This window comes from Coptis chinensis, unplaced genomic scaffold, assembly GCF_015680905.1.
Source record: "Coptis chinensis isolate HL-2020 unplaced genomic scaffold, ASM1568090v1 utg3977_pilon_pilon, whole genome shotgun sequence".
Classification (NCBI taxonomy): Eukaryota; Viridiplantae; Streptophyta; class Magnoliopsida; order Ranunculales; family Ranunculaceae; genus Coptis; species Coptis chinensis.
In genome coordinates this window covers 44,289-188,074 of record NW_028238150.1, presented here as the reverse complement: position 1 = coordinate 188,074, position 143,786 = coordinate 44,289, and the positions used below count along the sequence as shown (strand labels likewise).

Sequence of the window (143,786 nt, the reverse complement as noted above, 5' to 3'; positions counted from 1 at the left end):
GGAGGTTATAATAGTTCGGCGGCATACATGATAATGCCGAAATTGCCGATACCCTGGCAAGGGGGAATGTTGAAATGGTTGCATACGTCTACGTCCAGCCGGGACAGTGGCAGACGCAGCCCCGATACAATTTGGCCGACTGTGACCACAAGGCATCCCGGTTTGGGGGGAACCAGATGAGGGAAATGAGTCACGTCGGGCACGTGCTCGAGGAGGATGTCATTTGGGATGCCATAGCCAACCCTAATCGCTTCCAAATTAGGTCGACGGGAGCGTGGGGGAGGCGGTGGAAGCTTGAAAGGCCGCCCAGTGGTGGAGGGGCCGCCGGGCGGATCGCGGAGGAGAAGACTCTCCGCCAATCGGCCGCTGAGGAAGTCGGACCGTCGGAGTGAGAATCCGACATGGGAGGGAGCTAAGGAATATGAACAGTTTACAAGTCAAATGTGAAAAGTAAGGAGAGAAGATTACCAACCCAAAAGGCCAATCCAAAGACAAAGGCTTAACGTTGGAGAGGCGAGGTGTGTAGTAGAATGGAGGAACGTGGAGGAAAACCGGAAAGGGATGAGGGTGAATGTAAGCGGGGCGATTCGGTGAAGAAAAGAGGAAGTTGTAAAAAAATGGCTAATCGATAACGGGCTAGGCGTGAAGAGTGAGAAAAGAATGAAAAGGAAAGAAGGAGCGAATAGAAGTGGAGGAAGTGTGGGGTAAAAAGGGGAAAGAACTAGGAGCTTAAAATCAAGAGGCCTTGTTGAACGCAGGAAAGGTGACGCGTGGAGGGCAAGAACCGAGGCGACGCAGACCCGAACACGGGGGACACGTCGCGCCAACAATAGAAAAGCGTGCGACCAAATTCTGGAAAAGCGGCAGATTATTTGGGTTCGAGTCCACGAACATTCCGGGTGGTCCTTGAAACTTCGAGAGGGGGCATTGTAGGCTAATAGATTTAGGATGGCCGCTGGTCCGGGCGGATGAGGAGCCGGAAGAGGGCGGTGTGTGGACGACAGGCAAAAGCACCCGAGGCAAATGGGAGAAGCCAAGTATGGAGGCCGAAAACCGAGGACGATAGGAGAACATGGGCCTTGTTTCTCCTTCTCTCTCATGTTCCTCTTCTTCTTCACTCTGTTTAACTTCTCACCATTTTTCCCATTCAAATCCCTCTTCTTCTTCTAAAATCTTTATTTAATGTAACTAGTGTTGTCGATTTGTGTGTGCCCTAGAATATCTGGTTAGGTTTGTGCCTACAAGTGTTTGATGTGTGAGTAATTATCAGGCACACATTGTTGGAGCCCTTATCTACAACGTTTTTGAATGTATGACTTAAGCTTCGACGACACATATAAAATTGTCCAACAGAGCTGCTGACTTCCCTCGAGCTCACTATACAAAAATTGACTCGGACGTTTCTGTTCTATTTCCAGTTTTTGTTAGAAAAGTGGTATACCACTGGACACCTTGTGTACCTTCGTCAGTCCTTAGTACTGAAGTCAACTCCATAAAGTCCGAAATGAGAAGTGTAACTGGCCTCAAAAACATCACCATTGACATTCTTTTATCTTTTTAATAATTGGTTACTGATAGATTCACTTACATGTTGACTTAGCATACATGTCTCTAAAGTAATCTCTAAAATCCACAATAATGATTTAAAGTTTTAAACCAATGAAATCAAAGGATCCCTTTATCTGCTCCTGTTCATTCTCTTTAAAATTTGGCAATCGAGATCCAATCATCTTCCTCATAGTAGCAGGGTATCTGCCATATACAAAAGGTTCGAGAGACCTGGTAAAATGATTAAGAAGAAATCAGTTGTCACTGTTTAATGATTGAAAGGAGATTGGTTTAATACTAAGAGAGAAATGAAAATACTAGTAACTTAGTAAAGACTAATCTCAACTACTTATGTTCATGCAGATCTCCCTTACCAACCAACAAGAAAATCGAATGTTCTTTTTGCTGTAGGGCGATGTCCTGGGTGCCTTCAACAAGCTTAGTGTTGGATAGAATACTATCATATATTGAAACATAACAGGTTTTCAACACCAGAACAAAAATGAACACTAACCCCCAACCTTCTTATATACAAAGCAACTTACTTAACTTCTGTACTCCCTCCTCCCTCTTCCCACTTCAAAAATAGCAGATAGTTCCAGATACTTATTTAAGAAGCACCTGTCAGTGAGAGCATGTCCAAAGTGACAACGATGACCAACCTCAGTGTCATAGCGTGGTCACGAATTAAATCACAGGCCGCAGTTCATTGATGTCGTGAGAACAATCATCTCAAGTCTATATTCACATAAATAACTCATAAAATACTTGAATCCGATTCAATTTTTTCTAGACTTTATCAATAATTCCAGGTTAAGGAAACAATCGCTTCAGATTCGTTATAACTTCAATTGCCAATAGTGTTTATTCCATGTCAATTAAGTTTTTTTTTTTCATTAGTTAATATGGAGAGAAAGAGAAGAGATACCCGAGATAAAAGACAAGAAAAGAAAACTAGTATAGGAAAGAGAGATAAAAGCCTGAGACAGAGGAGAGAGAATTTGGAGGGAGAGAATTTTAGGGAGAGAGAGAGAGAGAGTCACGAAGAGGGAAAATAAGAGATTATTTGCCTTTTTTTGTGGTGTTCCTTTTGTTTCTCATGTGGGATTTTCTTTTTTTGTCAAGTCCGTAAGTTAGAAATATAAGTACATCCGTTTAAGAGTCGGGTTGTATATATATATATATATACCAAAATAAAAGAGAGATAAAAAAAACACGCGATTAATCTTGAAGAAGAAGATCGGTCAGCAGTTAACACTTGATTAAACCGAACTTTTATTTATATTGATGGAAGTTTATATTACGGGGGAGAAAGAGCACTCTTATCACACTTAAACAAAGAGAGAAAAATAAAAGGTAAAATGAAAGATATCCCTCAACAAGGGTGAGGTGTCCCTTTTATACTAGTCGGATCTCAAAATATAATTTGGAGTCCGCACAGGAAGTGGCTATGTGTGTTAAAAGAGTCGCAGTCGACTGGGCCACCTTGACAAGGCATACTTGTCTTTAATTTCTGTCTTAAAAGGATAAGAATCCTTATAATGCTTACTTTTTACTTTAAGAAAAGCAAAAGGTAAAATGTCCCATCTAGACAAAAGCATTGCAAATCCAGCTGTAAGGATAAGAACCCAAGCAAAATAATGTTGATTCTGTTTCTGGTCCTTATCATGGGCCATAATGTCGGTCATTATGTTCAGGAGTGCCAAGTTGAGTGCGTAGATTCTCAACAACTTGGATAAGGATATCATTATCCACATCTTCTGGTTCTGTGTCAGAGGAAAGGTATCCTAGATGATTAAGAAACTCATAAGGTCCTTCTTCATTAATAAGCTTGAAAATTTCCATAGCTTTTGGGCTAAGAGCCAAAGAACTAGTTCTGCTGAATTGTTCATAAAATCTGGTTCTATTAGAATTGTCTAGAGATTCTGTAAGGATCAAGAATCTATCAGATTCAGACAAAAGAGTGAACTTTGGATACTTTTGTATTGAATTATATCTGATAAACCACTTAATCTGATGAAGACCAATAGCAAGAATTTCTGCCATTTCTCTAACTCTGTCTTCTGCTGTAATGGTATGAAATTTCTCCTTAGATTCCGAAAGAGAAAGAGTTTTTGATATATCAAAAGGTCTTTGTTTGTGGATTCGGACCATAAAAATTGAAGGATAAGTTTCATATTATGTGTATTCAGGACAAGCTGTGGTAAATTCACAGTAAATAGTTCCATGCCATTTTATCATAGTATTTTCTATGGCTTGGACCAATGGATAGGCCAAGAATGTTATGTTATTCTTTCCTGCTTCTAAAGAAACCTATGTACTGATGGTGATGGATTTAATAAATCCCATCTCTAATAATTCATTGATTAAATACATATCTCCAGGAAGAAAATATTGCCAAAATGTGGCTGGGAGGAGTAAATGAATATTTTGGTGCATACTGTGGGTTCCTTCAGTGATGTGAGCAATACCTTTAATGATTAAAGGACAAGTTCCCAAAACAATTGAATTCCAATTAAGAATCCACTTCTGAAAATGTGAAGGAGGGAGGTTTTGAATTACTTCCGGCAAGGGTGCTGGAAGAGATATTTTGGCTTTATTCCAAAAGGATTCTGAAAAGTCTTTGGAGAGAGTACTCCAAGACACACAATCAAGGAATCTCTTTGACTCACTAGTTTTATTTTTGAAGTCAGACCAAGGCTTGATTGAATTCTGGTTTATCTTGCTAAAATATTTAGCAGTAGTTTTAAGGATCTGGAGAAGATTCCTCTTATTATTTTGATCAAAGGAATTGATAATATTGTCCAAGATGGACTTCTGAAAGCTAATAAGCTTCTGATGTGTAAAGAACTTATGCCTGTTATCATGGACATAAGGTAACTCTAGATAATCAAATCGTACTTTTCTTTTACCAGTACTGTTAGATTTTCTAGAAGGATTATCTGAAAGAACTCCTTGAATGGTCTTTGAAATAATCGGACTCAAGGTTTTACCCTTGTTGATCTTTGTCGGATATACCAAAGAGACTCCTGAGAATAATACCATTTAGGGAGGCCTAAATTGTCCTCAAGGATGTTGATGAACTCAAAGATCGCCAAAGATATCTGTAAGGATTCGAGAGACCATTGTGGGCTGCCTCGTGTCTTTGTCCATATAATGGATTCTCCATCGAACCAAATTGGAGCATTCGGATTACGTAAAAGACATTAAATTATGTCTTAGATGCACAGGATATAATCTCGGAGAAATATTCTCTAAATAATGAGGAGTATGTTGCTTCCAAAATATTTGGATACTCATAGAACATCTGTCTGTGACTTGATTTTACAGTCTTGGATCTTCATGTCCTGCAAAGAGGAAAAGATAAATTCGAAGACCAAAAGGTGATCCTCAAAGTTAGTGTAAATACCATAATTATCAATTTTATTAATAGGCATAATGGTATTTAAGAAAGGGGTTCCCAGTATAACCTGCTGGGTAAGATCCTTTATTAATAAAAAGGATAGAGGTATATTAACCTTATTTTTACTAATAACGACCTTAGTAAGTTTATGCTGAATTGCTATTTTACTGCCACTAGCACTAGTCATAGTTTGAGTGGTAGCTTCAAAATATTTTTGAGGAATTAATCCTTCTTGGATGCAATTCATATCTGCACCACTATCAACTAAAGCAATATAATCAGTAAGAATATATTCTTTGTTAATAATCAAAGTTATAAAAATATTCCATTTCCTAGAGAATATAGAGGAAATAAAATTGCAGTGTTGAAAGTTATTGTCAGACTTTTCTATAATAACTTCCTTAGATTGGTGTTTCTCAATTTGAAACACTCTTTGTTTTAATTAAAGAATCTCCCCATTGAGATTCTGGACCTCTCTATTCAGGTCATGATAAGAAGATTTTGCAAGTCTAGGTTTATTGCTTCCTAGGCGATCAAAGACTTCTTTCAGATTGTATCCTTCAGAAGGATCAACAAGATTATCCTTTACTACTTTAAATCAAGTTTTAATTAACTTGAGCTTTTTTTTGCAAGTAAGGAAATTTATTAAAGAAGGAATTGTCAAAGACAATACAAGTTACATATTGTATCAACCAAAACGATAATATGTCCTAAAGGGACATTCTATCTTAGAGACAAAGTATGGTCTACTAGAGTACCATATAGAAGTATCCTTCAATAAAGTGGATCCTTTCCTTGCTGCTGCATCCGCGCTAAAGTTGCATTCTCTCTAGACATGTGATAGCTTCCAGTGTTGTAAACGGGAAATTGCTCGCTTCCATCTCGCTCGAAACCTCCATGGGATTGCTTCGCCATTGAATGCTTTTACAGCAACTTCTGAGTCGGCTTCAATCCATATGCAACCCCAATCCATCTCCACCGCTTTCTCGGCTGCCATGACTATGGCTGTGCATTCGGCATGATAGCTGTCTACCCGACCCAGAACCACAGCCAGAACCCCAACCACAGCTAACTCCTTATTCCGGCATACCATACCAGCCCCGCCCTTACTAGGAACTCCCTGGGCAGATCCATCGGTGTTGCATTTGATGACATTGCCCCACCTGGGCGACCCAGTGCACTTCTTGGATCAACTGTCTTTGGTGCTTTTCACATGTACGCCCGACCTATCAAGAATGCGAAATTCTTGCATGTCATTGCGTTTTCTGCCTTGTGACAGCCAGCCTGAAACCTTGATCCCCTTCAGCACTTCTCTCGTAATGAAACTCAAGCGGATATGTATGTCCGCTTAGTGTCTGGGTTAGTAATGGAATCTATAAGATTCAGAACAGACTGCTGATCATTGGTTAAAACATTAATAGTCAAACCATTCATCTGTAAGATAGCTTCCATGCTATCACATTTTGATTGCAACATGTTACACTGACATGGTGCTTCATCATCAGAAGAACTAGAATATGGGTTATCATATTCAATATCTGATTCGGAAGAATTAGTGTTAAGTAAAATATTACTTAACTGTAATTTAAGATCTTCATCAATCTCTAAATTATTAAGTTTCTGTTTGGTTTGATGCCTGTTGGCATAATGGCCAATCTTTCCACATTTTAAACAAGTAACATTGATTTTGTTGTGTGGATTTTTATAAAACTCTTTATTAGGTTTCCAATCCTTTTTATTCTTTCGAGAGTATTTTCTCTTGTAGTTTCTGGGTTTTGTGAGAAGAAATCTTCTTCTTCCTCTCAGGAGGAATATCATAAGCAAATTGCTCACAAAATTCTCCTAATTCTTTTTTACCAGAAAGATTCTGTTTTTTAAGCTGATGTTGTAGCTTTAGATCATTACAAAGGCTAAGACCTTCCTGAATGACCTGATTAATGAGACTCCCATATGTGTGAGACTCATAAGAAATATTAGATCCTCCATTTAAATCTCTAAGCTTTTTCCTAACCTTTTCTGCAAAGAAGTTAGGGAGACCATCAATAAACTTAGATTTCCAATGCTCACTATTAGCATCATGTAATTGAAGCACTTTGGCTAAGAAGACATCCTTATACCATCTAAAATGAGATAAGGTAGGACATCTAAGATTCTAGAGCATCTCTCTATTCTTTTCAGCTGATAGGCCATCAGGTCTAATAAAATGATGGACAATAGAAAGACATAAAGTATAAACCGCATCAGATATAGATATATCCTGGTTTGCTTCTGAATTAAACTCCAATTTGGTAGAGTTAAAGATTTCAAATATTTGCTCATTAGTGAGAACATTATCCCACCAACCTTTGAGAATACCAACAAAACCATGGGTAATAAATCTACAAGCATCCGCATCTGTATTACCATGGGATTTGCAAACACTCGCATACATGAGCATTTCCTGTAAAGTGTGATAAATCTGATAGTCAGATTTAGCATCAATATTCCATGTATAAATAGTTTTAGCCTGATAAGACGTTTGGTCATTAAAATAGGCTTCTTTATACAGAATGTCTTGGGGAGTAGGTCGAGGATAATAATTCCTACTATGGCCTACATGACCCATCTTATGAGTATTTTTCTCATAAGTGACCTTGTTAATATTAGGTGAAACAAAATTTGTTTCGATATCCAAAATCTCATTTGGATTAATATCATCCTCAGAATTAGATTCCTGAGATAGAATGTTAAGATTCAATTTACTTAATTGAGTATATAATTTCTCAATAAAATCATTTTTGGATGACGATTGATCCAACTTGAAGTTTGGAATATCCAAATGAGGCTGAATAGATGGTCTAATATGACCCGCCAGAATATATCTTTTTTAAAGAAATATTCTTTAAAGGTTCTTTATCCTTATTTTTACTAGGATCTATCCTAGGGATATGTTTAAGGATGTTTTCAGCATTATTCTCAATTCTAATTAATTGAGCTCTAATAGTCTGTAAACACAAATTCGTATAATTATTTTGTTTACAGATTTTATTAATATCTTCAATACGAACAGATTTGTGCGTATCTTCTTGGGGCTTGATATAAGCTACAGTTTCCAGACTGTCTTTCAGTTTTAAAGGTGTCGTAGGAGGATGAACGGCTGTCATCTCTTTTTCATCAACAGTTGTCCATTTCTTTTGATGAAATTCTAGAACACCAATATAATTTTCAACAGGAGCAAAATTACATTTCTTAATAGTAATATTCTCCTTATTATTAGCAACAGGTTGAGAAATACTCTCTTCCTGTACTTGAGTAAGGCTTACCTCTTTATTAGGTAAATTAATATCCTTATTAATTAAGGTATTATTATTATTATTATTATTATTATTATTATTATTAGATAGCTCACTATTTAGTTTGGCCTTAAGCCTAGCCTCTTGTTTGGCTATTAAATAGTCAGTCATCTCTTTTCTCAGAGCTACACGTTCAACTCTGCCATTCAGGATTTTATGATCCTGATACTCAAGACAAAACCATTTTGCAAGAGTAGTTCGATTCCTTTGATGATAATCATAATAATCATTATAAGGTCGAATCATAGGTTTCAATTCTGTAGGAGTAAAATATTTACTCAACTCTTCATATTTTAATTTATAAAATTGATAAGTTTCATAAGGTGTAAAATCCATTATAAAACAAAATCCATTTCTGACGCTGTGGGAGATTCCCTAGCTTTCTGTGTATAAATACCATGTGGTATTTGTTGATTAGAGATACGAATTTCTTCTACAGATTGATTATACTGAGATATGGATTCAATATCTGAAATTGAATGCCTAGAAGATTGTGGTATGGAGATCTTATAAGAAGATCTAGAAGACAAACTTCTACTAACAAAAGGTTTCTTAAAGTTCAATATAACTTCACCTTCTGTTGATTGAATTATTTGATCTAAATCATTATTAATGATTGGCTGTGGTTGAACAGCGTTCTGCAGATCCATGAATCTGGAAATTAAATTTCACTCCAAGGAATCATCCTGGGTGTTGCTACACTAGAAGTTAAAAGATTTGTGTCAATTAACACAATCTTACAGTGTAGTTTTATATGCGATGCATTTGGTGTTAGAGTTTGTAACACCTTATAGTGAATTCTGTAAGTGATTCCAATCACCTCAGATCTAGGTAAAAAGTTATAACCTTTAGCCTGAATTTGTAATGATAAAGAATCATAAAGATTTCTATTTGATAAAGATAAACTTAAATTAGGATAGACATCAAAATAGACTGGTCCATGACAAAGACTAGTCTCTACAGCTCCTATGAGAGACGGTAAATAGTCGAGACATCTAGCATCTCTGAGAGTTGCTTGAATACAAGCATTCATACCCAAAAGGGTCAAAGGTCTGAAAGCAACCTGTATTAATCCTATATGAATAAATTTATAATTTTTCACATAAGAATATAAATCCCGGTGACATAAAAGATGCAAATTATTACTCATTGAATGTAAACTAATAGTTTGTTCCATAGTTTTTACTGCAATTTTGCTGGTCAATTTTTCCATCCAGCTACCATATTTATATATGGTCTTGGGATCCATATTATGAATCGTCCATTTATTCATTTTATCCTGTGTGTCGAGATCATACTCGATTAATTCTATGTTCTTAATTGAACTCAGATCATCATTATTTGATGACTGTGCCATGGGTGTTGAGGTGTTAGTGCAAAACAGGTAGAGTATAATGAATTATAACTATACCAAACAGTATTAAAACTATTCATGATGCAATTGTTGATACATCGTCTTCTTCTCCAAATATTATAAACAGTACAATCAAAATCAAGTCTTTAATGTTTATATTAAGTAAAACCACGTCTGTCAACGCCTTACGGGTGCTATGCATGATTAGATTCAATGCCCATATGTAAGAGAAAAAGCATAATCCACATATTAACACCTTATAAACAACATGTACAAAAAATAGTATCTATTGAATTTACTTGAAAGAGTAACAGTCCTCACACATTTTATTTACATGTGAAAATTTTCTATTGTATTAAAAACATGCATATATCTATATATCTAATTAAATATTACAAGAGCTCTATTAAGAAGGGGAGGATGAGTGTGACGACTCCGGGAATCAGTCTTAGTACGGAGGATTTGAAGAATCCACTTTCTTCATATATAAAAATAATTCTATACTGCATAGAGTTTGGGTGGAAGAAAAACCCACATGCAGAATAGTGTGATAGTGGAAGAAAATTTTACATGTAAATTCTTGTCAAGTAACAGGATTCCAAATACATACACTTGCAAACCATGTAATATACAAATTAATCTAAAAAATCACTGTGTAAAATCAATACAAATTAATCATGCCTGTTGATGGTGGAGAGAACTTGGAGAGGTGGAGAGAACCGATAGATTGGTGGGCAAAAAAGAAGCACCCTTGAGGGTTTTTTTTGGTTGAAAATCGTGAACTTTTCGGGCGAGAGAGTTTTACGGTGGTGGATGTAGAGTTTCAGAGTTTTTGATATTGGAAAATCTTATTTAGTTTGATTTTTACCGATATTTTATTTTTCAAGGGTTTCTATTTCAATATTGAAAACCCTTGATATACAACCGTTAGATCATCTCAAAACTGGTTTCTTCCTGACCGCTCGATATAACAGCATAAAAAACCAAACTCCTTTATTATATAGATATGAAAAATAGGAAAGAAATTACCACACAAATTCCGCACGTATAAAAGAATAATCAAGTTATGTTAACTAGACATTAACTAGACAGGATGCAAATGTTTTGAAGTGTTGTCAGAATTAGGATCTATGGGGGAAAAAAACAAAACTACAACCACATCCGAAGCCCACCCAACAGGCCCATTGGGTCTTCTCAAGCCAAACCAAATCTCACTATGTTGCCCTTCTACTACCAGCAGCGGTACCGGCAACAGCACCGACACCCAGCCGGTTTAGGCATTTCCACCACCGGTTCGGGCATTTTTCCAACACGTTCGTGCATTTTTCCATCGGTTTAGGCATTTTCCAGCTGGTCCAAGTGTTTGTCATGCTGGGTCAGGCGTTTTTCATGCCGGTTCGAGTGTTTTCCTGCCAGCCCAAGTGTTTTTCATGCCGAGTCAGGCGTTTTTCATGCCGGTTCAGGCATTTCCCAGCCGGTTTAGGCATTTTTATATCAGGTCAGGCGGTATACAGGCCGGTTCGGGCCTACTTATATCTGGATCCAATGAATTTCTACCATTTTCAGGCTGGGTAAGTATTTTTCCTTGTCGGGTCAGCAATTTGCTAGTCCGGTTAGGCCTTTTTATGCATATTTTGGCCATTTTAGGACTGAGTTAGCCTCTTCCATGGCCATATAACTCTACATGGGATTGTTTTTTCGTAATTAGCTATAGTATTTAGAAAAAATTAGAAACTCTGTGAAACTCTAGATATGGTTATATTTTCGTAATTAGCTATAGTTTATATAATACTTTTTTATAATTAGTAATAGAGTTTAGAAAAAGATGGAGTCTCTGCAAGTATTCCAAAAAATAGATTGGTAAGGATATATCTATAATATATATCTAAGGGACAAAGATAAATATTTGTTTCCTATTTTATCTCCTACTTTTGCTTAATTAGCCATGACACGTGGACACTCTAGAAACGCTTTCTCAATTAAAGAGGGTAGAGCTATAATATATCCTTAGATATATATTATAGCTATACCCTTTTGGCTCTATTTTTCAAGGCTTCACATAGTCTCCAATTTGTTGTAAATTCTAATACTAATTACGATAAAAAAAATTCCAAATCTTTAGATATATATTATAGTTATACTCTCACCAATCTATTTTTTGGAGCACTCACATAGACTCAAATTTTTTTTCTAAACTCTATTACTAATTACGAACAAGTAGGATATAAATAAAAAACCAATCCTATCTAAAGTTTCACAGAGTCTCTAATTTTTTCTAAACAATATAGCTAATTATGGGGAAAAAAAAAGAGACAAAAAACTAAATTGCTAAAAACAATAGTTTTAGCCAAAAACGATTTTCTTAAAACTCTTAAGCCATAAAGAATAGTTTTCACACTAATCTCATGTGAAGTTTAACATAATAAAATTCCTTTTTAGAAAATGACAATAAAAATATGAAAGAACAAAGGAAAAAATAAATTGAGTTGCTTGAACATTTACTTTATGCATTTGTTAACCACGCATGTGAATGAGAAAAAAGGAAAAAAAAATTAAACTAATCATAAAATAAGTAACAATACGGGTGTACACCCAAAACAAATAAAATTGTATTATATGCACTATATATATAGGCCTAACAAATAAAGTTGGATCAATTTGATGTATCATCCACGGTGGGATTTAGACATTTAGTCATAGTTAAGAATTTCAAAAACTACAATTCCAGCAACAATAATTACGACATATTCCAATTAAATTTCTGAATTTTATAATTTCCAATTTTAGCATAATAACGAGATTCAATTAAAGCGGACGTTGACTTAAATAAATTATATAACTATTGATTTAGTTAAAGTGGACGTTGGGCTTAAATAAATTATATATCAAACCAAACTAAAACAAATTACATGTGGAAAACTAAATTATACAAAAAATAACATCACAAAATATATAATAGAAAATGAAAAAAAAAATGGCAAACCAATAATGACAAGTATTTTAAAATATATATAATACTGCATGAAACTAACGTCAAAGAACAATTAACGGGAAATATAAAACTAGATATAAATATATCGAACTAACCTCAAATAATATTTAACGGAAAATCAGAAATTGGATGCACATGCAAGTATTAAACTAATCTTAAAAAGTAATTAATGGACAATCGGAATATGGATACAACTGCATTAAACTAATCTCAAAGAATAATTAACGGGAAATTAAAACTTGGATATAAATACATCGAACTAGCATCAAAAAATAATTTTCAGGAAATCGGAAACTGGATGCAAATGCATTGAACTAACTCTCAGAGATTAAATTAATGGGAAATCGGAAAATGGATGCAACTGTATTGAACTAACGTAAAAAAAAAATAACTATAAATTGGAAACAGAATGCAAATGACTAAAACTAATCTTAAAAAATAATTAATGGGAAATCGGAAACCGGATGCAACTACACTGAACTAATTTCAAAAAATAAATTGAATGCAAATGCATTAAACTAACCTCAAGAAATAATTAACGACAAATCAGAAACTGGATATGATGCAAATTCATTGAACTAACCTCAAACAATAATTAACGGGAAATCAGAAAGTAGATACAAATGCAACCTCATCAAATAATAAACGAGAAATCGGAAATTGGATGCAAATGTATTAAACTAATCTCAAAGAATGATTAACGGGAAATCGAAAACTGGATGCAAATGCATTGAACTAACCTCAAAGAACAATTAACAGAAAATTGGAAATTGAAAATTGGATGTAAATGCATTGAACTAACTGCAAAGAATAATTAACAAGAAATTGGAAACTTGATGCAACTGCATTGAACTAGCTAACCTCAAAAAATAAATAACATAAAATCAGAAACTGGATGCAAATACATTGAACTAACCTCAAAATATAGTTGTGTTATCTGTTGTGGGAATGTCTCGATAAGTATATATAGTTTTGCATTTAAAACGGTGTTTATCATATCTTTTTTCTTATGATTGGGAACACCTTGCTATTCGAGTAACTTCAATATGAACTTCGTCTTATTAGACAATCTCACAAACCTTCAATCAAACTTCTATTATTAAATAACAAAATGAAGTTGAAAGATTTTATCAATGGCGAGTTATTTTTTTTTACTAGATATTACGTGGGAGTTTCATGTTATAAGAAATTTGGATGAGTGATCAATACAATATTTGTATATAATAGTTCTGCATATATAGTTGCATACATTTTTCAGAATAATTAATGTGACAGGTGTAATTTAAAAAATAATTAAAAGAAAATCGAGAACTGGATAATCTTTGATGATCCCATATAGTAAATCAAGTATAATTTATTTTTATGTCATATTTGCAAAGACACTACAAATGGATCAGTAGAAAGTTGATATTATACACCACATTGGATAGTTAAAAGGAAATTGAAAACTGGATTCAAATACATTGAACTGAGCTCAAAGAGTAATTAACGGAAAATCATAAACTTTATGCAAATACAATAAACTAAACTTAAAAATTAATTAATTAGAAACCGAAAACTGACTGCAACTGCATTAAACTAACGTCAAAGAATAACTAACGGGAAATTAGAAATTGGATGCAAATTCTTGAAAAATATTTAACGGGAAATCAGAAACAGTATGCAAAAATGCATCAAACAAACCTCAAATATAACAGGGAATCGGAAACTAGATGCAAATTCATTGAATTAAACTAAAAAAATAATTAACAGGAAAATCAAAAACCGAATACAACTGCATTGAACTAACCTCATAGAATAATTTGCGGAAAATCAAAAACTAGATACAAATGCATTGAAATAACCTCAAAGAATAGTTAACGGGAAATCAGAAACCGGGATGAAATTACATCGAACTAACCTCAAAGGATAAATAATAAGAAATTATAAACTAGATGCAGATGTATTGAACTAACCTCAAAGAGTTATTAATGAGAAATTGGAAACTAGATGCAAATGTAATAAACTAATCTAAAGACTAATTAACGAAACATCGAAAAATGGATGCAACTACACTGAACTAACCTCAATGAATAATTAACGGGAAATCATAAATTTGATACAACTGCATTGAACAAATAAACCTCAAAAAACTAATTAACGGGAGATCCAAAACTTGCTGCAAATGTATTGAACTAACCTCAAAGAACAATTAACGGGAAATCGAAAATTAGATGCAATTGCATTGAACTAATCTCAAAGAATAATTAACAGAAAATCGAAAACTGGATGCAACTGCATTAAACTAAAATCATAGATTAACTAATAAGCCGAGAAATCAGAAATTGGATACAATATCCTCGATGAATATTTAACGAAAAATCGGGAACTGGATGCAAATGTATTGAAATAACCTCAAAGAATAGTTAATTGGAAATCGGAAACCGGATGTAACTACATCGAACTACCCTCAAAGCATAAATAACCATAAATTGGAAGCTAAATGTGAACTAACCTTGAGAAATAATTAATGGGAAATCAGAAACTGGTTGCAGATGTATTGAACTAACCTCAAAGAGTAATTAACGGGAAATTGAAACATGGATGCAAATGCAATGAACTAATCTCAAAGAGTAATTAATGAAACATTGAAAACTAGATGCAAGCTGCCTTTGAATTAACCTTAATGAATAATTAACGGGAAATCAGAAACTTGATACAACTACATTGAATTAACCTCAAAGAGTGATTAATGAAACAATGAAAACTAGATGCAACTGCACTGAATTAACCTTAATTAATAATTAACGGGAAATAAAAAATTGATACAATTACATTGAATTAACCTCAAAGAATAATTAATGGGAAATCAAAAACTAGATGCAACTACATTGAACTAGCATCAAAGAATAATTAACGTAAAATCGAAAACTTGATGCAAATGTATTGAACTAACCCCGAAACATAGTTGTATTATATGTAGGGAGAATATAATGTCTCGATAAGTATAGTTTTGCATTTTAAGTAGTGTTTATTACAATTCTTTTATTATTATTGGAAATGTCTTGCTATTCAAGTAGCTTCAATATCATCTTCGCCACATTGGGCATTCTCACAAAATTTCAATAAAACTTCTATTATTAAATAACCTAATAACAAAAATATATCGATGAGTTTTATCAAGGTTTGGTATTTTCTTTTTATAAAGAGTGGCGCAAGAAAATTGAATGAGTGATTAATATAATTTCCATATCTCATAGTTGTGCATAGTTGCTAATATTATTTAGAATAATTTAATATAACGATTGACCGTTAAGTAGGGGCCGGGTTCAAAGTTAGTATATATATATATATTTTATATATATATATATATATATATATATATATATATATATATATATATATATATAAATATAATATATATAATATAAAACTAAAAGTAGAATTAATAAGAGTCCTATATTGGGCGCCACACAAATTGGATTGGGTGACCTCATCCAAGCCCAAACAAAATGAACCCCAAAAAAGCCCAGTACATCCCCCACCTAAATCGCGAAACCGGGAAAACCTTTTCAACTGGTATCATCTCTTTCACGGCACTCACTCACAGAAAAAAAAACCAAACCAAACCAAATCACAAAAAAATCAAAAACTACTGCTTCAATCCGTCATTACAGTTTTTCTTCCTACAAAAAAATCACAACAACAACCCGTCATTACAACATCAAACCCAACAGAAGCATTTTCTCACAACAACAACAATCATCCTTCAATCATGTCTCTTTTGGTAAACTTCACTAGACTACTACTCTTTTATGTTTTTCAGTCTTTTTAGAACTATATATGAAATGGGCTTTTGTTATTTTAGTGAAATATTTAGTAAATATTTTTTTTTTTTTTATTCATTTGATGGTTTTATGGTATGTTTGTTATTTCAGCATCTACTATTTTGTAAAGATTTATGTGTTTGGTAGTGTTTTTTTTTCGATAATTTCATATAAATTACCACTCCCGATATATGGGCTCTTTAGTGACATTGATGAGATAATTGATTTTGGCAGATTTAGTTTTAATTGGCATGTTTAGTGCTGGCTCTTTCATCTTTCCGAAACGTTATTACTACCTTTCTTTCATCTATACACCTCCAGTCATCATTCTAAGTCGATTTCGGTTCCATTTGACCCTTTACATGATTATAAGCAGGAGCACTGTTATGCAAGTGTTGAATCTATTTGTTGAGTCTTATTATAAGCACATTGATGCATATCATTTTATCTGCGGATTTTGATTTATGAACTATTGACATATAGTTGCAGGAGAGAAATACATCATATAGATGTTCTTTTAGGACATATAGTTCAAGGAGAGAAGACATCAGATAAAGGTTCTCTTATGATAGAAGAGTCACATTTGGCACCATTAATTATGTCATATCTAATTTTTATGTTCAGCATAAGGCTGTAGTTACATTCTTAATATCTCATGTAGATTTTTTTTTGAAAAAACTTGAGGTTACAGTCCCCCCTGTTTTATTAAGATCTGATATATATATATAGTTCCTTCTTTGTCCTCCTCCACAATCTTGAGCAACTGAGCATCAAGGGGCCTAAAGTAGTTATAGCCATCAACAGATTCTAGAGTTGCAAGGTAATCAGCAGCTCTATTAGTCTCCCTATAGACATGTACATAGTCTATTTTACTCATCATAGATGCAATATCCCATATCGATGCTCTAAGGTTCCAACACATCCATGGCGCATCTTCTTCTTTCCTTAGAATCTGAATTTCCCTTTTGGAGTCGGAGGCTACTTCAATGTTTCTCTTGTGTAGCAGTTCACAACCAATTAGTCCTTCATGTATAGCTTTCATCTCTTGATAGAGGACAGAGCTTTGACCTCCACTTCCAGTGTATGCTAACATAACATCACCATTTCCATCTCTAATAGTCCCTCCCGAGCCAACACTGCTGTCAGTTAAGGACCCATCAACATTGAGTTTGACAGTGTTTGTGTCAACTAGTTTAGTCCACGTACATTGTATATGAACATGTTCCTTGAATACAACAGTGATGCCTATTCTGTTGATGAGGTTTCTTGCATCAAGGTGAACTTTTGTGGTAGCCAAATAACCTTGCAAGTATGTCTTCATATCTCTTATAAGCTGAGTATAAACTACTTGCCAAGATTGTGATGTGTTCTGAAATCTCCTCGAGTTTCTTTCAAACCATATGGAATAGACTGCAGTGCATATAAACACTTTGTATATCTCGGCGACTATAGAGTTAGATCGATGAACATGATTTCAAAATGTTGTGTCATTCCCTATTTGAAGTGAGAGTAGCGGCATACAACCCCAGAAAAGATTTGATACTGCTCCAGATGTTATTCAAGTATGGGCAATCGAAGAAAAGATGGTTTGAGTTTTCTCTAAAGTTGTTACAGAGACAACATGATGAGTGGGTGAGTACTTTTTTCTTGATCAGTCTGTCTTGCGTAGGCAGACTATTGGCAAAGAGTTGCCAAGTTGTGAAAGAATGTTTTGGCAAAACAAACTTTTCCCAAACCATGTTATACCATACCACTTTTTCTCTTGGGACTCTCAAAGCATCATATGCGGTTTTTGAAGAGAAAAGACCATTAACTGAGGGTGTCCAAATTACCTTATCATGCTCCAGATAATTGTTAATCTTAGTTTCTAAGATATTCTTTTTGAGAGCCCCTTCGGGTAAACTATGAACAATAGCATTCCAAGATCTATTAGTGATAAGAGTGCTCACTTTTGCATTGAGAGGGACCAATAGAAGATCAATTGCTCCTGGCATATCAATGAGCAGGGTAGATGTACACCATGCGTCATACCATACCCAAGTTCCTTCTCCATTGGCAATGATATACTTTATAAGAGACTTTGCTGTTTCTCTTGTTTTTAAGATGTTGCGCCAGGACCAAGAGCAATCTTGAGGTGTCTTTATCTTCCAGAAGTACTGATCTTTGATATTATTCTTCCAAATCCAGCTGCTCCATACAAAATCTTCTTTGGACACTATCTTGAAAACTAAGCCACAGTAAGATGCTTTGTTCCATAGTCTAAGGTCTATTAATCCCAGACCTCCTTTAGTCTTTCTCAGAGCAATTCTTCCTTTACTTGCATGGTGCATTCCCTTCTCCATATCTGGTCCACACCATAGAAAACTGTTGCAGATTCTAGTGACTTCATTAAGCACTGTCATAGGTAGAACAAATGTCTTTGCCCAGTACACATGAAAAGAGGATAGTACAGAAGAAACTAACTCAAGTATTCTTACATGAGACAAACATCTAGACTTCCAGTTTTGAACTTTCTTTGTTATTTTCTCAATAAGGGGTTGACATTCCCTTATACCAAATCTTGATGAGACTAAGGGGCGGGAGTCCCAAATACAGCACAGGTGGTGTAACCAATTGTACTCCCATAATGCTTGCTAAGCAAAGACTCTTTTCATTACTCAACCCTCCAGTGAGGAGAGTAGTTTTGTTTGTGTTGATTTTGAGACCTATAATTTGTGCGAAGGAGAAGAGAATAGCTTTAATTGTAACCATTGATTGAAGATCACCTCTAAAGAAGAGCATCAGATCGTCAGCAAAACAAACATGAATGGTTTTTGTTTTTTTGCATTTAGGATGGGCCCTTATGAAATTAGAGTTCAAGCCTTCCTTCAAGAGAATACGTAGGATCTTCATAGTAAGGACAAAGAGAAAAGGGGACATGGGATCACCCTGCTTGAGACCTCGCTTGCCTTTAAAATAACCTTCAGGGGTTCCATTCACAAGCACTGAGTAATATGGAGATAAGTAGCACATATTAATCCATTGGAGCATAGAAGATGGAAAGTTAAAACATATAAGCATTGCTTCAATGGCAGACCAGCTCACAGAATCAAAAGCCTTGCTAATATCCACTTTAATAGAACATCTCAGGAGATATACCTTTTCTTGTGTATTTTCTCAAAAGCTCATGTGACAGTAAAAGATTATCTTGAATAGATCGCCCTGGAATGAATGCAGCCTGGTTCTTGTTAACTAGAAAGTTCATGACTTCTCTCATTCTCTTAACCAATATCTTAGTCATGCATTTGTATGTGGTGTTACAACATGCAATAGGCCTAAAATCCGTGGCTTTTGAAGGGTTTGGTATTTTTGGTACCAAACATATGTAGGTATAGTTGATTCCCTTAGGAACTTTCTTTGAATCCATCATATATTGGATAGCTCTGGTGAAATCCTGACCAACCAGAGACTAGCAAGACTTGTAAAAGTAGTCATTGTATCCATTTAGACCAGGTGCTTTATAGCTATCCTTTTCAAAGAGTGCTTCCTTAATTTTCTCTACAGTGATGTTTGCTTCCAACATAATAGCTTCTTGTATACTTACTTTAGAGTGAACTTTGAGGTTTTGGAAGAATTCACAATTGTCCTTCTCCAAGTATAGATTTGAAGTGATCAACAAGAACTTTCACCACTTCAGTTTGATCAGACATTGTGATCCCTCCCTCATTCTGAATGGACCAAATCTTGTTAGTGCATTTCCTTTCCTTCACCAAGTTGTGAAAATAGGCATTGCACCTATCTCCAAAGACCATGTATTTGTTACCTGCTCTTTGTCTTATATCTTCGTGTTCCATGTCTAGAAGGTCACAATAATCTTTTCTCGCCTTTTTTTCAAGCTGAATCATTACTGCATCATGTGGAGAAGGTTGAAGCTGTAGTTGAATAGAGTGTAGAGAGATTCTGGCATCTTCCACTTTACTTGAAAGGTCAGTGAAGTGTTGCTTTGACCATGTCTTTAATAAATATTTCAGGGCCTTAAGTTTTTGTGAAAGAATAGATATTGGGTTGCCAAGAACATGACAATCCCAAGCTTATTCCACCACTGAAGAAAAAGATGAGTGTAGAGTCCAAGCATTTGAGAACCTAAAAGGATAAGACTTCTTAGTGTTTGCATACCATGTGAGGACCATTGGGGTATGGTCAGAAATCCCTTGTGTTTTAAATTCAACAGCAGAAGCAGGGAAAGAAGAACTCCAAATAAGGTTAACAAGACATCTATCAATTTTAGAGCTCGATTTAAAGCTTCCTTGCTCGTGAGTTGTTTGTCGGTGAAGAAAGCGCCCGTCGCGTAGATTAGCGATTACTAGTTGCATTTACACAGTTCTGGAAATCAACCATTTCTCTAGGGTGGGGTGGGTCTCCTCTTATCCTTTCATTTGAGTGTAGAACACTGTTGAAATCACCTCCTATACACCACGCCTGGGATATAGAGAGTGAGATGGTTTAATGATCTTGCCATAATTGAGCTCTTTCCCTTCTTGAGTTGCTAGCATAAACTACTGAAAGGTTGTATGTTCTTGAAGTAGGTAATAAACACACTTCACAGTGCACCAACTGATCAGTCTTCTTCAGAACTTGAATCTGCACATAACTCGGATCCTAGCACAACCAAATTCTTCCACTTGGATCTGCAACATAGTTGTTAGCATGGGACCAGAAAGGACAACATAGTTCTCTGATAACATCATAATGACTTTCTCTTACTTTAGTTTCTAAGAGAGCAAAAATACATAATTTATTTTCTAATCTAACCTTATTGATTTCTCTTGCCTTTGCAGGCTTATTTATACCCCTAACATTCCATATACTAAGAATCGACATTTAAAAAGGTAAGGATCACCTCTTAGAGGAGCCATCATGCCTACTCCTTGTTTTGATATTACTCTATGGAATAGGTTGCTGAGATTTGTTTTTGCCTCTTGCTGCCTTGCCATTAGTAGTTGAGTTATTTGAAGTGCTCTTTGTTGATTTGCTGCTGTTACTATGGCTTTGGGATTTACCTCCAGTTGTTGTGGTACTCGAGGAGTCTACTGATGCCTTTTCCCTTTGAGTTTTTGATGGAATATGATCATCAAAAATTTCTTGTTGTAGCTGAGTGGTGGTCATTACTGTTGCAGTAACTTGTTCCTCCACTTCTAAGAACTCATTCATGGTGCATGTGTACTGTGTATTTTCAGTTCCTTCTACTTCTGCAGTGGAAACTATAGTATCAACCTCTTGAACTCTGTCACAAGTGTACTCTCCTAGTGACACATATTCAAGAAGTAAAGGATTGACTACTGGCAAACGATTTTCTGCTAGAGCGGTCACATTTGTAATAATGTGGTCTTAAACTGGTGGAACAATCAGTGCCAATTGTATGGTCTCAGAAGCCACTAGAGTTGGTGCTATATGATGTGTTTCTTTTTTAGGACATCGTGTATCCTCTGTAGCTGGAGCTGTTGTTAGTGCTACATACACTTGTCTTTGTCTTCTGTTTCTCACTTGTTGCCAAGGCCTCAGGTTTGTATCAATTTCATCATTTTGGGCAATGACTGGAGTAACTTGTGGATTAACATTATGGGTAGCGTCCCTTTGAGTGGTAACAGTATTCACTGAAGAAGTGACATTTCTTTGAGTGGTCGCTTTCCTATTTGTTCTAGCTGGGATGTTAGGACATTTAGCTAGGTTATGTCCAAATTTCTCACAATGTGAACAAGATGGGGGTTTCCATGTATATTCGATACCCACAGTAACGATTTTTCCATTACCCAAATCGAACTTGAGCTGTTTGGGGTATTTGGTATTAACTCGAACTTCAACACAGATACAAGCATAATCTAGTCATGTTCGTCGTTATGTAGCAACATCCCAAACAATGCGGTTTTCCCAACTTACTACCTATCATGCTAAAACCTTTTTTAGTCCATAGCACCTTAGGGACATCACATAGTTTCACCCAGATAGGTACTGATTTGAGGTGTTCTCTCTGATACTCCAGGTCCTCAGACCAAGGTCGTATGATGAAGATCCTACCATCTATGAAGATAGGCCCCCATCCAACACTTTTTGCCTGTCATTATAGTCCATGAATTTGAAGTAGAATAAATCTCGATCAGTTGAGATTTCATATACGGCCTTTGTTTTCCAAGCTCTGTCAAGGGTGCTCTTAACCAATGGAAAAGGCATACGGTTTTCAACAAAGAAACCCACCAAGTACTCCCTCCAGAGTTCAAGCCCATCTTCAATAACCTCATCAGGTACAATGGTAACATCTTCTTCTTCAATAGTCTCAAGGAACTCAAGATTTTCATTAACAAAGGTGGTATTTTGATTGTTAAACAAGGAAGACCACGTGAAAGGTGAGCTTTCACTTGAGGATGCTTGGGCTCCAAGAGCCTCAGCAAGATCTAACATGTTAGAAACAGAGAAGGAAAAGCAATAAAGGAGAAAATGAGGGAGCAACCTTGCATTTAACAATGGAAGATTACTAAAAAAGGCAAGTTTAGAAGGATAAGGTAGACAGAAAATCTATTTACCTCACAAATATTACATGAAAACAGGGGGGTGAGAAGCACCAGATCACGTACTCTACTTATGGGCTAAGTAGGTTCCAATCGCCAAACAAACGTCTCCATTTCTTGCTATTTTAAACAAAAGCATTTATTTTATTTTTTCTCCTGTAGAATTACTTAGTATTAGGATCAGTGTTTAAGAAAATGCATCAAAGCATAAAGGCTCTCTGCCTATGTGAGGCTTGAGGCGAGCTTCAGAATCGCTTGATGCTGAAGTCTCAATTCAATGTAAAATAAAAATTAAAATGAGAGAATGAAGAAAAATTGGGTTTGATGACGAAAGTTTGTGAGGTGTTTTGATGCTCAAACATAACCTAATATGGATATTTTAATCTCTTAAATAGTTATTAAGTTCATTATAAAAATGACAAAAACTGGAAAAAAAAAATTAACAAAATATAAAAACATGTAAGGCTTAAGCGTCATGGCACTAGACCCATAAGAGGCTTGAGGCTTAATCATCATTGTGTGTTTAACCTTGATTATGATAGAAAATTGACTAATCTAATTAGTGCTAGTTCAGTAGTTCCTTCCTTTTCTTGTTTGTAAGGAGGGTTTGCCTACAGTTGATAAACTTGGTAACATGTCTCCTTGTATTTAGTAAAGTTTGTTTTTTAATGGTTTTATGGTATGTTTGAGCTGATGTATGATACTTTGGTTTGGAATTCAGAGAAGGGTAATGTTGATAAGTTGTTTTAAAATCTGCAAAAAGTTTTTATTTATTAAAGGAATTTATATTTGATTTATAGCAATTGTAAGAGAAAGCATTGTGTTGATCTGGAAACATTCATCCGTTTGATTTTATGTGACCAAGTTTCTAACATAGATGTAGATTTGATTAAACTTATTATAGTTACTAATACTTGTTTTATTTTTCTTTGTAGCAATGGGTCCTCGATCAAAAAATGTGAAGAATGTAGCGAAAACTACATTCAAGGGTGTAAAGAAGTTATTTGGTGGCGGCAGTTCCTCTTCGGGTCGCGGTGACGCGCCTGAGCCTGAGAAGAAGAGAGATAGGTGGTCAAAAACAACGGCTTCAATTCGTAGAGGCGATAGAAAAGCAGATGATGATCCAACGAATGTAAATGATGTAGAAGGAGAGAAGAAGAGAAAAAGGAGTGCGGGCACCTTGGCCCCAGTGCGTAGAGGGGACCACAATGAGGTTGTTTTGAGTAATGTAGATACTGAGAGTGAGAGTGAGGGTGAGGGTGATATTAATGTAGATAAAGATTTAGATGATGTAGATAAAGATTTTGATGTAGATGTAAATGTAGCAATAGATCATGGGAAGAGTATGATGGGGATGATGATGGTGAGGATGGAGATAATGGGGAAGAGTCTGGTGATGAATAGGGTGATGAAGAGGAGGATGATGATTTGGAAGAATTGATGGAAGTTGAAGCACCGGTCGAAGTCGAAGCACCTCCAATGGTAAACTATGTGAGAAAATCCAAGGATGATTTGGAGTACACACGAGGTGTATATGGTGGTGGCCCTACTGAGTCAGAGCTTCTGTATGACATTCGATGCATGTTGCTCGTGATGTTTAGGAAAATAATGTATTATCATAGACTTAGTATCTTGATTTTCTTTTGTCTTTACAAAACCTTTTGCTTCTCCTCATTGAGTCTTTGTTGTTTCAGGCGGAGCACGGAGTGTTGAAGTGTGTTCTGCATCTATCCAAGTTAAGCCAATGGGATCTCAAGAATGAGTTCAAAAGATCTCCCAGATTTGAAAATGCGCTTAAGAGGACTGGGTTTTATGATCTGGTATTTGGGTGTTACAAACATCAAGATTCGGCATTGGTCTCTGCGTTTGTGGAGAGATGGCATCCAGAGACCAACACCTTCCATATGCCATTTGGGGAGATGACTGTGACTTTGGATGATGTCTCCCAAATCCTAGGCATATCAATTAAAGGCAGAGTAGTGAGAGGGAACATTGAGTTTACCCGTGAAAAATTGGAAAGTCTCTTACATCGTCATCTAGGTGTCTTGCGGTCTGTGATTAAAGCATAGATAGACACGAGCCGGTTCATTTCAAAGGTAAGGCTAGAATTCCTGCGGAGCCAGTTTGCTGGGAAGGTCCACGATAAGGATGGAGATGGGAATGTAAAGGGGAAGGTGTCAACTTTGGTTGAGGTACAGAAGGCAGTACGAGCTTATCTACTATTTTTCTTTGGATGTACCATCTTTACCGACAAGTCTGGGACTGGAGTGCCTGTTTATAATTTGAGGCTGTTGCTGAAATTCAATGAGATCGGCGAGTATGCGTGGGGTGCAGCAATTTTGGCCTTTCTGTATAGAGGACTTGGGGCTGCCACGTGTGCAAAAGTGAAAGGTGTTTTAGGCTTCCTGACTCTTCTACAGGTAAAACTTAAATATTTTGCAGATTCTTTTTAATGTTAATTATATTATTCTATTATTATATTAACTGTGTGTGTATATATCTAGGCATAGATCTGTGAGTACTTCCCGTTATTCAGGCCAATCCCAAACTTGAAGTATAAGTTGCCTGGGTCGCATGTTCTTAGACACGCAGTTAACGTTGTGCACTATGAGAACCCATGTCATGCATTGCAGTATTACCAAGCAATAATTGATGATATAACAATGTTCAATGTAAGTATTTCAGTTTGTTTCAATTTTTTTTTAGTAATTGATTATTTGAGTATGTGATTAATGACACATTTTATTTTGTTTAAGGTTGATTAGCGTCCATACGATAATGTCAGAGCTATACTCCCAGTCGATGACATTGCCTTTTTTGAGGGAGTGATCTGCTTTTTTTACGTTGTGGAGATTTACTGCGTTGCAAGGGTCATGCGTTAGTTGGGTCATGTGCAATTTATACCTGCAGGTCCTCCAACAACAAATTACACGACCAGGACTGTAGCCGGATGTGGGTATGAAGTGAAATGGACATTGACAACTGTTGGGCTTGTATATTGGGAGTCGTGGCAGAATCACGTGATCCAACCCAACAATCGAGGACCCATCTGTACTTATCCATGGGAGTGTCATTCAAACTACATGGAGTGGTATGTGAAGTATTCTCACATTCGATTGGTAAATCCCAAGCGGCTTCCTATCCATTTCTCCCTGGAGACACTTCCATCTTATGCACCGATTGTGAGTATTGTGATTTTCTAATTATGTTTTGGTTACGGTCTTTTAAAATGGTAATTAATAATTGTTTTGCATTCTTATTTCGACAAAACAACGTCATCGATGAAACGAGTCAATTGCTAGAGAGAGGTCTGCAATTGGGTGGGAATAATATTTCCAAAAAAGCAAGGTCCTCGTTCGAGGAGGTGTACAACTTGACTAGGTGCAAGTATAGTGGTGGGCGGTACAGTTATCAGAATTGATTATTTAGTGCGGCTTCCGATTTTGATGTAATTTATGTATTTTTGAATTTGATATATTTTGAAATGGAAATTGATGTATTCGATTTGAATTTGATGTGGAAATGAATTTGATGTGTTGGAATCCAATTTGATGGTTTGAAGTGGAATTTGATATATTCGAATTGAATTTGATGTATATGAATTTGATGGTTTGAAGTGGAATTTGATGTTTTGAAATGAATTTGAAAGTGTATATGAATTTGATATTTTGAAAGTGGAATTTGTTTGTTTTTTGGATATGAAAGTGTTATAAAAACAAAATAAAATTCTAAATTTTTTTTGTCCAAACGACCCAGCCATGTTGTTTGGTATAAAGGTAAAATGACCCAGCCATATCGTTTGGTATAAAGGCCAAACGACCAGCTTAGACCGTTTCATGAAAAAACAGAGAGCTTTGTCTCAAACGACTAGCTCAGACCGTTTGGCTCAAAAGTCAAACGACCAGTTCAGATCATTTGGTATAAAGCCCAAACGACCAGCTCATACCGTTTCATGAAAAAACAGAGAGCTCTGTCTCAAACAACTAGCTCAGACCGTTTGGTTTAAAGGTTAAACAACCAGCCCACATCGTTTGGTTCAAAGGTGAAACGACTTGACCATGTCGTTTGGGGTAAAATCAAGTAAAATCAAATCAAATCAAATTACATTTATTCCAAATTACATCAAAATATCATATTGACAACATTATTTCCAAATCACTCAATTGTCGTCCGAATCAACTTAGTCGATCACTTAATTTCCAAATCAAATCAAATAAAAGCCCTAACATTATTTCCAAATAACATAAAAATCAAATCAAATTACACTTGTTTCCAAATTACACCAAAATAACATGTCAAAATGAATTTACAAATTACATCAAAATATCATATCGACAACATACGAACAACTTAGTCGATAACATGTATTGTTGGGTCTTCAACGGGCTCGTTTTCCCATATTAGATTGGGAATGTTCAATGCCATAAATTGCAATTGCCTTGCTGTGAATGCCAAATTTCAACTTTCAGCAATATCATATCGAGCTCTAAGCCATTGGCGCATTACTGGAGGAACCAGACAATCTTCAACAAGTTCAACATTGACAAAATGATTTCTACCAACATGTGCGCTATCCAACACTTTTTTCACTCTCTCAGGATTTGCTTGGGTTCTCAGCAGCATGATAAGGAAGCATTAACGAACTCCTAAATGCAGGAGGACAACATTAAATCTTGAAGCAAATAGGTATCTAGCAAAGGGCATGCTCATCCATTTAATTAAGGGTGTGTAACCTTCTTCATGTAGAATTTCCTTCATCGCATAAACAACCTCATTTTAAGAGTACAAAGTACAATAAAGGGGAGGTTGTCAATAAGCTCTTGGTACAAGTCCTTTCTCATCTGTGGCCAATCTTCTTGACTTCTTCCTAATGCAATGCAGAAAGCTCTATAACCGCAGTTGTCATCGCCAACAGAGTCATCGACTCTAACAATGTATTTGTGCATTTCTTCAGGAATATCCAACCCGTAATCCTTAAGACCCATCGTCTTTCCAAATTCTAACCCATCTTTCACATTTCATGGTGTGGCTGTTTTTGGAGAACTCTTATTTCTTGGTGTAGTTGTTTTTTGTGTTTTTAGATAAGGCTTCTTTCTTGGTGTGGTTGTTTTTGGTGTTTTTGGAGAAGCCTTATTTCTTGGTGTGGCGTGGATGTTTTAGATTGGTATTTTTGGAGAAGGCTTCTTTCTTGGTGTGGTGTGGGTGTTTTGGGTGGGCGTGGTGTTTGGTTGTGATGAGACCCACTCCTCATGGTCATATTGAGAATGTTCAAAATGAGATGGATCTCGCTTTAAAGAGTTCTCATCTCCAATTGGAAGTTTTCTCCGTCAACTACCTTTCGGCCGACCTTTGGTTTTTGCTTCCTCACGAGGCGGTACTAGCTATGTACTTTCTGGTACGGTAATCTCCATAAGCTTCCTAATCATAACCTTCTGCTCTTCTTCAGAAACCATTGCAAACATTTTCATGAACAAGTCGATTGAAAGTGTAACATCAGGACTAACACCCACTGACACATTGGGAGAAGTAGACAATGTTTTCCAAAATGGGTCGTGCTCTTGCAGTTGAAGGGATGGACTGCTCTTGCTCTTCAAACTCAATTAACTCATGATCACATGGCAGTCTATGGCTCGTGCACAAATAACACTAACACTTGATCTCTCCATCTTTAACACACTTTATGCGGGTATCTATTTCTTCAAATAGCAAGTCCAAACACTTACATAAGACAATGCCTCTGAGTTGACGAAACAAAGGAATCTGGTGGTGGTGTTGAGTTACAATCATACTCCTCTCGAAAGTAGCTCTAATCTCGGACATCTAGATCTCTAGAATCGGGTGGATTAAGCTAAACAACTCAAAAAATCATGACATTTTGCATTTCCTAGTACAAGCTTCACCTGAGCATGAGACCCTTCAACTCTATTGGTCGTTGTACTCCCAAAGTGAATGTGTTGGTTAGTCCAACAACATATGAATCGATCCCTGTGAGAAAACCAAGTCTCTCGCAAATAACTAACAAAATTGGAGTACTCAACCCTGTAATATTTTTCCAAAGCATCTCATCTACACTGGAAAATAATCTCTGTCTTCGATTTGACTACAGTGTTCTACGAGAACTGGACCTTCTCTACAATTTCTGTAGTTGGAAAAATATTGTAACATTTTGAAAGAATGCACGTAGCGATATGTCATTTACATAAATGCTTGTGTGTGTTAGGGAAAACTTTGTCAGTGGCACTCATCAGGGCCAAGTCCTTGTCAGACACGATCACGGATGGGCTTATGTCACTAAGCAAGCCACTAAACTAACGCAGGGCTCACTCATAGTCGACTGTTATTTCAAACTGAAACAACACCTAACACATGGTGAAAGACTTCCACGTTGAACTCACCCGAACAAAATGTACAAAATGCCACCGATACCTTTTAATTTTGTAGGTAGCGTCTAACATAAAAACTGTTGGAAAAGTCCGAGCCAACTTAACACCTTTTGGATGGGCCCATAACAACCCCGTTATCTCCTCGGTATTCTCATCCTCTCTCAACTCCTCAAAATAATGTTCTTTTGCTAACAACTCACCCAATCTCTACGTTTATGTGAGACCGTTCATATCCAATCTCCTCACCTTCTGCCTTGCAGTGTAGACTTGGGATATACTAGATATGTTTTCATTATACCTATTCTTGATGGAATCCAAAATTTGTTTAGGCTTTATTCCATACTTACTCATCTCTAACAAGTACTCGAACTCTGGAACGGTCTGACGAGTAGCAAATACATGTACTTCAAGGGTCTTCGCCAATACATGGTTGTGAATATCATTTCTAACTTCTATTTTCCAACTATCGACAGTGCCGCGTTGGAAAACATGTTTTAACTTAAATGGACATCCCGATTTCTTAGTTCCCGGCCTTTTCTTATTAATTAGCCCTCCCTTCGCCTTCCTTCTTGTGTGACCGATACATACCCGAGCATTCACAAGCCAAATTCAATCTTGCTACTCGGTTTCCCTTGGCATACTCCGACTTTTCAATGACCACAACAACATTAAATTGTTTTCCTCTAGCGGTTGCCCAACCGATTGCCTCGCTACGTGTATGAAAGACCTAAACACATAAAAAAACAACTATTATTAATACACTAATAAAATTACATTTAGAAAATTTAAAAAAAAAAATAAAATTAATGCCTAATCCATTATACCTCTTCCGTAGTAAAAATTTCTGTTGTATCACTTAAAATCGGTTGACAATCCACATCATTCGAGTTTGCAGAGGATCGGTTCTCAGATAGCGGCAAAGAATCCTACATATAAAATAAAACAAGAGTCTCAAATAATTTGCATTTAGATAATGAGGGATTTCAAAGTCACCAAAAAAAAATTAACTTCTCACTAAATTTAGTCCAAACGACCCAGTCATGTAGTTCCATAGAGGGTCCAAACGACCCAGCTATGTAGTTCCATAGAGGGTCCAAACAACCCAGCCATGTAGTTCCATAGTGTCCCCAAACGACCCAGCCATATAGTTCCATAGTGTCCCCAAACGACCCAGCCATATAGTTTTGGTTCGGGGTTTGCATTTATTTAAGTGTTTTGCATTCATTCATTCATTCATTCATTCAATCAATCAAGTGATTTGCATTCATTCTAATCAATGCTCTCTTATAGATTCATTCATTCATTAATTCAATCAATTAAGTGTTTTGTATTCATTCTAATCAAGTGTTGCCTCATTATTTAGGTTTGTTTGTCTTTGTCGTCGACGATTTCTCGGCATTTCATTTGCTCGACTAGTCGTAGCTTCTATTTCTTCAACTTCTTCACCTTCACCTTCAACATTTTGTGTCACTTCTTCACTTTCAACATTTCTTCTATTTTCTCCTTCTTTAATTTGTTGTTGCACCTCAAACATTACCTCAAATACTTTTTCTTTATTTTCATGTTTCATTTAGGATTTTGATTAGGTATTCTATGTAGAGAAACTTGAGTATTATATGTAAGAAGTAAGAATTTTGATGAAAAAAGGAGTAAGGAGGAGTAATTAAGAAACTTGAGTATTCTATGTAGAGATATTTGAAATTTTGATATATTTCGAATAATTGAGTGAAATATGTTTGTAAACCCTAAATCCTAAACCCCAAACTAGTTTATTATTCACAATTGAAAAAAAAAATAAAAAATAACAAGTTTAGATATAAAACAAATTATTATTTTAGATTTGGATAATTGAGTGAAATATGTTTGAAATTAAAAAAAAAATTATGTCGGTACGAAATTTATAAACCCTAAACCCTAAACGCAAACCCCAAACCCCCAAACTAGTTTATGATTCACAATTTGAAAAAGAAAATAAAAAATAACAAGTTTAGATATAAAACAAATTATTATTTCAAATAATTAATGAAATATGTTGGTACAAAATTTGTAAACCCTAAACCCAAAACCCCAAACCCCCTTAAACCCCCAACTAGTTTATGATTCACAATTTGAAAAATAAAATAAAAATTAACAAGTTTAGATATAAAATAAATTATTATTTAATTAAGTGAAATATGTTGGTACGAAATTTATAAACCCTAAACCCCAAACCCCAAACCCCCAAACTAGTTTATGTTTCACAATTTGAAAAATAAAATAAAAATTAACAAGTTTAGATATAGAACAAATTATTATTTTGAATAATTAAGTGAAATATGTTGGTACAAAATTTGTAAACCCCAAACCCCAAACTAGTTTATGATTCACAATTGAAAAAAAAAATAACAAATTTAGATATAAAACAAATTATTATTTTAGATTTTGGCATGTTTGATTACATGTTTTAACTTGGTTATATAGATACTATGTCATAACAGATAATGAGTGCAGAATGCATGTAATTGTGTTGGTGTAACTAATTGTGTTGTTCCTAACCCAATTTTTTAAATCGAATTTCAATTTTTCTAATTCAATTGGGATGTGTTGATAATTGATCATTACTAATTCAATTTTGCAGATAATTGTTTAAATAAATTATTGTACAATTATGATCGATTAATGATTTGTATTATAAGAAAAGTGTTCGGTGTTTATGTATAAGAAAAGTGTAATTGGTGTTTATGTAATCAATTTTTATTAGTTAATCGGGCTAATTAATCATTGGTTAATCAGGAATTTCCTTGGTTTAGAACTTCTCAATTATTTTAGTCCAAACGACTTCACCATATTTACCCATAGAGCCCCAAACGACCCAGCCATACCGCTTGCATGTGATACCAAACGTCATTGCCTAGCCATTTAAATGCACACTCAAACGATGTGGTCAAACCGCTTGAGTGTACACTCAAATGGTACGGTTGTACTGTTTGAGTACGTGTACACTCAAACGCCATGCTCAGATCGTTCCATGGAGATTCCAGAGGACCAATTCTCAAACGACAGGCTTAGACCGAGTGTGTGTACTAGGGGTGTCTCTTTTTTCCAAAAACCCAATTTTTCCGAATTCCAATCCGATATTTTTCTGAATTTGGCAATGATATTTGTGTTCTGATATCCGAAATTCCGATATCCAATTTTTCCAAAAAATAATTGGATTGGAATTGGATGTGTTTTCAAAATCCGATCCGATCCGATTTCCGATTAATTTCCGAATTTTTAACATATCTGGTCTACTTCATATAGTTACTAAATTAAAACTACATATAGTTTACAAACCAAATAAAAATCCTAGAGAAATAGAACATTGTCTCTCTCACAATTTAAGAAATCAATATTTTCATTCTAGTACATGTCTCAATTTATCCTATATTCCTATTTTTGAATTAATGCATTAACATGCATGAAGAAAAAATTTGTTAAATGAATGAGTTAAAAGGTCTAAGTTGTTTTTTAGAATTAATACATTTCAAAATGATCGCTAAACGAATGTTTTAAATGGATAAAAAATAGTTATTCTAAGAGAATCCGATTATATAATTCAAATTTCCGGTTTACTTCCATATTTTGCGGATTCCAAAAAAATTCCGATTTTCCGAACTTTTCGAATTCAGAAAAAATATTGCCATCTGAAAAATAATTGGATCGGATTTGGAAAGGATATTGCCATCCGAAAAAAAAAATTGGAAATTTTTCCGAAAGCCCTTTATCCGATCCGATCCGATCCGAAGTCACCCCTAGCGTGTACACTCAAACGACATTGCGGTATTGTTTGAGTGTATACTCAAACGATATGGCGGGACCGTTTGAGTGTGCACTCAAACGGCCCAAGGGGTTTGTTATGGCGAGACTGGTTGAATTGGTTGTTGGGCCTAGGCTTTGATGGCAAACTTGTAATTTTTTTTTTTTTTTTTTTTTTGAGAATTGCTCAATCCAATTTGATGAGTGCCCAATTAAACTACCATTAATAAATTCCTGACCACCAATATCCACCCGAACAGACTGCCAAAGCGAAGCTTCATTGTCAAGAAGCAATTACGCCCGGATCACCCTCTAAGGTCCCTAATAATTGACATTGTCTCCATGAACAACAATACAATCCATGATCTTTGAAACAATGTCTTTTGATTGCTTGAGAACCTTAATACTACTTGTTCAACTTTTCACGCCTTGATGCCAGAGAAGGTGATTCTTCAAGCAACCTTTCAATGCTTCCACTGTGATTAGACTGGACATCACCATCCTCAACGACATCCCGTATAAAGTGATAACAGACATCAATATGCTTGGTCCGAGCATGATGAACCTGGTTCTTCGCCAAATGAATAGCACTCTGACTATCACAATACAAAGCAACACTGTTCTACTCAATACTCATATCATCCAGAAAACCTCGAAGCCATAGTGCCTCTTTAACTACCTCTGCCACTGCCATACACTCTACCTCAGTAGTAGATAGAGCAACTATAACCTGTAGCATAGATCTCCAACTAACCGGTACACCATGCATCATAAACACATAACCAGTAGTCGATCATCGTCTATCTAGATCACCTGCATAATCTGAGTCCACATACCCGCTGACATAACAAGTGCCTCCACCATAAACTAATCCCACATCCAAGGTACCCTTCAAGTACCTTAGTACCGATTTCACTGCCCCCCAATGCTGCTTCCCAGGATTTGTCATATACCTGCTTACAACACTAACTGCCTATGAAATGTCTGGGCGTGTGCACACCATAGCATACATCAAACTGCCCACGACACTTGCATAGGGAACATTTTCCATATGCTTTTGTTCCTTCACCGAACTAGGAGAGAACTTAGCTGAAAGCCTAAAATGCCCAGCTAAAGGTGTAGAAACCGACTTTGCATTCTCCATACCAAAACGAGAAATTACTTTCTGAAGGTATTTCTTCTGAGATACAACTATCCGTCGCTTCTTCCTATCTCTGTCAATCTCCATGCCCAATATCTTCTTGGCTCCACCTAACTCTTTCATCTCAAACTCAAAGCTAAGTTGAGATTTCAACTTGTCTATCTCCACCATGTTTTTAGAAGCAATAAGCATGTCATCCACATAAAGCAGGAGATAGATGAAGTCATTACCACGAAGCCTACGAAAGTAGACACAACAGTCATACTTACTTTGGGTGTACTCATGTTGTATCATGAATGTGTCAAAGCGCTTGTACCATTGCCTGGGCGATTGCTTTAACCCATACAGTGACCGATTCAATTTGCATACATGATTTTCTTTCTCAGCAACAACAAACCCTTCAGGTTGTCTCATATAGATCTCTTCTTCCAAATCCCCATGCAAGAAAGTAGTTTTAACATCAAGTTGCTCTAACTCCAAGTCGAAGTGAGCAACTAAACTCAATAACACACGAATGGAAGTATGTTTGACCACCGGGGAAAATACCTCATTGTAGTCGACTCCTTCCTTCTGTGAAAAACCCTTTGCTACTACTCTTGCCTTATACCCAGTACTGTCGGACTCAGGAAGGACCTTTTTCTTTCTGAACACCCATTTACTGCCGATAGTCATTTTGCCCTTTGGCAATAAAACTAGGTCCCATGTGTATTTTTTATCAAGAGACTCCATCTCTTCTTGCATAGCAACCAACCAATCTCTATAATGAACATCTCTAATAGCTTCCTTGAAGCTATCTGGCTCATCATCTTCGATATTCAGTGCATATGCCACTAAATCCACCTGACCATAGTGTTTCACCGACTTCTCATGCCCATACTTGTGCACTTCTTTAACTTGCCTCTTTAGCCTAGGGTCAGCCACTACAAGTTGTGGATGTTCATGCTCTTCTTCCTGTTGCTGTGTGGTTTCATAATTTGGTACCTCATCATGAACCAACCAGTCATCTGCTGCATCAGACAACTCAAGCTCAGTGGCTTGAACTTCTATAGACTCACCATTTTGCCCAGCTCCTTCCGGCTTACTGAAAGATAATACGGAAGTCTCATCAAAGGTAACATCTCTGCTGACCAGGAACTTTGGTCTTCTAGACACCACAATATGTATCTATTTACCCCATTTGCGAAGCCTAAGAATATGGTTTTCTTAGCTCTAGGATCTAGCTTGCTCTCCCTCACATGGTAGTAAGTAGTCAATCCAAACACTCACAAAATACTATAATTAGCTAGGTTACCTGACTACACCTCATAAGGTGTCTTGCAATCTATAGCTGGAACTGATGACCTATTATACAGGTAACACGCCATGGACACTACATCTGCCCAATACTCTTTGCCTAGACTGGCATTAGACAACAAACATCTCGCTCTTTCAAGCTAGGTTATATTCATCCTCTCTGCCATTCCATTCTACTGAGGCGTGCCCCTAACTGTCCAGTGTTTGGCAATTCCCTGTTGCGCACAAAACTCTTAGAAAGGTCTATAGGTATACTCAGTACTATTGTCAAATCGTAGTGTCTTGACCTTCCTATCTGTGTGATTCTCAACCCTTGCCTTCCACTTCTTAAATGTCTCAAACACTTCATCTTTCATTTTCATCATATACACCCACACATAGCGGGTATGATCATCAATGAATGAGACATAATAACGGTTACCTCCTTTTGAAGCCACTCTGGAGGGTCCCCAAACATCCATATGCACATAGTCAAGGATGCCTGTTGTCGTGTGCTTACTTAACTTGAACCTGGCTCTGCACTGCTTCCCATAGACGCAATGCTCAGAGAACCCCATACTTAGCTTCTTCAAGTCCTTCAAGAACCCTCGCTTGCACAACTCAGACAAACCCTTTTCACTCATATGCCCTAGTCGCATATGCCACATCTTAGTGCACTCAGAATCATCACTACATGCACTCACTGCTACATCACCTATCACCGTACTACCCATCAAAGTATACAAGGTTCCATGTTTTTAACCCTTCATAACTGTTAAAGAGCCACTGACAATCTTTAGGACTCCACCTTCGCCCACAAACTTGTGGCCTTTGGAATCCAAGGTACCAAGAGAAATAAGGTTTTTCTTTAGCTCAGGAACATGTCTCACATCAGTTAAAGTCCTCACTATACCATCATGCATCTTGACCCGTATAGTTCCAATTCCTACCGTCTTACAAGCAACGTCATTACCCATCAAAACGGAACCACCATTAATGCTCTCATAAGAAATGAACCACTTTCTATTCGGGCACATATGGTAGGAACATCCGGAATCAAGAATCCACCTTTCGGCGATATAGTCTTGTGTGGACACACAGAGACTCAACTCGTCCCCTTCAGAGCCTGAAGCATAACTTGCCTCAATTTTTGCCTTACCTTTCTTCTTACCATCTCTCTTGTTCTCTTTCTTCAGGTGAGGACAATTACTTGCGTAGTGTCCCTTTTCATCGCAATTGTATCACTTCACATGTGTCAAAGGCTTCTTTGACTTGGACCTAGACTTCTCATTGCTTGTAGAAGCCTTTTCATACGACCTTCCTCTTGCCACTATCCCCTGACCTGCATCAATGCTATTCTCTACACGTGTCTTCTTCACCAACTCATAAGAAAGAAGAGCACTCTGAACTTCGTCAAGATCAATGTCTTCTCTATTCATAAATGTAGTCATTAGATGCTCATAGCTTTCTGGCAAGAAGAATATTAAACATGCCGCTTGATCATCATCATCCATCTTCATGCCCACATTCAAATAATCCGCTAAGCGTCGACGGAACTCACTAACGTGCTCTTGCATCGTTGAACTATCCACCATCATGTACCGATAAAGACGCTTCTTAAGGTACATCTTGTTCGTCATGCTCTTAGTCATATACATAGACTCTAGTTTGAGCCAAATACCAACAACGGTATTTTCTCCCATCACATTATACATGACCTCATTAGCAAGAAATAACCGGATTGATGAACAAGCCTGAAGATCGAACTCTTCCCAATCATCATTACTCATACTCGCAGCCTTAGATTTAATCCCTTTTAAAGTCTTGTGCAAACCTTGTTGGATGAGGATGCCCTTTATTTGGACTTGCCAAATCCCAAAGTTATTCTTCCCATTAAACTTCTCTGTTTCAAACCTTGTGTTTAACATCTTGGGAGCCATCTTTCAAGTTACACACAATAACCCAAAAAACAATTTCACTTCGGAATTTAATCGAACACCTTGTCTATACAAATTTCGAGCACTAAACTCAAAATCCTAGGTCGTATACCTACGCTCTGATACCAATTGTTGTGAATAGGACAATGCGGAAACAACGTTACCCACAACAAATATATCAATCATACACAAAGATCAATCCTTCTCACTAGACAAGACTTCAACACCCTCCAAAGTAATCCCAACACTTCTCAATATCAAATAAACAAGTATCTAAAGTAAAACAATTAATGTAAAGGAAGAACAACCCACAAGACGAGATATATCGTGGTTCGGCAATTTGTCAACGTCCACACTGCGAGTTTCAAGCTTTACTATATGTCTGGAGTAACATATTACAAGTCTCTTAATTCACTCATAAAGAATGAACACTCAACTCACTAAGAATTACTCTCTTATAATCTCTCTCTTTCTTGGTTTTGGTTAAGTTAGGTTTCTACAGAAAAAACCTATATTTATACTATTTCAGAAAACTTCCGAAATAAGTCAAATTCGTGTTGAAATCTGATTGGAGCCGCGACCCCTCTTGTCCAAGCAAAGGGATTTTAGGGGTGCTGAAGCTTCTGGAGTTCGACCAAGGCATGAGCGCGCACCACGCCCTTTGCCAAGCAAATCCAAGCGCAGGGTGCGCCTTACACGAGAAAGAGAAAAAACACCCTTTTTCTCTACAATACCTTTACCAGTACCAGCTATGTCATCTGTAGCAATGGAAATGTCTTCTGAAATGTGATCTTCATCAGTATATACATACTCTTTTTCCATGATAGATATTCCAAGTAAAGCTCAGGTTCTGGAATGATATGGTGTTGAAGGCGCATAACAAGCGGGACACGAGTACAGATACCATGACCACGAGGAAGACTGATACCTGCAAGTGATTCAAGAACACTTGATTTGCCAGAAGATTGATCACCAACTACTACAATAGTAGGGAGTTGAATTCCTTTTTTCATGATTTCTAGGCGTCGCAGCTGGTCTACAACGTCGAGAAAAGGTCGAATTCGATCATTGTAGGTGGACACTAAGGGTCGAATTACTGATAATGCAAGTTCATTGCTATCACACCTATAGCTCCTGAAATCAGCTGGTACTGCCGGTAGCATTTTCTCTTCACAATATTTTGATGCTGTTAGCATTTTCTCTTGCAGTAAAAGAAAAGTGAATGGTATGCTTTGAAAAATGAAAACTAGTTCTCACATTTTCCCTTTGCACTCTTGCCCCTCTTTAAATAATAGATGGCCTATATCTGTCTAGTGGTCTTCTTCTATGATGCTTGGTTGATCTACAGTGGATCTGCAGTCAACATGACATTTGCCTCCTTTTTTTTTTGACCTTTAATTTAAAGGTTCATGCAAGTTACATAGAATTGATACGGTGATACTTCTTAATTGGTTGTAATAGAATTGATACCTCTGCAACTTTTGCGAGTCCTCTCGACATGGCAAGCACTTAAAGTTTAAATCAAAGTTCACAAAGTAGAACATAGTACTACAAAAAGAACAAGTAGGCTTTATTTTCTGCCCTTTTCCTTTATTCATTCCTTTTAGATATATTCCAGCTTCTCCTGTTTGTTTTTATCTTTTCCTACGATTTTATTTTGAAAAAAAGTATTATCATTTTTCTCTATACAGTTCCTAAGTTCCTTTTGCGAAAAACTGTACGTTTAAACATAATCTTTAGACATCCAATTTCTCATACTATGCTGTTGTAATTTAAATAAATGCACGCTAATTTCTTATTGTACATTTGCACTAGTCGACATATTTTCCCACTGTCACGGTTATTCCCCTATGTTAAACAACCAAGGTCCAAGGCACACCGCACACCGCAAACGCATCGCTGTGTATATAAAATGATCTCAAACAAATAGATGTACTTGGACAACTGCTATAGTTGTAGTTGAACTCCTTGCATCGTAAGTGACAGAGAAGTACAAGTTCATTCTGGTGTGGTCTGTTTTTACAGAGAATCAAAAAAGATGATGAATATATTCTTGCATTCACTTTGTTGAAATAGAGGAATCTCACAAAAAGGAAAAAGTTTGATCAGTACGATGAGCACATATTCTATTTTGTTTTTTTAGGGGGCTTTAAAAAAGCCCAAGCCCAAATAAATATAATCAAGGTAAAAACTATATATTTATAATAATTCTCAAATCTGTAAAACCTCTCGCTCTTCGTCTTCTGCGTCGCGATGGTAAATTTTCTTACTTTGTTTAAATAATAATTTTCTTACGGATAATATATTCTAATAATTACTCGTTTTTGTTTCTAGGCAACTATCGGTGATTCTTTCTTGGCAGATTTAGATGAATTATCAGATAATGAAAACAATGTTAATGTAAGTATTTTATTGTATTATTATTCTTGTTAATTGTTCACTTGTTCGTAATATAAATTGTTTTGTTAATTATGTGTTAGGCAGAGGAAGGAGGTAATGATGATGACATGGAAGAAGATATTGATGGAGATATGGCTGATATAGAAACTTTGAATTACGATGACTTGGATAGTGTTTCAAAGTTGCAGAAGACGCAACGCTATGTTGAAATTATGCAGGTTTGCGATCTTTACACACTTTTGTTTAAATTTTTTTTGAGATACTTGTCTATAATTGATGTAATCATATGCCTTGAGACCTAGCTTACATTCGAAACAGTGTCTATATAGTTTTATCATGATATCTGTATGTATTAGATAAAATTGCCTTGGAGATATAGAGTGATTCACAACATTGTAGTCGTAACGTTTAGGCTTGCTTTGATACAAAAACATAAACTTATTTAGCCAACATGGTGATTGTTTTGTATTGTTTTTGGATTCTAATCTTCAACCTTTTTACTCTATTGTTTTTTATTGTAAATTTTATCAAGTAATCAAAATCTGGTGTCTCTAACACATACACAAGTTGGATGTCTACAAAACTTAACTTTTTCTTTGGTTAGTTTTTCTTTTATTGTTAAAATCCTACAATTTTAGCTAGATAGTACTTTCACTACTTTGTGTATATATTTATTTGTATTTAGATGGTCACATGGATTACTTTTTGTTGGACTGCAGAAAGTTGATGATGCACTTCAGAAGGGGAATATGTCAAACCAAGGTTTAGTTTTGGAGGATGATCCAGAATACCAGCTCATAGTTGATTGTAATGCACTATCAGTTGACATTGAGAATGAGATTGTTATTGTCCACAATTTTGTCCGGGACAACTACCGGTTGAAATTTCCGGAGCTCGAATCTCTGGTACATCACCCAATTGATTATGCTCGAGTGGTCAAGAAGATTGGAAATGAAACAGATTTAACTTTGGTCGATCTGGAAGGGCTTCTGCCATCAGCTATTATTATGGTTGTTTCTGTCACAGCATCAACTACTAGTGGCAAGCCACTTCCTGAAGAGAACCTTAAGAAGACACTTGATGCCTGTGATCGGGCTCTTGCTCTTGATTTAGCAAAGAAGAAGGTCCTTGACTTTGTTGAGAGTAGAATGGGTTATATTTCTCCTAATCTTTCTGCCATTGTTGGGAGTGCTGTTGCTGCAAAGCTTATGGGAACTGCTGGTGGTCTGTCAGCTTTAGCAAAGATGCCTGCTTGTAATGTCCAGCTTCTTGGTGCAAAGAAAAAGACGCTGGCAGGTTTTTCAACTGCAAGTTCCCATATGCATGTGGGATTTCTTGAGCAAACAGAAATCTTTCAAAGCACACCTCCTTCTTTGAGGATGCGTGCCTGCCGACTTTTGGCTGCGAAATCAACACTTGCTGCACGAGTAGATTCTATAAGAGGGGATCCAACGGGGAAGAATGGAAGAAACTTGAGGGATGAGATCCTTAAGAAGATTGAGAAATGGCAAGAGCCGCCTCCTGCAAAACAACCAAAGCCTCTACCTGTTCCAGATTCTGAACCTAAAAAGAAGAGAGGAGGTCGTCGTCTAAGGAAGATGAAGGAGAGGTAGTGCGACTATATTTTTTATGTTCAACTATTAACTAAATCAGATATATCTACTGGTAATTTTTTTATTGGGACTAATTTTGTATTTGTTGAATTCACATTTTAGGTATGCAGTAACGGATATGAGAAAGCTTGCTAACAGGATGCAGTTCGGAATACCAGAGGAGAGCTCTTTAGGTATTTTTTTTTCTATTTTGACTTCACATGTTTTGTTGTTGAAGATAATTGTCATGTTTTCCCGTACATATTGACCTTGACCACCAAACCTCATAAGAAGCCAATGTCTAAACTGATAGCAGATCGTGAAGTTTCTGTAGCATGCAGCATTTGCAGGCCTTTTATTCTTTGTTAGTTACTTTAAGATACATAATGCCCTTCTTAACTAGGTTTTTTTTGGGTTGGGACTTGTCTGTGCTAACTACAAAGAAATTGGTCATCTTTCTCGATGCTTTCCTGCATTAGTAATTTAGTATTGCTTAAATGTAGTTGGATATGTATTTCACATATTCATATTTGCTTTCAAATCCTTCTCTCTGGATGTTGTAGGACTATATGTAATGAGTTCATCGAGGCACAGTAGGAGTTCTCTATATTCTAACTGTTTTTGCTTTGATATAGGTGATGGACTTGGTGAAGGTTATGGTATGCTTGGTCAAGCTGGAAGTGGGAAGTTGCGAGTATCAATTGGCCAGAGTAGACTAGCGGCAAAAGTTGCTAAGAAGTATGTTTTATTTTTGGTATAATCAATATATTTATGAATTTTAGCCCCGTCTGTCTGTGCTCATGACTTACCTCTCACATTTCAGGTTCAAGGAAAAGAGTTTTGGAAGCAGTGGTGCTACCTCGGGATTGACTTCAAGTTTGGCGTTCACACCTGTACAGGTAATTATCATGTTTTTGATTGTACTGTTTCTGCTTTTTGGTTACTTTGCATCCTTTTGTAGTGTCTTTGGAAGGAATCATATTTAGCAGTAGCAGAAAGAACATGGAATAAGAATTTGGGTTTATGGAGACTATTGTGTTTCCTCTGACGTCATGTGACTACATTTTATCATTCCCCTTGTATTACTTCTACCTTGTTTTGGTAAATTATTGGGATGTCTCTTTGCAGGGAATTGAACTCAGTAATCCCCAGGCTCTTGCTAACCAGCTTGGCAGCGGAACACAGAGCACCTACTTCTCTGAAATTGGGACGTTCTCGAAGATCAAGAAAACTTGAATGTCCGGAGAGGCTGTTATTTGTATTCTTGTGAACCTTAGTACAAGTTACAAACAATTTTGTGGCACTTTGATATAATGTAAGTGAAAGCTGAGGGGAGTACATTATTTACCAAGCTGTTCAACTAATTTGAATCTATTCTGATGATATATTTTGTTACAATAGCTTCCCGTGGGGGAAGTTCTGCAGGATTGAAAATAGGAAGGCAGGCTATTGGTCAAATAGAACTTCATGGTTTTTGTTTTTCAAGGTATATCTTATAGTAGTATACATCATGCAAACATTATTAAACTTTCACTGTTATCTAGCATATAGATGGAAAACTACAAAGCTGAGTGGAGAAACATCAGTTCTGCCTTCTGCGCTGTGTCTCCTGAAGTTGTATTTTTATCGATTTCATTTGAATTGTAGGTTTGCATGGAAGTGGTTTGCTAATGATTTAAATAGTTGATCATAATTTGACATAAAAATGTGTTTGGATAGTTTGTGGTGCGTGAAATTGGCGTGGAGATCATTGTTTAGTTCTATCGTACTTATTTGGCAACTATACCTCTTTCTTGGTAGATTATATTGGTAGACTGGGCATAGTCTCAAACTGATTTGTAATTGTAAGTGACTAAACTGCCATGATTAGCTTGTCTTATTTAAAAAAACTAAACTTGTCTAACTTGGAAAATTTTCTGCAAGGTTTCTAAAATCCTTTTCTCAGTTAAAGTTTGGAGTTAATGTTCTGTTTCTGCTAGGTGGTGAATTTTCTGTCCTGGTCCTTTACTGGACTACAATATTTTCTGTTCTGGTGTTACGGCTGATGGGATGATTTGTGCCTCAGTCCCAAGTTTTATGATTGCTTGGATGACTAACTGACATAGCACTACCTTCTTTATTTGCTAGTCATAGTCATCATGGTTAGAAATACAGTGATTATTGGTGATGTTTTCCCAAATGTATGTATATTTTTTGTGGTCGTTTGGTATACTTATTGAGATGTATCACAAATTTTCTGTCCCTAAGGTTTCTTGTCAGCTGGGAAGCTTGCAGTTTCGCACTTAATTTCAGACACGTAAAATCCTAAAAACTGGATCTTCCAAACATTATATATGTATCTGATTCCAGAGTGTTGCAGTCAGCTTAAGTCATGATCTTCCTGCGCAAGATCAAGTCTGTATTTTTCTGTGGTTGGCATTTTTTTATCGCCGGCGGCAGTCGACTTCAATAATTTTGTTAACTCAGCTGTTGGGGGCAAGTCATTTTGGGTCATACAGTTTTGCTGTGTTTGTTCGTGAACTGACGTCTAATCATTCTGACCGTTAGGGCTGTTATGACTCTTTTGCTATCTTGTACCACATGCTTTAAGGTCTCTTTGAATGTTGTGGTCCATTCTCTTGAATATGTAGGTGTCGATTGGCTTTTGGTTTTAGTGGAGATTTAGAAGATGATTTTCTGCTAGTGTACTTTGTATGCAAGTTTCTTGATTTCCACGTCTTCTGATAAAGAGGTATTTTCTCAGTCGAATCATGATGAAGACTCATTATTGTATTGGAGATTCAACTTCATTTATATGCTTGTTATATCTTCTCTGCTCCAGTTCTTCATATGAAGTTGTTCGGACGATCAATGTATTTATTGATGATTACATAATTCATTATAGAACTTGCATTGGACTTCCTCGTCTACAAGTTGTCTGTTAATTAATGTATGGGTTGGGCTTTGCAAAGCCCCAAAAAACACATCCATTTAGTCAAAAATTTCACTTACCCTTGTAGAAATGTCGTCACCTCAACTGAGTGACGTACTGGTTCAATAATGTTTCTTGGTCTTTTCTTGTCAACATAGAACATATGACTGGCAGAGTCTACGTCGTAGTGTCGTACTACTATAACTTTTTCCACACATAGCTTGACTTTTTGTGAGATTATTGTGTTTTAACTTTTAAAAGTGAAAGAAAGAATATAATCATCATCTTTTCGATTCTCTGTAATGACAGACCAGCTTTGGTTCACGAGAACTTGTACTTCTCTAGTTCTCTCTGTTCTTTTAGTTACTTAAGAGTTAAGATACAAGGAGTTCAACAACTATAGCAGCAGATCTAGTTTGTCCATATCTATTTGTTTGAGATCAATGCACACTTGCACAGATAGCAATCAATGGAAAAATATGTCGAAGTCTAATAGATAACATCGACAATGGAAAAATATGTCAAGTAGTGCAAATGTACAATAGGAATTTAACTTATAATTGGAATATAAAACCGACAACATAGGACAACATAAAAATTGAATGTCTAAAGATTATGTTTAAAGAGTTACATCTTATTTTTCGCTAAAGGAACTTCGGAATCGTATAGAAAAATGATAATAGTTTTTCAAAAATAAAACAACAGAAAAGGAGAAAAAACAAGCAAAAAAAGTTGGAATCCCATTTTTGCTGCAATTTTTGTATGCCCAGTTTGCTTCTGGCCAAATAAAACACTGCCATCTGGATGAGAAAACCAAACCAAGAGTTATACTCCGTTTTTTACTTTGTCAGCTTTTGTCCCCAGGCCCACCATAAATCAAATGTTTTGACTTTTGAAAATTTTTATGGAAGAAAACAAAACGTGTACTTGTTCAGCTCTCACTGTTACGACTAAACATTTGCGAATTGCTCCGCATTATGACTAAATATTTTTTCAATCATTTTTTTTTAATAAAGCCACAAGTTCATTAATTAAGAGAATTGGGGAATAGAAATTTCCAAAACCAAAACGTAAAAAATTTAGTAATACATTTTTTTGAAGACCATTGAATTTTGATTTGTATTCTCGACATAAATTCACTAATTAAAATTTAAACATACGGTTAAGATACATACGGTTAAGATTGTGTGTGATAGATAGCAATATTTCACCACGAAGAGTTGTTTTTTTAAAAAATAAAATAAAATAAAAATCCACGCACTAATGACAATATACTCAATTTTCACCGTTTTGTTTCATTTTATCTCTCGCAATAATATTACCAAAATCCATCAATTATAAATGGTACTGGGGGCTGCCAATGGATCGGTTTGGGTCGGATTCTGAAAAATCCGAACCCGAACCAATAAGAAAATTGGAAACCCAAAACCAAACCGAGTCGATAAAATATATTACAAACCAAAACCGAACCGACCCGAATCGAAAACTATAAAATCAATTAAATCCAAAATTAAATCAATTAATTTTAGCCACACAATTGATAAATTTACACAAAATTAATCATAAATATTACTAAAAGCGTCATCTTATCGGTTCGATTGGATGGCAAAAAACCAAACCAATATCTTATCGGTCGGTTCAAGTAGAGGGCAAACCAAATTACCAAAATCCAAACTATTTTTATGGGTGTTTTGGTTGGCGATTACCGAATGATCGAAACCCATTTGATAGCCCTAAATGATACTAAAAACATTAATAATAATTAAGTATCGGAATTGAAAATGGAGGCATGGAACTAGTCTCAAACTTTGACTCTCAAGTCTCAACCATAGTTGTGATTAGAGCGAAACTCGAAATTCGGGTTTTCCAAAAAGCGAATTCGAACATAAGTCGAAATATAAAAATTCGAATATGATAGGATAGGGAAATTTAATGGATTTCGGTTTTTGAATTTATCGGAATTCCGAGAATTCCGAAATCCCGAACTATGCTCTCAACTAGGGTTGGTCAGTTGGATTAGAACCTTTGGGCTTGGTTTGACCCATTTAACTTTTTTTTTGTTACCTATTTTTTTGCTTTAATTAATATTATATTAATATATAATCAAATTACAACGAGAAAATCGACAAGAGCACTACAAAGTGCACTGTGAGTTCCTTTATTTGAATTGCACATCCTACTCTTAAAAACAAACTCGTTTGTGAGAGCCCATTTATTTTAGTTTTTTAAAAAAATAAAAAGTAATATCCGACAAGTATCAATATTATACCGTGTCCCGACACAAATATGGTGGCCAATGAAAGTTAGGTGTTGTAGTTTTAAAAAAAGTTACCAAATTTGATATACAATTGTTCATATCAAACTCAAATGAAAAAATATGGTAAAAAATTTGAAACAAAAAGATTAAGCTAGAGACGATATGATCATAGTTCTTGATTTCGAACGAACCAAATTTGAATAAAAACCGAACCAAATTTGAATAAAAACTGAGGTGATGTTCAGTTCGGTTCGGTTTAGGTTTCGGTTTGGGCCTTATATCTAGCTTCAAATCGAAGCCTATACGGGCATACTGATCACCAGCCAAGTAAATTTTAATAAATATATTGAATAGTATTGATGCTAATTAATTAATTACTTGGCATCAATACTATTCAATATATTTATTAAAATTTACTTGGCTGGTGATCAGTATGCCCATATAGGCTTCGATTTGAAGCTAGATATAAGGCCCAAAACTAAACCGGAACCGAACCCAGTGAACATCACCTCGATTTTTTTATTCAAATTTGGTTTCGCTCAAATCAAGAACTATGATCATATCGTCTCTAGCTTAATCTTTTTGTTTCAATTTTTTTTACCATATTTTTCATTTGAGTTTGATATGAACAATTGTATATCAAATTTGGTAACTTTTTTAAAACTACAACACCTAACTTTCATTGGCCACCATATTTGTGTGCCGGACACGGTATAATATTGATACTTGTCGGATATTACTTTTATTTAAAAAAAAAAAAAAAACTAAAATAAATGGGCTCTAAAAGAAGTTTGTTTTAAGAGTAGGATTTGCAATTCAAATAAAGGAACTCAAAGTGCACTTTGTAGTGCTCTTGTCAATTTTCTCGTTGTAATTTGATTATATATTAATATAATATTAATTAAAGAAAAAAAATAGGTAACAAAAAAAAAAGTTAAATGGGTCAAACCAAGCCCAAAGGTTCTAATCCAACTGACCAACCCTAGTTGAGAGCATAGTTCGGGATTTCGGAATTCCGATAAATTCAAAAACCGAAATCCATTAAATTTCGACCCTATCATATTCGGAATTTCAAATTCTTTCGGAATTTCGGATATTTCGACTCTATGTTCGGAATTCCGTTTTTTTGGAAAAACTTGGAATTTTCGAGTTTTTCGAATCACGAACTATGGTTGAGACTTGAGAGTCAAAGTTTGAGACTAGTTCCATGCCTCCATTTTTTAATTTCGATACTTAATTATTATTAATGTTTTTTTAGTATCATTTAGGGCTATCAAATGGGTTTCGATCATTGGTAACCGACCAACCAAACCCATAAAAATGGTTTGGATTTTGGTAATTTGGTTTTGCCCTCTCTTGACCCGACCCGATAAGATATTGGTTTGGTTTGAGGGTTGCCATCCACCGAACCGATAAGATGACGTTTTTTAGTAATATTTATGATTAATTTTGTGTAAATTTATCAATTGTGTGGCTAAAATTAATTGATTTAATTTTGGATTTAATTGATTTTATAGTTTTCGATTCGGTCGGTTCGGTTTTGGTTTGTAATATATTTTATCGGCTCGATTTGGTTTTGGGTTTCCAATTTTTCTTATTGGTTCGATTCGATTTTTGAGAATCCGACCCCAAACCGATCCATTTGCCCCCAGTACCATTTATAATTGATGGATTTTGGTAATACTATTGCGAGAGATAAAATGAAACAAAACGGTGAAAATTGAGAGTATATTGTCATTAGTGCGTAGATTTTTATTTTATTTTTTAAAAAAAGAGACAACTCTTCGTGGTGAAATATTGCTATCTATCACACACAATCTTAACCGTATGTTTAAATTTTAATTAGTGAATTTATGTCGAGAATACAAATCAAAATTCAATGGTCTTCAAAAAAATGTATTACTAAATTTTTTATGTTTTGGTTTTGGAAATTTCTATTCCCCAATCGTCTTAATTAATGAAATTGTGGTTTTATTAAAAAAAAATTATTGAAAAAATATTTAGTCATAATGCGGAACAATTCGCAAATATTTAGTCGTAACAGTGAGAGGTGCACAAGTGCACGTTTTGTTTTCTTCCATAAAAATTTTCAAAAGTCAAAACATTTGATTTATGGTGGGCCTGGGGACAAAAAACTGACAAAGTAAAAAACGGAGTATAACTCTTGGTTTGGTTTCATCCAGATGGCAGTGTTCTATTTGGCCAGAAGCAAACTGGGCATAGAAAAAATTGCAGCAAAAATGATCCCAATCTAACAACATAAAGAAAGGGATTATCGGGAAAAAATAATAATAAAGAAGGTAAAGCGAAAAAGCTAAACCCTATTTGTGCTTTTGTACTACGTCCCACTCTATAAATTTTGATTTAAACCTAAGTGCTTTGCCAGGCTGAACCGCTGAAAGAGCTCACAAAAAGTTGTCAGTTGTATGAACTTATTACTCGTTTTACAATGTAATAAAAGATGTTGAATTGTTGGTCCCACAATAAAGATACTGGTCCCACTGAATTACTTCAATGTGTAAGCCGTCTTCCAAGTCAACTCTAGCCAGGCCAAGTGACTGATTATCTAGCTACTAAGCCGTTTCTTAGAAAAAAATAATGTTATAATAACTCAAAGTCTCAAATACCCCTCGTAATATGTGACTTGCACGAAGTTATAAAGGGTAAAAATGAAAAAGAAAAAGGAGCCAAAAGTCTAGTTGACGGATGACCTACTGTAGATCAAGTGATCAGCCAAGCATCGTAGAAGACCATGGGATAGATGTAAACCATCTCCATTTAAAGAGCGCAAAGGAAAATGTGAGAACTAGTTTTCAAAGCACACCACCATTAACTTTTCTTTCACTGGAAGAGAAAATGGCAACTTCTGATCTCAGGAGCTTCAGGTGTGATAACAATAATGAACTTGCATTATCAGTAGTTCCACCCTTAGTGTCCACCTACAATGATCGAATTCGACCTCTTCTCGACGTTGTAGACCAACTTCGACACCTTCAGATCATGAAAGAAGGAATTCAGCTCCCTACCATAGTAGTGGTTGGTGATCAATCTTCTGGCAAGTCAAGCGTACTTGAATCACTTGCAGGTATTAGTCTTCCTCGTGGTCATGGTATCTGTACTCGTGTTCCCCTTGTTATGCGCCTTCAACACCATATCATTCCAGAACCTGAGCTTTACTTGGAATTTCAAGAAAAAAGAGTATATACTGATGAAGACCACATTTCAGAAGACATTTCCATTGCTACAGATGAGATAGCTGGTACTGGTAAAGGTATATCTAACATCCCTTTAACTCTAGTAGTTAGAAAGGAAGGAGTACCTGATATTACTATGGTTGATTTGCCTGGAATTACTAGAGTACCTGTTCTTGGACAGCCTGAAGATATATATGAACAGATATCTGGTATCATCATGGAATACATCAGTCCTAAAGAGAGTATAATCCTTAATGTTTTATCAGCTACTGTAGATTTTCCTACTTGTGAATCCATTAGAATGTCACAAAGAGTCGATAAAACTGGTGAAAGAACATTGGCTGTTGTTACTAAATCAGATATAGCTCCTCAAGGACTTCTTGAGAAAGTCGCTGCTGATGATGTTAATATTGGACTTGGTTATGTATGTGTAAGGAATCGAATTGGAGATGAAAGCTATGAAGAAGCTAGGAGGGAAGAGGCGAGATTGTTTGGATCTCACTCCCTTTTGTCTAAAATTGATAAATCCATTGTAGGTATTCCTGTTTTAGCTCAGAAGTTGGTTCAAATCCAAGCTACAGGTATAGGAAGAAGCTTGCCTGGTATCATAGGGGACATAAATGAGAAACTAAATCAAAATGTTGCTCAATTGAGCAAATTGCCCAAGAATCTGTCATCTATTGCTGAGGCCATGACAGTATTTATGCAGATTCTTGGCTCAACTAAAGAGTCTCTGCGAAAAATCCTTGTGAGGGGAGAGTTTGACGAGTATCTAGATGATTCAGAGATGCACTGTACTGTTAGGATGGCTGAGATGCTTGATAAATACACGAAACTACTCCAATCAAGCTCAGATGAGAGCGCTAAGGATAAGTTTTTAATGGAGGAAATTGCAGTTTTAGAGGAAACTAAGCTGATTGGACTCCCAAACTTTCTCCCTCGAACAGCTTTCCTCACCATCTTACAAAGGAAACTGAAAAAAATATCAGGAACTCCAATTGAATTAGTTGAAGAGGTGTGGAACTACGTTGAAAACGTGGTTGTGCGCGTGGTGATTTTCCATTCTGAAGGATACCCGCAACTTCAAAATTCTTTTAGAAGAGCTTCACATAACCTGATATTGAAGATGAGAGATAGGTCGGTTGATCGAGTAAAGGAGATGGTTGAAATGGAGAAGCTTGCAGACTATACTTGTGATCCAGAGTACATGTCAAGTTGGAATTCACTGATGGCACAACAAGATAGTTTCATTATTGCTGTCAAGAGAGTATCATTAGGATATGCCAAAGAATTTGATATAAATGGATATGGAGAGGTTGAGATTGGTCATCTGAAAGACTATCTATTGATTGTAGAGCAAGCTTTTGACTTGAAAATGAGAATAACTGCCTACTGGAAGATTGTTTTGAAAAGGATGCTTGATAATTTGGCACTTCATCTTCTCTTCAATGTTCAGAATTTGGTTAACAAAGAAATGGAAGTGGAAATTATAAATGAGATGATGGGATGTAATCACAGTGGCAGCATTGAAAGGTTGCTTGAAGAATCACCTTCTCTGGCGTCAAGGCGTGAAAAGTTGAACAAGAGTATTAGGGTTCTCAAGCAATCAAAAGACGTTGTTTCAAAGATCATGGATCGTATTGTTGTTCATGGCGACAGTGTCGATTATTAGGGGCCTTAGATGGTGATCCAGGCATCATAATATCCTCTTGACAATGAAGCTTCGCTTTAGTAATTCTACTTTGCTTTTCTAATAACTTATAGTTTAGTTGAATTGTATTTCCTTTTCCTAAGTACTACATGTTGTGAGTTTTTTGGTTATGTCTGAATCTCTTCAACTTGTAACTGTTACATTTGATGGATTAATGGATATGTTTTGGATGTACTGATGTATCACAGGATTCACTCACTCACAGGATTCTTACTTTCTACACATTTAGCTCTTTTGATTGTATATTCTTTCTTGTTTGGTGTATACTTCATTTGCTCCCTTTTCCTTTGTTGTAAGGAACTAAGGATCAGTCTTTTCCTATTGTTTTAGAGATGGGTATCAACATTTAGGTTTTGTTGTCTGTTAAGTGAATTTGAACACTTGTCCAACAAAAAAATTAATTAGAACAGGGGAGGTATGATTGCTTCCAGCCTTCCACCACTGAATTCTTAACAAAAAGGATGCAAATGGTGATTAGGGTTTGCAGTATTCTAATAACAGTTCTGACTTCTGAGTTGACTTTCATCCTTCTCTGGAGGATTTTGGTGGTATACATATTACATGCAAATTCCTTTACTCACCTCTGTTCAAAATCTCATCTCCTACTTATTTACTTATTTACTTATTTAACATTTCATAACAATAATAATATTACAAAGGCCAAGGCAGTAAAAGATTTGCATCTGAGCCAAGCACGGTTAGGCAGTTTTCATTGTCGTCTACTTTAGTAAAGCTTAAAAAGATGAAGGCATGATTTAAAATTAAAGAAACACAAGTTGAAGCAATTTCTAGGAATTCATTCAAAATTAGTTCTCAAGCAAGCTATCAAATAGAACTATAGAACATTCTTGCTACATCACTGGGGAAACGCACGATAAACTTCTCGTATCAGATTAAGATACTTTATTTAAAATATTCAGAATAGTCTTTTATAATTAAAAGGAAAGAGACTGACATCTAAACTTAACCACATATATTATTGGTGTCTAAGCATGCCCCTTTATTTGCATAATATACATATTGTAGTCTATATCCGTTTTTGAGTAGAGAATCAACGATATTGGCTCGCCAACTGTCCTTCCTTCACAATATAGTTCTGTTCAGGGAATTCTTCTCCTTTGAAGTACCTATCCAACATATCCTTGGTTCCAGCCGCATACCGTAACTGCACAACATTACATTTACTTTTTGTTACATAAACTAATCAAGAAGCCTTCAAAGTTCCAACGACAATTCAAGGAAAACTAGAATGATTAATTTCCTCTACGGTTAAAAAAGATAAGAAGAAAATCTATACCTGAGCATCAATAGTAGTGCCAGAAATATGAGGTGTCATCGCATGATTTGGCATGTAGCGCCATGGATGATCCTTTGGAGCTGGTTGTGGGAACCAAACATCCCCACTGTATCCTGTACATTGAAAATCAAACAAAGTATGCGTATTAGATTAAAGAGGTTTCGCTCCTTTTTACTTAGTAATCTGACTATTCATCCTGCAAAAAGGTACCCATAGCTAATATGTGCCTCCCCTTGCTCATAAGAAACCTAAATATTTGGTATTGGATGCATACAACCAGTAAAAGTTGTATCATACCAGTTCATGTTTTATTTCTCAAGCACGTCATTGACATTGTTAAAAGGAAAGCAGCAATCATATCAAGAAATTAACAAAAGTTAAAGAAAGAACCAAACTAGTGGTCATTTGCTGTCAGTCAGTAAGCAAAGCAATTATAATGCTTATGGGACAAATTCCACAATAAAAGGTCCATAATTCATATTTAATGAAAATTGTTTCAAATTACCTCCAATATGTCCACTTGAACTAGCATCAGCAACTGCTTGAGCATCCATAATCGCACCTCGAGCATTATTCACGATCAATACTCCTCTCTTACATTTTGAAATCTTTTCTTTGTTGAACATCCCCCTAGAGCATTTACCAAAATGCTTAATAAGATCCCATTGATTATACACGAATTTATTCTTCTTTGTAATATTAGTTCGCCAACAAAACATCAAATTAGTCTCAAAAGTAACGCAAAATTGAGTGAGGTTCATACTTGGTTTTTTCAGTTAGAGGAGTGTTAATGACTATTATATCACACTTTGGAAGCATCGCATTGAGATCCTCCTCAAACTTCGCCCCTATTTGACTCTCTAACTCAGGATCCATCTTAACCCGATCATGATATAAGAGGTTACAATTGAAGGGCTTCAAACGTTGGAGCAAAAGTTTTCCAATACGTCCAGCACCAACTGTCCCTACTGTCTTCCCTTCAAGATCATATGCTCTATAAGAAATTGCTGCGACATTCCAATCCCCACTAATAACCTGATGGTAACCAGGTAAGAAATTTCGGACAAGAATGAGTATTCTCATCAGCTCATCCTCTGCCACTGAAACCACATTGCTTCCAGTGACCTCTGCAACCGTTAGTCCCGCAGCCGCAGCAGCTTGTAAATCAATATGGTCAGAACCAATTCCGGCAGTCAGAAGAAGTTGCAAGTTCTTCGCCTTCTTGATCCTTTCTGCTGTAACATAAGCCGGATGGAAGGGAGTAGTTATCAGAACATGGAGATCTGGGATATGTTTCTCGAGTTCTGCAGTAGAAGAAATATATCAAAACGTATAGTTACTTGGACAACATCTCAAGAGAGGGTGTATTATAAAAACAGAAGGCAATTTACAAATAACTATTGTATGCACGACAAAACACACAACCAATTAAAATTTGTACGGAACCTTTTTAGAATTATAACAGGATATTGAGCCATTTCTACTTCGAGCTCACCACTGCAAACGACCAGAGGGGCAGGTAACATAGTGGGCTCAGAATTACTACTAAACTAACCAAAAGGAGGATTCAACTAGAAATCACCATGAATGGATGTTCTCAGTTTTTCCAATCAGAACAATACAGTGAAGACAGTTCATAATTAAGTACGTTAACAAACATACTTTTATTACTTCTGACCAAGAGACTAGGAAACAGCATAGCCCTGTCAACATTTTTAGAGAATTAATGATGTTTCAACATGAAAATTTCACAAACATCAGTTCATAAGTAGTCTGACTAAAGTTGAATTTGTATGTTGTAGGGGAATCTCAGCATGTAAAATTGTAATTAATATGATGAGTCATCAAGACCAACTTACAATTTCAATCATTTTTACATCCCTTCTTTAGGATGATCGAGCTAATGCAAGTAATTGACATTTTCCCGTGTGACTAGCTCAAGTTAGACTTAAACAACCACAAGCTTGAATAACATGTATTCTTAGTTAGCAATTAATAAACTAATATGACCTACATGTAGCAGTCAAGTATTTGACTGAACCATTAAGATACTCAATGATGGTTAACCACAATTTAGATAAAACTAAGCACCCTAGTCCCCTATGAGGAGGCGATTCGAAGTGCTTGAAACCACTTAGTCCCTACTAAGTATGGGAAAGAAGAAACTATATGCACATCGCTGGTTCAATTTGGTAAGAAAGATGCATATACTAAATAGTAGATTTACACAGATCTAAATAATGACAGTGCGTTAGAGAAGAAAACTGACCACAATTAGGACCATCCTTGTCGTCTGTGACAATGTATTCATGACCTTTTGATTCTAACCAATCTCGTATGCCCAAAGCCCCTTCTACGCAGCCTACAAAATTGGGATTCATAGATGCATACTCATTGGCTTTGTAGAATACCCCCACAATTTTCTTACCTCCAGGAGAAGCCTGTGCCATGTATGAAGAGAAAAATTGCATTAAAGACCCAGAATGCAAAACATTACCTACCAATGTTTTGTCATCAATAGTTCATAAGCAATAATAAATTTACAGAAAGCAGCACAGATAGAACAAGAATAATGTTCCGACCAATCTCTTGGATAGGATTAATACTGCACAGAATTAGTGAGTTACGAAGACTACAAGGGGCTATAGCTCATAAACAGTAAATTCAAAAATGGATTTGTTTCGTAATAATCATGGTCAAAAGTACAAGGGTATCTAGATCAAAAATAAAAAATGAAGGGGTATCCAATTGGTCCATCACCCGTGGATGGTGAAAATTGATCTTCAAACAAAAATAAATTGAAATACTTAAAAACAGAATAACCTTACCTGATCATTTACTTCTCTCCACGGGTATAAACACTAAAACACATGATTATAGATAAATTAAACAGCAAGGTTACTGCCAGCGTGAGCAAATCAAATTGTATTTAAATCAGATCATATCAACACAGACAACAAGAAGCAAGTGAACAAATGAGAATCTACTGAAATTAAATAATTAAAGATGTAAAAGAAATCTTAATTTCCATGTTTCTAAATATAATAAAATAAAAAGGAACAAGAAGATTTAGATACATGGAGATTCCTGACAAAAGATGAAGATAAACAAGACTTAAGAAAGCTTTGAGCACCCACTTTTGCAACTCTTCTCATAGCCATTTTTTCAGCAGCCAGCTCTAAAATTAAAAAAGCCAAAAACTAATAATACGGTTTGGTACACATGTCAATGGGTCCTGATAAGGTATTTGCTCAGTGCTTATAAATTTGCCAGGGCGGACTTTATAATAGAAAAAATGGTGACTTCAATCACTTGTACACTCCCACCACTTTCTCCACCCAAAACCTCAAAAATCCAACACCTCAATTTCAATCGACGTTGTTTCCTCACTTCATTCACCTTCTCAACTATCCCATTCTTCACTCCAAATACCCTCTCTACCCCCACTGCCGACGCCCGAGGTCTCTTCCAAATGCCGCCTGTTCGCCTTAACAATCGGTAATTTCAGTTTTTAACTTGCCCATATAATGCTGTATTTTTATTTTTATTTTTATTTTTGCATTTCAAGGTATTTTTTGGTGAGAGCTGGAGAGTCAGAGTTTGAGAGTATAGGGATAATTAATACGAACCCTGTAACTAAGACATCGATGGATAATGGCTTATCGGTTCAAGGGAAGAAACAGACGGCGAGGGCGGCTGTGAGATTAAAGGCAATGGGTGCTTGTGAAGATAGTTGTTGGATTTGGCCTTCTATTACTCAGAGAGCTTATCAGGCTGCTGAGATTATTGCATCTGTCAATTCGGTTAATCGCAGGTATACTAAATTTTTTTCGTGCATTCAATGTCCTAGGAATTTAAGAGATATTCAAATATTTATAAGAAGCCAACAAAATATAGCAGAAGAGTTTAAAATATTATGTTTGAATTACAAAGGAAGGGAAAAGTAGGAACACTGTCTAAGGAAGTGTTTTGTGCATTTTCTGAACAATGCATACATACTTGCTCCTGTACATGGATGAACTCCATGATCAAAATGCTCTATCTGATCTTCTGATAAAGTTGAGAAGATTCTAGCTCCTAAGACAGCTGAAGTAAATTTTAATCTATTGGTACAGAAAAATCTCTGTCTAATGAAGAGCTGGAACATATATTAGGGGTTAACTAGTATTACCCCCCACTAGATGAGCCAATTAGGATTTCCCCCTAGATGGGAAATTAGGGTCAAACAATTGAAAATTACATAAATGCCTTCATTGTTTTCAAAAAAGAAAATGTTCAATTTTAATTAGGTGGGGGCATTTATGTCATTTTCAGTTGTTTGACTTGAAAGTTAACGGTCAAACCAAGTTGACCGTGTGTTTAGGGGGGAGACCCTAATTTCCCATCTAGTGGGGGGGGGGGGGAATCCTAATTGGCTCATCTAGTGGGGGGTAACACTAGTTCACCCTAGAAATTAACTTCAGATGTGTTCAGATAGACACTTTGCCCTTATAGAGGTGTATGTGAGTGTCAAGTGTTTATACATTCACCATAACCCAGAGAAGCTGACCCTTGGGGAGAGAGAGATTCATTACAAAGGAACAATGGGTCTAACTTAGTACATACGGTATCATCGAATTCAAAGTTTGTGTCTGAACACTTCATTGTTTGCCCAATAGCACCCGTTCTGCTCTTGCACTTTTCTCATTCTGGAGTTTCATTTCAAGTTTGGTCTCCTAAACTTACAACCAGTTCTGTTGCTTCGATCTTAGTTCTAATTGGTATATATTCGCAAACTTGAATCTGAGTCTGGGTAGTAAAACTGTTAGTAATTCGTGGCACAAGCTTCTAAATGCAACAGAAACCATTCTGTGAATTCCTTGTGTTAGTATTCAATAGAGGAATTTTTCATTAATACTTGAATCAGCAAACAATTTGAACAATGAAGTCTTTGTGTTAGTACTCAATAGAGGAAGTTTTCATTAATACTTGAATCAGCAAACAATTTGAACAATATTTTGATATGCTTTAGTGCAACCTATCTATGCTGATTTGATCATTTTCCACTTTCTTCATCTTTTCTCCGCTTTTAACATTTCTTGCTTTTTACTTGCCTACTTTACAGTCGTATAGTCCCAGAGTACAGCTTTTTGGATGCTCGTGGTTTGGGAGCTTACGAAGGCAAAAAGTTAGATTATGTTGCAGAGGTGAGATATCTTCTAAAAACTTACTTCTACGGATTTGGATGTGTAATATAGAAAAAATCTGGTATTTTTTTTTTTTTTTTTTTTTTTTTTGTTAGTTACATAAGCCCCAAAACTCAGCTTTCTTGAAATGTTTGTTGAATATCAAACATTATGAACTTGCATGCTGATTTAGGTATAAATGGTTTAGAACTTAGTCCCATACCCCAGTAGAGGGAGCTTCAAGCAACTCAGCTAGAACTTCTCAGTAATGATATTCCGTTTTGGAATAGCTGATGTGGGTTGACTCTTTCATATTTTCTTTGGTAATATTTGATATTCATTTTTTTTCCTTCAGGGTAAACACTTTTGCCCTTGCCTACGATGCCCAATATAGATACAGGCAGACACTAATCCTAGTAATTGCATTCAAGGGAATGCAATATGCATTATTTGAAATTTTTCAGTATTCACCTTTGCTGCAAGATAGTAGTCAAGTATCTCTAGACACAAAAGAAGAGAAATTGAGAGTTATGAAAATAAATGTGAGGACAGTAGGATATGAGGTAGAACTGTCCAAGAGGTAGCCATGAACCATCTACTGTTGGTATCTTTGTGGTATCATTTGATGCCTTCACTGGGCATATGAAACTAGTATACTAGGCCAATCTCAATTTTCTTCCGAATCTATCTATCTGTTAAAGCCACAGAGGGGGGAATGGGAGATGACATGCCACAATATTTCTGGACAGATACGTAAGTTTCCCTCTATATTTCATAAGATGCCATTAATTACTTCCTAGAATTGTAAGGGACTATCACAAATAAAGGTTAGCTAGAGGTAAAATAACGTAGATTTGCTAAAGGCTACATAGTTGTGCAATTTAAGTTGGTCTGCTTGATTACAGCGAGTAGAGTGGATCAATTATCTAACCTTGTACTTTACCATTTCTACCTTCTTCAATATCAAAGAACGAAGCAGCCAGCATAAGGCTTGTGTCACTCTTTCAAGATTCCATACTCGTCGAGTGTGATTTATGCAGGGAATATGTAATGGCTTCACAAATAACATAGATTAGCTAAAGGTAAAAAAATAGGGTTTACTAGTATTACCTCCCCACTAGATGAGCCAATTAAGATTTCCCCCTCACTAGATGGGGAAATTAGGGTCTCCCCCCTAAGTACACACAAAAAAAAAGTCAACTTGGGTTGACCGTGTTTTTTTGTGTGTATTGGGGGGGAGACCCCAATTTCCTATCTAGTGGGGGATCCTAATTGGCTCATCTAGTAGGGGGGTAATACTCGTTAACCCAAAAAATATAGATTTGCAAAAGGCTACATGGTTGCACAACTTATGTTGGCCAGGGCAACCTGTCCCCTGGTTCCTTATATTCAGAATGTGGTTCACAGCTTCAGAATTGCACTTCAGTACCATGTCTTATGTCTACCTTGTCCAGTATGAAACAGCGAAGCATCCAACTTAATGCTTGTGCTAAATCTCTTCCCTGAGTTCAGTCTCATCAAGCCTGATTCATTCAGGGATTTCTAGATATAACTTCAGTGACATGCGAAAACTGAAACATGATTAATACTTTAAAATCGCGAATATTTGGGCTGATAATACGTTTGAATAGTGTGATGATTTGGAACTTTTTTGTTTATTATTTTATTGGTAAATAAATTTAATAAACTATCATCCGCAATACAGGACTATACTGTTCATAGCTTCTTTGGCCAAGTCATGTGCATTACTATCACAGCAATTAGAAGTACATCGAAATAAAAAAGGGTTGAAGCATCGAGCTTGTACTAGGATATTGTCAATAATTGGTCTGTCCCTCCAATCCCCAACACTAAGAAAGATAGAACGATACCTTTTGCACTGTATCCTTTCCTTTCACGAACACGCATTCTATATATGTGCGAGCATCATTGCATATTTTGTTCTCATATTGACAGGTTTCATGCTCACAATACTTGCTACACTTCTTGTTAGTGTGAAGCTCAGTTTCTAACCTACGTCAACTTTTACTAGGTGTATGCGTCAGATAGTGTTTCACCAAGAATCAAGCCACCACCTATTAATGATGGAACTCCAAACGAGAGTGTTTCTGATGTATTTGTTCGAGTAACACAGCTCATGTCGGTTATAGAAACCCAGTACTCTGGGGAGACAGTGATTATCATCTCACCAGATTCTGACAACTTGACAATTTTGCAAGCTGGTTTGGTAGGACTGGACCTGCGCAAGTAAGCTTGATTAACAACTATCAGATACTACCACTTCAGAGTAGTTATGATTATATTTATACTGAATTTAGTTGTAAATATAGATATGATCTTAAATACTTGCATTTGCCATTGGCAGACACAGTGATCTATCTTTTGGTCCTGGAGAAGTCAGATATGTGGATGCCAATGACATTCCTACATACAAGCAACCTGTCTCGGGTAATTACCAGTGTTTGAACCCACCAAGCTGCACCTGAAAATTTAGACTGCATTCTATTGGTCATGTGCGTCCTTTCAGACCTGCGGCAGTACGTGGCAATGCCATTACATTTATATATGTATAAATTGTTACCAACAAAGAGTAATGTAATATAGCTTTGTACAGGACTTTCATGGCATACTAGTTTATATGTTTTCTTTATTAAAAACAAAAAACAACTTGAAGGATATTTCTCTTGATCCTTGTTGCTCTAGAATTTCCATGTATCTTTTGTTAATCGAGGTTTCTAATTCACGCCCTAGTATATGATCGGGAGGTGTTTGGCAAAGATCCAAGAGTAATTTTGATAACGACAGACAGACAAGCTAGCAAAAAGGCAAGCTCTTCATGTCAAAATGTTTGATCCAAATTAGAACTCATGCACATGGACATATTTCTTGAACTTGAAGTGAAGAGACATGAAAAGGTTGCAAAATGGTGCCATTAAAATCAGAAATTGTTTCTTGGATTTTATAGTTACTCTTTATTAGATAGCCTGAATTGTTTGGATTGATGGACTCTAACACCGAACTAAGTGAAATTTCATTCCCAGGCTCTCAATGTGGTTCACAATGATCAAACTTCAACTACTTAGAAGTGCAGAAACTTATCCTATGACTCTACATCAAGGTTACAAAAACTTGTGTTCAAAGTTCAAACGGTTTAGAGCACATTCAGGTACTTCTGCATACACTTAATTCAACCGTTTAGATATAAATTTAGTAACAATTAGAAATGCCATTTCCGTATAAGCACCCAGAACTGAGATAGAGATGGACATTAGTCAAAAGGAAGAAAGAAATAAGAACACTGTTGCGAATAGGACAATGCGGAAACAACGTTACTCACAACAAATAGATCAATCCTACACAAGAATCGATCTTTCTCTTTAAACAAGACTTCAACACCCTCCGAGTAATATCCCAACACTTCTCAATATCAAATAAACAAGTATCTAAAGTAAAACAATTAATGTTAAGGAATAACAAACCACAAGACGAGATATATCATGGTTCAGCAATTTGCATACGTCCACACTGCAAACTCCAAGCTTTACTAGATGTCCGGAGTAACAGTTTACAAGTCTCTCAATTCACTTACAAAGAATGAACACTCAACTCACACAGAATTGCTCTCTTATAATCTCTCTCTTTCTTGGTTTCGTTAAGTTAGGTTTTTACAGAAAAAACCTATATTTATACTGTTTCAAAAAACTTCCAAACGATCGTATCTTTGTCAAATACGATTGGAGCTGGTCGCGTGCCTTGTCTAGGCATAAATAGAGCGCAGGTCGCGCTTAAATCACTGGAGGTCGCCAAAGGCACATGCGCCCCACTTTGTCCGAACATACTAAGAGAGCGGGTGTTTTCTTAACACCAAAAAAGAGAAAAACATCTTTTTTCTCTACATTCTCCACCTCGGTGAGGTTTTAACACATAAAACCGAGCCGAACACTTCCAAAGAAAACACATCCATCCAGAACTCGCAGTCAACCGCCCCGAAGGGCCATGCCCACAAAAGGCGTATTCAAACCCACAAAAGGCGTATTCAAACATGTAAGATTTGGAGCAAGTTCAAACAGTGTTGGAAGTTAACTCCTGTGACAACCTTTCTCGACATATCAAGTGCTACATCACCATCCTCAACGACATCCCGTATAAAGTGATAACATACATCAATATGCTTGGTTCGAGCATGATGAACCTGGTTCTTCGCCAAATGAATAATACTCTGACTATCACAATACAAAGCAATATTATTCTACTCAATACCCATATCATCTAGAAGACCTCGAAACCATAGTGCCTCTTTTCTTCGCCTGCCCGCCCATCGCCATATACTCGCCTCTCTGCCAGCGCCATATACTCGCCCGAGTAGAGATAGAACAACTATAGCCTGTAGCATAGACCTCCAACTAATCGGTGCACCATGCATCATAACACATAACCAATAGTCGATCGTCATCTATCTAGATCACCTGCATAATCTGAATCCACATATCCACTGACATAACAAGTGCCTTAGTACCCATCATGAACTCTGCCACTGCCATATACTCTGCCTCCACCATAAATTAATCCCACATCCAAGGTACCCTTCAAGTACCTTAGTACCAATTTCACTGCCTCCCAATGCTGTTTTCCAGGATTTGCCATATACCTGCTTACAACACTAACTGCCTGTGAAATATCTGGGCGTGTACACATCATAGCATACATCAAACTGCCCACGGCACTTGCATAAGGAACATTAGTCATATGTTTTTGTTCCTCCACCGAACTAGGAGAGAACTTAGCTGAAAGCCTAAAATGCACAGCTAAAGGTGTAGAAACCGACTTTGCATTCTCCATACCAAATCGAGAAATTACTTTCTGAAGGTATTTTTTCTGAGATACAATTATCTGTCGCTTCTTCCTATCTCTGTCAATCTCCATGCCCAATATCTTCTTGGCTCCACCTAAGTCTTTCATCTCAAACTCAGAGCTAAGTTGAGATTTCAACTTGTCTATCTCCACCATACTTTTGGAAGCAATAAGCATATCATCCACATAAAGTAGGAGATAGATGAAGGCATTACCACGAAACCTATGAAAGTAAACACAACAGTCATACTTACTTTGGGTGTACTCATGTTGCATCATGAATGTGTCAAAGTGCTTGTACCATTGCCTGGGTGATTGCTTTAACCCGTACAGTGACCGATTCAATTTGCATACATGATCTTCTTTCTCAACAACAACAAACCCTTCAGGTTGTCTCATATAGATCTTTTCCTCCAAGTCCCCGTGCAAGAAAGCAATTTTCACATTAAGTTGCTCTAACTCCAAGTCGAAGTGAGCAACTAAACTCAATAACACACGAATGGAAGTATGTTTGACCACCGGAGAAAATACCTCATTGTAGTCGACTCCTTCTTTCTGTGAGAAACTTTTTGCTACCACTCTTGCCTTGTACCCAGTACTGTCGGACTCAAAAGGACCTCTTTCTTTCTGAACACCCATTTACTGCCGATAGTCCTTTTGCCCTTTGGCAATAAAACTAGGTCACATGTGTGATTTTTATTAAGATACTCAATCTCTTTTCTTGTATAGCAACCAACCAATCTCTGTAATAAGCATCTCTAACAGCTTCCTTGAAGCTATCTAGCTCGTCATCTTCGATATTCAGTGCATATGCCACTAAATCCACCTGACCATAGTGTTTCACCGGCTTCTCGTGCCCATACTTGTGCACTTCTTTAACTTGTCTCTTTGCCTAGGGTCAACCAATAAAAGTTGTGGATGCTCTTGCTATTCTTCCTGTTGCTGTGTGGTTCCATGATTTGGTACCTCATTATGAACCAACCAGTCATCTGCTACATCAGATAACTCAAGCTTAGTGGCTTGAACTTCTATAAACTCCCATTTTGCCCAGCTCTTTCCGGCTTACTGAAAGATAACACGGAAGTCTCATCAAAAGTAACATCTCTGCTAACCAGGAACTTGTGGTCTTCTTGACACCACAATCTGTATCCCTTTATCCCATTTGCGAAACATAAGAATATGATTTTCTTAGCTCTAGGATCTAGCTTGCTCTCCCTCACATGGTAGTAAGCAGTCGATCCAAACACTCGCAAAATACTATAATCAGCTGGGTTATCTGACCACACCTCATAAGGTGTCTTGTAATCTATAGCTGGAACTGGTGACCTATTATATAGGTAACACGCCATAGACACTACATCTGCCCAATACTCTTTGCCTAAACTAGCATTAGACAACAAACATCTCGCTCTTTCAAGCAAGGTTCTATTCATCCTCTTTGCCATTCCATTCTGCTGAGGCGTGCCCCTGACTGTCCAGTGTTTGGCAATTCCATGTTGCACACAAAACTCTTGAAAAGGCCCATAGGTGTACTCAGTACCACTATCAGACCGTAGTGTCTTTACCTTCCTATATGTGTGATTCTCAACCTTTGCCTTCCACTTCTTAAATGTCTCAAACACTCCATCTTTCGTTTTCATCATATACACCCACACATAGCGGGTATGATCATCAATAAATGAGACATAATAGCGGTTACTTCCCTTTGAAGCCACTCTGGAGGGTCCCCAAATATCCGTATGCACATAGTCAAGGATGTCTGTTGTCGTGTGCTTGCTTGACTTGAACTTGACTCTACACTGCTTCACATAGACGCAATGCTCACAGACCCCCATACTTTGCTTCTTCAAGTCCTTCAAAAACCCTTGCTTGCACAACTCAGACAAACCCTTTTCACTCATATGCCCTAGTCTCATATGCCACATCTTAGTGCACTCAGAATCATCACTACATGCAACCACTGCTACATCGCCTATCACCGTACTACCCATCAAAGTATACAAGGTTCCATGTCTTTGACCCTTCATAACAGTTAAAGAGTCACTAATAATCTTTAGGACTTCACCTTCGCTCACAAACTTGTAGTCTTTGGAATCCAAGGTACCAAGAGAAATAAGATTTTTTTTTAGCTCAAGAACATGCCTCACATCAGTTAAAGTCCTCACTACACCATCATGTATCTTGATCCGTATAGTTCAAATTCCTACCATCTTACAAGCAACGTCATTATCCATCAAAACGGAACCACCATCAATGCTCTCATAAGAAGTAAACCACTTTCTATTCGGAGCACATATGGTAGGAACATCCGGAATCAAGAATCCACCTTTCGGCCATATAGTCTTGTGTGGACACACAGAGACTCAACTCGTCCCCTTCAGAGCCTAAAGCATAACTTGCCTCAATCTTTGCCTTACCTTTCTTCTTACCATCTCTCTTGTTCTTTTTCTTCGGTTGAGGACAGTTACTTGCTTAATGTCCCTTTTCATCGCAATTGTAGCACTTCACATGTGTCAAAGACTTCTTTGACTTGGACCTAAACTTCTCATTGTTTGTAGAAGCCTTGTCATGCGACTTTCCTCTTGCCACTAGCCCCTTGATCTACATCAATGATATTCTCTACACGTGTCTTCTTCTTCAACTTATAAGAAAGAAGTGCACTTTGAACTTCGACAAGATCAACGTCTTCTCTGTTCATAAATATAGTCATTAGATGCTCATATATAGCTTTCTGGCAAAGAGAATATTAAATATGCCGCTTGATCCTCATCATCCATCTTCATGCCAACATTCAAATAATCCGGTAGACGTTGACGGAACTCACTAACGTGCTCTTGCATCGTTGAACCATCGACCATCATGTACCGATAAAGACGCTTCTTAAGGTACATCTTGTTCGTCATGCTCTTGGTCATATATGTAGACTCTAGTTCGAGCCAAATACCGGTAACGGTATTTTCTCCCATCATACTATACATGACCTCATTAGTAAGACACAACCGGATTGATGAACAAACCTGAAGATCGAACTCTTCCCAATCATCATTACTCATACTCGCAGCCTTTTGAGTTAATCTCCTTTAAAGCCTTATGCAAACCTTGTTGGATGAGGATGTCCCTAACTTGGATCCTCCAAATCCCAAAATTATTCTTCTTGTTAAACTTCTCTACTTCAAACTTAACATTTGACATCTTGGGAGCCATCTTTCAAGTTATACATAATAACCCAAAAAACAATTTCACTTCGGAATTTAATCGAACACCTTGTCTACACAAATTTCGAGCACTATGGTTCTTCACCAAAACTCAAAATCCTAAGTTGTTAACCTCGCTCTGATACCAATTGTTGTGAATAGGACAATACGGAAACAACGTTACCCACAACAAATAAATCAATCCTACACAAGGATCGATCCTTCTCTTTAGACAATACTTCAACACCCTCCGAGTAATATCCCAACACTTCTCAATATCAAATAAATAAGTATCTAAAGTAAAACAATTAATGTAAAGAAAGAACATACCACAAGACGAGATATATTGTGGTTCGGTAATTTTCCTACGTCCATACTGCGAGTTTCCAAGCTTTACTAGATATCCGGAGTAACAGATTACAAGTCTCTCAATTTACTCACAAAAAATGAACACTCAACTAACACATAATTGCTCTCTTATAATCTCTCTCTTTCTTGGTTTTGGTTAAGTTAGGTTTTTACAGAAAAAACCTATATTTATACTGTTTCAGAAAAAATTTCCGAAACAGTCGTATCTTGCTGAAATACGGTGGAGCGGGTCGCGCCTTGTCCAGGCATAAATAGAGCGCAGGTCGCGCTTAAATCACTGGAGGTCGCCAGAGGCATGAGAGCGCCACGCGTCTTTTCCAGGCATACTTAGAGTGCGGGTCGCGCCTTTAACACCAGAAAGAGAAAAACGTATTTTTTCTCTACAAACACTAATAGCAAAAGGTAAAAAATGTTGAATGAGGAGGTGGACCACTTAAAAAGTGTTGAATGTTAAACTAACTTTCCTCCTGCAACAATCATTCAACATTCCTCTTATTTTTCCCTTTAGCACTTTTGAGCTTGGGTAGTACGTTAAACTCTCAACACCTTCATTCTTGTTTGTTTTTCCATTTTGTTTTTCAGTAGTCTTGAATGATGAATTTGTTGAAGTGTAAAGTGGTGCCTCAACATTAAGCACTCAGACACTGCATTTAGCCTACTACTTAAAACTTTTCAACCAAACACTACATTTAGCATACTACTTAAGACACATAGGTTTTATTCTTGTAAATATTAATTGAAGCGGTTCCTACTGTCCTTACATGGGGAACATGCTGACATAAGAAGGGACACGGTCGGGTGTGAAATGACAAGCTAGAGTAACCTTGTTTTTGCTCATTAGTATCGAGTATTCAAGTGTAACTGCATATGTAAGTAGGAGCATGTTTTAGGAATAACAATAACAAATTTGCCAGCTCAGCCAAGAAAACTCTTTGTTCTTGTTAGCTATGTGAGTTAACTAGTTGTCCACATTAATTGCTATATTGTAATCAAATATATGAAAGACAGCTGGAAGTGATACACCATGAAATACATTGATGAATTGTGTAATTTTATTTGGATGTTGTACAATTTGAATTTAATCATAAATTTTTCTACCGTGACGTGTCCACAAAAAAAATGTACGGATGGATTCACGTAGCGATATATAGCCAATCTCCCTCGTTTACCACCTGATCAAACACATAATTCATCATTACAGCTTCCACCCATTTTTTCACAACGAGAAATCATTCTCTTCTCTTATAAATAGTGTAACCTTGTTTTTGCTCATTAGTATCGAGTATTCAAGTGTAACTGCATGTGTAAGTAGGAGTCTGTTTTAGGAATAACAATAACAAATTTGCTAGCTCAGCCAAGAAAACTCTTTGTTCTTGCTAGCTACGTGAGTTAACTAGTTGTCCACATTAATTGCTAGATTGTAATCAAATATATGAAAGACAACTGGAAGTGACGCACCATGAAATACATTAACAAATTGCGTAATTTTATTTGGATGTTGTACAATTTGAATCTAATCATGAATTGTTCTACCATGACGTGTCTACAAAAAAAAGGCACGGATGGATTCAGGTAGCGATATATAGCCAGTCTTCCTCGTGTACCACCTGATCAAACACACAATTCATCATTACAGTTTCCACCCGTTTTTCACAATGAGAAATCATTCTCTTCTCTTATAAAGACACATGCATGCCAAGCTAGTTTTTTCTTATTTTTTTTTAACATTTTAGGGTTGAGAAAAATAATAGAAAGAGAAAAAGTGAGCAAGAACTAGAAGAAGTAATTAGGTTCAATTCATCTCAAGCAAAAAAAGAATAAGAAGGTTCGTTGAAATTGAGAATTCTATCATGGAGTTAGAAAGAGATCAAATAAAAAGAGAAAAAAGAAATAGAGCAAAAAGAGCAAAAAAGATAAGGGGGTTCTTCAACCATTGTGTCGTCACCTTTTGATGAAAGTCATGATGAACTATGTAATAACACCTCAGTTGTAAGTGATGTTCAAGAAGTTAGAGGAGAAGATTCAATAATCACATGGTCTTGTAGTGCTCAAGATTATAATACTTTACTCCAACAAACTGGTAGGGTATGAAGATTATAAGTTGTTTAACAACACATCACCAGTTAGCGGAACTGATTTGCTCAAGGTTCTTGAGAGTTTAAATTTCAAAGAATCAAAATCAGGATTCTCTTTCGACTCTTATTATAAACAAATACAACAATGGTTTGGAAAAGAAGGAGAAATCAGAGACACGGAGCCAGGATTCTAAACTAAGGGGGCGAGATTATGTAGACATCTTATCTCACCCAACAAAAAAAAAAGTAACAATAAGACAAAAAGGCAGTTTTCATCCTCGAACTTGTCGCATTTTACCACTTACCCCCTGAACTTCACTTTATGCAATTTTAACTCTAGACTTGTAAAACGTATCCAGCTCCATTTTTCCAGTTCATTTCCGGCACTTGAAGAGTGACGTGGAATTAAATTTTTTGACGTGGCAAAATTAGAATTTGACACATGGAAAAATTAGAAATTAACAACAACAAGGAGAAGAGACAAAAGAGGAAAAAATGGATAGATTACACACAGCTTAATCATTGGAACTAATAAGACCACTTCTTTATTTAAACGTGTGGTTTTATAGGATAAGTCTCCCCCCATCACTTGAACCACTTCCTCTTTTAATTTTCTTCCCTCTCCCCTGATCAAAACCAGCTGCCCAGCTCAACTTGCTTATTTGGGCAACGCCCCCGCTTCTTTATCTTTTAGGTACCTTCCTGATTTGTTACTATTAGCAATGATTTTTTATGCATTTACTGGTTGAAATTACTGAAAAGTTTCGATTTTTTTGAATGTTTTTGGGTTGGTTATAAAGCAATGGGTTTAATATAGATTGTTGAGCAAAACAATGAATTGGTTCTAAAGCTGTTCCGATTTCAATTATTTTATTTGTCGAGTTAATATAATGATACCATTGAATTGGAAGATTTTATGGATTTAAACAATAAAATGGAAGTATAACTTCGTTAGTGTTATCCTTCCAAATGGATTCAGGTAATGGACCAGGAGTTCCCCCAGAAACATTAAATGACATCATATCATTTTTCAGTTCAGCTCCGCCATTGAGGGATGATCTTAATATTAGCAGGAAACTGCATGAGTTCATTGAAAGGAATTTTTCATCATCAGCCATGTCTCCCCTTCTCTCGTCTTTTTCCTTTTGCATACTTATCAAGTCCATTTGTTTCTAGCAGCATTGTAGATGCATGTGTGCAGTCTTTGATTTGGTGATCCTTTTGACTTTATGTACAGGTAATGGATATCCGAGAAGGATTGTTTGTGTGACTTCTGGAGGTACCACTGTTCCTTTGGAACAACGTTGTGTTCGTTACATTGATAACTTTAGTTCAGGACATCGAGGTGCAATATCTACCGAGTAATGTCATTTTCCTCTGATTCAATAAATGTTAAATCTGGGACAGTTCTTGTTTTGCGATATCAATTATTACAAGGACTCACAGATGATGTTGCAGGTATTTTGTGAAGGCTGGTTATGCAGTTATCTTTCTACATCAACGGTGGATATTCTTTCTTAGAAGCTTTTGAGTGGGTTAAAAAAATTCTGTGTTATTGTTTTCTTGAATCTAATCATACTTCATGATTTCTTTACACAGTGGAACCTGCCAGCCATACTGTAGATTGCTCCCAGATGATTCATTCCTCGAGTGTCTTGAGCTTACAAGGGATTCTAATGTTCAAGGTTTGCTGTTATCACTATAAACTTCTACTTCTCTGAAAGACGCATGTTTTCTGTAAAGGACTTGGTTGCCATTTACCATATTTACTATTACAGGCAATGCAAGCCTATAACTTTTTATAAAGCTTGATATATGTTGCTTAGATGCATATACCAGTCTTTAAATTGGTTTTTCTGCAATTCCCTAATAATTTTCTTATCATATTTATACCTCAAAATCTCTTAATGATGCAATTTGTCCAACCTCGCTTGTCAATTTCTTTTCTTTCATTTCATTTATTTTCACGATCTTTGTCATTAAATATAAAACGGCATCCATCTCTAGCCTGAGGTTGTTAAGCTTGTCGGAGTTGCTGATCGGTATATGCTCGCCAAGTTTCCTTAACTTCATTTCCAATGGGTACATATAGCAAGTGAATTTTGCTCTTTGACATAGAATGTTTGGATAGGAGAGGTATTACTGTACATCGATCTTTTAGGGGCTAGAGTGGCCTTCTCTTAAAAGTTGTTATGATGGCATGATTTTCATAGATGTTTGTGGGGAGACATCCAAAATAGATGTCGCACTTAAAAAAAGGATGTCTACTTTACGTTGGACTCAGGTCTTCTATGATTCTTATTGGGAGAACTGTTGGGTTAAGGAGCATTATTTGATAGATCCGATCCAACCCTACACCATTGCACACGAGAAAAATGCATTTAGTAAGAATAGAGAGAGTGGTATTTTACTGTCACATGGCTGATGCTGTCCCGTGAGTAGATGGGACCTCCACTTGGCCTAAGGCATAAGTGCTCGGGTCTTGTGCTGTGTTGCAGAGATTCATGTGGAATTAGCATACAACTTGGTAAAGTAGAGTTGTTTAGCTACAGGCATTTAGGAGCTTGCTGAGTTGTAGATTGTGAGGTCGGTGCATCAGCTAACATTAAATTTCGTAATGGAGCAAATTATTGTTCACTATTTTATGCTACCTGATACGATTTAACTTGCTAATTTGCTATTTCCTCAGTGCTCTTATCCGTCAGCAAATCCCCCCCACATATATTGTATCAGCCTGCAATATAGTTGATTATGTGTTTCTATATAAAAGCATCCCCCTAAATTATTTTGTGAATCTTTTGGCCTTCAATGGGTTTCTACTCGACTGGACTGAGTTTGTTGAAAATGGCTTTCTATGAATCGTGAGAAGAAGAATTTGCGTTTAAATTTCTTTTGAATTGTTCATCTTTTCAAGGTGACGCATGAAAGATAGTCATCTAATCACTTGTGCAATGCTTTAAGTTTTTCCTAATCTTCCTGCTGTTAGTAGTTATCTTCAAATAAGTCATTATTAAAAAGAAAAGCACAAAAAGGGGATGACTTGCCTTAGATGACTTGTACTGGTCCTCATTACCTGGTATCATGTTTCAGTGTGCCAAACTCATTGTGAAGCAGTGAAGAATGCTATCAGAGGTTACCGCGATGTATGGATTATTTAAGTTCATAATAATGTTTGTAATGCAATATTTCTGTTCTTACAATTTTCCAGATCCTGTTATATTGTTGTGTCGTACGTTGAGAAAAATTTTCTTTCTTTATATGTAGGCAGTAGAAGGGGGATTCTTGCTGAAACTCCCATTCACCACAATCTTTGAATACCTTCAGGTTAGCTTTGCTTTCCAGATGTCCACTTGATATGTGTAGCTAACAGGGTAGCAAAATGTACGACTGTCAATTTATAGTGTGTCTATGGTGAATACAGCTTATTTTGTTAGAATAGATATGTTAAAATCCTTGCTGTGATCCGCTCCATAGACAAACCTCATCTTGGGTCGTTCTGAGCAAATAACTAAACTTTTTAAAGAGATTTCACAGCCCAATGAAGAAAACTTACCGTCTTATAATATATTAACTAGCAGTTTAAGGGTTGCCTGATTTCCGCGTTACTTGGAATTTCTCTTCCTTGAGAGTAAGTTTCTCTTCCAACAATAATATATTTCATTAGCAGTCCAATGGTTTGACCTGTTTGACATTTTAGTTTAACTTTGTGCCCTCTTATTGTATGCCTTCGTTTTTCAATAACAATTTTTACCCATTTTATTCACAAAAGTTGTAACCCGTTGGACTGATTCATTTGGGATAAATGTGTATGCTTCACTGCAGATACACGTTAAAAACCTTGTTGTGCTTTGAATAATGTTTAGGGAAATCTAGTTATTTTCTAAGAAATACTTGATTCATGTTCCCTTTCGTCTTCTCATGATTGTTTAAATGTTCTTATACCTATGTAACTGTTGGCTGTTTCTTTGGTCCTCCCATTGGCTCAACTTTTTATTGTCAATTTCAGTTTCGTTGCGTTTGTTTTTCGGCAGGTATATTTGAGATATGATATTTATTAATTAAGATGAAAGTTGTATGATACATTACCTATGATGTTTGTACGTAATTAAAGGTGTAATCTTCATGAAGTTTTAAAACGTATGATCCTTTGACAATGAACAGATTTTACAGTTAGTTGCAAAATCAATGAAAAGTCTTGGTTCACTCGGGATGTTTTATCTTGCCGCAGCAGTATCTGACTTCTATGTTCCTTGGGAAAGCATGGTAAGAATGTCTCTATTCTGTCCATGATTGTCTATATGCTGTTGGATTACTCTTTCAATATGTCAACCTTTCTCTTGCGCATTTGCATGCACAGCAAACAACATATAAGTATAACATCATTTGCATATTGAAAAGATGTTATACTTAACCTATGTAGTAAATTTATATCTATGCGATTTAAAATTTCTTATGAAACTTTCTGGATGACCAACATGGACTCGCTAACCACATGCTCACCCCTTGGTACACTAGAAGCATGCGTTCTCTAATACAAAACCTATCATAATCCGATTTCTTACTGAAGAGCATGCTCTCTCATGAGTGTTGTTTTATTTTCAATGCATTCACATCTATAGCTTTGTAGTTCCTATATAGAAACTAGGTTGGTTTACTAATTTCGTTGTTATGCAGGATGAACACAAGATTCAATCTGCATCTGGCCCTATGGATATGAGACTCAGTCAGGTGCCAAAAATGCTCTCAGTTCTGAGGAACGAATGGTCTCCAATGGCTTTCTGCATATCTTTCAAGGTGAGACACTTTTATACATGTTTCAGTTTTTTAGGGAAAATTGCCGTATTTATTATGAACACCGGTCCACATGTTTGCTGTTGTCAATAAATATCATTGCATATCCATTTGAGTCTATTTATGCTGTCTAACTTTCACAGTTGGAGACGGATTCAAACATTTTACTGAAGAAAGCTGATATGGCTTTAAGAAAGTACAAGATGAATGTGGTGGTTGCTAATGAGCTGTTGACACGCAAGGAGGAAGTTACTGTCATAACGAGTAATGAAAGGATTACTGTCCGCAAAGATAAGAATCCGGCTGATGATGATGTAGAGAAACCATTGATTGATCTCCTTATAGAACGACACTCTGCCTATATCAAGGAGTCTGACACGGGGGTTACAAGTGAATCAACCTAAAAGATAATTATAATAACAAAAGTTGAGTTTTAGATCTTTAAAATTCCATTGCAGTTAAAAAGAATAATGTATACCTTTGCCCCAATTGTAAGAAATGAAGGTGATGTCCAAAAAGAAAAAAGATAAACAAACAAACAAAGAAACAAAGGAGGAAAGATTCAAAATGAATAATGTACACTTCTTAAGTTTGTAACTTTATATATAGGAATGGGAAGAATCAGTTTCCCTTATTTTCTTCTTCAGAACGAATGTGTTGGTTTCTTATGCTTGTATTTTATTAGTAGATTGTCTGATATATTTGCTCTCTAAATGATAGAAATATCAGAATTGTTTCCATATTTTTGCCAATAAGCTTGAGTAATTCTTTAAGGAGGCAGATGAAGTTACACTTTGCTCGGCCTCCAAAAGCTATTTGAAGAAATGAACTCTTATAAGTGCGTGAGATCTGACGTTGGATAATCAAATGAGCGGTTGGTTTCTGATTATCTGTCTGTCCTCATTCCTCATCTCTTCTCTTCTCTTCGTCCTCTCCCTCTCCCTCTCCACGCCCTCTCAATCTCTCCCTCTCCGCTCACGCCCCCACTGCATAGCAGTATACTAGTTATGTAAAATGTAGTCAGGCTAGTTAGAACCCTAAAACAAAAAAAACTCATGGCAGCTCCGAAAGCTAGTTTAGAAAAGCAGTTGGATCTCATTTTTCCAAGGAAGAAAGGCAATTATGGCAGAACCAGAGGTTGAGGTAGGTGGAGCAGCACCAAAGAGGAGAACGTTTAGGAAGTTTGCATTCCGAGGAGTGGATCTGGACCAGCTTTTGGATATGGGTACTGATGAGTTGGTTAAGCTTTTCACTGCATGTGCTCATCGTAGGTTTCAGCGTGGTTTGAAAAGGAAACCCATGGCTCTTATCAAGAAGCTTCGCAAGGCTGTAAGTATTCTTCTTATTATTTTATTTTCAAATGATTATTGGTTCTGAAATTTCAATGATTTGAGGAACTTGGTATGTAGCTGTTGGTCTAGTTTATTTTGTTTATAAATGACTGCCATTTAGGAATATAATAATAGGTATATATGCAATTGGGTTGGTTGGGTTGGTTTAAACAACCCAATTTGAGAGATTGAACAGTGGGTTAATATTGTTTGATAGTCAGATTGGTGGGTTTTATTCAAATTGCCCATATGAATATATTAAAGAATGGTATTGTCATATGTTTTGTAATATGTAGGTTGTATTTGGAGTTTATTGGTTTAGTATTGTTTTGTTTCAAAATGGTTATTTAGGAACTGGGACAACTTTTAAAGATTAGATTGGTTAATTCTAATAACTGAATAACCTTATTTGAGAAATTGAACAATGGAATCTATGTGTTGTTATTTGATAGTTTGTATTGGATGAATTGATCATTTGGTTTATTTATCATGTTATGTTGTCATATGATCTATGTTTTTGGTTATGTTCGAAGTACTTTTCTAATGTACTGTTCATGTGTTGTTTTTTACTGTGAGCAGAAGCGTGATGCTCCTGCTGGTGAGAAGCCAGAACCTGTTAGGACTCATCTGCGTAACATGATCATTGTTCCAGAGATGATTGGAAGCATTATTGGAGTTTACAATGGAAAGACCTTCAACCAGGTTGAAATAAAGGTATTTTCACTACCATTTAGAAATGTTTCCAATGCAGTTGACCAGTATTATTTGTTACTGTCTGAGTGTCTGTTTTTATGTTGATTGAATTTGTGATGAGACCAGTTATGGCCATTGCTAATTGTTGTTTTGAGCTCACTTGTGATAATTAGCATATGGAAATCGAATGATTTAATGTTGTTGTGATTCGTAATTATGGAGCTGTTTTTTATATTATGCAACCCACTGAATTGTTGGAGTAGAGCAAGATTATTTTTGAACCTAGCTAGTGGTTGCATTACTCTGGTCTTGTTTCCTCAACTTGTGGTTAGCCAATGCGTTTGGGTAGTACATAGATGAAATCTAGAAGACTGTCGCAAAATATTATGCTCTGTAGGATTTGGCTTTGTACAGTTTAAGGAGTGGAAGATGAAGTGTGTTTCTAATATAAAACCACTATGTCAAGTCTTCATTTCATAAAGTTGAACAAAGTGTAACCTGGATGTCAGGTCTTCATTTGGGTAAAATTGAACATATTCAGTATGTTCATATCGTTTATGTACACGAATAGTACTGTTGCTGTGACTATTATATGAAGCTTTATACGAATCCAAAAAGGTATAGGTGTTTCTGTCGGAAATGTTGATGTTTAGGCAGGTCTTAGCAAGTCTAGATTTATTTTAAGGTGCCAATCATTGAAGAGGGTGCACTAGTTAGTAGGCTACATTGGTCTTGAGTTCTCGACTCAAACAAGCAAAGTTAGTTATAAATGATCTTTTTATTTTGAAATATTTATTATAAGATGTGCTTATGTATGTTATTTGGTTTACAGCCTGAGATGATTGGCCATTACTTGGCGGAGTTTTCGTTTTCGTACAAGCCTGTGAAGCACGGAAGACCTGGTATTGGTGCCACTCACTCATCTAGGTTCATTCCGCTCAAGTGATGAATGTTCTGGTCGCTCTTTTTAAGTGGTACTGCCCAATGTCTTAAGCAGGATTTGCTTTTGTTTGAGGAATAGTTGTTTGCCTGTCTAGAACTTGTTTTGTTCGAGTCTGATTACAAATGGACGTCTTGAATTAGACTTTATTTTAATAGTATGAACTTCTCTTTATTTCTCCTAGCATGTATCTTTTGGTGCCTGGTCATTTCTCTTATGCTTAATTTTTCCCTCTACTGTTATATATTGATTATAATGCATTTATCGTTTGTTGTGCTACATGAGAAGAACAGATTGTCCCCACAGTGAGTGTTGGGAACCTCTAACCGTGGAACGTAGAAAAATCATGGTTCTTGGTTCCTAAACACTAATTTTTTAAACAAAAAAACCGTGTAATTAGGATGGCATACAGACATACCCCCACTCGGTCAGTGATTCCTTCCCCAGTTTGGAGAGGAATTAGGATGTTTGCTGCTTCAAAACAGGTGCACGTTAGTATGATTTGTCGAACAAGAATTTTAGTGTCTGACTCTACTTGTGATTGAGAAATTAACCTTGGCTCATAATGGCGTTTCTAATTTTCTATGACCATGAAGAAGAATTCAAGTGGAGAAATCATGATTCGTGACCGAGAATAGTTCCACTAGGTTGTTAAGTTGTTTCACCTCCAGAGCAAACACGAACTTTAGACAAAGGTATTGAATGAGGTAAGCAATACTAATTTTAATTTTCTCATTCCGACTCAACTCTTAACTTCTGTAGCCAATGTGGGTATATAACTAAGATCTCAAGAACCCTTATTCTCGTGATCAGTCTACCAAATTAAGGAGTTACATTTCAAAAATCACTAAAGAAATTTCCAGCAGTGGACTTGCATTAACAAAACATTAGCATAGGTTTATCCAGAGAATCGAGGACATTTAAATGCTTGGAACGACCATTTCTTTCTTCCTGATTTCGACACTTTCATATTTTCTTTGGTAATATTTGATATTCATTTTTTTTCCTTCAGGGTAAACACTTCTGCCCTTGCCTACGATGCCCAGTATAGATACAGGCAGACGCTAATCTTAGTAATTGCATTCAAGGGAATGCGATATGTATTATTTGAAAATTTTCGGTATTCACCTTTGCTGCAAGATAGTAGCCAAGTATCTCTAGACACAAAAGAAGAGAAATTGAGAGTTATGAAAATAAATGTGAGGACAGTAGGATATGAGGTAGAAGTGTCCAAGAGGTAGCCATGAACCATCTACTGTTGGTATCTTTGTGGTATCATTTGATGCCTTCACTGGGCATATGAAACTAGTATACTAGACCAATCCCAATTTTCTTCCGAATCTATCTATCTGTTAAAGCCACAGAGCGGGGAATGGGAGATGACATGCCACAATATTTCTGGACAGATAAGTAAGTTTCCCTCTATATTTCATAAGATGCCATTAATTACTTCCTAGAATTGTAAAGGACTATCACAAATAAAGGTTAGCTAGAGGTAAAATAACGTAGATTTGCTAAAGGCTACATAGTTGTGCAATTTAAGTTGGTCTGCTTGATTACAGTGTGTAGAGTGGATCAATTATCTAACCTTGTAGTTCTTTACCATTTCTACCTTTTTCAATATCAAAGAGCGAAGCAGCCAGCATAAGGCTTGTGTCACTCTTTCAAGAGTCCACACTCGTCGAGCGTGATTTATGCAGGGAATATGTAATGGCTTCACAAATAACATAGAATAGCTAAAGGTAAACAAAAATATAGATTTGCAAAAGGCTACATGGTTGCACAACTTATGTTGGCCAGGGCAACCTGTCCCCTGGTTCCTTATATTCAGAATGTGGTTCACGGCTTCAGAATTGCACTTCAGTGCCATGTCTTATGTCTACTTTGTCCAGTATGAAACAGCGAAGCATCCAACTTAATGCTTGTGCTAAATCTCTTCCCTGAGTTCAGTCTCATCAAGCCTGATTCATTCAGAGATTTCTAGATATAACTTCAGTGACATGCCAAAACTGAAACATGATTAATACTTTAAAATCGCGAATATTTGGGCTGATAATACGTTTGAATAGTGTGATGATTTGGAACTTTTTTGTTTATTATTTTATTGGTAAATAAATTTAATAAACTATCATCCGCAATACAGGACTATACTGTTCATAGCTTCTCTGGCCAAGTTATGTGCATTACTATCACAGCAATTAGAAGTACATCGAAACAAAAAAGGGTTGAAGCATCGAGCTTGTACTAGGATATTGTCAATAATTGGTCTAACCCTACAATCCCCAACACTAAGAGAAAGAAAGAATGATACCTTTTGCACTGCATCCCTTCCTTTCACGAACACGCATTCTATATATGTGCGAGCATCATTGCATAATTTGTTCTCATATTGTCAGGTTTCATGCTCACAATACTTGCTACACTTCTTGTTAATGTGAAGCTCAGTTTCTAACCTACATCAACTTTTACTAGGTGTATGCGTCAGATGGTGTTTCACCAAGAATCAAGCCACCACCTATTAATGATGGAACTCCAAACGAGAGCGTATCTGATGTATTTGTTCGAGTAACACAGCTCATGTCGGTTATAGAAACCCAGTACTCTGGGGAGACAGCGATTATCATCTCACCAGATTCTGACAACTTGACAATTTTGCAAGCTGGTTTAGTAGGACTGAACCTGCGCAAGTAAGCTTGATTAACAACTATCAGATACTATTCAGAGTAGTTATGATTATATTTATACTGAATTTAGTTGTCAATGCAGATATGATCTTAAATACTTGCATTTGCCATTGGCAGACACAGTGATCTATGTTTTGGTCCTGGAGAAGTCAGATATGTGGATGCCAATGACATTCCTACATACAAGCAACCTGTCTCGGGTAATTACCAGTGTTTGAACCCACCAAGCTGCACCTGAAAATTTAGACTGCATTCTATTGGTCATGTGCGTCCTTTCAGACCTGCGGCAGTAGGTGGCAATGCCATTACACTTATATATGTATACAGCGTTTATATATTGTTACCAACAAATAGTAATGTAATATACCTTTGTACAGGACTTTCATGGCATACTAGTTTATATGTTTTCTTTATTAAAAACAAAAAGCAACTTGAAGGATATTTCTCTTGATCCTTGTTGCTCTAGAATTTCCATGTATCTTTTGTTAATCAAGGTTTCTAATTCACGCCCTAGTATATGATCGGGAGGTGTTTGGCAAAGATCCAAGAGTAATTTTGATAACGACAGACAGACAAGCTAGCAAAAAGGCAAGCTCTTCATGTCAAAATGTTTGATCCAAATTCGAACTCATGCACATGGACATATTTCTTGAACTTAAGTGAAGAGACATGAAAAGGATGCAAAATGGTGCCATTAAAATCAGAAATTGTTTCTTGGATTTTATAGTTACTCTTTATTAGATAGCCTGAATTGTTTGGATTGATGGACTCTAACACCGAACTAAGTGAAATTTCATTCCCAGGCTCTCAATGTGCGTTCTCAATTATCAAACTTCAACTACTTAGAAGTGCAGAAACTTATCCTATAACTCTACATCAAAGTTACAAAAACTTGTGTTCAAAGTTCAAACAGTTTAGAACACATTCAGGTACTTCTGCATACACTTAATTCAACCATTTAGATATAAATTTAGTAACAATTAGAAATGCCATTTCCGTATAAGCACCCAGAACTGAGATAGAGATGGACATTAGCCAAAAGGAAGAAAGAAATAAGATCGAACACTAATAGCAAAAGGTTAAAAATGCTGAATGGGGAGGTGGACCGCTTAAAAAGTGTTGAATGATAAACTAACTTTCCTCCTGCAACAATCATTTATCATTCATCTTATTTTTCCCTTCAGCACTTTTGAGCTTGGGTAGTTCAACTCTCAACACTGCACCTTCATACTTGTTTGTTTTTCCAATTTGTTTCAGCACTCAATCCGTGTTTTTACTTTTTAGGTACGTACTTACACCACACATTTCGGGAGACCCAGCACCAAATCCACAGCTGAATGCTTAATGCTGAAAATTTGGCACCACTTTACACTTCAACAATTCATCATTCAAGACTACTGAAAAAAACAAGCACTCAGACACTGCATTCAGCATACTAAAACTTTTCAACCAAACACCTTTCAATCAGGAACCAATCACACCAACACTTGAAAGTTGAAACGAACATACATCACTTTTATAGGACCCAATCATGCAATCACTAATGTACTGGATACGCTCAACTTGGGCCATTGTCCTCGTTTCTAACTTTCTAAGACACCACATACCAGTATTTTTAGGAGATAAACCAAAAAACACCAAATATTTGAACCAAACCAAAAAAAAACCAACCAATTTCAATAGCAATAGGGGTAAAATTTGGTGTTTGATATCGATTCAAGTGTCTTTCTAAAATGCTATAATTCTAGTCTTTAATATCGATTCAATTAATTAACATAAGCTAACCACTATGTGATAGGGGGAAATCCTCAAAATGTCAATGAGTCATGCAATCAGCCAATCTAATTTCAACACCAGTCGGGACCATAATCTTTTCTTAGTGGTCCTTCCACACCATGACACAATATTCCCTTATTTTAAAAGGACCAGTCCTTTCCTTCACATCACCTAATCACGGGACCATTTTTCCCCACAGGACCACAAACACTTCGTCCAAATAACAACAATCACCGAAGGACCACAATCCCAAAAAATGATCCCCAAGACCAACTGATCCCTCACACGTGTCTTCTCCTGATTTGCTAGGCTCCTGCAATGGCTAAGGGAGACTTTTTCTGCTCCCTACAAAAAATAGAACCCTACTCCCTTCTTCTCTCCCCAACTAGAAACTAGCTGCTCTTCATTTCCATACTTTTTCATTCACTGGTAAGTAATTCTATTGCCCATCTCATTTTTTAATCATAAAGATCATTTCTTTTTTCTCTCTCTTAGGGTTTATTAGTTTATAATGCATAGTTTATTTATACGTTTATTGAATAATTAAGTACATTTTTTGTAAGTGGATATTGATGGAAATTTGTTTATAGAAGAATGAGTAGCAGTGAAAGTCAAAAAGAAGGTTTGGGCACTTCAGAAGGTGAGAATGAAGGGCTAGAAATAGACAATGAACAAACTTCACAAAACGAACAGCAAGTACTTTTGGCTGACCCTATTGTGCCAAAAGAGTCTAGTTTTGCTAAATATGGTGACATTGTGTATGAAGGAATGGTGTTTGAATCGGAAGAAGAAGCGTACGAGAAGTATAACGAGTTAGCGAGGAAAATGGGGTTTAGTGTTCGAAAGAGTAAGACGTATAGGAGAGCAGATGGGACGGTTAGGTGTAGGATGTTTGTTTGTTTTAGACAAGGTTTTAGAGCTAGGGATTCGAGGTATCCGTATGTGAAGAAGGAGAGGAAAGGGATTAGAACTGGTTGTATGGCGAGAATGATGATAAAAAATGAGAGGCCCGATGAGTGGATTGTTAGTGAGCTTGTTTTTGAACATAACCATGCTCTTGAAGACCCGGAAAAGACTTTTACGTTGAGGTCACATAGAAAAGTTGAGGATGCAGTTAAAAATGAAAAGTCAGATATTGTGGGGATCCAACCTGCTGAAGGTTTTGATGGTGTGAGTCAACAGATCCAAGAGCATGAAAATGCTGAAGTTGAACATGTTGAAAGCTATCTTCAGAAGCGGCGAAGGGAAGAACTTGGGCAGGATGGTGCTTCTGAAATATTGGATTATTTTACAAGGAAGCAGTTGGAGAATCCGACATTCTTTAATGCAACAATGGTTGACGATGAAAATGAAATGACCAACTTTTTTTGGGTGGATGCGATGTCCATAATTGATTATAATCATTTTGGAGATGTTGTTATCTTGGATACAACATACCGAACGAGCAAATATAGCCGGCCATTTGCATTGTTTGCCGGAGTTAATCATCAGAAGCAGACTGTCATTTTTGGTAATGCACTACTGTTAGATGAGAGCACTGAATCATTTGTATGGTTATTTGATACGTGGATGAAAGCTATGTCTGGAAAGAAACCTAAGACAATCCTTACTGATCAATGCCCTGAAATTTCCAAGGCTATCTCCCTTGTCCTACCAGAAACGCTCCACCGACTTTGTTTGTGGCAGATTTTCCAAAATGGCGTTAAGCACCTTTCTCATTTATATAGGAATCCAGATTTCCGGCATATTTTCAAGAAATGCTTATACAATTATGAAACTGAAGAGCAATTCTCATCTGAATGGGAGAAGATGCTCCAGGATTATAAGCTAGTGAAAAATAGATGGTTGCTGGATTTATATAAGGTACGGCAAGATTGGGCACTGGTGTATGGACGTGATACATTTTGTGCCGATATGACTACTCCTCACCGTGGTAAAAGTATTAACAGATTCTTAAAAAACTTTGTGAGAAGGAAGCACTCCGCTGCAGTTTTTCTTTCTTGTTATGAGAGTGCACTTGCATCTAAGCGTCATAAGGAGTTAGAAGAAGAATGTGAGTCAATGAAAACATTGCCAGAATTGTTTGTTCCTACGCCAATGTTGAAGCAAGCAGCTGATAGGTACACTCACGCAGTGTTTAATATGTTTGACAGTGAATACAAAGAACAGCTGATGTGTAAGATTGAGGATTGTGGCGTTAATGGGATGATTTGCAAGTTTGAGGTTACCCAAGAGGGACATGCAAAGGGCTCTGTGACAATTGACCCATCTAGTTGTCAAGTTGTGTGCAGCTGCAAGCTGTTTGAGTTTGTTGGAATCCTTTGCCACCATATTATAAAGGTACTGTATCATAAGAATATTCATGAGATTCCTACACGTTATATTTTGAAAAGGTGGACAAAAGATGCTAAAAGTGAAGTTGCAAAGGAACAGGATACTGATATGATTCAAGCTGTTGGTAATGCAGCTAGAATTATGCGTTATAATCAGCTTCTTCGTGATGCTATTAGTATTGCAATAAAAGGGTCAGTAAATGAAGAAGTCCATGCTGTGGCTAAATGTGTACTGGAAGATGGCTTAAAAGAAGTCAAAGCTGCTACAAAAGAACTCCAGGAAGCCTCTGTTACTCGCCTGCAAGATACTCCAGATATTGAAATGTTGACTGCGAACGAAGGGAGCGAGCGAGTTCAACCATTTGAGCCTAGAACAATGAATGGCCTTGATGATTGCCAAAGAAAGAAAAAGACCTGGACTAAGCTTGTCGATTCAAATGACAACATGGATCATCTACAAAATAAAAGACCAAGAAAAGGTTGGTTAAATTTCTTAGAATTATAATTCTTCAAGTCAAAATCTCAAAAATATTAGCTCTTATACGTTCTTTATCATGAATGTTTATTTTAGGTCAAAGTGACAAGATTCTGACCCAGAATGATTTCAATGGACTAAGTATTGATCCAAATAACTGTCCCCAGTGGGTTGGTGTTCCAGGTTCCACGACATTCGAAATCGCAGGATTTGATTCCTACTCAGTTGTCCACCCTAATCTACCTTACATGTCAAGCCAATTTACTCGAGTACGTATTGCCTTTCCCCTTCATTATAAAACTTTGTGTGATGTAATTGTTTTTCTTGTCAGTATTGTTTTGTTTTATTTTTAATTTGGATTTCTTGTTCTAAGTAACGCAGGGATCCAATCCTCCCACGTTTCAACCTTGTTCATTTACCAACACCACCACCACCACCTCTAATGCAAGTCACTCTCAACTGCTGCATCAGGTAGTGCAGCAAGCTTAAAGTATTAATATTCTTAGGACTAAATTTGGTTATTGGGATTTGGAGCATAAGAGAGCTTTTTGATACTATTAGCAGGTACCACAACTGTTGGCGAACTTGTTTCCCCAGCCTCATTCGAGGAATACTATTTCTGAGTCCACTCAGGTATAATTGTATAAAAGATGTAGCATTTTTATGTTGATACCGGTTATATACCTCAGCATAATTATATTATTTTGTATACATTCATTGTAGTTATCTGCCACTCATGGAGTGCCGGAACCATCAATGCATACAAACTTGCAGTCACATTCTGGTACTTTGGCTTTTGCGTCTAGCAAGGTAACATTTGGTGAAGGTTAATATGTGAATTCTTTATTTTGGATAATATATTCTACTAACAAATTTCCATTTCAATAACATGTAGGAGTTGTCTCAGCTATCACCAGACAGGAACTCAAATATTGTCCATAATGAGGAGATGAATTGAGGTGTACCCGAACAAGACATTGACAAGTAGAAATGCACGACTGTTCTGAAGTTTTATGCCTTGATTCGATGCTGGTTTCATTTGGAGATAGATTGATAGAATAAGAGAAGGCCCCAAAGATGTAGTAGTATTCTTTCTTTGTAATTATTAGTTGTACAGATTACAGCCTGAGAACAGGAATTTTACTCATTTCACAGTCTCAATGTCTAATTTTCAAATAAAATGATGTAAAATGCCATTTTCACCACGTGGAATCTCATCATTGGCTCTTATACTGACTGATATATATATATATACTAGAAACGAAAACAACCTATGTCGGCATAATGACATTGACGGTATTTCGAGGTGAAATATTAATATTTCTTTCCAACTCACACTAGACGCTGAACTGTCTCTTTCTTTCCATTTCTATGCATGACTCTTTTTATTTCTCTCTCCTTGAAAAAAAACATTTTCTTCAACTCTCAATTCCAACAAAATCGATAAATGGCAATCAGAGGTATAGATTTCAAATGGTAAGTCTCTTTTCCATTTCTTTATTCCAAATTTCGTTAATTTCTTGAAATGAGTGTTTTTGTTGTTGTTGTTGTTGGTCTCAGGTATGATGGCTTCTTTTTGTCAATGCTAGCTACAAGTGTGTATCCTTATTTTTAATTATCATTTTATTCTTTTAAGTTAACTCATTAGAATTCCTTGACTATAATTAAATTTATTAGAATAATTGTTTCGATAAACTGGAAGAGATACCATCTTTGTACATACCCTTTACACATATGGATTGTGGTGAGTTCTTTTTACATATAATCATTTTCCTTATTTCCATACATATACTCGTCCGTTCGGGTTAGTAAATTTTCTTGTGTTATTAGGTTGATTATACGGCGGTTTTTGTGTTCCGCCTTTTGATGTTTGTAGACAATGGTCTTGCTTCTGGAATGGGGTTGTAAGTATTCTCAGCTCAGTCTCTGCCAGTACCCTCCTTTTGTGGATAAGTTGTTGGGACGTTTAAATGGAAATGCATTAGATCTATTATTGTTGTGTGTTTGTCCAACTTAGTATGCTGTAGGTTCTACAAATCTTCTTCTACTTATAATGAAAGATCTTTAGGTCTGTGGATGTTGTGTTTTTGTTTGTTTTACTTCTATTTGGACTAGAATATGACTTATCACGGGTGTTTTGATAACGATCTAGTTTTTCTACTTTTCTCCTCAGTTCCTTTTGTTTTTTTGTTTTGTTATTGCTGTGGTTGCAGTCTATTTTATCTCCCAAAGGTATCTGTATCTCTTAGTTTCTTACCATGAGTTGAGTATGGTGATTTTGTGGTAATATATTTCAGAGATCTAGGTTGGCAACAAAGATATGCACGTTTTTGTGGAAGAATTGTGGTTCTTTCAATTCTTTCGTTGCTTCTCTATCCTTTCTTGTGGGCCTGGACTGTGATTGGTACACTGTGGTTCACTAGCGCTAGAGGCTGTGTAAGTTTTTTGGTTATGGTTTTATAACTTGGTGCAGATGCTTTTACAGAAAGTGTTTTCGTTTTTAACTTTTGACAAGTGATATTAAATGAGTGTACTTACTGCGATCTTGCTTGCAGTTACCCGAGGAAGGCCAAAAGTGGGGTTTCCTGATTTGGTTGCTCTTTAGCTATTGTGGACTTGTTTGCATTGCTTGCTTATGTACGGGAAAGGTTAGTTCCGTATGCCTTTATACTCACAACTTACAAGTGCTGTATTGTGCATATGTATTTTTTGGTTATTACAAGTATGGATATTAGAAAGATAACAGTTGATCTGTTTGCATTATATGAAATAGGGAAAACCTACATTGCTTCTTATATGTTATGTGCAAATGTTTGTGAGGCGGAAAAATCAAAGCACATGCAATAGTGAATCCAAATCTTTCGTGACCTCGAAAAATGTGAATTTCTTGTGACTAGGATTTGCATTTAGATTTTTGCTAAATGAATTTTTTTTACTATATATGGCACAACTTGGTGTGCCATAATAAGCTCAGTAGTGTGACATGGGTCGCAGGTTTGATGTATTCAACGGAGATTTGAATACTTCAGATCCTAATTTGAAATTTCATTTTGTAGTGGTTGACACGAAGAGAAGCACACTTGCAACGTGCTCAGCAAGGGATTCCAGTTTCAGAATTTGGGGTAAGCTCTTCCACTAGACTTGGAGTGTAATTGCATGCAGAAAGTTTTTTCTTTCCATACTAAAACATTATATTGTTGGGACATGTGATATATGATTATCTAGGTGAGACTGATATGGTTCTTGACCCATACTATTTTATTGTATTTTGGGAGACGAAATGAAGTAGCAAACCTCTTTCCAAGAAACATATAACCTGGTTCTACTCCCATTTTTAGTTACATGTAAAAAGCATTAACAAAATAACCCTCCAATTTTAAGTGCAGTTGTTTAGTTAACTGAAGGTTGCAATGCCGTGGCATCTTTTTACAGGTTTTGGTTGACATGATCCGTGTCCCTGATTGGGCATTTGAAGCTGCTGGTCAGGAGATGAGAGGAATGGGCCAAGATGCAGCAGTATACCATCCAGGGCTTTACTTAACCACAACTCAGGTAGTTGGTGCTGACCCTGAATTCCTTATTCTTATCCGTGCAAATTGCACTAGTATAGAGTGATTTTATCTACCAAAGGTTGGTAGGTTCCAAGGTGATGATTTGGCATGGGTTGTGTGAAACTCATATGCCCTTTGATTTTGAAAGTATTTAGAGTCACATGTATTGATGATTATTGTCCACAAGCTCTTGTAGTATATGTAGGCTTTCTCTGGATACTTTAAGTAATTCATATAAATTTAAACATTTACCAAGCAAAAAGAGAAGTAAAATGATCTCCACTAGCTTTCCTCTTTTCTCTTTGCAAAAGTGTGGAAGATATGATCTTATCCAAACAAAATTATTTTCTCATTTCAGCTGTTAAGATTTTATTTTTCAAGAGTCAAGACTTTCATTTTCTAGTTCAATCCTTAATCCCTTAATGTTTAAGGATCAAGGGAGCAGTACATGGCACTCGGTACTGTTTTGAATGAATTCCTAAGCAAGCTGTACTCTTTATTGTGGTCTCTTATGGCTTATGTTTCATTTGACCGGTCTTTTCTTCTCAGAGAGAAGCAGTGGAGGCACTCATTCAGGAGCTTCCCAAGTTCAGATTAAAGGCTGTTCCAACTGATTGCAGTGAGTGTCCAATATGCTTGGAAGAGTTCAGCGAGGGAAATGAGGTAAAAGTTTCTGTTCGCTCATGTACTTTCTTTTATCATCTCAGATCGGAGGAATTGTTTCAAGGACACGATGTATTATTAGAACTTGGGAAACGAACTTATGTGTCTCAGTGGTTCTGAAGGATCCAATTTCACTGAGAATTGTAAATCTGTAGTGGTTCTTATTTTTCTACCCGAAAATGACAATAAAACATATGAAATGAGTCAAATAACTAAGTGTCCAACATCTTCTTAATGTCAATGAGACTAGAGAATGATTTGGCCCTTCTCTCATGCTTGTGAAGAAAGTTATTACTTTTCCTTGTTGAAGTCAGATAACTGAAATAATGATTACACGTGGATAATTAAAGGTTGAAAACTCATGTGGAGTGTAGATCATCGTGATAGGGAAACAATTAATCTAGGTAATGCTTCTATTTTCTTGTAGTGTTGTCTTGTAAGTATTCTACACTAACACTCATACTATTTCTATGTCTCTCCTTGCCTCCAGCAGTAGTGAAAATCATGGTTACGAGATTGCTTAAGTTAGGACCTAATGGTTGGCCATAGTTCTTCATTTACCTGTGACACAACTCCCCCCTACTCCCTAAATACCGGGTTTCCAATTTTTTTGTGATAAGAAGCGAGTTTATGTGTTTTTACCATAAGTTCCAAGTATTTTCTGACACTGATCTTGAGAATCATCACATATCAATAAAATGCTTAATCCCTTAACTTAAGATTGATCTTGTGACAAAGGGAGGGATCATATGTGCTTTCTGACCGAACAACCAAACCTTATTGCAAATGTAATACCTGAACTATTTGGATTCATTATAGAAGATATAAGAGTTCTAATCTGGTTGGCAACACAAAGCAACTGTTCTTTAGGCGAGAACTTGGGGACTGGTAATCTAGTACAACAGAACACTAGGATTCCACATTTGCAGACGTGTATGCATCCTGAGTCCTGACATTTTTTCTTAATAAAGTTTCTAAAATCATTCATCAAGTTTGTAAAGGTAAAATCATCCTGAGACTACTGATCTTGCAGGTGGTCTTTGGAAATTATTCACATGTTGGTACATTTGCTTTATACAAATTGTGAATCTTACTCAACATTATTATTCCAATAGTCCTTGATATCCAATCTCTTACTTGGACATCGTGCAGGTTCGTGGTCTCCCCTGTGCTCACAATTTCCATGTAGAGTGCATAGATCAGTGGCTTCGCCTAAACATAAAGTGCCCCAGATGCCGATGCTCTGTCTTTCCTAACCTTGATCTCAGTGCCCTCTCAAATATCCGTGCTGATTCTGGACGATCATCTGCTACTGTCATGACCACTACACGCTATGTACGAGCCCAGCCACTTGGTCACAGCTATCTTCTGAGACTGCAGGGTCTGCTCCGTCCAATACGGACAGAGAATTTTGTGGAAGACAATGACACTGACAATGCCTTGGATGCTGCCGAAAATGGACTGGCTGTAACTCAGAGTCATGCAAACACAGCGGAGTCAGCACCAGCGACTACAAGTGTTAGAGTTGATCAATCATCACGATGTTAGCATTAACTACATTTCACTACACCTTTTTTGTTGTTGTCTCGAGAAGAAAGTTTTTTCACCCAAAGCAACTGTGGATAATTTGTACTCACATTATATTTTACATGAAATAGGTTTAACGGTTAACCCTCTGAACGTTGTCTCCTTAGAGCCTTCTTTTTCTTTTTTTGTTTAATTTATTGGGTGGTAAACCTATTAACTAGGCCGGGAGTCTCAACTATACAAACGAGCTAAGGTGTCAACTCATGAGGAAGGAATTGTCAATCCATGGTGCTGCACAGGGCCCGGCTCGCCCTATAGGCAGGTGAGGCAGCTGGTGTGGCCACACCATGCAGGGGGCCTCATAATTATATAGTCTATAGTTTGTGTACTATTTTTCGTTTTATTTGTAAATAATCGTGTGAAGCACAACATGGTCTTTCTTAAGCTAAGAATGGTCTTCCACAGTCCCAATACAACTGTAACAGATATTCACTAATTGATCAGTAAATGAATCGTAACACTCATTCCCTCTCATTCCCTCTCATTTTTCTCGCATAACACTCATTAACTAAAATCCTAATTTATCTACACATTTCCCCTTTGTTATTCTTAAACCTTTCTTGATTGTCTTCTCTTTGATTTCAATTACTTTTCTCTCTTTGCTCTCTTATCACTCAAACGCAAAAAACAACATACTACAATTAGCCTTTTTGTTAGTAATAATTTTGGATTTTCAAAGATAAATTTTGCTCATCAAGTATAAGGGGTTTTTTTATACTTTCGCGTAAGGCCCCAAATTGTCTTGTGCCGGCCCTAGTGGTGCATTAAGTATGTAGTATGTGGAATGTGATTAGCAAAAAGCCAAAAACACCTATATCTGTAATTTGAAAGAAAAAATGCATCTAGGCTCTATAATGTCGTAAGAGGATAATGCAAGCTTTACAATGTGATAAAAGTAAAATTATATTTTGCTTTCTCCTTATTGCAACTTATTGAAGAGTGGTGGCTGGTTCTTTCAGTCAAAGCACCAATGTATGTGAAAGCTACTCCTCGACAAAGTCTTTTTTCTCCTTAGCTATTGTTAAATTTCATCCGGTCGAAAACCCAAAAAGTTCACCTAGAATAAGAAAATCTAGATGTATCTCAATTTATTCATGGAAAATGAAAAAATATATATCGATAATTAATTAAGTATCATTTATGTATATATTGAATTAGGGCTGAGGAAGCTGATACAGTAAAATATAAAAGTAAACTCACATAAGAGAGACAATGGAGAAATTATAGTATAAATAGGAGATTTAATTGAGGTGAAGGCACCAGTGTGCTCGTCTTCTTCTTTGACGATTAATCCTTTGTTAGAAATAATCACTCTATATAGTTTCGAGTGATTAATCAGATTTCAAATATGCGTTTTTATCCCTTTACAATACTTCAATTTAGTTAAATTATATGATCCACTACTAAACGGGTACGTGTGTTGCACGTTCTAGGAAAAGAAATTGGGGTGGAGAAAATCAAAGGAATGAACGCATGTAAATTAGAATAGTAACATATTACATTTGTTTGAATGGATATATTATGTAATATGTTTTAGATTAATACAGGTCGAGGTCTGACAAAAAACTTTAATAAGAAAATAACACTTCAATACGCTAGTTGTGTTCTTTGTCCGATTTGATTTTTGATGCTCTACCATGGTGCAAATAAATATATTCGAAGAGGTATTTAACCGCCTGTAATTTAGTCAATATTAGTGCATATGCCACAAACTAATCTACAAAAAAAAATAGGTATTATATTGATGAAGTTAACCTTTGTGCTGCTGGTCGTGTAATTACTTGTCGAGCATTTATATATAATTGAGGAACATTGTTGGATTCATATGAGTATACTATCTGTAAGATATAAGAATATTATATCATGGTGTGCAACATAATTGTTATTCTACACTGGAGAATAAAATATCTAAAAAAAAAATATAAGAAGAATAACATTTTTTTTATCATTGTCTTCAAAATGATCTAGCGAATCCATCAACTCCCTTTTTTTGTCGTTTTAAATATTTTGGTCGGTTTAAATAAGTAAGTAGTTTGAACAGAGAAAGAAATTGTAGCTAGCTAACAATTTTTTTTATTTATTTAGAAACGATCACATTGAGAAACAATTAGGAAAAATACATTGTACACTGTAAATATTTGTTATATTAAGGCAGATATAATATGTGGAGTGACTTGAATGTGTAAATAAAAGCTTTCCGCAAGATGGCTATGTGTCAAGATTACCATTTAAAAACTTTAAATAGTGTGTTAACGTTATTCTTATTTGTACGTAATACCTTCAAACTTGCATTTACAATAATAGTTTATCAATTATCACAATGGATATATTATTGTTTTCCATTCCATTTGAGCTTTGTGGAGATATTCACGGCAACCATTGTATTATCATTAGCTGTGATGTTATTGTATTAGCGTAAGTTCATGTGTTCAATGCATTAGTCTACTTATGTCGTCATGGTAACTTCAAGTTAGATATTGTGCAAAACTATGTTAGATCTATACCATTTGTTGAAGCTTGATTCGTTAAAATCTCAGTTTCAAAATAATTGATATCACAAAGTGGTTCAACCAAATGACAAATATCAAACCACTAACAAATCACTTCTTCGTTTATAGTCATGAAATACTAATATTGTGTAATCTTGTTTTTTCTTCGGCACCAGCAACCAAGACATTATGATGTCCATTAGCTCAAGGAACCATACTACATATTGATAATGAAATATAATCCAACAATGAAATTTCTACTTCCAAAAAGGCCACACAAAATTTTCTTAGTTGTATCCTATAAAGACTCAAATTTGTGCATTGTTGAAGCTGTTGGTGCTTGTATACTCTAAATAAAACATTTCTTATTGCTGAAATCCAACACAAACTAAATCATTCTATAACCAACAAAACCTTTGACACTTTCCTTTATATTATTCTTCTTGCCATGCCCAAGCTGAATAGAGTAAGCATCCACACTAAGAGCATCTTTAGCAGTGATATCAACCTAGCATCAAACACCAAAAAAACACCAAACCAAACACCAAATCGACCAATATTTGGTTCCAGGTTTGATGCTGTATCAAATCACTTATGCGGTTTGAGAAACACCGCGCGGTTTTGGCAAAACCGCGTGGGCTTGGGCTGCTAAATGGGCTTCTATGGCGCGGTTTTGGTAAAACCGCGTAGGTTTGGGCTTCAATGGGCGTGGTTTTGCCAAAACCGCGTGCATTTTTTCTGAAAATTAGAACTGTGGTCCTGATTATATAATAGTAGCACGCGGCTTTGAGAACACCGCACGGTTTTGGCAAAACAGCGTGGTCTTGGGCCTGTTAGTTGGGCTTTAGTGGCGCGGTTTTGCCAAAACCGCGTGGGCTATATGGCGCGGTTTTGGCAAAACCGCGTAGTTGCTCGGTGTTTTTTTTATGTTGCTCGCTCCTAAAGTTGCTTGGTGTTTTTTTGGTTTGGTGTTTTTTTGGTTCAAAATTTTGGTGTTTTTTTGGTTGCTCTCCTAAAGATGCTCTAACTTGCTTAGGCTATGCTAAATCACATAATTGTAGCTAAAATTATATATCTATATCGGTGGTAATATTTAGAACAAAGTAGGCATAACTCACGGCACCCCGGCGAATCTAATATAAAAATTCCAATACCAAAGCTATTAAGTTATTAAAGAATGGTAACAAAGTTGGCATGGCAGTAGAAGTTCAAAGGAAGAAGAGTTATGACTCCGTCATTCCATGTTGTTAAAATTTTGGAATCCAATATCTTAAGATAGAGTATATAGGCAAAGTCAATTCATACAATTTAGTTTTGTGATCCTTATCGTTTTTTATTTACACTGCATGGTCTACTAACATTATCTGGAGATCTAGCTTGGTATGTTCCCAAGTGTTTTCTATAAACGATAAGGCTAAGTAAGATGAAATATTCTAAGAGATCTGGCCAGATCTTAAGGATCACAGTTAGACTTCAGACTTCAACAGAAAAAGAATAATGAAAGAATAAACAACAAAATAGATAATCTACTGTCTAAAATGAAATTGTTTGTTTTAAAAAAAAATTAATGTCAGGAATGTCAGGATAGACATATTCTTGGAGTAGGTATGAAAATAAAGAAGCCCAGTTGACATAGTGTTAGGATAGCGTATATATTGATTTCAGGATATACTTAGACCAAGCAAACGTTTAATGTTTGAGTTTTAATATGATGTGTGATATCTAAAGGCAAGAGATCCAAGATCATGACATCTAGAAAAGAGACCTCAAGGTAGCAAAGATCTGAGGAAGTTAACATATGCCTTTGTTAAGATACTCTACACTTGGTATATGACAAATTAAGGTGCTGCTTTACTTTCCCTTACACGTATGTTTGCGTATGTTTCCTCCAAGGCCTCCCTACAAAAATTTCTCTGAGACACTCCATTGACACTTGGAATGAAGGCACTATTGGGAACTCCAAGAGCTTGACATGTCTCCAGCCCTCCTGTTTGCCTAGTACCAGAGGCAATGTTGTTCACATTTTCTGAGCGACTACGCTTAACAGATGATGATATTTGGAACTCTTCAAGTGGTTCTCTATCTTGGAGATGCCTGGAATTTCTCCCTCTCAAAGAAATTGATCCATTAGCAGGACCAGAACTGATAACAATGATTTTACGTATTCTAACTATCTATGCGTGAACACAAATAATCAAATTACGTAAATACGTGTTTATATCAATATTCCTACTCTCAATAATGAAGTAATATCAGAGAGTCAGGATTCGTTCCACTCTTAAACCCTCAAGACTTAAATTGAATTCAACTAATCAAACCCAAAAGGAACAATAGTGAGAGTAATGATTTGATGTGAATTTTCTATTCTACCATTCCCAACAATTGAATCTAAACAAGACATAATATAAAGATTTGAACTTTATTTGTTTAAACTCAATTTGAAACTACTCATATATGCAATAATTGAATTAAACTAATAATGACAAATAAGTAAATCTAAGGATTTAAGCTAATAAATAAATGAAAATGAAACTAGATTATGGAAAACTAATTAACTTTATTTATCTAATAGAACAATAAGAACAAGATATGATTGAATGAATAACAACTATTTTATTTATCTAATGAATGATATTCAATGATTTAAATAACTAAGCTAAAACAAAGAATGAAACTAATTAATGGAATGAAAACTAAGTAATTAACTAATCTAGATCTAACTTTTTCTAACCCTAAACTCCATTAACATTAGCTTCCTAACCTAACTGCCATTAACAAAGAGTCAAGCTTTTGTTTTTATACTTCCAGATCCAAAATCGTGCATGGGCTTGGAGCCATGTTTTTCGGAAAAATCGGCCCAAAACCCAATTTCTTTAGTCCAAAATGGGCTCTTCAGCTGCAGTTGGCTTCGACAGATGTTTTGTCCACTTCTGCTCCTCTGATTGGGCCAAGGCTTGGACCATTGGAAAGCTCTTTTCGAGCCGGTTGTTTTGACATAAGCTACTCCCAATTCGAGATCCGAGTCCAAAGATAATGCCTTCGGAAGTTCTCACGACTTGTGCACTCTTTTCCCGTGTTGACTTTTTCAGCTTTTGACCGGGCTTTACAAAGGCTTTGTCTCCTTGAATCTTGGCCTTTATTCACAGAACTCCTTAGCAACCGACCTTTGCTCCTTTATCTCGCTAAAGTGGCACATTTATGCACATAATAGACTTTGAAGCCCGAAATGCATAAAACACGTGAATCGAAGATTAACTCTTAATTATTACTCACATAATTGGTCTAAAAGTATGATTGTTAAGGGGTTAAAACTACAGTTTTGGGCTCTTATCAAACCACCCCCAAACATCATTTTGTTTGTCCTCAAGCAAAGATGAGAAATTAGAATAAGTGACCAAAATGGAGTTCTATCTACTCTCGTTTATTTGAGTCGCGATTGCATTGACCATACGCAACAAGGCCTTAAACCACTAGGAATTCCCTAGTGGACGAAGTTATAGCCCTCGTGAGAGTTTTCGATGAAGGTACTCACAAACTTCATCTATACTACAACGACTAAGAAATAAAACTATTGTTTCCTCATTCATGTCTCAACTATCTATACATCTCACTAGCAATTGAATACGTAATAATCATGTCGAAACCTAAGCTAATATATGCATAATAATCAATCATCTACTTAATAAACATATATACAATGAGTAATGCTATGAAATGCTTAGCAGGTCCGTTTCTGAAAACTTCGAATAAGCGCCCTTAAGTAGGTCCTCACATAAAAGTCAAGACAAAAATCACTCGATTTTTCCGCTCAAGTTTCGCTACTCCATTAATGCGGTGGGCATACTTTACCTTACAATCTCAATGACACACAAGGAAGCCGAGTCGATCAAACACAACCGCCACTTTACTATCACACTAACTTATTCCTAATTGAGCTAGAGGTCTTTATTAGGTGTCATGGGGATTAGGAGATGGTTTAAGAAGGAAGGAAATGGATATACAAAAGGACAAGTCCGAGATAATAGAGTCTTCATATTATATAACTTAGAGAAAACCTTGTTATTTTCTTTTGCTTCTATACTTTGTTTCCATCATTAGCCATATTTTTTCTTTTCTTTTCTTTGGCTTTTGACTCCCTTTTATTCTATTTTGGAGTTTTTATTTATTTCTATTTTTTTTTTTCTCTTCTTTTTCTTTGGATGGAAACTTCTTTTCTTTTTTTTCAAGCAACTAACTAATTTTTGTTTTTAATGTGTTTTTTCTTCTTCTTTCTTCACTCATTCTATTCTCGGACTTATTCTAGATTGGGTAAGTTGAATTTTTTTTATTTTGTTTTGTTTTGTAATAGGGTAAAGGAATTGTGGTTTATGGAAGGCTAAAGAAAGGCTCAGAGGGGCGACTAGCGGAAAATAATTCATAGGTTTGAATTTTTGGCTATATCGATCCAAAGAGGGCCTAAATTCTCGCTTAGGATATGGCATAGTGATCAAGCAAGTGGACGTGTGATTTTCTATCCGGATTTTACTTCTCCCTTGTGTCATTTCTCAAATATTTCAATTTCATATAAGGCTTTTAGGCTATATTCTCACAGGATTTGTAGAATAAGTACTCTAGCCTAGATTTTAAACTTACTACTAACAATCATAGATACTCATGTAATATATTTATAGATAGATGCAAAGATTATTACCTACATATTAACCTAAGTTTCTAACAATTATTATGATGCAAAAGCTACGTGAGACTTCTAGATTGTTAAGAGCATAGAGAAAGAAAACAATATCAATATTCCTAAGTGTATAGCATAAACTTATTTATTTATATTTTTGAAATTTTTAACTTGAAAACAAATGCATATTATACATATCTATATCCTAACAGATGCTTTAATTACACGTATTTCTATGCCCCCAAACAAGAAGAATGCTTTGTCCTCAAAGCATTTAAATAAAGAGGGTAGAAAAATACCATGGAAATGCGTGAAATTTCGGAACATCCGCAAAACAAGGTTAGAATATACTAATATAGGAAATAAAAAAACTGACCTTAACTCTATAAGAGTTCCACCCATTATGGGGTTAATGTAATTAAATTGCTTGGGACATAAGCGGCACGAAGCGAAACTAAAAACTTACCTCCACTTCAGCCGTTTAACTTCGCCATCCTCCTTTTCTATAAAGAAGTGAGGTTCCTTCAGCGCCCCGCCATGCCATGATAATTTGCCATGCTTCACGCCATTTATCATCTATGATTGCTAACCTATTAAGTGCCACTTGGTCGGATGGGATGTAAGGTGCAACCTGATGAGGTTGTATCCTCCACCCTTGCCAAGTCATTGCACGGAAAGATCTGATAATATAATTGGTGGGTCACACCGTGTCTACCCTAATCCAATCCGTGAAACGTGTACAAAAATAGGAAAGAAACATAGCATAATACATTGAAATTAGAACAGGCATAAGAAGGTACTTATGCCTCATGGTATGGGCTCGTGCTAAACTAGACATCAAAGTTCGGGAAGGTCATAGAACCGGCGCCCCGTGGCTAAAAGCAAAGAAAACGCCGCAAGTGGCGCCATTCACGTAAGAAAACGCCATTCCCCTAAAATGTTTAGCATAATCCAAAACATAACAGTTCCTATGTTCATGGACAGGCTACCAAGGGCAACGTTATAGTCCCCTTGGTCCTCAATACGGAAAATGCCTGCCCCATAAGCCTCGTGCAAAAACTCATAAGTGTAGACATACATATTATCTATCCAATAGCACCATGGGTCTTGTATTTCAGCGGGCATGGCAAGTCCAAGAACAAATGCTAGCAAGAACCATAAGTGGTTCCCAGCCTACGTGTGTGATCACCTCGCGAAACCAAGCACCATAAGTAGTGCTTTGAAACAAATCTTTGAAAGACTGTTCCGGTATTATTATAGGAGATGTCATCTCGAACTACACTCTAGAACAGCTGCGAATGAACCGGGAACAACCCGCTGAAAACTGGAATTTTTTCGGGTCGACGGAAGTCAGCAGCGGAGCGCCAACTAGAGGCGTGAGTCGCTCTGTGTATTTGGAATTCCAGTGTTTGGCGCCGAAGTCGCTGGAGGCGCTGGGACGAACAAAAATTTCGACAAAAGTGTAGAGTGAAGGCGCGCCTCCTGCAGAAGGGCGGTTCGAGGTGTTGATTCGTGAAAAATGCGATTTAAAACGTGGGAAACGTGGGAGTGAAAGGTGAGAAATGGAAGTTAGGTGTAGTGTGGGTTGTGAGTGTAGAATGAATGAAGTTTTTATAGGTTTTGAATTGTTAAAACGAATCGGTAAGTTGCCAAAAGCTTTAAGGCAATTTAGGAAACAATAAAATTTTCGAACCCAAAACGGAAACAACTCATATTCTTGATTCTATAACAACCCTAATATTTTTACACCTTTGGATTTAGACTAGTAACTTCTAAACTCTCTTAGATTTCATCATACCACCACATCTAATCATTGGTATGCCAATTATGACAATATTCTCAACCTTCACTCCAAAACAAACTCTAAAATAGAGGATCTTCTACAAATCATGATAGAATAAATAATACCACCCCCAAACAATTAGGGAAGGTGGGATTAACAATAAAATCCATGCACAATTTGAAAAGAACAACATTATATTAAAATTGAAATTCAAACAACATTTAACTACCAAATTCAAAGTTAACTACGAATTTAACAACGTAACATCCTATCTACTAAAAATAATAAAAGACAACATCAAAACAACAAACAAAGAGAAATCTAGCTACTCTTAAAGGGAGCGAGGTGGGGATAAGAATAGGAAGTTTAGTGATCAAGCATGGAAAAACCAAACACCCCACCCCCAAACAAATTTTTGAAAACGGGTTTGTAAAAATTTGTTTTAAAACGATGGTCTTTTTAAAGTCGATTCCCTAGACTTAAAGTGATATATATGTATTTACATGCAGTTTCCCATATATCAATAATCTAAACAATTGTGGATCTTTCCATAAATAGTTAACATGGAATGCACCACCAAACAGAATCAAGCTCCAAAACTTTCTACGACGCAACTTAGTCGAATAAGAAGGTGTCCAAGTGAATGATCGTGAGTAAATGAATGGTTTTGGAAAATACTTGGAATGTGAATAAGTGTTAGAAGAAAAGGGTGGGAAGAATGATTGGATTTTATGAGGGATTAACTCAGGTGGATGGTGGTAGGGTGGTGCTCTAGGTAGTGCTTGAGAAGGTGGATCATCACAGGCTCTTAGAAACTCGTCGAATTCCTCATCTAGGTTGTTCGCATCCATATAATTATGGTATTCATCTCCATCTTTGAGGAATTCATCTATCTCGTCTATTATGAGGTTTAGTCCATCTCTTCTATGGTCAGAAGGTAGGGTTGAAAATTCTTTCTCTAGTTCAGTTATGTTCAAAGAGTCAAAATTGTGATCTTTGTCTTCTTCCATAAGAGGGATATGTACTAGTGTAGGGACGACATCGTCGGAAGCACTAATGTGATATACAAAACTCTCAATAGACTTAACTTCACCTTCTACAGGAAAATCTACTTGTTCATGCGGTGTTTTATCCCTATACCTAATATGAGGGGGAACATATTTGTTAAATTTTCGAAAATTTAGAAATACCTTCACCGCAGTGTTTTTCTCTGTGAATCCGCAGCCCCTATGCATAAAACAAAGGAGCAGTTCGAAAATTCAAGAAACAAGAATGAAAAATTAAAAGGGTGGGTGGGTAGAGAATGGGGGATTGCCCCTTGGATTCAAGCAATTGAATTCTTGTCTTGAACGAGATTAAGATGGTAGCCATTTGATAACAAATGATTTTATGTATTCTAACTATCTATCGTAAAACACAAATAATCAAATTACGTAAATACGTGTTTATATCAATATTCCTACTCTCAATAATGAAGTAATATCGAGAGTCGATTCGTTCCACTCTTAAACCCTCAAGACTTAAATTGAATTCAACTAATCAAACCCAAAAGGAACAATAGTGAGAGTAATGATTTGATGTGAATTTTCTATTCTACCATTCCCAACAATTGAATCTAAACAAGACATAATATAAAGATTTGAACTTTATTTGTTTAAACTCAATTTGAAACTACTCATGCAATAATTGAATTAAACTAATAATGACAAATAAGTAAATCTAAGGATTTAAGCTAATAAATAAATGAAAATGAAACTAGATTATGGAAAACTAATTAACTTTATTTATCTAATAGAACAATAAGAACAAGATATGATTGAATGAATAACAACTATTTTATTTATCTAATGAATGATATTCAATGATTTAAATAACTAAGCTAAAACAAAGAATGAAACTAATTAATGGAATGAAAACTAAGTAATTAACTAATCTAGATCTAACTTTTTCTAACCCTAAACTCCATTAACATTAGCTTCCTAACCTAACTGCCATTAACAAAGAGTCAAGCTTTTGTTTTTATACTTCCAGATCCAAAAATCGTGCATGGGCTTGGAGCCATGTTTTGGGCCGGAAAATCGGGCCCAAAACCCAATTTCTTTAGTCCAAAATGGGCTCTTCAGCTGCAGTTGGCTTCGACAGATGTTTTGTCCACTTCTGCTCCTCTGATTGGGCCAAGGCTTGGACCATTGGAAAGCTCTTTTCGAGCCGGTTGTTTTGACATAAGCTACTCCCAATTCCGAGATCTGAGTCCAAAGATACGGCCTTCGGAAGTTCTGCTGACTTGTGCACTCTTTCTGCCCGTGTTGACTTTTCAGCTTTTGACCGGGCTTTACAAAGGCTTTGTCTCCTTGAATCTTGGCCTTTATTCACAGAACTCCTTAGGAACCGACCTTTGCTCCTTTATCTCGCTAAAGTGGCACATTTATGCACATAATAGACTTTGAAGCCTGAAATGCATAAAAACACGTAATCAGTATTAACTCTTAATTATTACTCACATAATTGGTCTAAAAGTATGATTGTTAAGGGGTTAAAACTACAGTTTTGGGCTCTTATCAAGAACCAATCTCACTAAACTCTCTCTTCTTATAATAACTACCTGCATGATGTGGAGAGCACACTACATTAACATCATGGTCCAATCTCTTATATTCGCTATTGGTTTTAGAGATAATAGTTCCATGGCCATTATCAGGAGCAGGAGTTTCTCCCATTGATCTCCTACCGAGTCTACCAAAAAGCACCGATGTTTTCTGATCATGTGCTTCTCCAGGATGCTCCACTATTCCATCTTTCACTAAATCAACATCCTCAACCTCCATTGTCTCAACCCTCACATCCCTTTGTTATGGCTTACCTAATATATCCCAGACATTACCTCGTGGCTTGGGATTGTGACGAGAATCAGAAGCAACATGTTTTGAAGGAAAAACTGGTTCATCAGCATCCATCTCAGCTGAAGGTACATTGTTTGGGTTTTCTGTATGAGTAAAATCAAAGAAATGTCAAGATAGACTTCTAAAAATATATATGGACACTTGTAATCGAAACCTATATAAACTAAAATACCTCTCTTAACCGACCGTGAATTTCGGGCTATAGTTCTTTCTTTTGCTAAATTCCGCCTTGAGAGGAGGCACACCATTAGAGCAAATGACTACCCACTACTACTTAAATGCAAATTTGAAGTTAGATCAAGATTGTGTTAAGAATAGATATGACAAACTAAAGACGAGGGCTTAGCTCCTTCAAGGCCAACCTTATATTAATCCACATCTAATTCTCCAGGCTCACCAACATCTTTAACTCCAGAAGAGGCTATTACCCTAGAAGACTCACACTTTGAGACTTGTCCGTACTTTTTGGAAATTTCATCTCTGAAGAATTGTGTTTGCACCTCTCTGTCATTGATTCCATTTCTGGAGTTATTGAGTCCTGTCAACCGACGTTGAGAACCTTCAGAAACCTCAATGTCATATGAAGAAACTGGGTGAGGAGCAAAAGTACCAGGGCAATATTCTTTCTCATCATTGCACTGGAAGAAGAAACAATTTATTTAACTTTATTTGTCCGATGAAATTGCAATATAAAATAATTTATGATGCACAGAGAAATTCAAAGAGTAATATTACCAATATGTTATCATTCCCTTTGGCATGACTTTGAAGACCCTTCAACATGCGAACTCTATGCTTATCATTCACAACACCATCATAGCCTCTGGTATAAACATCTTTTGGATATGATGGGCAAATACTCTTACGTGTGCGATTAATAGACTTCAAAAGAAGATCCTATAGTCTACATAAAAAAAAAGTAGGATCAGTACCATGAGACACAAATAAATATAGAACAAATATATATAGGGTCCTGTTAAATACACGCCCCGGTTCCTAAGAGGGCACTCTCCAACCCGAGAATCGGTTTAGGTTAAGAGAAAACCGTCCAGTCCAGAAAAAAATTAGAGGGGCATGCTCCAGTTAACTGGGTGACCGCGTATGTTGGTTTTTTTGTGTTATTTCATTGGTTTCCAACAACTTTTTCATTAGCTCTTTCCTCTTCCCTCCATCTGCAGCATCTTCATCACTCCAATACTCTGATTTCCTCTCTTTTCTGAACTTGTTGGATATTTCTCCAATACTCCACTAATGGTAAGTCTTTCAAAATCCCAAGTCGATCTATTTCTTCTATATTTGTCTGTTTTTTTTTTAGTTGTAAAACAAAGGCAACATAATCGACTTGTAGTGTGGAATTGAAAATAAAAGGTGCTTGGTTGGTGTACTGTTTTTTTTATTATTACTTTTTAATTTCTCGCCCCTTTGTTTTTGACTTGTTAATTGGAAAAAGCTATTCTTAGGAGGACAAAATTTGGAGTCTTAGAGCACTAGAAAAAATTAACCGGAACTAGTGTCTACTTAATTAAGGTGTACTGGTGCTTTACCTTTTTGTTGTCTACTTGGATCCATCACCTGCTGTTCTGCCATAGAAATTCAAATATTCAACGTAATAGCTTATCCTAGAGAATGGTACATTGGACCCGTGGTTCAATACCTTTTCTTCCTCAACGTCAATAATCATTGGTTATGCTTAATACAAAGAAAGGAAATGTTGAGCAAATCATGGCTGGTTTGGTTAAATCATGGCTAAATCATGGTTAAATCATGGCTGATTTGGTTTTTTGACATAGACGAGGTGTATTTTGGAGAAAGGGTGTTGCGTCAGTTTGGAATTCAACAATGTATACCGTTAGTACTGTCTCCATCTCTGTCATCTTCAAAAAACAAAACTGGAAAAATTAATACGGGAATTGTGAACCAATATTGGGAGTGTCGGGATCATTATATTATACCAGTGCAGAATAGAGTACCTCTTTCTCAAACTCCATGTGGGATTGTGTGGATACGTACTTGGAGTGGTATAACGCGATCAGTCATCCTTACCTTGTGAATTTTAACCCTCGTGATCCCGCTCCTTACATTACCCTATATAGACCACCTCCTTGTGATTGGGTAAGTTCAAATGTAGTTGAACTAATTTTGATTTTATTTTTTGTTTGAGATTATTTTAAAGTTAGAAGTGACTTTGATTTATGTTTTTTGCAGAATGCTATTGTCAATGAAATTGGTCGTCTATTAGAAGTCGGTATGTCTTCTGGAGGAGGTGAAATTCCTTCGGAGAAGTGGGAGTACTTTTAGAGGGCTTTAACACTGACGCAATCAAAATATTGATAATGGTACGTACTTAAACTTGAACTTACCCAATTTTGAGAATCGAAGTGGCAAGTTGATTTTACATTTAGCCTGTTCATAAAAACTTTTTGGTGTAGTGATATTGTTGGAGTTAAAACTTTTTATCACCTTGGAATTTTGAAAATTGCAACTTTTGAAAAATACTATTGTTTGCTTGTTGAGCTGTACAATATGATCTGCACTAAGTATAACTGAAACATACACTACAAGAAAACAGGTTATTAGCCACGGCCCAAAACCGTGGCAAAAAACTTTTACCCACAGTTAAAATCTGTCACACGACCGTGGGCTTTTTGTGCGTCAGTAATAGTGTGCCCACAGTCATGACCGTGGCAAAAGCCAACCAATAGTCACGGTCATTGCATCGGTCTAAGTCCGTGGAAGTCACGACGACACTAGTCCGTGGGAAATGCTGGTTTTTGCCTACGATTGCACAATATTAGCCACTGCTTTGGAATGTGGGAAAAGATTTTTTTTTATTAAAAAAAAAATTAGGGCCAATGTCACATTTCAACCTGTTTCTACACATTTTTTCTAATTAAACAACCACCAATTGTCCACAAAACTTTCTACAGATTCTTCATTACACAATTATCAACAATTATTAAAAAATAGTTAATAAGGAGAAATACAAGTTGTTCAATTGAAAAAAAAAAGAAAATATAAGTTACGTTTTACTCTAAAATAAGAAAATGGACTTGAACACACCGATCTTCATCATCTGGCCTTCACAATACCGTTAAGGCAAGTCTAACCCTTTATATTCTTCAGGCACTTCATGCTTCCCACCATCATCACTTCCATATGGGAAACTAACCTTCACAACATACAAAAAATTCTTATTTAATTGAAGAAATTCCAAAATAGTTGTTGCAAAGAATGACCAGGAAAAGAAAAAAATGATTCGTCAATGTACATTCTCACAATCAAGTTGTTTTAAAGTAAGGTCCTTGTTTTTTAAAGTAAATTCTCACAAGAGAAACCATTTATTTAGGAAATTCAATGTATCAAAATAAACTAGCATGCATACCACAAAACACAAAAGTAAAATGCAATCAACCCACATGTGAGTAGCAATTATAATCCAATGAACACAGAACAAATCAACCCCTATGCCAAGTATGTGACCACTAAACAACATGTCGCCAATAACCAACTTTGAAACATGCACCTCATGTGGTCAGTAACACAAGCCAACTTTGAGAGTCACCCCCAAAGACCAGCCTTAGAATTGGCTTTTTGGGGATTTACTTTTTTCTTTTTAGATAAGGATCGGCGCTAACTCAGAATCAGAAGAATCTGAGGTGTAACCAGGGAATGAATATTGTGGACCTAAAACTTAAGGACCAAGACAAGTGGAGGGAACCCCAGATCCTGTTGAGGCAGAGGAAGAGGAATAGATCTCCCTCCTAGTCGAGACAGTTCCTTTGAATCGAAGGTGGGTTGGTTAAGAAGTCTTTGGTGGCCCTCTTCTTGTCCCAGACAAGGGAGATCATTACGCTTCACCCCATTTACCAACCGATCATTGCAAGGTAGGTACTAATGGATCAATGGAAACCAGTGAAACACTAGTAAAAAAATTGACTAGTTTAATTGGTCAGCCTTTCCCCATCCCGCCTGAACTAGGGCGGAAGGAATAGCACGCAAAAGCCGGTTGGGTCGGAAGAGCAAGCTTCTTCTTTTCAAGCGGAAAGTCTTGTTGTTTGGCATTGTTCGCCTTATTGATGGCATTTTGAATCTCATTCGTATTCTATTTTCGCGAGCTCGTAGATCCGGCTATACTCTCATTTTTGGCATTGTTAGCCCTATTGAAGGCCTTTGAATAAAAAAAAAAAACTTCTATGGGAAAGAAAGCAATTGCTCGGGCGAGATAATATGCATGGTCAATGGCCATACAGACTTAGGCCATTGACCCTTAGGGGTAGAGAGAACGCACTTAGTTCTGGAGAGCTTACAGACTTAGGCCGAGCCGTAGGGAGATAACCTATGGGCTGGATTGAATCTTTCTTTTGGAGAGCTAATGCTTGAAAGGAGAGTTCATTCTATCACTCAAAAGTGAAAGACTGCTTTGAATTCATGCTAGTGGAATTTGAGAAAGGAAGGAAACTCGTACTTGTGGGGAGAAGGTGGTGGGCACGGCTGCCCTCGTAGTCACACGCAGGAGATTTCGTTCGTTCCGCGGTGGGGGCTGGCTATGCATAATAAATAGCAGAGCTCTAAGAGTGACAATCCAGTAGAGCCCAAAGAAAGGCTTTTCTCGAAGGTTATAAGCTCATAAAGTAGTAAACTACTATATGTATGTTGAAATAAGAAACTAGTTTATGAGCTTGAATAGGTTAGCTCGGTTTCGGGAATAGCTCCTCGGATTGGCAGTAATTTGTAGTATGCCGCGCTGCTTCCTTCCCTTCCTTCGAGAACAAGCAAGCAACACACGCCAACGGAATAACCGTTCTGTATGCATAAGAAACTGGATCCACCAATAACCTTACATAGATGCAGTGCTGCTATGTATACCCCATCTTAGTATACTCATGTTCATTAAAAATAAAAATAAAAATAATCTTAATAGACTCATAAAAACTTCATCCTTAGAAAACAAGGACCAATGTATTGAAAATCTGAAATCTATTAAATATTGGGGGCAACAGAAATATTTTGTAATTCATTGACAATATCATATCCTTTCTAGCCTATATGACATATATCAACCTCATGTGTCTACAAAAGATAAACATGATACATAATACATATCAAAGGTCACAACTAAAAGAATAAGATGTGAACTTCAAAGAACTAAGTAAATTTTAAATACTAGCTAGCAGCTTGTCAATGTATGAAAAACTCCAAGAGATTATACCTAGCACGAATTTAAGCTCCAACGAATTTCCTTGTACTTGTCAATGTTAAATAACTCCAAGAGTTTTCCCAGGCATCTGCTAGACAAAGGAAGAATGTTTACATTAGCACCCTAATTATGATCTTCCAAATCCAATCATATATAAGTACCTTTATCTATTGCTTAAACACAACCTCATCAAGTTCAGCATATATAAAAAATCAAGTTAAGGTCCTTTGTGTCGTAAAATAACTCTTATTTCAAATACACATACAAAAAAAATATCTCTAGCTTTCTGTACTTCTGATATAATGATATCAATTCAAGTAGTTTTGTTAACCTGATCCCTAAACCCAAATTACTTGGTTGAAGTGCATGTTCACGGAACTCCCTTAAAAGATATCACGGAGTATTGATCGAAGAAAGGAGTTAACCAAATATTGAACTATTAAATTAAATAGGTCATGGAATTGGTCAAATCAATCCATCGCATTGCAGGAGGATGTAGAGGTATCATCCATTAGAAAACCTATTTAACCATCCTTAACAATAAAAGTCAACAAAATCAGTCACAATTAATACTCGTGGTGGGAATAGCTCCAATGCCAAGTTACAATACTCAAGGTTAACCCAATATATTGGGAGCCTAAGAGTTGGGCCCTTTTAGAAGTCCAAGATAACTGCATACACACATTATCGAAAATCAATATATACTAAAAGAGCTAAACTTACCAGGTAGCGGAACAATGAGAATATCACTAGCCTTAACAACAATACTACCCATAGCACTAATATTCATAAGATCAGAAACAGTAGTAGAATACCTTGCTGCAATACCTGGCAACGAATCCATAGGCATAACAAGATATGACGAATAAACAGCTGGCAGAAAATTATCAGAGTAGAGTTATAAAAAGTACAAGACAATAAAACAACTAAACTCTCCCCAACAATCAAGTATAGTAGGATCCGGTATCGATTTGGCATCTCTAAACTGATCAGAAGAAATAAACAAGACCAATTAGAGAATACCAAGCCAGCAATAGATGAAATTGTATATCCGAAGGGCATGTTTTAAAACGCGTAGAAACAGATTTATGGATACCATCTACCCAAGAACAGGTAATGGGGATCATTAAAAAGAGATGGGAAGGAATGATAAGGCATTCGACATATGAGATACCATTTGCATTGGTAGTTAAAAAAGATATTAGGTCGATTCGGAAAAGGGCAATGACTTCAGAGACTTTGAGGTCAGTGTAGAAAGTGTAACCAAACATTGCATTGCAACAATCAGAATTTGAGCATTGTTCAATTGTTGATTTTGAGTGGACTAGTGTATTTAACCAAAAAGTTTTAGCAAGTTCTTTGACTGTAAGTAAAAAGCTTTTAGAGTAAGTAAATAGAGAGCTTTAAGAATATGTGTACAAAGAAAATGAAGTGTTTGATACATTACATTTAAATCCAGAACATAACAGCAAGTCAGCAACAAAGATTGAGTTTTTCACCAAAATTACCAACAACCGCATTACATTTAAATGAACACCTTTGAGTTCAGAGAAACCCCAAATCGAACAATCAAAGTCCATAGCCGAAATAAAACATTCAATACCAGTTGGTGGAGAGAGGGAACCCAAATTTATACCAAATGCTCGGAAATTTTCCTACCAAAATAGAAAAGCTTTTAAGAACAATCCCTAAATGACAACCTTTGCTCAACTTTTTTGGTTTTAGTTTCTATTCGAAATTTAGTAATCTTAAAATCAGTTTTCTTTCCAAACACTCAAGAAATTAGGCAACAATTTTGATGAACTGGGTTTTGGGAAACCAAAACTTGGAAAATAACTTCAATTAAACTTGAAAAGTGAAACCCCAATGAACGAAAATTATCAAAGTTTGGAATTTTTAGATTTACCTTAAGGAAGAACTAAAGAGATTTTTTTCATCTTTGACTGTCGAATTGAACCAAGAAGAGATGCATCCGCCCTCCACCTTCAAATCCCAACGACTTAATTATAATTCTGATTCAGGCTGTCACAAAAAAATGGGGATGAAAGTTCATCTCGTTGTGTTGAAGAAGAACAGTTTCGCTCTAGGGCTTTTTCTCAAGTTCATTTTTTTTTTGTTTCAGAATACGTATGTTATTAGGTAGACCTTTGCCTACGGTTCTTGACTTCACAATAGCAGTCGCTTAACAGTGGCTAAGAGCATCTCTAGGTGGTGGTAGCATACTCTTCAAATTTGAAGAATGCTACCACAGAATTTGCTATCAAATTTCGACCAACTCTAGGTGGTCGCAAATTCGTGGTCGCAAAATTCATTGGGGACCCACCTGCGCGACATTAGTATCTTGGCGCCCGATAAGATTCATTGTCGCTACGGCGGTGATTGGCGTGGCCAAGATTTAATGTCGTCTTTCTTTTTATTTAATGTCGCGCGACAGTCGGACTTTTGTCATTTTACAAATTTTTTCAACTTTCGGTCACTCTAGTTAGTAGGAAAAAATGAGTTCAACAATTTAATCCGTCTATAATAACCAAACACGATGGAGTGGTGGAGATGAGGAAGAAGAAAAAAGATGCATACGTTTGGGATAATCCCGGTGGTGATCTAGATGATGAACCAACCACTTCCGAGCTGGAAATCAAGGAGTCGAGGTCGACGATCCATTCTTCGCTTCAATATCGGCAAAGTCGATTTTGAATTTCTGTGGAGGCTATTGATTCGACCATCTTAGGCGGTGTCTAAGAGATTTCATGATAGGCATGTCTCAAGAGTTGTTCTTGAACAACAGGTATGTATTTTAATTTCATAAATTAGTAGTAGTAGTAGTTAATTTTAGTAGTTCAATACGTATATTTTTATTTTTATTTTTTTAATTTTAGTTTCATTTTGCGTACATCAGAGATGTGTTATGTATCGGGTTCGGTGCACTCCACGTGCGCTTAGGACGTGGTGGGATGATATTAAGAAAGTCGGTGCACTTGACCATGTTAGAGATGCAATTTTAGCGACTCCCTTTGCTCATCTAGTTGACATCCCTTATAATAAGACTGACATTCAGGGAGTTATTAATGGTTTAGTTGAGAGATGGTGGGATAGTACACATACTTTTCACTTCCCTCAGGGAGAGTTGGGTTTCACTCCATTAGATTTTTGCATGATATCTGGTTTGAGTATAGGATTAGGTAATCCGTTGAGATGTAGCACTGAATTCCAGAGTTGTGCCCAAATGATGACTTTCTTCCCTTGTCTGACCGAGGAGTCATATGACGTTCCTTGGTGTTAGGATTTATGGTATCAAGGCTGCATACATTACATCGTTGACTACTGATTCAGATTGCAGTTTTTGATAGATTATTTGTCACTTGATTCCGATGATGGTCAAACACATGTTGATGAGTATGTAAGAGCTTTCTGTATGTATTTGATGGGTGTCTTCTTTTTTCCTTCTGGTCATTCCACGATTAATTTGGGATATCTAGCTAACTTTGAGCACTTGCATGAGTTGGGTATTGATTTTGGTGGAGCCATATATCGTCATTTGTTCGTTGTTTAGATAGGGCGTCTCGACACATTGGTGTTGTCGGTAGTCCCCGGATGGGAGGGTTTGTCATTCTCTTAGAGGTATGGTTTTATGAGTATTTTCGTCTTTGCAAATCCTATCCTCACAGAGAGTATACCGATGAGAGGCCTAGGCTCGGGGCTTGGCACGGACCTTGTCGGCGTGCGTCGACCCGAGTGAGATCAGTCATAACATAACTTCTATCGAACCCGGATCGAGCTTAGCACACGAGGCTTCTATTGTTTGGAGGCCTTGGAGGGACATCTGTGCACATCGGGCGAATGATATGTAGATATGCATTGTTCATTTCTCATAGGAGGATGGTATTCACTTGTGGGAGTGATATGGAGTGGTATTTAGGGGATAGATGTTACAGACAGCTCACACCATACTTTGGTATCCCTCCTGATCCGCCCACCCATGTATCAGAGGCTAAGGACATGACCTTAGAGCAAGTCATCGAGAGTAACGCGTGCATTGGACTTGGCTACGGGCTTCGACCTAGTTACATTGCAGACTTATGAGCGATATTACGTTCATCGGGTTCAGGGTGTCTATTGGTCATTTGCTCCCAGCTGTAGGTCGTACAGGCAACATTCATACGGTTAGCAATTTGGGTGTCAGACGTGAATTCTAGATTGGCCAGCCGTCACAGCCGACGTTTCAGCCTGGACACAGTAACACATTTGTTCCAAAGACGGATCCCCTCCGGTCGAGTGGCCTTGGATTTTCAGTTTGAGCGATCCGAGTGGCGGACGATTTACCGACCCATTTCTTCTATTGATGCCACTTTCGCGTTAAATGCGGTTAGAGCGACCTTGGACATCTATCTCGGTAATTATTTTTATTGGTTTTGTTTTATTATTTTGGTTTATTATGAAAATGTCAAAAATTATTAATGAATAATTATTTCAGGATGACCTACGCATGAGATATGAGACAAGCATTCGTGTAAATGATGGCTTGCGCTCCTCGGTATTCGCCTACAGTGTTGAGAGAGAGAGACTTCTTTCCCAGGCTCATGTGGATTATAACGATTTGCAACGCCAGATTGATGAGTTACAGGCTCAGATTGATCGCACAAGGGTGAGTTCATCACAGCATGGACAGACGGAGAGTTCAGCACAAGGACAGTCGAAGAGGAGTTCACGACAGAGGAGGCGTATGTAGGATAGTCTAGGAGGTTGTTGTATAACGATTATTATTATGTTGTGTGATTTAGAATTGTTCATTTGATCATTTTGATATGTTGTGTGATTATTATTATGTTGTGTGATATGTTGTGTGGTTATTATTATGTTGTGTGATTTAGAATTTACTTCATTTGATTTAGAAAATGAATTACAATTTTTATTAATAGAACGACAACTAATACATGATTGCAAACACATAAAATAAAAATAAATAAATAAAAGATAACTATTACATATCACCCTTATTACATACTACTAGAGTTACTCTAATTATATAATAAATAAATAAAAGATTACAACAATCAATGTCGGTCACCCCTAATGCTCCATAGATGCTCGACAAGGTCGCTTTTAAGTCTATCATGCATAGTCTTTGATTGAACTCGTAGAGTCCCTTCAATGTAGTGTTCCCGAGTAGGTGGAATCTGTGGTTGCCCTTCTGGATCAGGAATGTACCTCCTCATTTCATAATTTTTATTCTTAGCTCCGATTACCATATTGTGCAATATGATACATGCTCTCATAACAGTACCCATTGTCTCCACATGCCATAATTTGCAAGCTTTTGCCAAAATACTAAATTTAGCTTGCAAAACCCCAAAAGCTCTTTCAATATCTTTTCTTGCAGCTTCTTGCATCGTTGCGAACCACTTCGTCTTAAGAGCATTAGGGTTTGAAATTGTTTGTATAAATGCCGCATAGTCAGGATAGATACCATCAGCTAAATAATAACCCATATTATAGTTATGCTGATTTACATCAAACGAAATAGGTGGAGAAGTACCATTGATCACGTGCTCAAATACCGGCGAGTTGTCCAACACGTTGATGTCATTGTGTGATCCTGGCATCCCAAAGAAAGAATGCCATATCCACAGGTCTTCGGGTTTGCAAAGCCTTCCGAGAATAACGGATGGTTTTCGTAACCACCATCGTAAGCACCTTGCCATCCAGTTGGACAATTATGCCATTCCCAATGCATACAATCAATGCTTCCCAACATACCCGGCCATCCACGTGTGGCAGAATGTGCAAGCAAGCATTCTGTATCTGCAATATTTGGCCTTCGCAAGTAGACTGAACCGTACAATTTGATAATTGCATCACAGAAATGCCTCAACGCCTGGTTTCCACTTTGCTCGGAAATGTATAATTGATCGTCAAGTTGATCAGACACCGTGCCATAACCAAGAATACGCAAAGCTGCAGCCACCTTGACCAGAGGATCTATACCAGGTTTACCAGCATTGTTAACTTTAGGCTGAAAAAACTTAAAATGAGTCTGAATATCGTTGAAGATGTGAAGAAATAAAGATTTTTTCATACGAAAGCGCCGTTTGAAATCCTCTTTCGGAAAGACAGGACGATCGACGAAGTAATTGTTCTTCAAGATTTCCAAAGTCAGAGCATATTTTCTATGTTTAATTTTTCGACCTTTCTTTGAACCACCATGTGGTGCCTTCGGAGCATGTACTTGTGCTTGTGCAAGTACAGCCAAAGTGTGTTTCATAAGGGGCATGACGTTAACAAATTCTTCATCAAGACTATCTACCGAGTCTTCCGCTGGAGGAGATGAAGAAGAAGACGACGATGAAGATGAAGATGAAGACTGAAGCGGAAATATCTCATATACTTCATGATCCATTTTTTCGCAATGTGTGTGTTGTTTGTTAAGGATTGATGTAAAATGGTTGAGTTGTTTGAATACAAATGTTTGAGTTGAGTGTGTGTAAAATGAAGAAGGAGATGAGTGTAGATATAGAAGGTAGAAATCAGGCCGTTTTTTGCCCGTTGGAGCACGCGACATTAGGAGTGGCGCGCGCCACTACTATTGGCGCGCGACAGTTGTAATGGCGCGCCTGGGGTTGTGGTCAAAGTCAATAAAGAGTTGCGCGACATTAGTAATGGCACACGACATTACTATTGTCGCTCCGCATCCGCATCCAAATTGCCAAATTTGCGAACAAGAATGCGAACAAGCAGGTGATGCGACCACGAATGCGACCACCTAGAGTTGGAATTCCGGGAAATTCCGACGCATTTCTTCAAATTTGAAGAATGCGACCACGGATACATCCACCTAGAGATGCTCTAAAGGATGCAAAATTGGTCCACGGTCCTTTTAGGAGTAGCGACGGTCACAAACTGTTGGGTATCTAGCGAGGGTAATTGACCGTGGGTAAAAAATCAGGGCATCCGTGGCCAAAAGCTCATTTTCTTGTAGTGATACCTCCGGAAGTATAACTGAAACATATAGTAGCTCCCACTCCCACCTATATCTAGTCCCTCACAACCTTGGAAATATTTATGAATTGCAATATCTTGATGTTTCTTCACAGTTCTCAGCTTTAAGAGATGATACTCTTCGGTGGTTAAGTAGTCTTGCTTCATTGAGGTACCTTAGGATGAATCAAGTGGATATGCCGATGTTAAGTGTGAATTCTCTACGAGTACTAAATAGGCCTTCTTTCTTGACCGAGTTGCATTTTTCGGGTTGTAGTCTTTATGATATGATTATGTCAAGGTTCACTTTTAAATTGACATTTGTAATAACTTTCTTACTTGGCAATTATTGTTATTGATGAGGAGAATGAGGGTGTAGCAAATGATAGAGATGAAGACGAAGAAGAATAAGAAAATAGAGATGATGGTGAAGAAGTTTTGTACAAATGATGATGAAGACGACTGAAGGACTTAAAATTAATTGTAGTTGCGCATTTCTAGCTTCTGCAGTTTTAGATTCGATGGATTTCTATTATTATTGGGATGATATTTTGTTGTTTATAGTTTCTACATAAGTTATGGATATTTTGTAAACATGGAGTAAAAGTGTTCGGGTTCAAGTTTTTTGGCTGATGTAAACAATTCATATTTTTGCTATTCAGTGCAATAGTGCTCCAAGATGTTTTTACTTTCATCTTATACGTATCAGTGCCTGCAAGTTTTCTACTTTTTCCATAGCTTCCTATAGGTGCTTGTTCTGTTGAAAATGATGTAATAGTTTTTTCTTGGAATTTTGGTTCTGCATTGGATGTGTAGCAGTAAAAGCAATATCATTTTTATTTTGGGAAATTGTTAATGGGGAAGTTCAGAAGCAAATCTTTGATATCTTGTTCTTTTGATTGTCATGAATCCACAATGTGCTACTTTTCATACTCTCTGTCATTCTTTACTTTTATGTGTTTGAACTATGAACCTCCCTGGTAATGTTAGTACTCCCTTGGTAGTAACTGGAAGGGCTACCAAGATTTTGCTTGTCAGAAACAGTTCTTTGTCAGTAACTGGAAGGGCTAACAATGTAATTTTGGTGTTTGCTGAAAATTGTAATAGTAAAGCGGTAACCAGTTACTGAAATTAAAACTCAATTTCGGTATCCAGTTGCTAATTTGATAAATGGTATCTAGTTGCTGAAAATTGCTCAAAATTTTGGTGTTCAGTTGCTGAAAATTGTATTTGTAAAACGGTAACCAGTTACTAAAACTCAATTACGGTATCCCTAATTTGAGAAAATTGTTCAAAATTTTGGTGTTCAGTTGTTGAAAATTGTAATAGTAAAGCGGTAACCAGTTACCGAAATTAAAACTCAATTTCAGTATCCAGTTGCTAATTTGATAAATGGTATCTAGTTACTGAAAATTGCTCAAAATTTTGGTGTTCAATTGCTGAAAATCGTATTTGTAAAGCGGTAACCAATTACCAAAATTAAACTCAATGGTTTAACTCAGTTAATGGTCTTGGTGTGATGAGGGTTTTACCTATTTTTTGCATAAAGTTTGGATCATCTATTGATGTTTTTGGAGTAAGCTATTCCCATGGTTTATGCTTATTTGGTCTTACATGAGTTTGTAAGTTACTATACCTCTTGATCTTGTGATGTTAATCCCTGTAGTATGGCTCTGGTTGAAAATGTAGATTTCAGCATTTCCATAATTTAACGTCAGTTTTCTTCCTTATAACTCTAATACTTATTTTATGCACTTTTGCCATAAAATATAAGCATTAAGTAGTGTGCATTGTAAAATGGTATCTAGTTGCTGACAATTGCTCAAACTGTTGGTGTTTAGTTGCCGAAAAATGTTGGTATCTAGTTGCTGAAAATTGTAATAGTAAAGCGGTAACCAGTTACAGAAATTAAAACTCAATTTCGGTATCCAGTTGCTAATTTGATAAATGGTATCTAGTTACTGAAAATTGCTCAAAATTTTGGTGTTCAGTTGCTGAAAATTGTATTTGTAAAGTGGGAACCAGTTACTAGAACTCAATTTCGGTATCCCTAATTTGAGAAAATTGCTCAAAAGTTTGGTGTTCAATTCTTGCTGAAAATTGTAATAGTAAAGCGGTAGCCGATTCATCGAAATTAAAACTCAATTTCAGTATCCAGTTGCTAATTTGATAAATAGTATCTAGTTGCTGAAAATTGCTCAAAATTTTGGTGTTCAGTTGTTGAAAATTGTAGTTAGAAAGCGGTAACCAATTACTAAAACCCAATTTTCGTATCCTAATTTGATAAATGGTATCTAGTTGTTGAAAATGGCTCAAAATTTTGGTGTTCAGTTGTTGAAAATTGTATTTGTAAAGCAGTAACCAGTTACCAAAATTAAAACTCAATTTTAGTATCCAGTTACGAATTTGATAAATGGTATTTAGTTGTTGAAAATTGCTCAAACTTTTGGTGTTCAGTTGCTGAAAATTGTATTTGTAAAATAGTAACCAGTTACCGAAATTAATATAAGATTGAGAAGATTACAACATTCTATGATTCCTCTTTTTTCCCCTTCCCTTTCACAATAGCTTTTGTCCCAAACCCATGACATATGTTATCAACTTCCACTTCTAATTCCAATGTAAGCTTTCAATGTGCTTAAATTAGACTTAAATTCAACAAAAAGAAAAATAGTTACACATATACCCAACTTAAAGAAAACAATTGAAGTAGAGAAGATAAGTCAAACAAATTACCTTGCAAGTGTGTGGATTGGGTGAGTTTTCATGCTCACTACCTCCCATAGTTTTGAGTTTTTGTAAGTTTCTATATTAGGAATGGAAAAGAAGTGTTTAAAGAGAAGTAAATTTGAGGGTGGGGAAAGAAAGAGAATAGAAAAATGGCTAAAATTTGGGTTTGAATTTGAGTGGGAAGCCAAAAAGTTGAAAATGAGTTTTGAGTTTGATTTTGAGAGGGAAATTCAAATCAACCTAAAAAGAGAATAAATTGATTTCGAAATTTCATAAAAACAATTGGACAAAATATTAAAATAGTATTGAATTATTGAATAATTGGTCGAAATATCAAAATTGTTTTGGAATACTGAAATAATTGGTCGAAATGAAAACTCAATTTCGAATGTCGAGATATCAAAATAATTGAAATATTGAAATATTGAGATGTCTAACCCTAAACCCTAAACTCTAAATTGGGAATATCGAGGAATCTCATATTTTGATACCATTACAAATTAAAAAAATAATAATAAAATAGGTGTTAGATTAGATAATGAATATTAACTTTAAAATGTAATAGATGTTAGATACTAGATTCAAAATATAGTTAGAACTGTATTGATTTTTTTTTTTTTTTTTTTTCCAAAATATAGTTATATTATTGTTAGAACTGTATTGGCTAAACCATAAACATATGTACAGTTGCTATATAATAATTCTGAAATCATAAATAATAACCAAAATGTTTTATTATGGAATGGAAAATAGGTTTAAATTATATCATTTAATAAAACTTTAATTTGTTGGTAAAAATTTAGATGTTAAATCGATTCAAATAAAGTCTAGTTAGAACTAGGGGTGGCAGTTTTGTACACGACCCGCTAACCCGACACAAAATTAGCGGGTTTGGGTTAGAAAAAAAGGCTTTTAGGTCATTTAAGGGTCTCAGGTCTAATGGGTTGGGTCATCAACCCGTGATATGTATAACCTATTTTAAGATAAGTGAATTATTTTTTAAAATCTCATTATCCCAACAACTTAAAATAAACGACTAAAAGGAGAAGGATTAGCTGTCATATTGATTCATTCAATAAATACATGTTTCGTTATTCAATTTTCATTGATATGTAATTAAATTATGAATGGTTTTTTAGAATAATATATATATAAGGGTGTTCATGGGTCGGTTCTTATTGGTTTCGGTTCTGGGTCTATTTTTAGCGGTTCCTATCGGGTTCGGTTCTTTCGGGTTTTTTCTTATATTTTGAAAACCCAGACCCATACCCATTAATTAAGTCGGTTTTGGTTCCTTATCGGATATATATTTTTATTGCTAAAATTATTATTTTTAGTTATATAACCGATATAAAAGTTGGTTTACAGCGACTATAACACTTGTCATCGATATTTTTGTCCTCTCATAAGAAGTAATGGTCCTAAATTCAATAATAATATTTGAAAGTTATCTAAAAATTTTAAATACATTTTCATACATTATACGCATGTATATATTTTAAATCGAACATATGTATATTATACTATACGTAATGCGTCATATATAGAATAAATACCACATGTACTACAATTGTTAGTTAGCATTGCACGTATTCGTTATCTAATATATATACATGTAATATATCAAGCACGTACACATTCATGCATTAGTTAATATAGACAGTGCATTAGTTAATTCATAGTATACGACTATACATATAGACGTAGACACGTAAACATTATTATTAATATTTATAATACACATATTTAATGTAATATTATAAAATATGCATTTAATAACACACATTTACTATTATGCTAAATGTTATATATATTTAGTATAATTTTACACCTAACAAATATAGACTATATATAATAATAATGTTTGGGTTTGTCTTTATTTAGTGTAATATAATACTAAATTTTATATATCAAAATCAAACTAATCGGTTCCGGTTTCAGTTCGGGTACCCATCGGTTTTTTACTATTCGGTTCTAACGGTTTCGGTTCTTTATCGGGTCGGTTCTTGAAGACCCACTTTAAATGGGTCTAACATTTTAGGACCCAGACCCGCTATAAATGGTTCCGATTTTGGTTCCAGTTCGGGTAATTGGGTACCCATGCACACCCCTATATATATATATATATTTCTTTTTTTTTTTTTTTTTTTTTGATAAATAAAATCGTAAAATACTAAATATTTTGCATATAGGTTGTCTGTGAATTCGATCCGAAACTGATTTGAAATTGACTCGTTGGCTTAGCGGGTCACCTGTTGGGTAATTCGTTATATAGGCGGGTTGGGTTTGGGTTTGACAAACTCAACACGATTAATAATTGGGTTGGATTTGGGTTTGCTCTCTTAACACATGACCCAGATATGATACAACACGAACCCGACCCAACACGTACGACCCATTGCCACCCCTAGTTAGAACTGTACTGTTTCAAACCTTAAATCCTAAACATAAGTAAAGTTGCTACTAATTCTGAAATAAAAAATTACAACCCAAACGTTTTATTATAGATTGGATAACGGGTTAATTTAAATAATTATATCGTCTAATTCAATTTTAATATGTAGATAAAAATTTAGATATTAGATTTAAAGTGTAGTTAGAACTGTACTAATTCAAACCCTTTCCAAAATAAAAAATTATAACCTAAATGTTTTATTATAGATTGGAGAATGGGTTTAAATTATATTATATAATTCATTTTTAATTTGCTGGTAAAAATTTAGATGTTAGATTCAAAGTCTAGTTAGAACTATATTTATTCAAACCCTAGAGACATGTACAATTGCTACCAATTCAAAAATAAAAAATTATAACCTAAATGTTTTCTACTTGTTGGAACTAAGTTATCACCTAAAACAACTACAAATAAGTTAAAATATGTTAATTATTAATAAAATTATTATCAAATAGATGATGAAATATTTAAATATTGGAATTTGACAACACAACAACAAGATACCGAATGGTTTACGAATTTTCGGTGTCTATTTGTTGTATCTTTACTTGGTAAATGGTAACCCGACACTGTAATTTATGGTTATGTTTCAGCAACCCGTTACCGTGGTTTATGGTATTTTACGACAATGTGTTACCGTTCATCAAAATAGCACATACATCAAGATTACACAAAATTTATTTTGAAATCTAATATTCAAATTATCGTAATTCATTTAGTTTCAATTCCATTAGGCAATTTCAATTCCATTAATCTCCAATTTATTTATTTTCATGTTCAATTGATTCTTCTAACATCATATAATCTTCAATTTATTCGACATTGAGATGTGGGTATTTGTATTGCAATAAATTGTTCATTTGAGAGTTGGATAATGATACACACTCCATTTGAGAGTTAAAATATAGAGGTATTGAGAGTTGAGAAGAAGAGAAAAATTGAGTTGAGTTGAGTCAAGGAAAATTGAATTGGATGTAGATAATTGGGGAAGGAGAGTGTATTTTGATAGTGTATATAGTTGCATAGTGCAAACTAGTTAGTTAAAGGCAATAGGAGGTTACCACTATTTTTGATGGGGAGTGCCCTCTTAGAAAATACTAGCATTTCGCCCGACCCATAGCCGGGATTGTTTCATCCAAGAGGATGGGCTTGCTAAATGAATTGTCGTGTCCAAAAAGATTATCTGAAATAGAATAGAATAGAAACACATGTATTCACATGCGAAAATGGAAGCGACCCCTTCAAAGGATTTAAGGATGGAATTTGCCGCTAGTTGTGTGGCATAATGTGGTGCAGATTTAAAAGCCCTATGCATTGAAGCTCATTCAAAATCAAAGCAATAAGTAGTCATATAGTTACTAATCGAAGGTTCTAAAACTTCTAAACAAATTAAAATGCATGAACATTCCTAATAAAACTTGGCATAATGATAACTCTTTAAATAACTAATAATTCCATGTAACTCTATTCTATTCATCATCACTAATATTGATTATGTCAGAATCTTCACCAGTTGTCGCGTCTATTTGTTTGTCTTCCTCATCACTTATGTTGATTGTTTCAACATTAGCAATTGATGTTCGCAATTCTCTATTTTCTGTTTCAACATTAGCAAGTGTTGTTCGCAATTCTCTATTTTCTTGTCCAATGTGCATGATATCAACATGTAGGCCTTGATTTATTTCATGAAATTGTTCATTGGTTTCTTGAAGATGTTTGATTTCCTTTGTAGCTTCTTCATGAATCTGACGCAGATGATTGATTTTGCTCCTTGCTTCTTTAAGTTCTGTGAAGTTAAAATCTTTGACTTGGAATTTGTACCATTGACATAGTGATGTGAGAGCGGCTTGTGCAGCTTCATTCTCGGCTTTATTATGTGTTTCTTCAAGAGTTCCATAGGATGTTTGCAGGGTTGAATCTTCATCTTCATCATATTCGTCACAGTCTTCTTTAAATATTCCTTTCAGAATAGGAACATCTATTGTTTACGGTTGATCCAAATTTGTCACCCTTCACTTTTGTTGTGTAAACCGGTGGTTTATAAATATTGATTTCCATCAGGATTTGAATCAATATTGCTTTCCTTGAAATAGAAAAGATTGTATTATGATCCATATTGCTGCATATAAATTTTTTAAAAATTAGTATGTTATCTAATGAATAAGTTACAAATTTGAATGTAGCTAATGTGTTAAGATGATAAATCATGCTCACATATGATGATTGATACCAATCTATGTGATAGTGGTGTAGTTCAATTCAGATAAGTGATATATGTACTAAATATAACAATAAATTTATAACAGAGCAATAATCAAGAATTCATAGAACAATAAATTTATATGTAACTTTGAAAGTTTAGTAGTTTACCTAGGTGTTGAAGATGGGAGATGGAAGTCTGCAGGTTGTTTGACTGTGTTATTGATTGATTCTCTAGTATTTATAAGTTAAACTGTTTTGTTTATTTAGAATACTACTACTTTGAGTGTTTTATACGGTGTAAAGTTATTGTTTTAGTGTGCTTCTTTATTGGTTATGGTTTATCCAAATAATAAATTTAGGTGGCTTGAACTTTTGGGCGTGGGTTATTGATGGTGATTTTTTTTTTTTTTTTTTTTTTTGGTTTATCCATGTGGAGTCGCAATAGTCTCGGAGTAGAGCGCTTTCCTTGTCTGTGAACCCAGCATTTGTGCTCAATGACCAGAATGGCTCGACAGCAACTTGGTCCTAAGTATGTTTCACCATTCAGAAAGAACAGAACTACCTCACCAGTGCATGCTCGAAGCTCCATTAAAGATTTCCAACACTGGTTTTGTTCCTCGAGTTCTAGTCAAGCAGTTAGAGTTGAACCGGAGGCCAATGGTCGTGCTTGCACAGTCATGTACACTACAATAGTCCATGTTAGTAACACTGCTGCAAAGAAGAAATTCACTTGCTTGGAACAAAATATTCACTTCCTAAACCCTAGCTTCACTGTCAAAATATTCATGAACCCTCTATTGTAACATCACTATCATACATCCGCGAACCGCTTTTACAGGTAATTGGAGTGTGCTTGATAGTAGTATCACCTGTTACATGTAGTCTGATGAAGTTTTATAATTTCATTTTTCAAATTTTCAATTCTACATTACCTTCGAAGGAGGATTGCAGATGCAAAGGACCTTCGGAATGGTGTACATCATGTATTGTGACATGTATGGACAATTATCTGCATCTCTCAGTGTCAAGTATGTGTTAAAAAAAGAGGAAAGAGAAAAACATTGTTGTTCTTTGAAATTTGTTTTCAGGAGAGAAAATGGTCATGGAAGTTTGTGAAATTTGGTATGCCTATACTTTCTATATTTAAGCTCATTCAGTACTTTATAGGTGGATCCAAAATAGCTGTGAAAAAGAGGAGGATCAAGTGAGGATCTTAACATCCTTTATTAACAAATTTTATAGAATCTGAATATATTTTCTTTGAGGACCTGGTTTTTGGACGATTACTTTGTATGGAGGGAGCAAGCAATGAATATCATATGCAACAATTTATTACTGTAAAAATTGATTAAAAAACGAAGCCATAACTAATTCATCAAAAAGTAAAATTGATGAGATACTACTCAAAAGCCATAACAACGCAAACAACATTAGCCTTAGGGGGAAAAAAGGGTGCAAAATTGCATTCACAATAGCATATTTAGAAATACCTTGCTAATTAGCCCATCATCAATGACAGAATAGCTAATGCTCTTGTACAGCTCAAACAAAGCTTCTACTTCGCTAACACTAACTGCAAAAGTGCGAAGTGTTATTCAACCATCGAAAGGACATAGGAATTCACTGCCAACAGATAAGGAACAACACAATGAGTGGGGAGCTTTTGCTTTATATAGAAGATGTTCAGGGAAGGAAGGTAAAGAGACAGAAATATTGCATTTTTGTGTTGCTGTTACGTAGTTTTGGAATTTCATGAGGCTTTCAATAGTTCATGCATGTAAAGCATCATAGTAACTCTAATCAGTAATCATAACGTATAATCATGCGATGTAGTCCTCTAGCTTATCTCCCTTAATTAATCCTAAATAAGAATATGATTTTGCTAAAGTAAAATTAAAATGAGTAACCATAAGATGTTCCTGATCTGGTCGAAAAACTGGATCAGGAAATCACTGTTTGTTGCGATGCTATATTCAAAGGGAAATGCAGATGCTCCTCTCTCAGCTCCAGTAGGGTTTATGCTTATACCGATCATCCGGTCTGCTATCTCCAATGCATGTAGACCACTCATTCAGTGGCCTTCCTCCTACAATATGATGAGCTGAATCACCTACTTCATCACTCCCTTTCGGACCTCGTCCGGACTTATTCTCATAACCGAAACTATTCTGCCTCTTTACATCTACGGACCTTCCTTGTAGTACGTCATTCGCAACTTCATCATCCCAAGTCGAATAACTGGTTTATAGTTATACCTCTGATCACCCCATCCTTACCCTGGACACGGCCAGATCCGTCTAGTGAACTTCCTTCTACATTACCACGTGTGGTGACAGGTTCTTCGTCACCCCATTTTGGACCTCCCCATGATTTATTCTCATCACCCAAATCATGGCCCCGTTGGTCTGCAGACCTTCCTTCGGGTTTATCAAGAACTTCACCTTCATGAGAAAACCTGCAACTTATCCCCTTACAGAATTTCGAAGCAAAAATTTTACAAAGAGTGATGTTGTTCTGGGTGGGTCACGCCTATGGTCACGTCCCCGAAAGTATACATCGATCGTGTCCCTCTCATGGATCCTTTCACTGTTCCACGGCCATCAGCTATAGAATCATCATGGATGTATGTGCATGATGAGCCCCCGTGACATTTGCCTCTCAAAAAACTTTACACATCCGGAAGATCTATTGTTCCTTTGGGACTCTTGTTCGTGAGAAAGCTTATCTCTTGAGTAATCCCTGCTCTACATTATTAAGATGCCCATAAGATCTTCCCCTCTCATGTCTACTTCCCAAGATTCTGGGGACGCCACTGGATTCATTCGCGCCTCGATTCATTGTTCTCTTGATGAAGAAACTGCACTCACTTTGCCTGCTTTGCATCTCCCCATCTGCAAAATCATTGCACAGGGGAGCTGAAACCCCTGATCCACCTTTGATTTTATTATCCCATTCATTGTAGCCACGCTTAAGACCATATGGTGGACTTCTGCTTCTACTCCGTAAACCATGTGGTGGAGTTATGCTTCTACTCCTAAAATCATGCGCCGGGCTTCTACTTCTACTCCTACATATCATATCAAGACAACGAAAAAAGTGTATTTTAAGAATCTTTGATTGCAGAATAGCAGATCAACAAATATGAAAAAAAGTGTGTCACAAACTGAGAAACCTATGTGACTTGCTCCAACGACTCCTTGGGGAGCGACTACGACTTCGCTGTCTCCAATCATCACGGCCAGGAGACAAACTTGTACTGTAACTTCGATCACCATTCCACTTTTTTCTGGACTGTGAGACCTCATTGAAATCTCTACTGACATAATTAGTTTTGGGGATTTTTGTTTTAGTTTGAACAAAATTTCATACTGGAATGAGAAACGGAAAGATTGTTGTAATCAGCAAAGAAGATTCTTATATCTGACATCGATTGTTTGGTGAAGCAACTGATACTGCTTCGACATCGACATCGACATCGTCACATGTAAAGCAGGTTGACAGAAGTTAATGCTATTGAGGTTGTTTTGGAGGATTTCAGATTTTGGAATCCAATATGTTCAGATTATGGCTTTAGAACTTCAGCCTTTTACATTCTATTCTTTAGTGTTGTCTCTTTCTCTATTTGTTGGAACTGCCGAAAGATTTGGATAGCTAAATTTGCATATGTCAGTAATGAAAGCGTGTGTGGGTCTACGACGGTTGATTGCTTTATACTACTGCTTGTGGATTGAAAACTATCACATAGCATGGCACTCAGAAGTATTTTTACCTGTAAATGTTAAAGTTGATATGAAAAAAAAGGAGAGTTAAAGAAATCAAGGTATATACTTAGGTGCTGATTTTCCTTATTCATGGATTTCATTCCCCCAATTTTTACTATATGTATACATATTCTAGTCCAAGTCACAAACACAATGTATTGTGAGTAATATAGTGTTTGCACCAATATTGAAAAATATTAGTTTCATAATGAAAAGTTATAAGGGCTTTGTGGAGGATCATTCCCTTCGCAGTTATATCGGTAACTCGGCTAGCTGGACATAATCAAACATATTCGAGTCGCAATCATAGGGTGTAGACTATCTTAAGTATCTATGTTTTCTTCTACCTTCAATCTATGCAGTGGCACGAAGATCTGGTTCAAGATTTTTGCAACATCTGGAGCATTTATCTACAGCATAAAGGCAATTCATTATACTTTTCCTTACATAGCAGAGGTCACTTACTTTGGTTGGTTTGTTTCTTTGGCTCGCTACTTTTCCTTTGCTCCTCCCAAACGAATTTTCTTGCGTGGAAATGAGTGATATTTATGTTAGTTGAGTTGTGTTTGGTATTTCTTGAGATATGGTATTAGTGTATTACTCATTCAGTAATTGCAACTGGTAATGAGTAAAACTCAATTTGTGAGACTTCGGAATGTAGTCTTGTTTGGTTGAAAATTTGTCTATTTAGTTAGCATGTTGAATGTCTTTAAAGTGTGTTTTTCGCACTTCAGGTCTCTACAACCTCTTGGATCCGAGCGAAGATGTTGTACGCCACATCCAGGGACAGGTTCAGGTGAGTACTTGACAAAAAATATTAGCAAGTCAAATGCACATTGACTAATAAATTGTAGCATAACTTATTATCCATTCAAAATGAATTCCTATTTTTGTTCATCATGCATGAACAACACAAACACAATAATAAATTGTAGCTTATGATCCAATGATAACTAATTCATGATCCAATGATAACTAATTCTTAATGTCCACTAAACTATTGAATTATACTCCTTTGAGTAGAAACTATCTTCATTCCAAGTGATTGTCCTATTGAAAAATAATACAGAAAAAGTAATTAGATTTCCATTTGTTTTATTTTGAAAGATTAAATTTACTAAGACATTTAATATATATAAATGGTTACCTTGAGATCTAAAGTCTTGCAGACTTTTTTGGATAAGGGGGTTTCTTCTGGAGGTTCTGTCATAGATTTTTTCCGGTTTTCCATTGTTGGTTTTTCAATAGCAGCTATCTCTGAGTTTGTATCCTGTATTAATAGAGAAATGTTCCAACTGTGTATATAGTCATATGTAATAATCATATGTATAAATTCTGAAACGACATTTAATGTATATACATACCTCTTCATCATTGCTCACAGGACATGCGTACAAAAGAACAAACGATTTCGTGTTATAATTGTTGCTGTTATTGGATTCTTTCATGCGAAAATCAAATTTTTTTTTCCAACAATGCTTTTCAATATCTTCTCAACCATTTCTTTTCCATTTTTCTAAAATAATTCAAAAAAGAAATTATTAGTGGTTTGTTTAAAGAATTGTAATATATTGTTTTAATTAAAGATGTTTTTACCTGTTTTTCAATTTTGTAAAGTTCATCTTCCGAATGTTTGATCACGACTTTTCCTATATTTCCAAATGCAATTGTGGTTGTGTAACTTTCATCATCTGTGATCTCGAGTTTTAATTTGTACCTATTTTTCAAAAGTAAAAATTAGAAAAAAATAATAAAATAAAAAAATAGCACCTAATTGATTAGAATAGACATGTTTTATAGTTTTCCTACATAGTCATACCTTCTGGAATGTTTTGGATATTTTTCACATCTATTGCACTAAAGCCTGGAGTTGATTTCTTCAAGCTTACTGACGCAATTTTCGCAAGCTTTATAATACCATGGTAATATGTCGTCATTTAAAATCTTAGAAATCTTTGCTCTGCACAGGAACAACTTTTCCTGTTTATGAAAAATCAAAATAAATTGTATTAACAATATTATATGATATAAATTGTTTAGAGAAGGATGATAAGTAGTTGTTGTTACCTTTACAGGGTTATCTTGATTTATGATATCAGTTAAGCTCTGTATCTCATCCCCTGTTTTTATTTGTTCTAAATCATTTTTTTTTCTTCCTGTGCTTCTTCTTTTATTTGTTGCGCTCTGCATGTTTGGAAATTGTTATTACTTTTAGAAAAAGAAAATCAAATAAATTGAATACAATTAATATGAAATTTTGTTACCTTTCCATGATTGATTCAACTTCAGGTATTTGCAAGTTTGTATATATTTTTGTTCCAAATGTTGATTGGAGAAAATATCCTGTGATTTTGGTAAAGTTAACTATCATGAATGCAAAGAAATAGTATTTTGAAAACAAAGAAAAGATGATTACCTTTCCAGTTCTGTGCTGACGTTGATGTTACTATTAACACATAATTTTTGTCCGGTGAATGAATGAAGTCAGTTGGAATTTGATCCATTGCACTACCCTACAATGTGATTCTAAGTACAGTGTTTCTGCATTGATAGTATGAAGAGTAAAAATCTGTGTAAATAAAAATAAAATTGAACTTATGAAACATTATATATATATATATATACATCATCTCTATAAAATTTCAACTCTTTTGGAAATCTCTAACTTAGGCAAAAGATGATTGTAAAAATACTATTTTCTGGATAGTTAGATTTCTTTTTTAAGATGACAACAATTTTTAGCTAGGTTAGAGATTTCCAAATGAGCTCAAATTTTGTGGAGTTGATCTTTATGGTATGTAGGTAATACCCACAAAAAATTAGAGTTGAATTTATTTTCTAGGTGATGTTTTACTTACGTACTTATTTTAACTTTAAAATAAGTATGTACTTCTAAGATCGGGCCTGTATATATATATATATATATATATAATATTTGTTATACGTTGTGTCTGCTATGATTATATTTCCTCTTTTCCTTGTATTGCCTCCTCTTATGGTTGATGTTTCAACTGCCTTAACCTTCAGTAGTAGTCTTACGACATCTGCATTGTATACAAAGTTATTGTCGTAGTTGTTTTGGTTAAAAAAAATCTATAGGATTAATGTAACGTATTACCTGTAAGGACTATGTTGTCCTTGTTTGAGTCAATATCATTTAAAGAAGTGAATGAAAATAGGTTTTGAGGAATCTGCACATCGTGATTGGTGACAACTTTGATTATAGTAGTGTCATTCAACGCGAGTTTGTAATCATGCGGTACAACACGGTATTTAGGTGAATTGTCACCAATGTCATAATTTTCAATAAGTAATAGTGCATCTGGTTGCATATGCTTTTCAAACTTCTTTGTTAATTTCACCCCATATTTAGCTTGAATTTGGTTGCCCTGTATAATACATAGAATATAATTTTTTTTATAAACAACAATTAAACTGTTACAACACAAAATAGTGAGGGTAACCCTTTCCTTAGACTACTCTTTACCAACTGCTCTCCTCCTTCTTCCTTTCAAGACCTCTCTCTCTTTTTCACTCTTGGCCGCCTCCCTATTCTCCTCTCTCCTTTTTCTTCTCTTCTCTCCTCTTTTATATCCACTCTCCTTTCATCTCAACCCTCCACCTGTCTCCTATCTCGCGGTCCCCTCCCCTCCATGTGTAGGGGTTTCCAGATTCAGCGACCGTCGGCCGCCATCCCAATCTGGTGCAGCGCGGCCCTGTGGGTTATGTTAAGTCCGGCCCAAATCCCAATGCTATTTCCAGACGGTATCATGCCACTACAGATGCCCCCTCTCGAGTCCGCGATGATATCTCGATCGGGGAGTCGAGAGCTTGCTACCTTCCTCCTGCCGACCGTGGTCTTCCCTCTTCCCATCACAGCTGGATTCACGAGTGTTCATGCGGTTTCACCTTCTGCCTCTTCGTTTCGTGTGCCTCCACGTGTCTTTCACTGGCTGGTTCCTTTTGGTGTCCCCTCGATTTCAGCACCCCTGCAATTACCCTTTTGCCCTCCCCCACTTATAAAAAGCCCGCTCGATTTCTCTTCTCTCTCTCACTTAGCCCTTCTTTCGTCTTCCAGTTCCTCTTCCCCTCTTCTTTCACCTTTCCTCTGTCTTCCTAGCTCCGGTCGCTCGCTCGGTCGTTCTCTTCAAATCCTGTGGCTGTCATTCTTGCTCCGGTTGCTCTATCTTTTCCTCAGGTTGGTCTCCTTCTTTCTCTGGCTTCCTTTAATTGTTATAGTGCGCATTTCCTCTTTGTGTTTGAAACTGTTCATCTTCATTTTCCTTTTTGCCTTGTTGTGACTGTGTGTCTTCCGCCCTGTCCTCGATGTCTGTCTCTAGATCCGCCACCTCCTCCTCCTCCTTACACCGTGAGCCTTGCCTCGACGGACCGAGGCCCCTCTACCTCCGGGCAAGCCTTTACCCTTCCGCCCGCCCACCACGTAGTCGTAGACCTAATCTTGAGGCTGTTAAAGCGGCCTACGGGATACCCGCTGGCGACGCCATCTTAGAGCACGTGCGATTTAACTTATTACCCACATTTGGTCCCCACAAGCCGGTGTCTCGTGGCCGCGACGGCCGGCCGTTTGTCGCCCGCCTTCGATTGCCTCTCACCCGCCTTGATGTCGAGGGGTGTGCAATCATTTTAACATCCCCCATGCCAAGGTATTGGCAACCACGGAGGGTCATGTATGTCGCGAACCACTACAACCGCTCGGAAGTACCTCGGATAACGGTTCGCGACATGGCCGCCCACTTCTTCCTCAAGAAGAGTACCAAAGAAGTCAGTGTGGGCTATCACTCATTCTGCCTCCGCCCTAAAAAACAGCACTTTATCCTCCGCATCACTTCCTCCGACAAATTGTGGCACCATTACCCTCTCTATATATCCGGAAACTTCCTCTCCGCGGACCTTCCACCTGAGTTGAACCTCCGTCATCTGGCTTTCCTCCCCAGTGGTGAGTCCCGCTCTTTATCTATCCCCATTGAAATATGTCTTTCGGCTATAATCCAACTTGTTGTTTTGTCTTTTTCAGGTTGGCGGCCCGACTCGATATCGCGACCCTACGACAACATCTTTTCCTCGACATTCCAGAAGATCCGTGATTTGGGCGCGGCTCAGTCTGTGATACTCGGAATTGACCCAGCCACCGCTACTCCCCTACTATCTGATCCAGAGTTGGCAACCATCGGAAAATATAGCCCCACTTTTTTCGTCCCCCTCCCCCTAAAGAAAGAAAGCCCCGTGTCACTTCTCCCCCCAAGAAAAAACGCCGCACCGCCGCCTCTTCACACCGCAACCCCCCTGCTCGTCATACCGCTCATCGCTCCGCAGCCCCCACTCCGTATCGTTCCCTGAAGACTTGGGAAGACCAATACTCCCCGTCTCATTCCTCTTCCACCTCTTCTCCCCCCTTCCAAAGATGGCGCTAACAAAGCGCAAACTCTTTGATATCGACTTCGGATGAGGACGTTGTAGCCGCTGCCCCCCAATCCACCATTGTTCCTCCATCTCCTCCCCCAGCCTCAAAACCGCCACGCCCTCCGACCAACGAAACTGGAGAAGGCCCTCCATCTAAGGCCGCGATCCCACCTACCGCGCCTTCTCAGGTGGAACAGCGTCCCGGGAAGGAGGTGGCATCCCGCACCGACAAGGAGGCCGACGAGCCCATTCCTCCATTTTGCCCTTCCTTCAAGCTCCGGAACCGCACCTTGACGGTCAAGGATTCTGCTTTGAAGAACCCTGCCGTGGCTTCTTCCCTGTTCTACGGGTCTCACCTCCCCGCAGATATGGCATACGCCGAAGGTGGCTCCTTTGAGTCCCACCGGACTTCCTTCTACACCGGCTGGGAGAAGGTACTACTTTCTTTGCATTTGATCTCTTTCTTCTATCTCTTTGAGTGTTCTGACTTTTGTTCCCTTTTTCAGATGAGTTTGGATATATCCTTCATGATCCGCGGCCTGTTTGGTGCCAGGGCGCGGATCGATGAACTTGACAAGGAGGTGGCCGACCTAGCAGAGAAGAACTCGGCCGCGGACCTGGACAAGCTCCGGGCCCAAGACGAGCTGAGGACCGCAGAGGCCGCCCACTTGGCGTATATGAACGCGGCCGCCCTCCAGCGCGAGTCCCTTCAAGAGAAGCACGCTGCTGCTCTGGACTCCCTTTCTCTGAAGCACCAAGAAGCTCTGGCGGCACTCCACGCGCAGCATGAGGCCGACATGGACGAGCTCCGGGATATCTACCGGGCCCAGGCCGAGAAGAGGGTGGCCAAGAAGGTCAGGGAGGAGATTGACCGTCTCACCAAGGAAGGCCGCCTTCTTCCGGAAGCTCCCACCACTGCTCCGCTATCTGAGGTCGTTGTGCCAGTGCAGGACTCGGCTTCTGAAGGGAGGGACGCCGCTGAACGGGTAGCCGAGGCTATAGACATGGCAGCGGATCTAATCATAGAAGAAGCCGCCGATTCGGTGGTTCTGGAAAGTACTGCGCCTTGAATATAGCCTGTTTGTGCCCTGGCTAGGCGTCTTTTAATGCTATGTGTTGTCATATTCTTTCCGCTACTGGTTACTGTACTTTCCCTCCCACCAGTTGGGATGCACATATTATGTTTTGCTCCTTTTTATCTAATTGTTTCTGCTCCTTGCATGTTTTTGCTCTTTGTGTGTGTATTTGTCCTAGTAAAAACTGGCCTCCGTTAGCGCATCCCTCCCCGTCAGTTGGGGATGTTTGACTTGCCTGCCCCACGTCCTGATTGGAGCTCCGCTGCTCTCTCCACCTCTGGCAGGCACTCTGCCCGCGGCATGCGGAAGCCTCTTTGCTTCCGCCGCCCCAATCTTCCAGGGGATCGCGGTGACTCGTCTCACCCCGGCCCTGAGAGACTTTACCTTAGGGGGGCAACTCCTTTTTGCCCCTCTAAGGTTTGGACCTCTCGTCCTTGGGGGGCTCATCCCCCCCCTTCCCTTCACTCTGAGGGGTAATGAAAACTCAAAACTCAAACAATAATAGTTCACCCCAAAAGTGCTACGGTTTTATATATGTACAGATAGCTCATGCAGTTTTCAGTCTCTCTCACTACATTTACTCATGAAAGATTTTCAACAACCTTACATTCCACGGCTTATCCACCGCTGTTCCCTCCAAAGTTTGTAACCTGTAGGTGCCGGTTCCCCCTATCCCGACCACCACGTAGGGCCCCTCCCATGCCGGGCCCAACTTCCCCTCACTGGATTTTTTGGTGCTGGGAGTCACTCTCCGAAGCACCTTGTCTCCCACCGCGAATCTCCTCACTCTCAGCTTTTTACCGTACTGCCTCTGCAGGCGGCGGTGATATTCCTCCAATTTGATGCGCGCTGTGTCTCTCCTTTCCTCCGCCAAGTTCAGGTCTCTAGCCAAAATGCCCCAATTTGACTTATCTTCCACAGCAACGGTCCTAGTGGTCGCCGCCACCATCTCGGTTGGTATCACGGCCTCTACTCCATATGCCAATGCGAAAGGGGTCTCATCTGTGGACGTTCGCGGGGTTGTCCGATAGGCCCAAAGTACTCGACTTAGTTAAATTCGGCCAGGTTCCTTTCTTGCCCTCCAATTTCCTCTTGAGATTGTTGAGTATGGTTTTGTTAGAGGACTCCGCCTGCCCGTTTCCTTCGGGGTTATACGGGGCTGAGAATCCCTGTTTGATGTGATACATTTGCAGGAAACCCCTAACCTTTGAACCAGTGAACTGGGTTCCATTATCCGCGATTATCACATAGGGCAACCCAAAACGGCAAATGATGTTCTCCCACAAGAATTTGATCACATGCACCTCCTTCACTTGCTGCAGCGCTGTGGCTTCAATCCACTTTGTAAAATGTCGATCGCGACCAATAAGAACCTCCTCTTTGCCGCGGGCCATGGGGCGGTCCCACTATGTCGAGGGCCCACATCGCGAATGGCCATGGGCTAGACACACCGCGGCGGCCGGCTCGGCTGGGACCCATATCAACGAGAAAATCTCGACACTTCTCGCGATTTTTTGGAGAATTCCACCGTCTCTTCATGTGAGGCCGAAGTAACCCCCTAGCGTCGTAAGCGGTTATCTTGTCGTCGCCGCCGAGTGGCTCCCCGCAATCCCTTCGTGTAACTCATCGAGCACCTCCCGAGCCAGTCCGGCCCCAAACATTTCAACAAAGGTCCTTTTGAAATTCCTCCGATATAACTCTCCCCACTAAGGTGTATCTCCGGTATGCGATTTCCAACCTTCTCTCTCCAGGGACCAACATTCTCCCTTCCTCAAAAACCGCTTGATGGGCAACATCCACCTCGCCGGCTTCAGCGGTGTTCATGACCTCCACTGGTTCCTCGCGGGTTCTCGGTGCATCCCGGTCTTCTCACCTCTATAGTCCTTCCTTCCGATCCGGCATGGCTGCTGCGCCACATATGCGGGGCATCGGCGGACAGTTCTCTCCACGGTTCAAATGTACAAACCGGACCGCCGAGAACTTCGACGCCCGACCCCGTAGGACCTCCAAGTATCTCGCCATCCTGGGACACCGTGCCGCGAATCCACCATTCGCCTGACACACCACCAAATTGGAATCGGAGTACACAGTGAGTTCCTTCACCCCAAGTCCTCGCCATTCCCATGTACTGCGATTACCGCCTCATATTCTGCCTCGTTATTGGATGCCGCGAACCCCAATCTCATTGTCAGCTCTAGCCTGTTATTGTCTGGTGTAACCAATACTACTCCTATTCCACTGCCTGCATCTGTGGCGACCCGTCGGCAAACACTCTCCAACCGTTACCCTCGTCCCATGGGTCCGCGCTATCCGGTTCCTTTTCTCCCTCATTTTCCAACACCATCTCCTCCCCCCAAGTAGGGTCCTCTGCGGGGAACTCCGCCAAGAACTCGGCCAGGGCCTGAGCTTTCTCCGCGGTCCTCACTTGATACTGGATCTCATATGCACTCAGCATCACAGCCCATTTCAACATTCTCCCTGATTTCTCTGCCCTCAGAGCCTGCTTAAGGGGCAAGTTCGTGACCACGATCACTGAGTGTGCTTCGAAGTAGGGCTTTAGTTTCAGGGCCGAAAATATCAAGGCGAGGGCGTATTTCTCCACGCGACTATACCGGGTTTCCGCATCCAACATCGTCTTGCTCTGAAAGTACACCGGTCTTTCTATCTTATCCACTACTCGAACAAGGACTGAGCTGACTGCGTAATCTGTGACCCCGAGATACAGATACAATTTCTCTCCCTCTTCCGGTCGCGACAACAATGGGACCTCCCCCAAATACCTTTTGAGCCCCTGGAATGCCTGCTCACACTCTGCTGTCCATGAGAAATCCGCGGAGTTCCTCAACAGTCGGTACAGCGGCCTGCATTTGTCTGACGACTTCGATATGAATCTATTGAGAGCTGCGACTCTTCCAGCCAACCGCTGCACCTCTTTTTCGATCAAGGGCGAGGGGCATCTCTACCAAGGACCTAATCTGCTCTGGGTTCGCCTCTATCCCTCGCCGCGTCACAATGTACCCTAGAAACTTCCCTGTGGTCACTCCAAATGTACACTTCTCGGGGTTGAGCTTCAAATTGTGGGTCCGCAATATTCGGAACGTCTCCTCCAACCCCTCCGAATGTTCCTCCTCTGTCATGCTCTTTTCCACCATATCATCGATGTATACCTCAATGCCTTTGCGAATTTTGCCCTCGAACATCTTCTCCGCCGGTGGCTGGGCGTGGCCCTGCATTTTTCAACCCAAACGGCATTCGTGTAGCGATGGGTGCCTCCTTCCACTACGGCGAGGCACTTCTTCTCCGTCCGGACCATACATCGCCACCTGGTTGTACCCCATCGATCGTCCATAAATGAGAACACCGAACCCGAACCGTCTCCGTCTGTCTACCCATTTCGTCAACTCGCGGCATCGGATAACTGTCCTTTGGGCACTCCAAATTCACATCTGTGAAGTCAACACACATCCTGACCTTGCCATTCTTCTTTGGGACCGCGACTATGTTGGACAACCATTCCGTGAATGCCGTCCCTTATAATACCCGCATTCTTCAATCGACAACTTCTTCTACCAGTTCCTTCCGGCGTATTTGGGGTCTCACACCCTCATCTTCGTCTCTCACCGGGCTTCGTCCTCCCTCATGTGCGGCGGTGACAAAGCGATCCCGGATCTAAAACCGGTGATATCCTCTATCCCCACGCAAAAGACATCTTTGTTTCTCACCAAACATTGTATCGGTTTCTCCCTCCATTCCCTCTGCTAAACCCGCCCTATCGGCGTGAACTTCTCTTCCACCCCCCCCCGTGTTTACCGTCTCTATCTCATCAAAGTTTTGGGGGCACCGCGGCTTGCTCCCCCTCTTCCACGGCCCCACACTGTAATTGCTACGCGGCCCTCTTCCTGGAGCTCGCCGGTTCATCCTCTGGTTTGCGAGACATCCTTTTGATTGTATTCTGGTGACTATTTTTGGATGCCACCTGATCTCCGCGGACCTCATAGGTGCCATTTGGGGGTAGGGAATCGGATAACTTGATAGTACGTCGACGACACTGCACTGCCCTCATCTCATGTATCCATCTCCTTCCCAGGATTGCGTTGTACTGGGAGCTGGAATCGACCACCATAAACCTTGAGAACAACCGCCGCGCCCCGCGTGATTCGCTGGCGGCAAGAGTTCCCCCATAGTTCGATGACGCCCCATTGAATCCATTACAAGCTTGTCCGCGGAGGTCTCGGTTGCCGGTCGATTCTCATCTCCTCTAAGGCCCCCCGAAGCAAAGCAAATCCACCGCCGCCCGGTCTACCAACACCCTTTTGACCACATAATTACCCATCGCCATCTTTGTAATAACCAACACATCCTCATGCGGTGTCCGTCTTCGGAGGTCCGCCTTGGAGAATATAATTGTCTCTTCCATTGTCTCCTCTCTGTATCTCTGTCCTCGGTGTGCCTCATTGACCTGCTGGATACTCGCGGTCCTTCTGACCTTGTCTCGGTGGGCATTATGGCTCAGTGCTTCCCCGCTGAAAATAACATTTATAGTTCCCCAGATTCGCCCGGACATTCGCCGCCGCCGCCCCTATTTTGAGGTTCACCCACAAATTCCCTCAGCATCCCTTTCTCCACCAATCTCTGGACTAACCATTTTAAGGCATAACAGTCGTTGGTCTCGTGATTGTGCACCTGGTGATAGTCACAATATGGCTTGTTAGGCATTTCAGCCGGAGTGGTTCGCGGCCCTTCATATCCTTGCACATTTTTTATCAACGGCAATATCTCACTCAACGGTCTCATCAGCGGGACGGTCTCCAATTCGCGGTATGGCTTCCTCTCTCTCTGTTCTCTTCGAACCACTTCCCTCCCTCTTTCCGGCCTCGATGATTGTCCGCGGTATCTCTCTTTGCCCCGGTCTTTTCCCCCAGTCTTACCGCGCTCCCCCTCTTTCTCCACTGCTGATACTGTCTTGCCTCCCTTCTTCGATTCCTTCTGCATGGTATCTTCGTACCTGATGTATTTTTCTACCCGCGGGTACAATTCATGCAAGGTCGCAATCTCGTTCTTAGCCACAGATTGATGGACCATTTGTTCGGTCGCACCCCCACCCTTCGAATGCTTTATTACCCCGTTCTCTCGTCCAGATTTTCCACCTTCAAGGTCTCGGCCTCAGGCGACATAAAACTCTCGACCGATTCCGTGGATCTTTGTCTAACATTGAATAGGGCGCGATGTCTACCACCCTCCTCTTCCGATGTATAAAATGGTCCACAAATGCCCATTTCTAGCTCTTGGAAATTCGTTATGCTCTTTGAGGGTAATCGATAGTACCGGTCGGAGGCCCCACCCTTAAGGCTGGCGGGAACATCATGCACCCGAGACCATCATTACCTCGCCTCTTGCCAAACTAGAGAGGCATCTGTATCTGAAGTGATGGATGTGATCTGCCGGGTCCCCGTGCCATCATACCTCTCGAACCTCGGTGGTTGAAGGCGTTTTGGTAAACCGGACGTCCATACCGGTCAGCGTCCGCCCAAGGGTTCGCGATTCAACCCGCCACCACTGGCGGCGCGCCGTTTGGGCCTTAAATGCACTTTGAAGATTAAGCCTCTCATCGCTGTTAATCATTTGTTGGACCTGCTCCACTGTTAATCCGGTCACCGGATTGTCCACCAAGGTCGGTCCTTGCTCCTCACCCTCCGCCTTTTCTCCCTCCGTTTCCTCTTGCCCTCTCTCAACAACTAAACAACCCCAAGCAAACCCCCCGATTCTTCCTCCCCTTCTCTTTTTTCTCTCCTCCAAGCTCCTCATTTTCCTCCTCTCCATTTAAACCTCCCGATTTCTTCTCTCATCGGCCGCGCTTCCTCCTCCTCTCTTCCCTCCTCCCCCTCCCCTCCTTCTTCCAGTTTCCGCCTCCGCCGTTTGCTCCGTATGCCTCTCTTCTTTCAGGGGCCTACCCCGCCTCCATTTTAATATATTTTCTTTGGTGCCATTTCTATCTTGTCGTCCCCACTTCGGGGCGGTATCCAAATGTTACAACACAAAATAGTGAGGGTAACCCTTTCCTTAGACTACTCTTTACCAACTGCTCTCCTCCTTCTTCCTTTCAAGACCTCTCTCTCTTTTTCACTCTTGGCCGCCTCCCTCTTCTCCTCTCTCCTTTTTCTTCTCTTCTCTCCTCTTTTATATCCACTCTCCTTTCATCTCAACCCTCCACCTGTCTCCTATCTCGCGGTCCCCTCCCCTCCATGTGTAGGGTTTCGTTACAGCACCACCACGTCTTTGCCATCCCAATCTGGTGCGGTATGCCCCGTGGAGTTATGTTAAGTCCGGCCCAAATCCCAATGCTATTTCCAGACGGTATCATGCCACTACATAAACAATAAATAGTAAATCTAGTACTAATTAAGCACATACCTGTTCGTCAATAAGAAGGACTTCTCTGTGTTTGATAGCTAGGTTTTTAGATAAAGATCATCCCACTTTCGCACGACCTAACTTTTAATTTCCAAGTAGTTTTTGAACGGTTGATGGTGTTGAACATATGGTACTGAATTGTCATGTTTGTAATCTTGTCACAAATTGTATAGAAGATTAGAATATTGGAAACATGTCAACAGTTATAGTGAAGGTATAAATAAATTATTCTATACACATTTACATAACCATTGCATATGTAGTTGAATCAATAAATTTTTTTGTCTAAAAAATATATAATATATATGAATTGAATATTACCTTGATGGAGGCCGAGGTGTTGTATTGAGTTGAGATTTTTGTTTTCTTTGCTTGATTATGAAGATTGATAGATATATTTATAACTACTACTTTGAGTGTTGTATACAGTGTAAAGTTATTGTTTTAGTGTACTTCATTATTGGTTATAGGATTGGATCTAATCATAAGTCTGTGTTTATTAATTTTTTGGCGTGGGTTATTGATGTTGATCTCTTTTTTAGTTTATCCAAATAATAAATTTAATCCAGCCTTAGTTTTGGGCGTGGGTTATTGATGGTGATTATTTTTTTTTGGTTTATCCAAATAATAAATTTAGGTGGCTGGGACTCTTTAGTGTTTTATACGGTGTATAGTCTTAGGTAAACTCTTTGTTTAGCCAGGCCCATAGCATTGTTTGCTCAGCATTTATGAATTTGGGCTTTAGGCCTTCGTCCAAAGAAACCCATAGCATTGTTTGCTCAGCGGCTCGTCAAATTGACCAAGGAACAGAATCTCCTTTCCAGGACATAGTGCTTCCTCCAATCCCATCCTTCTTAGAGTTCATTAAGAAAGGAAGAGAGGGCGGATCAAACCCCTTGTCAACATCTTCCAAGCATTTAACTACATTACAAAGGCATGCAGTGAAGAGAAAGAAGTTGTAATACAATTAAATGGATTCATTTGCTTTTTGAGTTCCAATTGGTAAGATATAGGATGAATTAAAACTTCATTTAGATGGTTGTAAGAAGAATTTGGATGTTGTTGTGGAATTCTTCAAACTCTTGATTCTTCGATTGAAAAATATAGAAAGAGCTGATCGAGTTTCTCTAGACTGTAGCTACCTTATTGAACTTACTTAGAGCTAAGTAAGTATCACTACTATGGTTCTAACAAAATCAGCATGGGCATCGGAGGAGTTTCTTGATCAAGAGAATATACCTTGTGAATAGTGGGCACTACTTGTTGGTTGGGAATTGAGACAACTATGGTCACTTTGTGGAGCTTATATCATTTTCTCTATACTGAATATGATGCTTAGTTTTTGTTGGACATATTGGAGATTCAGAGTTTGCTGGTGCATCCATGGCTACTCTTGAACTTCAAGGCCTTGCTTTCTTGATTATGGTAATTAAGTCTTGTAGCTAATGAATTTCATCATTGTATAGGTAACCTATCTCTCTGCTTGCTTATGTGCCTAAGAAGATTAATTCTTGTGTAATGCGATCACGGTATGGTACATTTGCGGTTACAATTAGTTGTAAGCAAAGAAGTTTGCATCACTCATTGTCATTTGCCAACAGGGCATAATTTTGCACTTGGGAGCAGCAGTACTATTTTCTTTCCTATAGTAAATGTAAGTTTTATATACCTGTCAAATATACATTGCAAAAGAATGAAAGAATATAGAAAAAAAAATATAGGTGATATGCTTGTGTTTAATTTAAAACAAATAAAATAAGAACTGTGCTTCATATATTCTTGACGACCGCATGCTATAGGTAACATCTTAGATCACGAAATCCATGAAGGCACCTGCATGTAGAAATTTTTGTCATTTATATCCATGTATGCGTAGTTGTAAATATATCTTGAAAAAAACTTTTATGTTTGTCTTGTTTACTGTTTCTCTTTGTCATGGGAGATTGTTGAATACTACGGATAGACTATGTTTTTGTATGTTCGTACAAATCACCGTCTCTATTGTCCAATAATATCTTCAGTCCTTCACTTGAAGTTACATGCGAAACAACCACATATAGTTGGCCGTGTGAGAATACCTGATTTCTTAGGTAAACTCCAACACTTGTCGGTCGTCGTCCGTCAGCTTTTGTTAATTGTCATGCAATAACAAAGCTTTATTGGGTAATCTTACACGTCGCAATACAAAAGGCCATTTTTTTTATCAGACTTCATCACAATTCGAGGGATGGTGTGTCGATCTCCTATGTTACTTCCAGTAATGATCATAGCTTCAAGCACAATATCTGACAATGTAGTGATAATAAGTCTTGTTCCGTTGCATAGTCCCTTGCTTTGGTTTATGTTTTGAGAAGCATTATAGGAGCACCTTCTTTTAGTTGTAAAGAATGATTGGCCCATACCGCCACCGGTGTAAAGTGTTTAGGAATTCAGTCGGATACAAAATGTGTTGATTTCCAATCTCAGCATCTGCTACACATAACGTGTCTGCACTTAAGAACTCATGTGTTTCGCCTGGAACAGAAGAGAGAACATATGAATTTATTTCGTCAACTAATTCATTTGTAGGAGTTAGAATGCACCTATCTCTCAAGTACCAAGCTTCAGAATATTTTTTAGAAAAATCTGTGTAGATAGTTTCCACAATTTCATTTATACCGTCTCCTGTTGAATGAATTATAAGGTCTTTTGGGATTTTCACCCAGCTAGGTTCTTCTCCTTCACACAATGATCGACTTGGAAGTTTCCCATCACCAATATCCAGTATCCATTTGTTGAATTCAGCATCTGATTTGCTAGAGTCTTTGTTACGCAAACACATATTTATGGTAAGTCGAAAAATCACGAAGTGGCCATAAATAATTTAACTGTTAATTGAAGTAGACACAATTGTTTCTCTTGATCCTTTCTCTACAACAGGCAATGTTTGTCTGAAGTCACCTCCAAAAACCATTGTTTTCCCTCCAAATGGTTTGTCCTTTAATCTTATATCAGTCTCTGACATTATGTCTCTGAAAGTGGCATCAACAGCTTCAAAGTCATTTTTTTTACTCATTGGTGCTTCATCCCATATGATTAGATTAGTTTTGTGAATCAAATATGCCAAGTGGGTGTTTCTACTAATATTGCAAGTGCTAAAGTGATCTTGTTCAATTGGAATTTTAAACCTTGAGTGAGCAGTCCGTCCCACTGGTAAAAGAAGTCTTTGCTACACTGATGAAGCCACGGCAAGTACTATCTTCCTTTGTGACCTTGACCTTGCAATTAGTGTATTCCATAGATAAGTCTTTCTGTACCACCACTTCCATATACAAAGTAAAGACCTCCGGTATTTTCTGAGGCGCATTCATGACAACATTAAAAACTTCTCTCGTTCAACATTCAATCCAAGATGAAGCTGCTCAAATTGTGTGGAGAGAATAGCACAATCATAATTTAACTCCTCTTGTATCAGTCTGTTATCAAGTGCATTTGGTTTTGGAATATCAAAACTAAATTCTTTTAGAGTTCGGCCGTTTTCATTCATTAGAATCTCAACTTCACGAAGTGTAAATTTTTTCAGCTCTTCTTGAGATAAGGTTAGGTTATCATTACCTTGCTTTACTTGCTGTAATCCAAGTATATCGTCTGAAAGTAGCTCCCAATTTTTATTTCACAATTCAACCGAATTTGATACCTCACAGAATAATAGAAGCATCACAAACAATTGTCGCAATGAATTACTATTAGACCACTTTTTCGCATCTTGAATTGCTTTATGCCATTCACCATCATCTTGTAGTAGGCCTAGTGCACTACATGCTGATTTGTAATCTGGATGAGTTATGCCATTCACTGTTCTATTGTCTTCAAAACTTTTGGCACCCCTTGACTATATTTAGAAGCATACGCATGTAAAATCTTTCACCTTGTGTTGGATGTGCATAGTATATTCTACCAATTTTTAGTCTCTATTATCTTTTTGTCCAGACCTGTAGAAAGTAACATATTGTAATAAATCAGGCTTAAAATATAGTTCAAATATAAAAAAACTATTTTAGAAGCTAAAAAACAGTTTTGTACAAACCTTATCATCTTTGTGCCACACAAATAATAATGTAAAGTCAACATACGTCAAATGTCTTCCTTTCTCATTAACTTGATTAGTGTGCATCCACTCTGTGAACATAGTCCTCTTTGATTTGTCTTTTTCAACAATTTCAAAGGTATCTTCATTATCATGAAATATAATATTTTGATCATTCTCAAGATGGAAACTCATCCTTTCAACAGATGGATATCGGAATTGAATGTCAAATTCGAAGATTCTCGAGCTTCCTTCTGAACCAGACACATAACGACAGTCTAGATAGTGCTTGATTTCATCAACTTCATGAATAGTTTTTCTTTTATCCTCATCATATTTCAAATTTTCTTCAATGATGCCTGTAGCCCTATCTTGTCCTTTTGCTATATACTTAAACAGATATTTAACCATTCGTGTGTGGTTGCAATATTCAACGTTGATGTGGCACTGAAATTCTTTGCTAAGCGTTGGGTTGTAAGGAACAACCCATCCATTGTCGATTTAAACAGGGTTTTTATCACCTACCATGGCAGTTCGCTTGTTGTTTCTCCTTCGATACACAGCAAAACCTTTTTCATCAAATGTTGTTTCACTGCAAAACCCCTTTGGATAATGTCTTGAACATTTTTTCTTATCATTCATGCACGAAGAACCCCTTTTCTTGTTTCCACACGGTCCATGAATCATTGTACGGACTATAGTTTCATATAGCAAGGGGTCTGCTTCTTTGTCTGGCAATTCTGCTGATATTAGTTTGTCTATATCCATTCCGTTTTTTGGCTTGTCATCCGGATGTAGAAAAAGCAAAATGTGGGCATGTGGCAATCCTCTCTTTTGAAATTCTATGACATACAATACTAACAAAAGAATAAAACATAGAATTTGTTAGTAAACAATGGTTATGTAGCAAAAACAAAAACATGGAATTTGTTATGCAATATTTATAAGTTCTATAGTAATAAACATAGATTTTTTTTTATAAACATATCATTCATGATTACTTTTTTGTTCAGGACTACGCCGACTTTCAAAATAAGTTATACATAATCTATCCAAGTAATATGAGCTGATCTAAACAGGCACACTTTCTTTGACATTACTATGGTTACATTGTTTGATTACATACCTGCAATTACTCTGCCAAAATGTTCTCCTTTGCGCAATTTTTTCATTATACATTCCAATTTTAACTTGAATGCTCTACAACCAACGTCTGGAACGTCATGCATATTTAGGCCAGGGTTTAGTTCTAGAAAGCTTTTAATTTCATCCCAATTTGGATTGCAAGTGACTGTTATAAAAAGATCAGGTGGCCCAGCCCATCTACAAATAGCAATGGCATCCTGATATGTCTGCACCATGTATCTGGGACCTCCTGTAAACGATGATGGAAGGATCAAACGCTTCCCAATTGATGTTGCCGACGTATCACCTGCAATTCGAAGTGAAGTTAGGTAAAATTTTATAATGTTTTAAATTAAGGTAAATGCTATTTATTTGTTCTTACTATAATACCTGCTATTACTGCATCCATCAAATTATTGTACAATTCAGATCTGATTGTTGCTTGGTTCATACGGTACCAATGTAGACGCTGATCTTCCATACTTGTATAACCGTCTACGATGAAGGATAGACGAAGACGCCTACCAATCCACAATGTAGGACCTTCTTTAATTCTTTTTTGTAGTCTGAATGCATAATATTCCCTCATGGTAACCATATTCCTTGTTTTCGTATCCGTATTCCTTGTATTCCCTTCAGTTTCACTCTGACTTTTACTCCTATATAGGATCCCTGGTCTATAACCATCTTCACCACGTGGGAATAATATAGGATACTGCAAGGCCATAAATTTGGGATGTAACTCATTTATTCTTTCAAGTCCACCACCTTGTGTTTCAACAATTATATCTCTATAATCAGTAACATCAAATCCATCTCCCATAATCAAAGCCGCTACCGGTTGAAGTAGGCAAATTATATTGCCTGCCATCACTTTGTCGATTATTAATAAGTCTTAGACGAACTGGTACGATATCATCCTCTTTAAATCTGTCTCTTGCCATTCTAAATGAATGTACAACTTTATTGTATTTATCAAACATCTGTATCAACCCGTCAACAATTGTTGGATCTGCACTTTCTTCGTCTGGAGGTATAGCTTTCATTCTATTGCATCTTTCATTCTCAGTGTCATAGATATATAATTGAGCAAACTTAGGTGGGTGGTTTTCAATTGGTAGAAGTGAACCAATTTTATGATGATTCTGGCCGCTAATTCTGAAGGCATAAGGCCCCCCACCATTGTTTAATGCTTTGTCTAT

General features: G+C 37.2%; 9 protein-coding genes, 3 long non-coding RNA genes and 2 pseudogenes across 24 annotated transcripts; 9 read left to right on the top strand and 5 right to left on the bottom strand.

Annotated features, from left to right (window-relative positions):
* Window positions 1-17,922: 17,922 nt before the first annotated feature.
* On the bottom strand, window positions 17,923-18,837 carry LOC147473195 (uncharacterized). Its single transcript, XM_086587737.1, has one exon. The coding sequence runs from the start codon at window positions 18,835-18,837 to the stop codon at window positions 17,923-17,925; it is 915 nt and encodes a 304-aa protein (XP_086443863.1).
* Window positions 18,838-39,671: 20,834 nt separating this feature from the next.
* LOC147473194 (U4/U6 small nuclear ribonucleoprotein Prp31 homolog) lies at window positions 39,672-44,376 on the top strand. 3 transcript variants are annotated; one of them, XR_015210540.1, is made up of 10 exons: window positions 39,672-39,743; window positions 39,822-39,887; window positions 39,968-40,105; window positions 40,607-41,496; window positions 41,603-41,673; window positions 42,115-42,217; window positions 42,303-42,378; window positions 42,608-42,794; window positions 42,881-42,965; window positions 44,110-44,376. XR_015210540.1 is itself a non-coding variant. In XM_086587746.1 (8 exons), the coding sequence occupies exons 1-8, from the start codon at window positions 39,741-39,743 to the stop codon at window positions 42,713-42,715; spliced, it is 1,455 nt and encodes a 484-aa protein (XP_086443872.1). In that variant the 5' UTR covers window positions 39,672-39,740; the 3' UTR covers window positions 42,716-42,964. The 3 variants fall into 3 exon arrangements, 1 of the variants encoding a protein (XP_086443872.1); XR_015210539.1 differs by lacking the exon at window positions 44,110-44,376 and having other exon boundaries at window positions 42,881-43,214; XM_086587746.1 differs by lacking the exon at window positions 44,110-44,376 and having other exon boundaries at window positions 42,608-42,964.
* Window positions 44,377-49,340: 4,964 nt separating this feature from the next.
* On the top strand, window positions 49,341-51,726 carry LOC147473193 (dynamin-related protein 4C pseudogene; annotated as a pseudogene). Its single transcript, XR_015210542.1, has one exon. The product of XR_015210542.1 is annotated as a dynamin-related protein 4C pseudogene (transcript).
* Window positions 51,727-52,328: 602 nt separating this feature from the next.
* LOC147473192 (formate dehydrogenase, mitochondrial) lies at window positions 52,329-56,126 on the bottom strand. 3 transcript variants are annotated; one of them, XM_086587750.1, is made up of 6 exons: window positions 55,987-56,126; window positions 55,119-55,290; window positions 53,613-54,153; window positions 53,355-53,479; window positions 52,850-52,962; window positions 52,329-52,717 (listed from the first exon to the last, which is right to left on the bottom strand). In XM_086587750.1, exons 1-6 carry the CDS (start codon window positions 56,008-56,010, stop codon window positions 52,604-52,606), a joined length of 1,089 nt encoding a protein of 362 aa, XP_086443876.1. In that variant the 5' UTR covers window positions 56,011-56,126; the 3' UTR covers window positions 52,329-52,603. The 3 variants fall into 3 exon arrangements, with proteins under 3 accessions (XP_086443876.1, XP_086443875.1, XP_086443877.1); XM_086587749.1 differs by having other exon boundaries at window positions 55,927-56,066; XM_086587751.1 differs by lacking the exon at window positions 55,987-56,126 and adding an exon at window positions 55,678-55,851.
* Window positions 56,127-56,144: 18 nt separating this feature from the next.
* Window positions 56,145-60,702, top strand: LOC147473191 (Phosphoglycerate mutase family protein). Its single transcript, XM_086587752.1, has 5 exons — window positions 56,145-56,347; window positions 56,418-56,663; window positions 57,954-58,035; window positions 60,047-60,261; window positions 60,380-60,702. Exons 1-5 carry the CDS (start codon window positions 56,145-56,147, stop codon window positions 60,498-60,500), a joined length of 867 nt encoding a protein of 288 aa, XP_086443878.1. The 3' UTR covers window positions 60,501-60,702.
* Window positions 60,703-67,990: 7,288 nt separating this feature from the next.
* LOC147473190 (phosphopantothenate--cysteine ligase 2-like) lies at window positions 67,991-73,943 on the top strand. The gene is made up of 11 exons (XM_086587736.1): window positions 67,991-68,000; window positions 69,144-69,197; window positions 69,483-69,617; window positions 69,741-69,864; window positions 69,962-70,006; window positions 70,103-70,188; window positions 71,594-71,646; window positions 71,768-71,827; window positions 72,665-72,766; window positions 73,178-73,297; window positions 73,438-73,943. The coding sequence occupies exons 1-11, from the start codon at window positions 67,991-67,993 to the stop codon at window positions 73,696-73,698; spliced, it is 1,050 nt and encodes a 349-aa protein (XP_086443862.1). The 3' UTR covers window positions 73,699-73,943.
* Window positions 73,944-74,012: 69 nt separating this feature from the next.
* Window positions 74,013-76,441, top strand: LOC147473189 (small ribosomal subunit protein uS19-like). The gene is made up of 3 exons (XM_086587745.1): window positions 74,013-74,623; window positions 75,205-75,339; window positions 76,151-76,441. Exons 1-3 carry the CDS (start codon window positions 74,417-74,419, stop codon window positions 76,262-76,264), a joined length of 456 nt encoding a protein of 151 aa, XP_086443871.1. The 5' UTR covers window positions 74,013-74,416; the 3' UTR covers window positions 76,265-76,441.
* A 1,827-nt stretch (window positions 76,442-78,268) lies between these two features.
* Window positions 78,269-79,368, top strand: LOC147473188 (uncharacterized). The gene is made up of 2 exons (XR_015210543.1): window positions 78,269-78,945; window positions 79,025-79,368. It is a non-coding gene; the product is annotated as an uncharacterized LOC147473188 (long non-coding RNA).
* Window positions 79,369-80,936: 1,568 nt separating this feature from the next.
* Window positions 80,937-84,756, top strand: LOC147473187 (protein FAR1-RELATED SEQUENCE 5-like). Of its 7 annotated transcripts, none has more exons than XR_015210536.1 (7): window positions 80,937-81,147; window positions 81,309-83,530; window positions 83,623-83,795; window positions 83,900-83,997; window positions 84,091-84,159; window positions 84,250-84,336; window positions 84,422-84,756. XR_015210536.1 is itself a non-coding variant. In XM_086587741.1 (7 exons), exons 2-7 carry the CDS (start codon window positions 81,313-81,315, stop codon window positions 84,482-84,484), a joined length of 2,700 nt encoding a protein of 899 aa, XP_086443867.1. In that variant the 5' UTR covers window positions 80,937-81,147; window positions 81,309-81,312; the 3' UTR covers window positions 84,485-84,756. The 7 variants fall into 7 exon arrangements, 4 of the variants coding, with proteins under 4 accessions (XP_086443867.1, XP_086443864.1, XP_086443866.1 ...); XM_086587741.1 differs by having other exon boundaries at window positions 83,908-83,997; XM_086587738.1 differs by having other exon boundaries at window positions 83,908-83,997; window positions 84,088-84,159.
* A 112-nt stretch (window positions 84,757-84,868) lies between these two features.
* On the top strand, window positions 84,869-89,416 carry SIS3 (SUGAR-INSENSITIVE 3). Of its 2 annotated transcripts, none has more exons than XM_086587744.1 (10): window positions 84,869-85,002; window positions 85,087-85,125; window positions 85,204-85,270; window positions 85,357-85,430; window positions 85,824-85,962; window positions 86,082-86,174; window positions 86,583-86,648; window positions 86,959-87,078; window positions 87,627-87,740; window positions 88,893-89,416. In XM_086587744.1, the coding sequence occupies exons 1-10, from the start codon at window positions 84,974-84,976 to the stop codon at window positions 89,286-89,288; spliced, it is 1,137 nt and encodes a 378-aa protein (XP_086443870.1). In that variant the 5' UTR covers window positions 84,869-84,973; the 3' UTR covers window positions 89,289-89,416. The 2 variants fall into 2 exon arrangements, with proteins under 2 accessions (XP_086443870.1, XP_086443869.1); XM_086587743.1 differs by having other exon boundaries at window positions 84,913-84,986.
* A 17,643-nt stretch (window positions 89,417-107,059) lies between these two features.
* LOC147473185 (lysM domain-containing GPI-anchored protein 1 pseudogene) lies at window positions 107,060-111,752 on the bottom strand (annotated as a pseudogene).
* A 13,597-nt stretch (window positions 111,753-125,349) lies between these two features.
* LOC147473184 (uncharacterized) lies at window positions 125,350-126,451 on the bottom strand. The gene is made up of 4 exons (XR_015210535.1): window positions 126,305-126,451; window positions 125,850-126,202; window positions 125,633-125,755; window positions 125,350-125,535 (listed from the first exon to the last, which is right to left on the bottom strand). It is a non-coding gene; the product is annotated as an uncharacterized LOC147473184 (long non-coding RNA).
* A 3,696-nt stretch (window positions 126,452-130,147) lies between these two features.
* On the top strand, window positions 130,148-132,027 carry LOC147473183 (uncharacterized). The gene is made up of 2 exons (XM_086587748.1): window positions 130,148-130,340; window positions 130,413-132,027. Exons 1-2 carry the CDS (start codon window positions 130,275-130,277, stop codon window positions 130,974-130,976), a joined length of 630 nt encoding a protein of 209 aa, XP_086443874.1. The 5' UTR covers window positions 130,148-130,274; the 3' UTR covers window positions 130,977-132,027.
* A 9,552-nt stretch (window positions 132,028-141,579) lies between these two features.
* LOC147473182 (uncharacterized) lies at window positions 141,580-142,724 on the bottom strand. The gene is made up of 2 exons (XR_015210541.1): window positions 142,586-142,724; window positions 141,580-142,316 (listed from the first exon to the last, which is right to left on the bottom strand). It is a non-coding gene; the product is annotated as an uncharacterized LOC147473182 (long non-coding RNA).
* Between the last annotated feature and the right edge of the window lie 1,062 nt (window positions 142,725-143,786).

Excerpts from the sequence above, each read along its gene's own strand:
- LOC147473187 (XM_086587738.1), top strand. The coding sequence starts at position 81,313 with ATGAGTAGCAGTGAAAGTCAAAAAGAAGGTTTGGGCACTTCAGAAGGT. Across the intron at positions 83,796-83,907 it reads TGTCAAGCCAATTTACTCGA|GGATCCAATCCTCCCACGTT; the intron begins GTACGTATTGCC and ends TAAGTAACGCAG. Across the intron at positions 84,337-84,421 it reads TGGCTTTTGCGTCTAGCAAG|GAGTTGTCTCAGCTATCACC; the intron begins GTAACATTTGGT and ends AATAACATGTAG.
- LOC147473192 (XM_086587749.1), bottom strand. The coding sequence starts at position 56,010 with ATGGCTATGAGAAGAGTTGCAAAAGTGGGTGCTCAAAGCTTTCTTAAG. Across the intron at positions 55,291-55,926 it reads CTTTTGTCAGGAATCTCCAT|GCTTCTCCTGGAGGTAAGAA; the intron begins GTATCTAAATCT and ends TACATGGCACAG. Across the intron at positions 54,154-55,118 it reads CAAGGATGGTCCTAATTGTG|AACTCGAGAAACATATCCCA; the intron begins GTCAGTTTTCTT and ends CTTCTACTGCAG.
- LOC147473190 (XM_086587736.1), top strand. Across the intron at positions 69,198-69,482 it reads CCCGCTTCTTTATCTTTTAG|GTAATGGACCAGGAGTTCCC; the intron begins GTACCTTCCTGA and ends AAATGGATTCAG. Across the intron at positions 71,647-71,767 it reads CTATCAGAGGTTACCGCGAT|GCAGTAGAAGGGGGATTCTT; the intron begins GTATGGATTATT and ends CTTTATATGTAG.
- LOC147473189 (XM_086587745.1), top strand. The coding sequence starts at position 74,417 with ATGGCAGAACCAGAGGTTGAGGTAGGTGGAGCAGCACCAAAGAGGAGA. Across the intron at positions 74,624-75,204 it reads TCAAGAAGCTTCGCAAGGCT|AAGCGTGATGCTCCTGCTGG; the intron begins GTAAGTATTCTT and ends TACTGTGAGCAG. Across the intron at positions 75,340-76,150 it reads TCAACCAGGTTGAAATAAAG|CCTGAGATGATTGGCCATTA; the intron begins GTATTTTCACTA and ends TTTGGTTTACAG.
- LOC147473194 (XM_086587746.1), top strand. Across the intron at positions 41,497-41,602 it reads CTAAGGAAGATGAAGGAGAG|GTATGCAGTAACGGATATGA; the intron begins GTAGTGCGACTA and ends TTCACATTTTAG. Across the intron at positions 41,674-42,114 it reads ACCAGAGGAGAGCTCTTTAG|GTGATGGACTTGGTGAAGGT; the intron begins GTATTTTTTTTT and ends GCTTTGATATAG.
- LOC147473183 (XM_086587748.1), top strand. The coding sequence starts at position 130,275 with ATGGCATACGCCGAAGGTGGCTCCTTTGAGTCCCACCGGACTTCCTTC. Across the intron at positions 130,341-130,412 it reads TCTACACCGGCTGGGAGAAG|ATGAGTTTGGATATATCCTT; the intron begins GTACTACTTTCT and ends TCCCTTTTTCAG.
- LOC147473191 (XM_086587752.1), top strand. The coding sequence starts at position 56,145 with ATGGTGACTTCAATCACTTGTACACTCCCACCACTTTCTCCACCCAAA. Across the intron at positions 58,036-60,046 it reads AGTTAGATTATGTTGCAGAG|GTGTATGCGTCAGATAGTGT; the intron begins GTGAGATATCTT and ends AACTTTTACTAG. Across the intron at positions 60,262-60,379 it reads GTAGGACTGGACCTGCGCAA|ACACAGTGATCTATCTTTTG; the intron begins GTAAGCTTGATT and ends TGCCATTGGCAG.
- LOC147473195 (XM_086587737.1), bottom strand. The coding sequence starts at position 18,837 with ATGACAGTGCTTAATGAAGTCACTAGAATCTGCAACAGTTTTCTATGG.
- SIS3 (XM_086587744.1), top strand. The coding sequence starts at position 84,974 with ATGGCAATCAGAGGTATAGATTTCAAATG. Across the intron at positions 85,003-85,086 it reads AGAGGTATAGATTTCAAATG|GTATGATGGCTTCTTTTTGT; the intron begins GTAAGTCTCTTT and ends TGTTGGTCTCAG. Across the intron at positions 86,649-86,958 it reads TTCCAGTTTCAGAATTTGGG|GTTTTGGTTGACATGATCCG; the intron begins GTAAGCTCTTCC and ends ATCTTTTTACAG.